Consider the following 130,439-nt stretch of genomic DNA (forward strand, 5'->3'; position numbering starts at 1 on the left):
GTCCGGAAGCTAATGTATTTTAATTGCAATACTTCTCAAAGAGATCATAGACAGGTTGGCAGACTTCAGTAAAACCATAAAAAAAAAAACCCAAAAAAACCACAATGCTCAGCATGAATTCCGAAATACAATACAAGATCAGGTGATGGATGGTACCGTTACGTCATGGAAGCGACCTTCGTTCAAAAGGATCTGGATCTAATGTTGCAATCGCAAAAAGCTGGTACACCGAGACGGGCCGCGTTATGAAACGTGTTTTCACTGTTCATTTTTAAGCTCTAATTACAACTACGACTGCTAGACAAGACTCAGAAAAACACAGTGTTCTCATCATGCCCTCGTGCTTCATCTGCTCACAGCTCTGTGTGTGTATAAGTGTGTGCGCGTGCGCGCGCGCTCGCACGCACGTGTGCAGTCATGTGCATGTGGTGTCTGATGATTGCATCTGTTTTATAAAAAGCACGCATACATTTTCATGCAGACCCACTTCTTGATTTGTGCTCCTCTTTGGGGGGAATGCTACGATGTGCATAGATGCATTCATACATGTAACTCTGTCTCTGTGTGCGTGCGCGTGTGCGTGTGTGTGTGTGCATGGAAAATAAGACTCTAGATGCGTAGACCGTCTCAACAGATGGCCTTTTCAACACACTCGCCTCTCGGCTAGGGCTCTTGCCAGCACGAAAACACACACACACACACACACACACACACACACACACGCGCGCGCGCACGCACGCACAGAAATATGATCACAGCCCTCATGCATGCACACTCTTGCCAAACCAGTTGCATAATGTATCACTTTTGAGACGGCACACACTCACGGAGGATGGAAATGTGACTGTTGGAAGGAACATTCAGTTATCTATGATCCACTGTTGTGATATTGGGTCCGTGTTTAGCAATCTGCGGGAACCTTTGTTTGAAGGTGCACCACGCTCCCGTCTCGGGCGACCATCGCCGTCAGCGGACACGTTTTGTCCGTCCCCACGGAACCGACCAGGCCTCGCGTTCTGCCGCGAGCCCCTGAAACAGTGGTGTCGAGCTCTTGGAGAGACAAAATGAAAGGTATAATTCTACTCTTTAACAGAAGCCACTAGCACAAAAAAAAAAAAGAGAAGGCGATCTCGTACGGGAAGCCATGACGGATCACGGGCTCGACTGCTTATAGTAATCAGAAGTGGCAGGTGACACCATTTATGGCCGTCTGCAACGTCTCCTGGGAGTTATAAGGAAACAAGGACTGCAGTGCAGGGAAAATGGGCTTTCCAAGTTTCAGAGGAAAAACATCTTGGGAGTGCTCTTTTAATGAAATTATGACATTCTGTAGTTTTTCAGGGCTGACCTCAATTTTCTCTTTTGTACAGAGCAACCACGCCTTTCTCCTGGATTTCTTTCCAAACGAGCCTTTTTGTTTTGGAAACAAACGCACGCACAGCTGAAATGTATTCTGAAGTCGGTACGTTCGGCACACTTGTAATTCCTCTCGCGTCTTTGTATTTATCGACCGAGAACAGTTCCTGTCTCGTCGGCCTGCGTCGCTGCGTGTGCTGAAACGAGCCCGTGCAGGTACACGGTAACGTGTACAGTATGTCACAGACGGATGAACCCCGGGTTTTGCTGTGAACACGCGCCGTGTGCGTCGCCGCTCGCTGCCAGTGTTAAGAACACTTCCGGCGGCACCACCCTAACCAGCACTGGCAGTGATTATTGGCCCTTGATTACAGTGGTGCGAGAGCATGAAGCCATGTGCTCACTGTGATTTTCCTTCTCATTAATCTTGTGTCTCTCTCTCTCTCTCTCCTCACCCCCCTCCTCCCCCTGCATCAGGAAGCCTCGTCCCGTCTCCCAGCTCGTCTCTCAGCAGCAGGTAACGCAGCAGTTCGTGTTGCCCTCCCAGCCCAAAAAGGAAAAGAAGGAGCGAGTAGAGAGGGAGAAGAGCGACAAAGAGCCGACACTCAAGAAGAACAGTCACAAGAAGATGAGGTAAACAAGCCGACAGCAGGTTGAGCGATCAACGGGGATCAGATATTACCGGGGAAGCGTGCAACAACAGGAGATGGTGTTTCTGTTGCCACCTGCAGTCAGGTTGGCATATTTCATTAAAGTGCCTCAAGCGAGGAGACGAGGAAACACCAGAGATGAATTTCAAAGTCAACGAGACAAGTCTGAAGTTTTGAGTGATATCGTAATGAAAAGATGCTTCTCAATTTAGGCAGATCAAATCTGAGATAGTCTTTTGCATTTGTTTGACGCAGCTACGGCTCTGAATAGGACTAAATGCCGCGTCTTATTTCCCTTCCTTTTCCACCCGTTCACCAGGCCGAGGTTAAAAAACATCGACCGGAGCAGCGCCCAGCACCTGGAGGTGACAGTCGGGGACCTGACGGTCATCATAACGGACTTTAAGGAGAAGGCCAAGCCCTCGTCCACCTCGGCCACGTCCTCCAGCTCCGCGTCGTCGGCCGACCACCACAGCCAGAACGGCTCCAGCTCAGAAAACACAGAGAAGGGCCTTTCGCGTTCCTCCTCGCCCCGAGGAGAGGGGAGCTCCGTCAACGGAGAGTCCCACTGAGTCGGCACCTCGAGACCTGAACCCCCTCCTCCCGGGCCTCCACCCACATCTCATCTAACAGTCCACAGGTCACTAATGGAGCTTCCTGCCTCCACTTCAGAGCTGCACAATAATGACTAAAACCCTTATTTTTTCTTATTTTCTTTGGGAAGTCTCCGTTTCAATAGGAATCAGAGGGATTCTGCATTTAGAAAGCAATACAAAACAGCTTTTGCTCCCGTCTTGGACGTTTTTAGTGATCTATATTTCCCCTTGGATATTTTATGTGATGCCATGCACTGTCCAAAGCTTGCTGCTAGAATATTTACTCACAGACAGTTTGATTCTGATGAAGAACTTCTTTGGATCCGACGTGAGAAATACGTCTAAATCAAAGTTTTGGACAAACTTTGAACAGAGTGCTGGATCTTCTGGCTTTATGATTTCCTTCAGATGCACCAAGCCTTCATGATTTATGTTGGTTTTTTTTTCCTCTACAATATTTTTCTTCAATGAAATGTGCAGCTCTCCCCTTGCTATCATCATCATCATCATCATCATCAGTGGCCAGCAGAGTGACTTATTCTTCCCCCATGTGGAATTTTCTGCCTCTGTCTGGAATCCTTACCGACCTGCTATAAACGCGAACCATCTGTTTTCTCAGTGTCCGCTCACCGAACCTTCAACCTGACAGTGAACCTTCACTCCTGATCTTGAAACTCTTCAGCTTTTTCCTCCTGGACTGCCTCAGCAGTAGAGTGACTTCTTTTTTTTTTTCTTTTGACACAGCATAGTGACTGTTCTCCTTTTGGCACCATTTGGTGGTTGTTGGTTGTTTTTTTGGTTTTTTTTTTTTTTGCATAATGTTCGGAGCAGGTCGGTCGGTGAAAGTATGATTGTCATGTCCGTATAAAGACACCTGGCAGGGAAGCACAGGATGATTTTAAAAGGAGAACGCTGGTGTCATTGTGCTGTTCAGTTTGTGCCACAGTCAGCTAAGTTGCTGATACGGTCAGTTGTTTTTCTCTCTCGGCTGTCATTCCTTTTGTGCAGCGACTCCCACAAACTTGTTATAAGGGATTTTTAACATTATTTACTGTATTGTGAAAAACTGTCTGTCGAGACTTATCACTTCTTCGGCTCGCGTAGCTTTTGGTTTTGGTTTTGCGACCCCGTCTCACACAGACCTTACCAAGTCCAAATAGCAGAAGGCTGAAGTGCAAATCAGGAGGTAAATAATGAATGAAAATTGTGCTGATGTTGCCCAGTAGGCCAGGAAAACCAATCTAAGGGCAAGCTTATGTTTTATAAATTGCTAACATATTGGCCAGTAGGGCTAAAAATCAATGGTGTCTCAGCACTGTGTTTCAGTGAGTTGATATCTTCATGAATAATCCAAGATTTGATACATTACAGTCAGTGAGAATCTGACTTAATGATATAGACAGACTCAGTTCTCAATCCAGTGACATCCTTCATGATCACGTTACTCCATTGGTGGTGTGGCTCACATGGTTCCATCTATATGTATAGACGGTAAGAATTCTTTTAAAAGCTTGCAGCCTTACAAATGCACATCTTTAATGTTTTGCTTTTATTTTCTTGAACAAGAGCTAATTTCCTGCAAGGATCATCACAGTGAATTTTGTTTCAGAGAAAAGATACATTTGCACAATGAGTGAGGAATTTTCAGCTAAATGTAAATGGCGGTAGAGGGGACTGTATCTGTAAAATGACACCTTTTGTTTTCCTTTTTAATCCTTCTGTGCTGCACAAACAGGGCTGCACCTGTTTGATGTCCCAGTGGCGAACCACAGGGTGCCGATACTGCTCTGCACCCACTCTGTGGATTCAGCATGGTGCTTGTACAACAAGGGGAAGAAGAAAAAAAAAAAAGAAAAAAAAAAGAGTGGACATGCACTTTTTACGAGCTGTACAGGTGATGGACTTCAGAAACTGACGTAGCAAAAAAAGGCAGCGCTTTAGAGTATTCTAAACTCCCAGCAGAACAACTATACAGTAGATCAATCTAACTACACAATAACTTATAAAAACCTGTAGAAGAGTTACACAGATTAAATAGATATTTCTAAAATATTGTACTACAATGTTTTGATGTGGCTGTATTATCCATCATACCAGTGTTATTGTCGAGATTTTTACTTAACATTTTAGCACACATCCTGAGAATTGTCATGGCATGATGATATTACAGTCTTGGTATATTGTGGGACAGGCTGCGTGTCTTAGTTTGTTAGTATTCTTTAACGTGTCTCTTAGGTTCACTACTCTAGCTGGGACTAGGTGTGCGAACTGGAGAAGAACGGCTCAGATAAACATTCGTGGCAAAGACGGAAAGACACTTAAAATGTGGTAGTGTCACTTATTGATATAGTTTTTTTTGTTTTTTTTTGCTTTGCCATGCTCATTCGTTTTACAATGTGTGAACTTGTTTATTTACATGTCTGAATAAGAAAATTACAAAATTCAAACAAAAAAAAAAAAGTCATTTTCTTATGCACAGGATTTTACTTTGTCATTCACTTTCTTCTAATCTTACTTAACAGACATAAGCATTAACAACAAATATAGTTTGTAAGTAAGTGAAAGTCTGGATTTGGTCCCTCCGACTGATTTTATTTTATCATTTGAATATACTTATACTGACGCATTGAGTGTAGGCAGCATGTTACTGTTGGAGGTGGAGCCACTTTAAATACACTTAACGAGCATGGTTGGTTGTTCCCAACCTAGGGGTCAGGCCCCTCCAGAGGGTCTCCAGAGGGTCACCAGATGATCGTGAGATTGATCACTGTGAGAGGAAAGAAGAAAAAAAAAAAGTTCTAATACACAAATCTGTTCTGTGTTTAGATTTTTTTTCTCCCTACATTTATAGTTTTGTGAGATAATTGATCCTTTGAACATGTATTAAAATTAAACCATTTGAGAAGTTTAGAGGCACAAATCACTGTTTGTTGGAGCTGTTAACAACTCGTAGATATCTTAAATGTGACCCCAACTACACAATGCTGTTCGTAAGATGTCAGAAGACAAAAAAAAAAAGGTTTAGAAACCACCGGTTAAATCTTTTATATGTTGTATTTTAAAAGCTGAGTATACTATCCGTTGAGTCCAATCGTCATGTAACTCCTCAAAGGAGCAGAAAGTACAATATTCGCCTCGTATACAGTAGTGGCAAATGAAAACACGTGTTCACTTCACTTCATGATGTAATTATACAGGCTCACAGTAGTTACCAGTATCAACTACTGACCGTCAGTTATACCCACTAATTAATTTACCTTTATGCAAGTCAACAACACTACTTTCCCACACTTAATGACACACAATTCAGGTCTGTTTGTCAAACGCAACCTCCTCAATAAAGACGACGAGTAGTCATTTAAAGCCACACTGAATGGGTCTTTTCAGAGGTGAAAACCATTGAAAGGTTGCTGCAGACAGAGCCTGAGGGGGAGGTGGTGGAGGTGGTGGGGGAGGGAGGGAGGGTGGACGGGACGGAGGAATCAACTTTGCTTTTCGCTCCCACCCTTCCCCCATTAAGGGTCTCGACCTCCTGCTTCTGTTGCACGAACTGCATCAGGTTGAAGGAAAAGAAGAAAGCTGAGATCCGGATGTGTTTAGCCGCCACCTTCAAAATAAAAGCGCGAAGACGAGTGGGAAAAAAAAAAGAGTAAATAGATGCAAAACTACTTTCGCTTAGAGTTGGGTAAGCATGGATCAAAACACGAACCGTAATCAGGAAATTTGTCTGCTGCAGTCAAGAAGTTTAAACATACAACTTGATAATGTAGTTGCGAGTGAATTTTTTTCCCCCAATTATTAGGGCCAGATAACCTGGAAAACCAACATGTACATATTCTTTGAGAGGGTTTGTTTTGATTTATCCCTAGTTGAGCTATTTCAATCATAACACATAGTTTCTTTCTTAGTCCTTAACAAGATTGGTGTAACAGAAATTATCTTAGCCATTATTTGCACTGTCCCTCTTTTGCTCATGAAAATTGTGACAATTAACCACTGTAAGCTTTTGCTGGCTATAAATGAAAACCTGGTCAAATTATTAAGCACATAACAATTTTTTTTTTTTTAAAAACAGCAGAGGAGCAGTCATACACTGTTGAGTAATCACGTCTTGTTAATAGTTCATATAATCTAGAATTGTGACATTATATTTAGATTTTTATAAACGCTATAGGATGCTGGAAACCAAAGAAATAAACAACAAGGCAAATAAACCTTCCGTTGTATTTTCCAAACATCGAAAACTAAACAAACGTGTAAAAAAATTGCAGGTCGTTAACACGACCGCGATTGCCAACACCTGGCTTTTTTTTATTTTTTTATTTTGTAAGGTCTGACCGGAAGTGGGGCTGCCGTGTCGACAAAGCGTCTCAGTTATCGCTGAACGCTAAGCTGCTGTGTCATGAACCGCAGCTCGGGAGTTGCGTTTTCAAAACTCCAGAAATGCGGCGTTACGTACGCGCACTGATGCTGTGCACGGTGTTTACCGTGTTTTCGGGCTTGTACGTTTCCACTAAGCTGTTTTACTCGGACGTGTCGGTCGGAGGGAACGGACCGAGGAGGGTTCTCATCCCACCGAGAGGCCCCGGAGCCGGGCGAGGGGCCGCGGACGAAACCGGGTCCCAAAAACCACGCTGGTACAATAGGTAGGACACCGACTGAATTTCTTTCACGGGCTAAAAAAAAAAAAAAAAAAAAAAACTCCAACTATGAAACCCGTGTGTACATGCATGTAGAAGTGCACATGTAAACAATAATGGGTATATACACTGCTAATGTATAGGAATGTGACGCTGACCGCAGGTAAATTATGCTCCATACAGACTCAATGGTTGTTTTTTTTTTTCCAGTACAATAGACACGAGATCTTCACAGGTGTGTAGCATCACTTGCATTATTGACCACACTAGATGCAGTGATTCTCCACAGCCCCCCAACTACACCTCCATCTCGACCAGATTTTACACGACAAATCTGGCAGTATGAAGACGTTTAATTTCCATTTAAATACAGTCGTGTTGTGCGATTGGAGTTGCGGGGTCCACGTGTTTTCACACCTGGCTTCACACGTCTTATGTTCAGGGACGGTCGGTGGCTACTAAAGGTTCAAAAGGAAAGGACAGCAGCTGTCTCCTCTGCGATCCTTTACAGATGTTATTTGTTTGATTTTTTTTTTTTTAAATCACGAAAAAAGGTCAGAAAAAAACAACAACGAAGAGGCAAGAGTCAAACAGCATGGACAGTGTTTGAATGTCAGAATCTAGGATTTATTAGTTACTCTTCTTTTTTTTTTGGAGGGGGGGGGGGGGGGCCCTTGAGGTTGGGAGGCGGTGCTTGGGACCAACCAAACCAGGAGGTTGCCTGTTTGAGTCCCCTAAAGGACACGTGGTCGGAGGGAGTGAATGGACAGTGCCACGACTTAAGTGCCCTCAGTGCAAGGACCCCCAAATGCTCCTCCAGCGCTGCAGCTGCACTTCCTGTATGCCCCCTTTGTGTAGGTGTATAACTGTACAACAGGGTGACAGCGCCGCTAATGTTAAAACATCCTCTGGCGATTTAAAACGGATGCCTGTAAGTAATTTAAAAATGTAAAAACTAGAAGAAAAAAAAAACGAGTGTAATTTCTTCACAGACGGGAAGTAAAGAGGTTTTGAAAGTCACACTGCTATCCAGCAAGAACGAACACCTAATTAAGGCCTCAGTCAAAGCACGTAGGGACCTCCCAGCCGGTACATTTTGGTATCACACTTTGGAAGTCTCAGCACTCTGGAAACTTCTATTTCTTAAAATGTCTTCACGCACTCCCGAGGGCAAAGAAAGTGTGACTCGCAAAGCTGTGCTCCCTCAACAGAACTTCTGTCTTAACTCTCAGCGCTCTCTCTCTCTCAGGTACATCATGCGGCAGCAGGGTCAGACGGAGGCCGCTGGCGTCAGCGCTCAGAGCGGACCCGAACCGCACATGCACCTCGCCGTGGTGGCCTGCGGGGAGAGGCTGGAGGAGACTCTCACCATGATCAAGTCTGCGGTGTTGTTCAGCGTCAAGCGCCTCTGCCTGCACATCTTTGCAGAAGACCACCTCCACGTCAGCTTCACGGAGGCTGTGAGTTGGAAGCCTTTACGGCTTTTAAAATTGAACCGTTTCAAAAATGTTTGACACGGTGGCGGAAGCCCGTGTGTGCACGCTGTCCTCATTCCACACGGTGTGCAGTGTTTTACTTTCCCCCGCCCCCAGCAGACCGATGTATTCTCATTTGTGTTCCAGTTGGAGTCGTGGCCTGGTTTTATTCGCTCCAGCTTCGGCTACACAGTCTACTCCATCAGCTTCCCCAGCGAGAATGCAGACGAGTGGAAGAAACTCTTCAAACCCTGCGCTTCTCAGAGGCTCTTCTTACCTGTGAGTTTCTCATCAAGCAAAAAAAAAAAAAAATACATACGATGACCAAAGTGGAAATACGCATCAACTATTTATCTGGTGTCGTTCCGACGTTCTGATTTACTTCACGGTTGTTTTTGATTTGAAATGAGGACCGATGTAGAAGAATTCCTGGGTACCCTGAACGGCCCATTATAACAATGGTTCATTCCTCCTGAAAAGTGACATTAAAAGCAGTATTCTCTTTTATACCTGCATAGCTGTATGGTCTGATGTCATAGATTAAAGCAAAGTAAAAAAAAAAAAGATAAATTATGTTAAGATTTTTTTTTTTTTTTGCTACCGCCAGAAAAAATAAGAAATTGTAGGTTGTAGTTATTTCACACACGTCTCCATGCTTGTAATCAGTCACTCAGCCTATTTAAAATGGAGAAAAGTGGTCACTCTGCTTTGTTTTCTCCGGTCCGTGTTCAGTGTGGTGGACATAGTAATACCAATCAGAGAGTTGTTTGGGGAGATCAGGAAAAAAAAAGGGGGGGCCACGGGCCTTTTAAAAGTAAAGGCCATAGGACCATCTCCAAGCAGCTTCATGTTCCTGTGACTACAGTAGCAAATCAAATATCAGTATCAACAAGTTTCAGGTCCATGGTACTGTAGCCAACCTCCCTGGACACATCAACATGAGGAGAATAGATGAATGTCAAATCCAAGAACCCAGAGAAAGTTCGAAATAGATCCAAGCTGAACTCCAGGGTCAAGTTACATCGGTGTCTGATCGCACTGTCGTCGTCGCTTTTTGGGCGACAGCGAACTCCACTGGGAAACACTTACTGCTGAAAAACAAGACTTGGTAAAATACATATTGACAAACCATAATGCTTTGGGGAGAATGTCTTGTGCACAAATGAGACAAAACTAGAGGTTTTATTTTTTTTTTTGCAAGTCACATCAGCTCTGTGTTCGCAGATGAAAATATGAAGCGTTCCGAGAAAAGAACGACGTACCCGCTGTGAAACGTGGAGAGGACTCGGTTGTGTTTCAGGTTGCTGCGTCTGGCAGAGGGAGCTTTGTCTTTCTGCGGGGCTCAATGAAATCTTTAGACTGTCGAGGCGTTCTGGAGCAAAATATGCTGGCCAGTGTCAGAAAGCGGCACCTCGGTTTGCTGGTCATGAATCCTCCCAACGGGGAAATGATCCAAAACACACAGCTGTGGCTGTTTGCTCAGGAGACGTGAGCCAGAATACCTGCTGACAGGTGCAGAAACCTCAGAGAGCTGCAGGAGTCTTTTGTTTGCTGCGATCGCCTCTAAAAAGTAGACAACAAAACTTTGGGATGCGAGTCCGCTCATTTTTTTTTTGTCTGTGCATCATTATTTTGTTTTATTGAAACTTTTCTGCTGAATTAAAAGTTCAAAAGCAAAGTCAGATTTGAATAAATATGCAAGAAACAATAATGGAGGCCAATTCAGTTTTTAATTTTCAAGTTATTTGAGGAAATTGTGGGTTTTCTTTCTCTGTTGTTCTCTCCTCATACGACTACAGGACCTTTTTGCAGTATGCCAAATTCAAAAACACCAGAGGGCATCAGTTGTGACATCTGTCTTTGTCTGTCTTTTGCAGCTTATTTTAAAGGACGTTGACTCGATCGTGTACGTGGACTCGGACATCCTCTTCCTGCAGCCCGTAGACCGTCTGTGGGGGTTCTTGTCCCAGTTTAACTCTTCGCAGCTGGCTGCGATGGCCCCAGAGCACGAGGAGCCCCGCATTGCCTGGTACAACCGCTTCGCCCGTCACCCCTTCTACGGCAGGACGGGCATCAACTCGGGGGTCATGCTCATGAACATGACAAGAATGAGGAGCACGTTCTTTAAGGTAAGGCCGAATGTTGGGAGCGCAGATTTCAAGGGATGTCCCGTTTCCTGTCTTCGTGTACTACCTTCGCTGGCCACAAGATGTCCTCCTCCTGCTGTAGATCACGTGGACTAAGGTCTGTGAAAGGAATCCGTTTGGTCCTTTTTCCACTGTGAAGCTTGCGACACCTAAAACACGGCGACATGTGCACTCTAAAGAACATCTTTGTGGCATGTATGCCCGTCTGTGTTGACAGAATGACATGACATCAGTGGGGCTGCGTTGGGAGGAGCTGCTGATGCCTCTGCTCCAGAAATACAAACTGAATATAACCTGGGGAGACCAGGACCTTCTCAATATCATTTTCCACTACAACCCAGGTAGGACTACACACACACACACACACACACACACACACACACAACTGATGCACATATAGCTTGTATATGTCTATCAGGTTGACAGTCATACATTAAACAGGGGGGGAAAAAAAATTTATGTTTTTGTCGTCCCACAAACTAAAAATAGGTGGACCCTATAGCAGTTTTTCCAACAGGCATGGTTTTCAATGTATAATACTTATTCATAAATATGGCTGTTGTCACATGTATATACAAACCTACTTCTGAAATATACAAGATCATGATTTTTACTTATATTTGGCCTCGGGAACATCCCTCTTTAATGTCCAGTAACCGTCTGCACACCCAGAAGGGCTCTACTTTATTGAAACCACTCCTTCACGTCCATCTGAGGAGACCGGTACAGAAATTCCAAACATATTTGCATTCAGCATGCAAAAACACACGAGATGTTTGTCAGCACGGGATAAATTCTTTGTTTACTGGCGTCGTGCTCGTCGGAGAAAAGCATCGCATGTCTGCAAAAGTGTGCAGGACAGTCTGAATTGCAGCTTTGCTTTGTTGACTGAAGTGTTTGTGTGTTTCCCTTCCCAGAGTCCTTGCTGGAGTTTCCATGCCACTGGAACTATCGCCCAGATCATTGCATCTATGGCAGTAACTGTGGCTCAGCCGAGGAGGACGGCGTCTACATATTGCACGGAAACAGAGGGGTTTACCACGACTCGAAACAACCTGCTTTCAGGGCTGTTTACGAGGCCATAAAAAAGGTCGGTGTGTGTGAACGATGCTCGGTTATTTAGGATTTGTGAATTCTTATGGTCACCGTGCGGTTTATGTGTCTTGAGCTGGTTAGACCCGAAACATTAGCAGCACAGAAAGGAAAGGGAAGAAAGAAGCATTAAAGTCCAGCAGCTCAAGCATCAACTGTCAAGTTTAATCTTATTGGATAATATCCAGTGTTTCCCTCAGTGCATACTAACTACTGCACTTGAGTTATTCACTTTTTGATGGTTCATTTTTAGTCAACTCCTACTTGTGCTAAAAGCTTTTGAGGTCCTTGCATCTCAGGGTGAATTAGTGACCTTTTTTTTTTTTTTTTTTATATCATTATTGGAAGACAAAATGTAGATTTTATTCATTATATAAAGACATGTGCAGTGTTTCTTTAGTGAAACAAATCTTTATTGAAAATTTTAAGAGAAAACAAGTCATATTTTAGTTCCTGTCCGTCTAAATTTAAGGGTTCAAAAGATTCTTTGCTATACCAAAACAGATCAATTATACAGGCAGATATTGATGGCGGAAGAGCAAAGGCACCTCAGTATTTCAGCCCATCATGAGTTGCAGTTGCAGCTTTCTCTTTTTGGACTGGGAACTCTTGCTGTCATGTTACAATCGCAGGTTCCATGGCATTGCAATTTCTATTTTCACCAGTGAGTGAACAGGAGCAGCCGGCCCCGTGTTTAAAAGTCTCTTGGGTACATGAGAGTTTCAAAAAGGGCTCGTCAGCCTTTTCAAAGGGCTGTTGGTGTAATTTAGTGCAACATGTAATGGAAAGTCCTTTTATGACCCCTGTGACACACCTGCTCTCCTCCGCTGCCCTGTTTCTTTACCACCGAGATGAGATTTTGGATTGGTGCTGACCCTAAAGACCCAAAGGGGCTGGTGACTTCAGATTGTCTGCATTAAAAAAAAAAAAACACAAACCTCCATCATTGGCAAAAGGTGGGAGTGAAAGCTAATTTCCCCCATGAGGACGTTTATGGGTGGCGTACCGGCGGTGTAATGATATTGACGACACGAGTGGCATTTACTTAATGAAGCCATCAACGCTGGGAGTCTCATTGCTTTCCCATTGGACATAGATCAGGATAATGGCTTATCTATAACTTATCCATGGCCTGCAGTTAAGACTGACTTCATAGGACGGGATCAATGACAGCAGTAGATACTCATGTACTTGTTCTGTTTGCGAGCAGAAACACCCACATGCGGTGGGTCCATAGCACATTTTTTCCACCCCAATGGCGATAGTTATAGATTTGTGGTTTGCCAGGAGGATGCAGGAGTATTGATTCATCTTTGGTGTGTTTAATATCTCTGGACAGACTTATTTCATCAGTTTCATCTGCAGTCCCACTCCAGGCTATTCAGTACTGTTATAGAGTGAACTATTCACAGGACAGTAATGCGCTGCCATCTTAATCAGAGTAAAGGTTCAGCAAACTGTCCCAGGAAAGAAACACTGACTCACAAGACTGAAGAAAAGCATAACCGTGTTTTGCACTCTTTTAAGAAAACTTGGAAAGAGTTAGTTTGAAAAACTGGACCGAGCAACAGCAAACTTAGAACTATCCAAGTGTTTGTTGACCAAACTTATTGATGGCGAAAATATCATTCATGTTGGGCTGAAACAAATTTTTATTTACATCTTTTTTTTTTTTTTTTTTTTTAACCAGGATCATTATTCTGCGGTTGATATTCCTAATAAACTGAAAACAATGTATGTAAATCGGTGTCCACGTCTCGACACCCTCACACAAAGACATGGGAATACACGGGTGTTCCTCCTCCCCGTCTGTGTCTCCAACAGACCACGGCGGTCTGTCCATCATAAAACATCTCCTCCCTTCCTGCAGCTGCAAAAAAAAAAGCCGAGCCTAGGAAGCAGCAGCAGTTAAAATTTTACAACCGGCGGTACGTCTGGAGTTGGAGTCTGCGCACCAGCAGTGCTCCATCAGCTGCACAAAATCAATACACAAACTGTAAATGCAACTTTATGAGCGGCGGGTGTGTATAAGTATGTGCTCATAAAAACGCCATTCTCTTTGTGACCCAATATCAGGGACCCGACTGCAAGCAAATGAGCCGGCATAAAAAAATGGTAATTCCCCTTTGATTTCCTCGGAGCATTGTAAAGGCCCCTTCATTATTGGGAAGACATGAAATTCCTGCTGCAATCCCTGGTTATCGCTGGACGGTAAGCCTATAGAATAAAACTGACTCCCAACAACGTGGAGCGCTTTATGTTTTGCCCGGCTGACTGATACGATTTGGAGTCCCGCATGACTTCAGCGTGCCTCACGGATTTAGTTTCTAATTTATCCGGGGAAAGATATCTTCCGAATCCAAACGCCGCCCGAAGCACCACTTTGCTCTTTTACTGAGGGAGCCTGATCAATTCCACTGGAACAGTAGGGCGTTGAGAGAGCTGTCCTCGGGGGGGAGTTCAGACTACAGTTTGGGATTCCAGCTGCTCATTTTAAGTTTCTGAGCCCACTCTTCCACCTTTCGGGCTACCAGCACCCTTATTTTTTTTTAGCTTTTTGAAGAAAGCAGAAGAGTGCAAATCATGATAATGAGTTTACGTTGACATTCAGTTGAATTTCATGTCGCAGCACACGAAAAGTGGCTAGTCTACATTTTCAATGCACATTTGGAAAGATCCTTATAATCACAGAATACTTTGCTTAATACCGAGTGTCTGAAAACGAATGTGTCGAGCTTCAGAAAACAACTCTGCCAATACCCGGGCAAAACTGAAAACGTTTGACTAAATCGAACCTTTTTGTCATTCCAGTACACTTTCGGTACAGACCCAGTGACTTCTCTGTTGGACCCTTTAGAGGACGAACTGCTGAAGACGACACACACTTACTGCGGTAAATCCCACCCACTCTTCACCAAGAGACTGTCACACAGTCTGGAAAACATCAACAGGAAGGCTCGACATGGACGGTGACGAAGACAGAGGCCAGAAGGGGGACCACGCCTCAACTTGAAAGCCAATAAGACAGCTGGGATTGTCTCGGACTGAGACTATTAACTGTTACTTTCTTGTAAATTGCTCTGGATAAGAGTGTGACGTGTATCCCTGAAAACTACCGGAAGTGTAGCATCAGTTGATTTTGTAGCAACGTAGCAGAGACAAAATATATGCTGCAGATTTTTTACCTAATTTTTTTTTCAGGCGTTTTCCTTTTTAACACAGACCGTGACAACATTTTTATATTTTACCGACAACTGGAGAATTTGTTATTCCAACACGCATCGAGTCTCTTCCATGTATCGTTTTCTTCTTTCAGTGCCTTTGGCTATGGACTGAAAGAGTAGCTCTTGACTTTCCATATTGGAGAATTTATTGAACCTTGTTAAACACTCTTATTAAAAGAGATAAAAAAATTTTTTTTTTTTTTTTTTTTTAAAGTATCAGAACTGGGCAAAAGGCTTTCTGCAGAGCCCAGTTTTGAGAGACGTGTGCACTGGACCACTTTTTCAACTTTCAGAAACCACTCGACACCCCTCGTTTAAGAGCAAAAATAAATTAATATTCAGGCTAAGTCATTATGTAAATGAATTCTGGGATTGTTCTTCAGTTGTTATTTCTACAGCAGCAGCGGCTGAGTGTATGAGGACTTATTTTGACTGGGCTGACTGACATACCACATAAGTTAAATGCAGGTGCCACCCTCATTGAGTAAAGGTCAATATTCAAGGTCATTTTTGTAAACTTCCACATGCTGCAATATGTCTTTTTTTCTTTCTTTTTTTTTTTTTTACTATGTACAATGTAGACACAGTTACGCAGGAAATGTACGTTTTTAGCATATGATACTGTATACATGCATGCAGATACACTTCTGTTGAACATGTGAATAAGCTATGAGTTCTCCTGATGCCAAAGTATTTGTTTTGTTTTTGTAATGACGGTTTTTGCACCGCTGAATGTATTTTGTACATTAAGGGCTAGAATCAAAATGTAATAACTGTCAGTGCTCATGTTGCTGCAATGTGAGGATATCCTGTGACATTGCTCTATTTAGTTGTGTTTATGTCCCTGTGCTAAACATTAAATTACTGTTTCTGTTTTTCATTAAAAATCATTTCAGTTTTGTAGAATTTGCGCTGCAGTGTTATTTCTGACCACCAGAGGGTAGCAGTTTTTCATATGTCCACTGTTGCCTGAACAAGAAATGCATCTTTGAGGTCGTTTTTGAAATACATGAGGTAAGAGTGTTTATTTTGAGGGATGGAAAGGGTGTATTTCAGCAATAATTCAAAGTGCTTTACATAACATGAAAGGCATAAAGACAAAATCTGCAAGCATCACATAGCAAATAATTAAAAAGGAAAATAAAAATGAAGTAAAATAGTCAAAGTAAGAAGAAGAGGTGTAAGAAATTAGTAATTTATTGATTTAATAAAAAGGCTCTGGCATACTGAAAGGTCTTCAGGTCTTTGTTTGTTCCTTTAACTTTATAGATGGAAACTGAGCACTGACATGTAATTGTTCAATTTGTCACCAAAAACAATTCATTTAGTTTTATGTTTATTTAAAAAAAATTCTGGCATAGTCAGTGATTTTGTTAAATGCACAAAGTCAAACTTTGTAAGGGATTATAGTCCCCTGGTAATATGGTCAGGTGAATTTGTGTCCCATCTGCATAATTATGGAAACACATTTCCTCATTTTACATGTAGCCCAGGACAATCTAATCTGCCTCAGTTTCATATTTTTTTTAATGCTCGGAATAAATAATGTGTTTGAAGTAAACATGCTCAGTTCATAAAATGTCACGTCATAAAATGTATTTGCGCTTTAATTAGATTGTTCATAGTGTACTTGGTGAGCATGAATGGGTTACAGCTGGAGTGCGTAATTGGTTGCTTTCAGGGCGCGTCACTTTTCCTGTGTTCTGATTGGCTGCGGGGACAGAAGCGGCGAGGGCGCGTGTTTTGGTCGAGCGAGGTAGGGAGCGCATAGCAACTGAAAAACGAGGAGTAAAACATAATAAACGTTTTCGCAAACACATCATTATTATTCTCGGTGTAAATTGAACTTGCAGGTTAATAAACTGTAGACGCTAAAGTGTGTTGAGACTGCAGACTAGTGAACGCCGGGCGTGCGCGTACTGTGAATAGCCATGCGCTTTGAGTGGTAAATATTCCAGACTTGGCCATCACAGTCGACTGCAGGTTACAGGCTAAAGCCTTTAGTCTGACGGACTAAACAAATATGTTTATTTGAATGCAATGTTTCCAACTCTTAAGCTGAATACAGTAAGCATGAGGGATGCCAACGTGTCACAGTAATGTCATATGGAATCTTTATGTTGTAGCTGCATCTGCAAATTTGAGAAAAGCGTCTCTCCTGCAGAGTTGACTTTTGAAAACTAGAGCCAATCGAAATGTGGGACATCGACTCAATATGTGGGACACTGGACAATGGATAAAAAAAAAAAAAAGAAAGAAGCTGTGCACTTAGTGTGGGTCCAGTTAAGGGTAACATAAGGATCCATTTGGTATTGCTGACCGTTATTTTACCACAGCGGACCATTAGAAAAAAAAAAAAAAACTAGGGAGGAAATATTTATCGACTCACATTCTAAACCAAATCAGGGAATTACCTATAGGACAGGGAATAAAAGTGCTACATTCATGATCACGGTTAGTGGCAGAAAGTAAATGTTGAACTGAAGAGGCTCCAGAATGGAGCCTTGGGGAACTCCGCATCTTTTTTGTCCACTCAGATCTTTAATTACCTATAGAGACACAAAGTAGTCCTTTGTCCAGAGTGTTCAGAAACCGACAAACCTGTGTGTCTTTACCCGGTGATTTTTACGAGGTATAGATTCATTTCATTTGATTTTTGTTTTACTGATATCAGGGACTGATTGATAAGCCTCCTCTTTTATGTGAACACGCTCAGAGCCGGAAGCAGAAACCCCGAGTTAACAGAAAAAGCTGATAACCATCGTCGTAGTACCGATTATCTCTTGACTAAAAGTTTCCACTTTGTTGAGCAGCTCAGACAAAGAAAGACTGGGTATGTTGAACTTGCTTCGTAGTACACCCCTCAGGTGTTGTGTAATGTCGTTCAATTTGTTCTGGTTGAAGGCATCACATTGTGTCATGCTACGAGTTGATATTGAGTGGACACAATGGCAACACATATCCTGTACCTAATGTGGAGGCACTGCTTGTCCAATTGTCTTAAAAAGGAAGCTAAATTCATTGCAGGCTGTGGTGGATAGAAGTTCAGAAGCTGCTGACACAGGAGGGTTTGTTCGCCTGTTGGCGGCAGCAGACATGGCCCATGCCTTATTATTGTTTCTAGTTATAATGTCAGAGAAAAAGGCCCACCCTGCCTTTCCTAGCTCCGAAGTATAAATGTGAAGTCTCTCTTTATAGATTTCCTTCATCATAAAAAAAATAATGTATAAAGAGGGAAAGTAATTTGGATTTAAATTGACTTCATACAGCATCATCTCATTTCAAGAAGTGCCCTGTTACAGTAACTTGGATGAGTCCAATACTAACATGTTTCATCGAGCTATTTTTTACCAATATTAGCCCTCTTTGTTCTAAAGATCTAACTTGAAGAAGATTGATGGTATGTTTCTAATGCCTCCTTGGTAAGATCAATGCACTTGCCAATAATCTATGACTCGGCCACCTGAGGTGCTACACTATGCCTGCCTCAGCTCTGAGGCGCTCATAAAGTGTAAGTGATGGACCTATAATGCAACCCTATAGGTGCCTGTCTGTATGGCATTGACTACTGGGAATGAGTTTATGCTTATTGCCATTAGGTAGGGCATACAATTGTCCCATTTATGGCTCCGGAGGTAGTTTGATTCATTGCACCAGAAATATCCTTCATTCATCACTATATAGCCGTATGAGAGCTTATCAATTACCTTTATTGACCCGTGTGCTTAAATGCAACATGCAAGAGGCCACATCCCCAGGGAGAGAGAGACAACGGCTTGAATTGAGCACACCGTTGAACATTTTTATATTGTCCATCTTCCAAGGTTTAATTTTTCCTGAAACTACATGTTTTATATTGCAATAAATAACTCATTTTATTTCTTTTGTGCCATCGAGGCTAGAAGAGAAACTATTTAAAATAAATATGTGACCGCCAGCGCTTAGAGTGGGTCGAGTGGAAGATGAGGGGGGAAATGGGGATATCTCAGAATAATTAAATGTATGTGTGTGTTTTGTGATGGTTAAAAGAGAAACTTCAGGTAAGGTTGGCCATTTTTCACTCTGAAATGTTGAAGAGGAGAGATGAGTGCATAGTGGGAGGACAGAGAAAAGGCTCATGGAGTGTGTTGGTGAAAGAAAAGAACAAGGCTGTCACAGCTAATGTAGCAATTAGGGCACTTTGCTGCTTTAGAGCTCGGTCTTTTGGAGGCTTCTTCCCTAAAAACAGTGCTGAACCTCTAAATGGTATCATCAATAGAAAACCAAAATAGAGACATTGAAACAGAAACAAACATATGCCAAGTCTGTGCACCATTTGATGGAAACACTGAATTAACGGCGTGCTCATTATTAACTGTGTCCATTGATCATAAACCACCACTAATATAAAGTACAAATCTCATCCATGTCACAAAACACCCACTGAGCTACGGGGAATATGGAGGAGCTGCTTTTCTCCATCTCTTAATGATAAACGGACGGATGTTAGGTCAACTGAGAGCACAGCAACCTAAAGAGTGAGATAAGGCAGCACGGCTTACTATCAGTTTAATATGACCAGTAGTCAAGAGACAAATTTTGCTGCCAGTTTATCAATACAATGTTGGTGAGGGGTCACGAGATGAGGTTCAGACCAAACGAGAAGCAAATTTGACAAAAGCAACGTTTGTGACATTAGTTAAATATATGACGTGACTTCAGATGACCTCTTCCTTCGACCCAGGTGGTCACGGTGCCTTGTGCATATCGCTCTGATGCCAATGGCTTTTTTACAGGACGTCAGTAGTCGATGGCCGGATGTGCCTGCTCATACGGGACCACCGATTTTGGAGGAGGCTACAATGAGTGAGTAGGTAGAGGGGCAGGTATCCATTCAAGGGCATATGACTACAGTGTGACTGAAGAAACAAGGATCAGGTTATATCACGGACTCTGAGACTAATTGTCCAACCACCTTGGAGCAACACTATCATCACTGGGCGTCACATTTTTGTGCATCTGACCAATTGCAACCGCCCTGAGATTTGTTACGGTAGATATCGCTCCCTTTTAGCTGCTAAATTCTCCGTTGTTTACCAGCTATTCTCTGACCATCTCTATTGCCGGATGGGTAGTGTTTATCAGTGCTTTTCCAAAAAGAACACCTACTGTATCTAGGAACAACATCGATAAGTGATGTGACAATGAAGCTGCTGCCATGAAACCCAAAACAATGATTTGAAAGACACTGCATAGGGCACACTGCATATTCCTCTGGGACTTCACACCATCATCATTTCACATAAAAATTTTTTTTTTTTTTAAACTGTAAGAGCTGCAAGTTTTCATACTGTTTATTAAAGCCCAGATGTGGCCTGTTTTTAATGGCTTATTATTAGTCTATAAAATATTGATAAATAATTCATTAAAGCTTATTATTTTTGCCGTTTGGAAATATACCCTATTAGAAAATGGTAACTGTTTCAACTATTCATGGGCTGCGTGACCTTTGTCTGTGCTTTTTAATTCTTTGAAGAGCCCCTTATTCATGTGACTTTCCATGAAGACAAACGGAAACCGAATCTGTCTAATTTTGACAGCTGAGGAGACATGCGGGATGTGGATGCATCACGCACACATTTGCTCTGATACCATGATGCACAACTTCTGCTCTGTGTGTTTGAGGATGTACGTCATGGCGTACACCGAGCTTGCTCAGCAGGGGGTCTTTTACATGTTGTAATAGAGTCTACATATCACTGCTGCGGGAGATGAGAGAGACGCTGAATTTGCTTCAGTGATTCACTCAGTACGTCATGCGAAGACGGAGAGAGTGACGGGTAGCTCGGCAGATTGGGTTATTTACTTCACAGCTTATTTACAGCGCTTGTTTGTCCGTCTCGACGCCGCAAATGCCACGAAGCCAAGCCAAATGATGCCCGTCCAGCTCTGAGAATTCCTGTGGGAGCCAGCTCTTAGGATTCTCCCAGGATTGTTCTAGCCGCTTTGTGCTCATAGTTCTTCCTTTTTCTCATCATTCTTTATTTCTTTTTCATCCTTCATTTTCCATCTTTGTTGAGCCTTTCTTGTTGCACGCCTATATTTTTTTTCTACAAGAATCCACCTCAGTGTGTGGCCCGGTTTCTCATGCCTGAATTATTTTTTTTCCTGCAGCCTTCAGGAGGGCACAAAAAAAAATATGTCCAAATACTTCTGTGAAGACCAAAATACCCGATGTGCTCATCAAACATTTCCTGTCCAGGAAATGGCAACAGGATTTTTTTCAAAGATTGTGCTGCAAAAGTGCTCACCTCTAAACATTTCAAGAACAACAGTGTGAGTCTACTTAAAAAAAAACAGCGGCCTTGGGGATACGAGCGCCTTCAATGGCACTGTAGAATGGCAGCTACAGCAAGGCAAACATATCCAAGGACAATGACAAGACATTATTGTCTTTTCAAGTGTGTGACATTGTCAAGATGCTGCCTGCAACAAAATTCAAGGTTCAATTGAGTTCTGAAGTCTTTTGAGGAGCTGGATTTGTAAAGTGTAAAAGTGTGATTCTCCACAGAGTAAAAAAAAATTACAAAAAAATGCTTATTTGCCTTCTTCCAGCTTGCTAACTAGTGTTTTTAACCTTCTCTGTACGCTCAGATGAATATATATATTAATTAGAAAGCAAATTAGAGGTGCTGTAAGCCGTTTTCTTTTTTGAAAAACTAAGCCAAGCTATCCGTTTCTTTAGAGCTGAAAAGATCAATACCACTTTGATATCAGATTTATAAATACAAGACAACAGCCCGGAGACAGCATACAGAATGAACACATTTACGAGATATATTGGCTTGATTAGTGAGCTTTCGGTTAGGAACATTTTATTGCCTTTGGACGGAGCTAGTTTAGCTATTATAACGTCCCCCTCCTGCCAGCAAGGATGTATCAAGAGAGCTGGAAACTGAACTGCCACTCAGCCTGGCTGCCAGTTTGCCCTAGTGCCCACTCACGGTATTGCAACAACAACAAAATCTTCTGCGGCCTAAATTTCATTTTCCCCCGTAGACCACCAGTATGAAATAGACAACGTAAAACTGTTAACTCTCAAACTGTGAACAATGTCAGGTTTTAAGTCAGTCTATTTTCCTATTTGTGAAAACGTCATTGCCATATCATGTAATGAGTCTGTGGGCTGAGCAGGAACCCAAGGATGTGGACATTGTGCGTGTGCAGTGGACTGGACAATACGTAAGCAAACCTGGACAACTTTTTTTTTTGCTCATGGTGAGCTCCGCGTGAGCAATTTTCATTCAAGTGGGCGCCATTGAGGGAGATGTCAGGATTTAGGGGGATTTATGCCAAATATGGAATATAATAAGGAATATAATTGTGTATAATCACCTGAAACTAAGAATCATTTTGTTTGTATCAACCTCAGACCGATGCCCTTCATATCGACAAAGAGAGCGTGTCCTCTGTTTCCACAGTAGCCCAGAAACAAATCAGTAGCTCTAGAGAGTGGCTACCGTAGATTCTCTTATATTTTTGGAAAGGAACATTCATTTGGTTAAATCTACAACATCACCATGAAATCTCCCCTAAATCCTACACATTGACATCAATGACAGTTTTTATGCTACTCGTTCCAGCAGCATACTTACCGTACATCTACCTCTTAGCAGGAAGCCCTGATGTGACATGTCATAACAAGCTGCCGCAGACAAAACACCGCGAGACGTTTATTGCTCATAAAAAAAAAAAAAAATATTCCTGGTGCATTTTCTGCAGAGAACGGAAGCACCAGGGCGGACATTTATGTGCACGTCGCACAATACGCATCCACATACAACACGCATACGCGCGCATCACACGCGGACCCCATCTGTTTTCCCCTGTGTATATATCCCGTATAAAACTTAAAGCCTAGGCGGAGTGGGTGCTGAGATAGAGAGGCTGACATCAGAAATGAGAGTGACCCTGCTGCTTTTATATCTCAACATACCCTGACCCTCCTCCTCTTCTCCCTGCTGCATCCTCATCGAACAACAATAGATTTCCAATTACCGCTCCCTCCCTCCCTCCCTCCATCCCTCAATCACAGCTCGACAATATTTACCCTCAGAGGGCTGGGATTCTGAAAGCACCTCATCCTCGCGCCTGTGGTCGTGCGAATATTTTGTTCATACGTGTAAAAAAAAAAAAAAAAAATACAGTTTTACGGGAGCATATGCGCACGTGTAGTCATACGTACAAGCATGTGTGTGGCGTGACGCTTTATTGTACTCCGAAAGCTCATCGCTCATCTTTTCCTTTCTTCTCTTTTTGCCCAACTCTCCACACGCTCCCTCTCTGTCTCTCACACACTCACACACACTCTCTCTCTCTCTTCCCCCTGTGAGCTTTTCAATTAGGTAATTACAGTGGCAGTGAATAGAGCCTGCCTGGACACTGGCGCTCCATTGTACAAGCACCTGTCCCTCCATAGACAGCAATTACCTGCCAGGCTGGAGGGAAGTTGCAGGCTATTGTCTGTGTGTGTGTGTGTGTGTGTGTGTGTGTGTGTGTGTGTGTGTGTGTGTGTGTGTTTGTGAGTGTGTGACTGTCTCTGCTCAGTGTGTATTTACTGTATTTGTATCCACGCAGGTGTATTGGTGTGCAGACAAGCGTTATGACACTAAAGAGTCTGTTGTGTGTTCGTCAAAGACGCGGCACTTAATCATATTCAGTGCCAAAGGACGTTTTTTTGGTGTCCTTATTATTCGAGTTCATGTTTACAAACAAAATACCGGCCTATTTCTAATTAAGAATGGGATATATTTAATGCCAGTGAGACGGTGGGGGTGTGTGAGCGGCGTGCGGTGAGAGCTTGAGCGGCGAGACTTAGCCTGCGGGGAGTAGCGGCTCAGATACGGCTGCCGCCTACGAGCAGCACGTTCCCCACATTGTTAAACACTTTGTTAACATTTTAAGCCCTACCGTGGAGCGAGCCAAAGTGGGTTTTCTTTCACCAGTGTGAGCACAGAGTGAGTGGAGAGTTGCGAAGATAAAATGTTGAGTTTTTACAGAATCCTTTGAGCTGGACACAGAAATAGCTGCTACCTAAATTTGCATATATATAAGTGGCCAACAAGATTGTGCTCAGTAAAAAATGTCATGCACCAAGTTTGTGTAACCTTATTCCCAAAGAAAGACACGATTAATGGTGTTTGTGTTAATGAAGGCAAATAATTTGTATACCAAAGAAGAACAGACTATCAAAATACCAAGTAATGTCCAGTCCAAATATCAGTTTGCATTGTAAATGTATTACGAGCGCGTACATGTCACTGTAGTCATGTGTGTTGCCTGTAGGTTTGTACACACTTTGTGAAAAAGTGTCAACATCAAGCCAGCCAGTTTAATATTCCTAAATATCTATTCACTGTTTTCTCCAAAACTGCTGGTTCTTTCTTGTTTTGTTTTTTTGTCAGACCGCTATTTGCTGTCATTCTCTGCTGGCTTCAAACCATTTCCTTTTTCTTTGCAATGGAAAATTGCAAAAAGATCAGAATACTTATTCTTATGTAAAAATTTTTGATTGAACCTGCATTAATTGATCAAGGATTTAGACATAAAGGATCAGCATTCATTTGAAGTGGTGTTTGTGTCTGTGTCCAACTGGTGATTGTGGCTTTAATACTTACTCTTCCTTTCGCGCTGTTTTGGTCTCAACCAGCTCCTTTTTGCACAGTTCCTGCCTACACCCGGGTATTTTGCTGCTCTAGTGCTTCACTATGGTCAATGACTGCTTTCTAACTTTATCTGTGCCAGTTTAGGTGATGAGCAGGTCGTGTCTATTGGGGGTTTTAGAGAGAAAGAATGAACTAAAACAGTGCGCTCAAGACTCTAAACAGCATGGTGTCAGTTCCATAACTATTCTCCACTACTGGCAAACCTTTACATTACAAATACTCATTTATTTGTGTACCTATATCAAAATGCTGCTTTAACTCCTCCTTGTATTTTTGTTTAATGGTTCAGTACCAATTATCAGATCACATTGAGATCTAGCACAGATGTATGGCTGACATTTTGTAACAACGATGGCACACTAGATGCTATTTGTCATATGAAACCGTGCTGTATTCCTTTGCATTAATATCAAGAGGTGAGAGCTTGTGAGGTATGATCTTACCGTTTTCATTTTGGTGATGTCAGTGCACAAAGTGTCAAATTTGACAGTGTATGGACGTCTTTTTCAAACACACTTTTTAGTTTGCACTGTTGTGAACAAACAAAAAAATTGAAGATTTTATTCGTATTAACTTATGAAAAGTGGTAAAAATACAACAGAAGATTAGTGGATAAACTACTGTTAAACATAGCATCAAGTGCAAGCATTGGCACAACCAATACTCTATGCATTACATATTTTGACAACCTACAAATAACCGTGTTTTACAGGGTGCAGTAGTTACAGTCACTTGTACGGCAGAATCTAGTGAATAATTGTTTGTGTTTACACATCACATAAAACAAATATGTCTTTCCAACTTAAATATTGTAGTAAATTGCACCCCCCAACAACTTGTTGTTTACTCAGGCAGCAGATGTGTATTTGTTCAAATTACACCCCAGTGAATCTCTTGCCGGTGTCTCGTTCTGGCAGCTCCCTGGTGTGTTAATTTACACCTGGGTCCATTTTATAGTGAGCACCTATTGATCTGCCAGGACACACAAGTAAGAGTCTAAAGCCCCGGTAAGACAAAGCCAAAATGTCTGCAACAAATTGATGGATCAATCACACGTGTGTGTGTGTGTGTGTGTGTGTGTGTGTGTGTGTGCATGCAGAGTTTCGCACACATATAATTCTCAAACCTCTCAAGGTGGCAAAACACACAAGAAACACCCTATCCCCTCTGTTCCCATGACAATAAGGATCTATTCCATTAATTAAAGCCCTTTTACATCACATTTAAATGCAGTATAGTGATGTGACTTACTAAGTCTAAATGCTCCAGTGTCTCTCAGTCTATTTGCAGCTGTGTTATTTCCCCAGGTAAAAGCAGTGACGCATGAAGATGATTTGCTGTCAAATGCGTTCTATCACCGACTGCTTTGTGGTTCCTAAATGATGTCAATGGGTAAAATGCATAACGACTAATGGTTAGGCTTCTTGGCAGGGCTCCAAGTCAAATCAAATACATTCAGAGTTTATCAGCGATGTTTATCAAGCTTAGTGCTCCTGATGTTCCGGGTGGAGGATGCGAGACGGGATATGAGGCTGATGGTTGTGATCAATCACTGATAGCATCACATGAGACTAACAAGGCCTCCTAATGAGCGAACACTGAGAAAGGATATAATTAGAGAAAGTCATAATTATCTACCTCAAAGATGGATTCATACTGTGAGGACGGGGGGGGGGGGGAGACGGAGAACTGGAATAAAAAGGTCAATACCAAATCACTACGAGTCTCCTCAACTCAACTACTACTACACTGCCATGAGATAGAACTTTGAGCCCGATGCTTGATGTACATTTAAATACAGTTTAATTATACTATATCCATATCAAAATAAAAGCAGTAGGCTTGAAAACCTGTCAGACTTTAATGTGTGTATGCTAAATGAGAACGTAAAATGCAACTCCCTCTCGAGTCCCTTAAGTCCCCCAATTCCTAGAAACAACACTAAGAACAAGTCATCAGTATCCTCTAAAGCTCTTATAAAACTCAATAAAATAACTCAAACTGACAGTCGACAACTATCGTGGCACTCCGAGGCTGTACTTCGCATACCGAGTTTGCATTCAGCTCAAAGCACCGCTGTGCCGAACACAGAACTCGTTCAATCTGAGGTGCACCGTTTTCATACTTTATTAGGTTTGAACATCATGTTTCCTCGACATTGTGTGAAACGATGCGCAACAGGCTTTGAGGAACGTTTTTTCCTCGTTTGGTGGGTGCATCAGTGTTACCCACTCAGCAGCGAGGTGTATATAAACCCCGGCGTATCAAAGCGCTTGCGTAACACAACAGGGTGTTCAACGCACAAGCGCTTTCTTTGAATACATGTTTTTTTTCTTATCGGGGGTGATTATGCCCATGGTCAACGATGACAATGCCAACAGATTGTAATTATTCAATTCAACTTTATTTATATAGCGCCAAATCACAACATAAGTTATTTCATGGCACTTAACACATTAAAGTCCTGACAGCAAGACTTTACAATATTATACAGAGAAACCCAACAATTCCCACATAAGCTGGGAGGGGAAAAAAAACCCTCCTCTTTAAAGGGAGAAAAACCTCCAACAGAGGGAAGGAAAAACTCCGACAGAACCAGGCTCAGGGGTGGGCGGCCATCTGCCTCGACCGGTTGGGGTGAGAGGAGAGCAGAGAGAGAAAAGGACAGCATAGAGATGGAAGAGAAGAACTGTTGGTGGAGACGACAAGCGCAGGGCAGAGACATGCAGCTCCATGACGGGACATCTGGAAAATAAATTATGTTACACACTATACCTGCTAATGTTGAACATATTCACCATCTTAGTGTAGGTCGTTAGGAGCATGCTGAAACACAGAGTACAGGTCAGGTATGGGAATGTCTTACCGGTATTTACTCATAGTTCCGAGTAATTAGAACAAGTGTAGAATACATTTTAATTTGAGCAAATTTGGATGTACAACACATAGTAGGTAACGTTTTTCACATGGAGACAATAAGAAAATGATTCCCTCACTGCAATCTGTCCTTCAACTTTTGAGATTGTCCCTTAAATTTACAACAATAAAAAAAAAAAACTGTACTGTACTCTAAAATTGTGTTCAAAAGATAAAAGAAAATCACTCCAAAAGTGAATTTTTGCTAGTATTTTATGGACAGACAGATACTGTATGATTTGAAAAGCTTGATCTGCACAATGAATCGTTTACAGTGTTTGTTAATAAGAAATACCAGTTATTATAAATGAGTCAACAAATATGTACTTTTGAATCTGTCCCCACCGGGACTTTATGACTTTTCCAAGCCATGAACAAGCAGCAGTGAGGCGGACAGAACCAGCCTGTGGATCATCCTGCTGAGGCGAACATATTAAGGGCATTTCGTCAGCTCAGACAGGCCTCACTTTGATCTGGGAATACGCAGAGTCCTCAGCGCTGACAGCTTATGTAAGCGGCAGAACCCGGCCTGTCGCTCAGATCACTGCCACTCTGGGGAGAGGAAAGGCTCGAGAGCACAGACACGGAGACCCACGGGGGGAAAGACAGGGGTAACAAAGCAAAAATAAAAAGACACTGACACATGTGAGGTTGGAGAAAGGAACATCTCAATTCAAGAGGAATGGTGGAGAGGTCTCTGGTGTCTCAAACATAACACAGCATTACAGTCAAGGTCAGACACACCGTGAAGACTTCTAAATCTTTATGTGCTGCTGCCCTAATGGTGAAACTGAAATGAAATTGACGCCCTCAATGCTCTATCTGTCCGAGGGAATGACTACTTTCTAAGTACTCATTCATTAAGAGGTTAATGACTCAAAATGTGAAATTAATTTAACATCCAATGGAACACTCGCAGCAAGTGTGTGCTACAGGAATGGACTGAGCTCAGCTGTCCGCCTAATGTTCTCTAGGATGAATGGACCGCTCCCTTCTTCACTGAACTCCATTTCTCCACACCGATCCCAGATATGGGCTGTTGCTTTTTCCACAGTCAGATTCAATTTATGGTTTAATTAACATTTTTGTGCCAAAAAGACACCCTCCTGTCTTCAATAGCACAGCTGGCCTGAGATGTATTTATCGATATGGTGAATTGAAAACGAAAAAGGGGAGATTTTGTCTTAGAGATTATTATATTAAATGATGAGCCACATATGAACTCATACCCAGCAGCTGGTGGAAGACTTACTTACTGTCACTGTAGTGTTAACTACAAAAAAAGAAAACTCCATTCCTTTGTTCACTGGGGAGCTATAAAAACAAATGGCAACTAAAATGATCCATGTGTGAACTATGAGGACAATTTCTAATCATAATTTACCTCGAGCTCATCACAGTAAAGTTGTGTTTGCAAAATGGTTAATTCCGTTTTGATTCAGTGCCATCGTAAAAAGACACACTCTGCGGAAGTGAGTGCTATTTCAGTTGTCAGTCGGGTATATTGTCCAGTAGTGATTAAAGCTTTAAATTTGGATCATTGGTGATTCACGCTCCCAATATAGTGATTAAGCTGTCACTGCAGGGCAAGGTCATTCCTGGGAGTGGATACAGGCTGCTTTTCATTTGTTGACCTGTTTTCATTTTATAATTGTTACACTGGCAAGTGAAAGAAAGAAACTTAAGCTGATTTATTTGTTGATGCACAAAATATGTTGGGCATCTCTCTGGTTTTAAGTCTACGTTATGTGAGGAGTCCAAATGTACTGGACCTTTTTGTCCTCATGCGTTCACCTGTACGTTCCAAAGGAGAGGAACAACAATGAATGTAATAACTACAATTACCGCCTCACAGTTGTAAGCCTCCGCCACCAGTTCAGTCATGGTTGACATGCATGTCTGTCCTGACTCGTAGTGTAAACTTTGTGATCAATCAGAATCAGTGTTATTGGGCAAATTTCTTCAAAGTTGTAGCCATGACAGTTTACAATTTTTTTTAAAATATTAATGTTGCTACAAAGAACCTGGATACAGAAGATCTGCACAATCACCACAGCTTTCAGATGGACGTGTACCCAGTTCACCAATTCAGTATCCCAACAAAAGTGAAATATGGTCAGATTCTCTGGTCAGAAGCTTCTGTTCCTAGTTTATGAAATTGCATTCACAAGAATGGGATAGATGTGAGGTCACAGTGACCTTTGACCAGCAAAATATTTTCAGTTCACCCTCGGGTCCAAGTAAACATTTGTACCAAATTTGTAGAAAGTCCCTCAAGATAGATTGTCTCCTCCTTCAAAGATGAATCTTTACCACATTTTATAGTATAACAAAGATAACTATTTTATTTGAGCTCTAAGGGTCATGATTGACCTTGAAGCCCAAAATAATGTCATGAAGGTCCATTTAGTAGCTGCCCTGGAGCGGTCAGTACCATCCTGAACTTCATCAGCAAATGGAGTTTGCCCAGTTGTCATGGTATCCACAGAAGTTCACATTTCTATTTTTTCACTGCACTTTAAAAAGACATCACTCTTAAGACCAAAGTACATTTCTGATTGTTGTACATGTAGGTTACTTGTAAAGCAATTGGTCCAGTCTGTGCTTTTGAAAGCGTTTTTTCCAAATATAAAACTCATAGCACTGCTCAATACAGGACTTTCCTATCCATGCGTCCCTTCCATTATATAACCAAATACCGTCTGTACAAATGTTCGCAAGGAACTGGTGGGGGTATACAGTGAATTAGGATTGATTGAGAAGTCATTACAGAAGACATACAGTGATGTTGGTTTTCACAAATGGATAGATTTCTAATTTTTCCATTTCCTGAAGTGTTTATTCTCTGTTCACAGCTGTGGATGTTGCATTCCACTCTGCATTTCCTGACAGTAGTCAAACAACAAATTCTACATTTTAGCAATTTACTTGCTCGAAACACTGTGCAGCAACTGACACTCGGGTTTCAAGCTTATTGAAGACAAAGAACAGATATATATTGTTTAGATTTACAGCTGTGCAGAATAATAATTACATCTTCTAATTGTGCCAAGTATGAGCCCTCAAGGGAGCAACACTGCTCCAAAACAAAGAAAGATTAATAATGAAATGATGAGACATGGACTATCAGAGGATGATGCTCTGGGAGGGGAAGCTACGATTTAAAGATCTGGACAAGCTAAGACTTAATCACTTTATCTGATTGGTATTTGAAGCCGTGAATCTCAATTAGCAAAGCATTAAGATCTTTTTGGCAGTTATGCGGAGACCATTTCCATGATTGGACACTGCCTGCTTGTCAGCCAGAATTAATATGCTGCATGGATGGTAATATTGTGAAAACAGTGAGAGAAAACACGAGCATCTGATGAGCCATCAGATGTTAAATTAGGATGTAAAATGTCTTTTGAGTGTAGTATTTTACATGGCATTTCAGTTTATTTGAGCAGAGTGTAAGTTATCCCTCATGCAAAAATCAGATGATCTGGCTGTGGACTTTAATGCAATTTAACCGTTGAAAAGAAGTGTTTTTTTGGTGTTGGATGCTGCTGTTCAGGCTGCTTTTTGTCTTATAATTAATGATTTGCTATCTTTGCTGCTTTGTCTGTATCCCTTTGTCTCTCCTTGCTTGCCACTGTGTACCGTATCCTCTCGTCTTTGTCCGCTTTAATTACGGCTGAATGGGAGACAACGGGCCTTTTAATTGATAGGCCTTTCACTCAGCGACCAGGTTCTCTATCACTCCTTGCCACAGGTTCTCAAAATGGCTGCCTTTGTACCTGCCTCCGCTATACCTCAATTATTAACAAACCAAACAGTCGTCCTGGTTACCTGCAGATAAGCAGCACAGCTATTTCAGTTAGTTTGTTATCTCATCAGTCGGAAATTAAAACGAAAGATACCGGGAAATCACATAATTAGGCACTTTGATGTATTGTCCCTTTGTAAGTATACAATCAGCAAAAAGATTAGCTTGCTTACTGAAATGCCGAAATCCAGGATTAATATTATACTTTTGATTTTTTTTTTCAAATTTTTTTTTTTTTTTGTAATCTTGTTTGAATAATTCACATCCTGACCTTCCCATTTTTTTCTCCTTCCTCAGTGCACAAGGATCCTGGCGCCCTTTCCGCGGTGCCTCTTTAGCATCACCTGGGGTAACTGTGAAGGAACGCTAATCTGTGATTCGGTTTGATAATATGGGTTTAAAATATTCACACTTCTCTCCCTCCTCAGCATTGATTTTAGCGTCCTACAGTAAGCTGCGTGCTGCCTCTTTGTGGCAGCATGTGTCTGATATTGGCAGAGGCTCTCCGGGAGGTGCATATGTATTGTGTGTGTGTGTGTGTGTGTGTGTGTGTGTGTGTGTGTGTGTGTGGATGACATGAGGGAATCACTCAGACGAGTATCCTACTTGACAGTTGCTTGCTGCCATCCGATGCCTCTCACCTGAGGCACAGGCACTGACATCCTTCAAAACCATCTGCCTGTCTTTCACTACTAATTGATTTGTCCTTGGATGGAAGTGTCTACGAATGCTTTGGGGAGAATATGTATTTTGACAGATGATCGGCACGCGACTTTGTACCATACACAAAAAAGGACGGGGGCCTCGATGAGAAGACGCTTCCAGCGCCTTGAGGTGAATTAGTCGCCTTTGTGATGCGTTGAGTTGTTTAAACAAAGCGGCGGGGAGCTTAATGGCGACGTGTCTCGGCAATTTTACACCAACAATCTGGTTTGTTTTTCTTCGGTACATTCAAATCTCTCTCTCTCTCTCTCTCTCTGCAGTACTTCTCGCTTGCTCTCTGATTACTCCTTAACTAAGCCGGCACTTCTCACAGTCTGTAGGGATTCATGCTAAAAATGCAAGAAAAAAACGACCACAGGAGGAAGCGGCCTCCCTGACTTTAGCACAGCTTTGGAAACGGTTACCTTCATCAGTATTTAAATGCCTTGAAGCACTGAAATCAATGCATTGTGTTTTCTGACACAATAACATTACGTTTTTTTTTTTCCCCCAGCAAGACCATAAAGGTAATAATGAATGCAGGAAGTGGGGAATTATTTAAAACGAAATGGCTGCAAGCCAAACACTGTAGCCTTTAGTTTGAGTCCACAAGGGCTGCTTTTTTTCCTGCATACTAACCTTATTACCCCTCCCCCCAAGGAGCGCCTCAGCAGACCTCAACAAGCCAAAAAAATGTCTGAAAGAAATATAGGTTACCACCGACATGATGTGCACTTAACAAGAAACTTCTTACTATAAAGTGAAGTCAGATGCTGCAGAAGGAGTCAACTGTGATTTTACTACATCCTCCCGAAAGGGATTTCAGAGGAAACACAAATAATTATTCAGTTATCCATCTTGTCACAGGCTGACTTTTATTGGGAGTAAATCATAACATATGATCCATCATTGTCAAAACACATCCAAAATACTGAGGGAATTAAATATTTATTTGTTGGATTTATGATGCTGCAGCCCAGTATTATAATGAGCATCAAGTCGAGGGGATTTGGGGTTATAATAACGAAACATTAACTTCTAATATCAGATGTGTCGTGATATGTAACCCACAAAAAGCAGCTTCTGCCCTCCTAATTAACATGTAGCTTCCAGTATGTGGGACTTGCTCTGTTCTCCCTTTCCCTCTTTTCACAATGTGGGAGTGAGTGCAGACTCAGGCTACCAGTAGCAGTAATTGGTCTGGCTCTGTGGATCTATTCCCTGGTGTTTGTATTGAACAAGGAGAGCAGCTAATGTATTGGTGTAGGAAGAGGTTAAATGCCTACACCGGCATTAAAATGTAATTAAGCTTTTCTCATATTATGCAGAAAAGCATTTTAAAATTACATTGCTTTAATATTCCGCATACAACTCTTCCTATAAATAATAATAATGCAGCAGTAATAGACATAAAAATCGTTATGATATACAACACCAAATGTCCCTAGTTGCCAGTGTGTTGTAGAATTTTAAAGAGAAAAGTCAATGCACAACAACCTCCCTTACTGGAGCCAAAGTCTACACACAAATGCAACAAAAGTGTCCCTTGGCTATTCGAAGGCAAGTCACAGCGATGTGAAAACGCAGGTTTAATTATTTGATTGTACCTGAGATCGCCTCCCTGCTAACCTAATAATAGCATGGATGTCTGTTGTGGGAGTGCGTTGGTTCCGGGGAGGCCGTAGGCTACAGAGGAGAGACGATTAACTATTTGCATTTAGATTGTGTGTTGACACGCAATATAGAAATGTGGCCCTGTGACGCAGACGTACAGAGTCAGACACGGTGGGCCACAGAGATAGAAGCCGTCTATGGGGACCTTAGTGTGTTCATGTGTGTGTATGCACACGTGGGTGTTTGTATATGTTGAGATGGTCTTGTGTTAATAGCCACGTCTCATGGCTTTCCTGAGGTCTTTACCCCTCTCAGCAATGAGGGATTGGAGGATTCATAGTATTCATTCAACTGGAGCTTATTGCTTATTAGCAGGCCTCAACACCCGGAGGAGATCATGGAGGTAAATATAAGGGAGATTTAAGGAGGTTCCATCGAGTGAACGGGTGGATTACATGATTATGAGGAGCCCTGCGGGGGTAGCGGTGGTGTTAGCAGAGGCAACAAGCTGGGGAAAGGAAGAACATAGAAATAAGGGAAAGTAAGCAGACGAGGAGAGAGATTAAGTTACCTTTGATGTGTTATGGAAAAACAACTTTTCTGTGGGTAAGTACAGTAACTAAGTAATAAATCCAATTTATTGGCTAAGAGTTTCCTATGCATCCAGGAGATATGGGGCAGCACTAGTATTCACTTGATGTTGTGTTTCTTCTACCTTTCATTGTATCTTTAGCGACTAAATGATCCATTGAGTACACTATAAAGGTGCTAACTTTGTCTGCTGTTTGGTATTGAACAGGTTGCTTAAGTTATCAGAGGTCTTTACCTGAAACCAGCAGCTTGCTGTGACTTGAAACACGGTGGATGAGTGGAAAGTTGCTGACAGTAAAACCAAAACAATGAGCTGAAAGACGCCAAAGTGCTCCGTAGAAGTGGCCGGAACCGCAGACATAGAACATAAATCTCTGTATGTTTCTGATTATGAACAACCCCTTTCACATAGTCATCGGACCCATTGTTTATATCAAAAAGGAATTAGTGCAGCTTTAGAATTTCAAAATGTACTCTTCACCCATATTATATCAGTCAGCGTTTAAATTTCCATTCAATCTTGCACAGCTACTTTCTGATTGAGCTTTTACCTACTGATCTCACCACAGCTCTGTGTGCTTGGAGTTTTCCAATGGATTACCCTTCAGGTGAATTCATGACCTTTTGCTGGAATTGATCATTAAAATGAACATTGTCTCAAACTCTTTGCTAGTTATTTCAACTTAATTACTCACCCTAATCTGGTTGACGCTATGGTATCTGACTGTGTCCCCATTTTACAGCCATAAGTCAAGTATTATCCTAATGACTTTGTAATAATCTATAAACCAATTGTCAATATCTAGGTTATTGCGAATGTACTTAATATCATACATTTTGGTAGACATTTCTCTGTTAAAGGGCAGCATACAGCTGCTTCTGGAGTTTTAGGACGCTTATGAACAATACTAGTGGGATGTTTCAGTTAACTCAAAGCATTACCGTATGGAAGTTTTTATTGAACTTAAATGGTTGTAACCCACAGAAGACAATCCTCAAATGTGTACCATGATCAATGAAGATTTCACTGTTCACAAGCATGCATGTGGCTCATTGTTTATTGATAAATACATTTATAAATGCAAATTTGCTACCAAGCGTTAACCCCTGCGATGTCACCGGTTGGTTTGTGAACTGCCGTTTTGAAGCTCCCCGTCTGGCATTTCGGCCGTCGCCATCTTGGCTTTTTTGGAGCCAAAAGTGACCATATTTGGACGAGCTGGAGAGGAGCGAGGGGTGGGTCTGACTATGAGTCCAAGGACACTATGCCCTGCCCACCTATACTGGAAACCTGACTGCCTTCCAAGCATGTCAATCAAACTTGGCACGTCTGCAAACACTCCTCTCTTTGAGGCCTAATATCTTATAAATTATGGAATTATATTCAGAAGGACCACCAGAGCACTGATCATAAGAATGAATCTAGCTAATGACACCATCATGACTTCTCGAGGCACTTAAAGATCCAGAGATGATGTCCATTTTTATATAAAGCCCATTGTCACACCCACAAACATTTCTGTGGAGACCATACTCAGCCTCGCTTTGACAAAGGGCAGTTACTTGCGATACTATTAGTCCCTGTGATCATGACAGGCCCTGCTCCAGCAATAACTGAAATGTGCTGATGCAGTCAAGTGGTGATGACGTACGTGACAAATCTTTCCATAATAGTGACTAAATCGACCAGTGCGTGAAGCAAATGTACATTTGTTAAGTCAGTGGGAGAGAGCAACGCAACATTAGGAATGTGCCCAGTTTGTTCGTATCGACTGGTTGTTCAGTTGATATTTATGGAGCTCTGCTGCGAGAAATAGTTAATTAGCATGATCGATCCCAAAGCATACACTTCTCTGTCATGCTGTCAAATGAGCTGTTTTGGTTTGAAGCTGTTTTTATTGATATTCCTCAATGTTTTGTGTGCTTTCTTTTTTTTTTTTTTTCCCCTCGCTCAGATGAATCTTCTATTGATTTTAATCTTTCAAAAACTGACTTTCTTTGTTGCCAAAGTCAGATGGTGTTGTTTATCTGATGTAAAGTTAGATCCTGTTTTTCAACCATCACCTAGTTTACGACTAAATACATTTAGAAGATAGAGACAAGAACCAGAAACATAAACCAAGCTTGTCAACATGTAACATCTTATTTAGGGCATCTGGTGCGTAACCTCTAAGTTATTCATGTAGGTTTCAGATTGCCTGAGGGCAGTTTGTCAGAGGAGAGGTGTAAAAAAATATACCGGAAATCTCGGATAAATGACTGACTGAATGGAAAGAAACCATCAAAGCCACAAGGGAATTTTTGTATTCATTAAACTACAAGGAACTTTGCACTATTGGGAGCGTGTATTCTCACATTCAGTTTGAGTGAAACTGTGAAGCTCCTGGTTGGAATGAGATTTGGTGGACATTAATGATTAGCTTCCTTTTCATCTGGCACCATGATTTGGTTCAGATTCAGCGGTTAACGACGACATACCTGCACAACATCAGCCTCAACTGTACTTTGCGTTTAGTAGCAAATAGTAGCATGCCAATATGCTAGACTACGATTGGTCAATGTGATCAACTGAACATCAGCATGTTTTGTTCGCGTCGCTGACGTTGGCGTATTTAGCTCAAAGCGCCGCTGCGCCTGAGGGCCGAGTTGGACCGGAAAAGAAGCGTTTTGAACACTGTGTAGTCTGAAGTGGGAAAAAAAAGCCAGCTGTCACGGGAAACAGTTGTGTCAAGAATGGAAAATGAGAGCTTAAGGGAGAAGTTGAAGCCCTGGCTCCTTTCTCACTTTCTTTTGAGCAGTTCCGGTCACGACGTGAAAGCGGGTGTGAATGTTGGATCATTGCTTCCGGAAAGTTAGAGAAATGATCGGACACGGACCTCTCTAATCTTACATCAGATCAAAGTGTAGAGGGGAGCGTGCTCCCAAAGCGGTCCAACCATCCGCGAAGCAGTTCAGACGAAGCGTACTGGCTCATTAACTGTCACAGAGCAGTTTGCATGGCGGTAGACTCTTTAGTTCCCGTTCTTTTTCAGTTTTATATTATGTTTCCTGTTTTGATGGTGAAAGCTGTTTTGAGACATTTTTTCCTTCATCGTTCACATAATCTGTACGGGCTGCAAGGTTTCAATGCAATTTGTGTATTCATTGATATCCAGCGCTAAATTTGAAGATCATGACTGTGACGACAGGATATATCTTTTTTTTTTTTTTTTTTTTTTCCTCAAAAGCTTTCGCAAGCAAAGTTCTATACACTTGGCACAAACGTTCACTTGGATTCTGGGATGAACTGATACTATTTTGGTGGTCAAAGGTCACTGTGACTATACATCCTTCCCTTTCTCGTGAACGCAATATTTTATAGGAACACCTCGAGAGAATTTAGCTAAATTTGGCAAAAAATATTTACAGGAAACACATTTGTGGGCATACAAACTCCATAAGTCATACGCTAATTCTGACAAAATTTCACACAAATGTCTAATAGGAAAAAAAAAATGCTAAAGTGATGACACGTTATATCCAAAAGGTCAACTTTACTCGAACATCAAAATGTTCTGCCATTATTTAATACAGAAGGGAAGATTAATTCACGTTTGTTCGGATACTGAATTGGTGAAACGAATCTCGGCTGTCCACCTTAAAACTCTTGTGATTTTTTTTTTTGTAGAGATCTTCTGTGCTGTCGGGTTAAAGATGTGCGTGAATAATCCATGTTATAGAATTTGTAGCTTCTTTACAGCAACATCTGTATGTGAAGCATCGTCTAATGTCAATCAGCTTTATTGGCCAAGCATGCAGACACAGAAATATTCCTTAATAAACCTCACCTCGTAAATTATATGAGTCTGGTTAGGTATAGAAGTGAACTGCAACTTGACTATTTAGGGGAGGCATTCAACCGCAAGGGATCTTAGTTCCTCATCTAATTTTGTCCTTTTGTCAGAAATTTTTCATTTTTGTTTTGCAGACACTAAACAGCTCGTATTGCTTTTCTGCTAATTCACTATGCTTAATGCTGCATTATACCAGTCAAGTAGCTTTTCACTAAATTCCTCTCATCCTTGCATGCTCGACCTTCTGGCCCCCCGAGTGACTTAACTACAACATCACAGTGCAGCATCTCAAACCCAGATCAATTGCGCTGAGTGGGACTTGTCTCTTTTCCTGTGTTTATTTTTCACAGCTTCACAGGGATTGCGAGCACCATCTGTGCACCGTTGCCACAGAAGAGAAAAGAAAACACATTCCCTTTAACATAATCTCATGGAGGCACTTGTTCTTCCGGAAATCCTCTTGCCACTGAAATCAATTTGCTTTCATCAGGCCTAATGACACTTAGTTAGGGGCCCCATTTCCAAGTAGGCCATTCAGGGAGCTATTTGTGGAGGTTGAAGTAATTTGGTAAAAACATCTCAGTATCCAGTGTTCCATATGGTCAATAGGATCAAAAGAAGTGCACCCTCCAGTTGAGTCTCCTTTGAAAATGTGAAAATTATAGACCTTTTACTTAAAGTGGAGACGAACCACTGAATCACTAAAGTTTGTTTCACTTTTACTTTAGGTGCTGCAAACCAACCTGATGTTCACCTAGATTTGATAGAAAAACAGATAGTATTTCACTTTTTCATCATTAGTGCACAGCCATCTTAAAACAAGCTAAGTGATGACATCCTTGGAATGGTTAGTCTCTGGCGGCTGCCGGCAGTCCACAACCATGATATTGTTGAGTCTGAGGTCTGCATGTACAATTGACCCCAAATAGGAAAGGGCTGTGGCAGACTGGGGCTGATGTACAATTGGTTGTCTTTAGAAGACCATGGTTATTTCTGTCAACCATGTTGCTATGAAGGCTTTGATCCAGTAGATCAAAATTAAGCCAGGTCTGCTCTTGGTCAAAGAAAAAGCAATTCCCAACATGATGTTGTTCTTCTGCACTTCAGGATAGCGATTTCTTCTCTTATCTGGCAAACGACTGCATATTGGGATGGTTTTTGTTATCAATGTCTTCTCCCACTCAGACAAAAGCCTCCACAAAAGAAGGACAACATACTACTTACTTTAAACTTTTATATATTCTTTTAATATTTGAGAAAACTAGTTTTAGAACAAGCTGTGTATTCACATCCTCTGCTCTACTCAGAGGAGCTTTGACCTCCTCCCCCCCCCAAGCAGAGAAGAGCTGGTATTCCCTGCACAACACTCTAAACCACTAAGCCCATCATGACGCCTGCAGTAAACCAGTAATAACTGAGCAAGATAAGGAGCAGTCAGCCAGATCAATAGTTGAGCACATCACTGTCTAATCAAAGCCTTCACCCAAGAGGAGAGACTGAAACAGAATACGTTTGTCTCTCAGGATAGACCAGGTTTTAGATCGGCTGGGTTATGAAACCAGCTGCAACCAGCTGCTGTTGTCACTGCTGAGACAGAAACAATCCTTGAAAAGGACTGTTTCAAAGCATTATGCTAATATTACAGATCTATCCAAGTCATTATAACGTCGTTCCAAAAAAATCTGAAGCACCACCTACAAAAATCAAACATTTTGTTGGAAATGTATTTATTTTTCTCCTGGCTGAGGACTAAATCTCTTATAATGTAAATTTGTTGATCACTATGTCAGATTTTCAGGATTTGAGAAACGGCAGGTTGTTGTAAGCATACAACCGGTTTTTTTTTGCATTTACTCCAGTTGGTTTTTAAAGTGTTCCAACAAGCTCTTCAGAGGAGGAACATGCAGTCCTTCAGGTAAAATGACAATAACCAAAAGGGAATCATGCAATATTCTCTAATACACACACACACACACACACACACACACTAAGTGGGCCACATTTAGCAAATCTTTGAAAGCCATGAAAAGCTCATTTATATAACATCTTCCTCATCTCCATCAGCCCACAGAAGGACAGTTACAGCCTCTTTGTTTTCCCCCTCTTCGCCTTTTCTACACACTTGTCCCAATTATCTCAAGTGCTAAACCTGCACAGAGGCTGGGCCTCTGAATATTTTATACCACCTATTAAGCACAAGTTGAGCCATCTTTACTGTGAGTGCTACAGCTCTGCATGAGTTTTCATTTGAAAATAATAGCTCTAAGCACTACAAGATCTGTGAATGTAGAGGTTTTTAAAAGACGGCGGTGGCAAAAAGAAAGCAACAGCAGACTGCTGAAACTGCACAATGACTTCTATTGTAATATTGTTGTAGTATGGATCCTCATATAAAAACACTTGAAGAAATTCTGCTTACGTGAGCAAACAACACTGTCTGATCTGGATCTTTTTTATTTACCGGTACTATATAGAGCACTATCTTTGCAGCAGCAAAGGTATAAAACAAAATAATTGTGACATTTTTGTGTTTGGAACTGAAGTTCCACTGGTGTACGGTTAGTTGTCCTTCATGGTGAAAACACAGCGAAACACATCCATTTTGTTAATTAGAAGTCTGAATGCGCCATTAGCGCATAATTGGAGCCACGAATAGAGGTTTAATGAATGGAAAATGATCAGTCATTACCCCACCCCAATCAGGGGTTTATTCCATGATAAGACACAACTCTTGATTGTGCTGCATATCATAATGTACGATGGACTTGGCTTGTTGTTGGCATGACAAACAACATTGATTGTTCAAATCTATGCCAGAGCAGAGCATGGAGTTCACATCTCCAATTGTTTTTTTCCCCTCATTTTGCTGTGCACAGCATTTTTAAAGTGCGAGATCATTGGTGTCATGTTGCCGGAGCGCACCGAAACAACGCTCCGCACCTTTTTCTCCAAACACCGCGTTCACGGTTCTCTTGATCTCGTTGAAAATCTTGTTGTAATTCATCTACATTTTTTAATTGCTTGAAAATACAATCATCTCCAAAGCGAATGTCATGTAAAACAGCCAATAAAAACAAATGCAATGGTCAAAGATGTCATTTTGAAATTTAAGGTGTATTGATTGATTCCCGACATCAACTCGAAGCCTTGTTTTAATCCGCTACCGTAAAATGACTACTTTACGCCTTAATGCAAACTCAACACTTCATGTATCTTTTTCAAATTATAAGCTTTCTTAAAATGTCAATAGACAGAAACCCTTCATTTTTAACAAAGCTTTTATTGTCAAACATTTGCAAGTACATGCGAGTGAATTCGGACAGTCACACTTCAGATGAGTATTCCAGAATAAACATAAATAAAAGTATGATTCTCTTGTTGAATTGAAATGCTTAAAATATCAAGACCACTTGATTGACTATTGTATGTAAACTTTTTACCATAGTGTCGACACAACCTTAGACTTAACAGTACGCATGATTGTGTGTGCAATCACACAGGTGAAAGTGATGGAGTCATGGCAAGCTAGCCAACAAGGTTAAGTGCTGATTCTATATTGGCTGTAGCATTTGGGTGTTTCACTGTCATTTTTCCTGTGTTGGCCCTCTTTCCAAGTTAGAATTGGCAGTTGCAAAGTTGTTGTAGCATTGGAATTTTTTGCTTCTTTCTCTCGCCTATATTTTCCCATAGCTCGCCGCCTCCTTTTCTGTATCTGCTCTCAGCCTTACTTATTTTCAGTATGATGTGGAAGATGGTGTGGAAGACACATAAATAGAACACCAAGTTAACACGCAAAACATTTGACTCTTGTGACTGTCCTGTCGGCGTTGTTGTTGTTTTTGTGTGTATTCCTGTTAAGGTTTTGTCTGTTGTCTTGCAATGACACATTAAATATATTAACCCACAGATATGCTACTTTTCCACAGAAATGGGTTTTTTTTTTTTCCTTTCTTAAAATGGAGCATCAACTGGGGATCTCCTGTTTTTTTTTTAAATGGCACAATCTATAATCATATTCAAGGACACACCCACAGTCAACACATTCACAATGTGTCACCCATTTCCCGTCACAGTGTCTAAACCCGCATCTCGGCAAAGAACACCTGACTTTGTTCTAGTTTCACTGCTGCTTCAAAGGCATCGTTAGATTAAAGAGAGCCCAGGATGCTGCGCTTTTTCATCTGCACTACCTTGCAGCACTACGCCCACTCTGCTCACTTCAGCTGTTGGAATTTGAATGAGACAGATCGAGATGAGAAGAATGGCTGAAGAGGAATCAGGAAGTGCTAAATTCACGTGCGGTAGTGTTTAGGGCACATCTTACTACTCTGTGTCCAACAACATCAACCAAACTTTTCCAAAACTAACAAAGAATTGAAAGAAAAAAAAAATGCCAGCACCTTTGCACTGTGTATTTAAGAAAACAATGGAAACAACATCTTATTAAACCACCTTTTTTGTAGATGACGGTTTGTACTTTAATTTTGTTCCATTGCAAAGTTTTCTCTTAAAAACTATCAAAAGCACATTTATTAAAGGAACAGTTTGACACTAAAATAACCTCGTTTGTCGACCGCTTGCATGGTTTACGGTTTGCTCCTCGTCTCCTCCTGTCCGCATTCAAAGTATCCTTGGGCTACAAGACGCTGAACCCCGGGCTGCTCCTCATGGCCAAGCCAACACTTTGCACGGCAGCTCTACCGCCATTGCCATGTGACTGTGAATGGATAAGCAAGAGGTGAAATTGTAAAGTCCATTAAGGTAGAAAAGTGCCATATAAATGCAGTCCATTTCCTTAGAAGGCACCCATATTTATTAAGACTTAATTTTCAGTATATTTCACAGCTGAAATGCTCTGCTTAATGTAACCTGCTGGTTTCCTTTAATTCCTGCTGGTTTATATAGTGTCCTATAATATTTTCCATAATGTCCTTAAAAGGGAAGATGCTAGTTTGAGTGGCGGAGGGCTGTCTGGATGTGATTTATACCGGCATTTTCAAGCAAACGCACCACTTTGGACAAGTGTTTACCTGCAAATTATCAGTCACAAAACTACAGTTTTTCCTCACATCGTACACTGCTATTAGCTGTCATGTATATAACTATTGACTGCTATTTTCATGTAAGTTTATAAATTAAAATAAAATGATATGATCATGAAACATTGTGAGAAAAATCTGAAAATGGGCAGTATGCTTTTGAAAAAGCAGTGAAACTTTTGCTCAGGTGGGGGCCATCACAGTGGGCAGCAACCAGGCTTTATTTGTCCGGCGCCAGCTCCTTCCTTGCCAATTTTTGGATTTGCCGGGAATAAGGCTGAGTCAGGCACTGCCAGGATGGCGACGGCCAGAGAACCCAGAACCGATCTTCAAAACTGCTCTTTAGGAAGCCTGTGCGTGATGTCATGGAGGTTGCGTCCTCGTTTTATCTAAAGGCTATGCTTCTGGCTCCTAAACCCAAAGATGGTACAGGCAAAATGCCAGACTCTGACCTTTTCTTATTGCTATTCCAGCAGTGGAGATTGTATATTTCTCAGCTGAGACACATCATTAAGGAGGAAGACTGCAGAGTCAAATACATCTCAGGGACGAGCATAAAAGATTATGGCGCGGTGTTGACGCCACAGTTCGTGCACGCACGTGTCAAACATAACATTAGCTTCATGCAGTTATGTAGTTACCAGACCAATAGGGCTTTGGTGCAAACATTCTCACTGAACTTTGTCAAAAAAGTAAATATCCAATCGTGTCAAACTATGCCTTTAACTCTTATGTACTGTGTGGGGTTTGAACTCACAATTTCAATCTGCTTATGATGTGTCGTTGTTCAGACCGTTTATCTCAGTTAATCAGATATTCAACAGTAGTGACTATATCCACCCAGCATGGTATTTACAACACCCATGCCTCGCTATCTAAACTAACGTCTTAAAACTTTAAATATGTTTTCCTTTTTTTTTTGTTGTTGTGAGGAGTGGATTTCCTGTTAACTACATGAAACACTGACAAAAAGGCATTTCGCCTTGGTGAAAGCTTATCCCATAGAGTGATGGTGGTATTCTTTTATCTTGAAAGACGAAAGCTTGTGTGCAACCTAAGCCTCAAAGCGTTAGCATTAAGCTATGTATTTTGGTCATGCTATTGTGGTTTATACATGTATGGAAATCCAAGGCTCTTCATGTCTGGGCGACCGCAATACTGATGGTTTGTAACAGATCAACATTCAAATTCAATTATCTTTGCCGTGCACATTGGGATTAATCATTCATAATACATGGTTGATTACAGCAAATTATTCCTCAGTTCATGTGCCACTTCTGTCACACAGATATAACCGGGTAGATGGGAAGCTGTGAGAAAAGTGGGTGCAGTGCTTACCTGATTTAATGTTATGCACAAAGGCGCTGGTGAGGGGAATGCCAGTCTGATGTCTCTCATTAATTCCTCAGTTCAGTGGGCTGTGGACAGACACAGCAGACTGACAGGGGATGAAGAGACTTCACTGGTGTCTCCTTAATGCTTTGAAATGGGAGTATAGTTTAGCTTTCATGCTCCCTATTGCTAAATGGACACACACACACACACACACTCCCTGCACCCATATCCCACCCCCAACACTGTCAATCAGTCATCCCAGTATGAATACATGAATACCGTAAACTGTAGCGACAAGTTAAATTACTACGTGTGCTATCGAGCCACAAAACGCTTTATGATTTTCTTGTGAGGGTGAATATGGAGATCTGGCGTGGTACAGGTTGGAGGCAGGTGTGGTGAGTCTTCCAGGTGCAGCAGTCATTCCTAGTCAATTCCATTTTGCCTTCAATCAGTAGTCTTTCACAAAGAGACTTCACGTTTTTATAGTGTAGCTGATTGCACAGTGTTGATCGGTTGCAGCACTTACCACAAGGTAGTTCCTTCATTATGTAGCCGAGATAAACAGCACGACTGCCTTTTCTCTGGCAAGTCCCTGCCTGGTGGACATGCAAGTGTGCAGGAATCAAATGGGTTATTTCTCTGCAGGAGACATTTTCTCCAGAGTATACTTTTATAAGCGAGTCTCTCAAATGCAAACATGCAAACGGCTGGTCCCGGCATGCATAATGCACGCTGGGATTGATGGAGACATTCAAACTGAATCACTAAGAACTTTTGGGCTTTTTGTGTTTGACACCAAGTAGGGGGAAGGATAACAGAAACCCTACTGTGACTGATGTGGATTTTGACAGATATTCTGATGTTTAGCAGCTAATATTTACCATGTTTCAGATGCAAATAACCACAAGGTCACCAGCCACAAAAGAGGAGTCCACTCCTTGAGCTAGACACTCAGTTTAAGGATGATTCATTTTAAATGCAAAAGTGCTAATTGGCTAACAGCTCCGTGAGGCTCAGAGGTGCTTTGAGCTGAATCTTTAGCCGGTATGTTTCCCTACTTAATTTACAACAACTGACATTGCCATCCCCAGAGCCACGCTGCTAGAATGGCTAAAAACATTAAGAGTAAATTAATATAGTAAACATAAATACCCTTCAAAAGTAAATGTTCAGGAGGTCATTTGCTGACTAGAGTACAAATATTTCTGACTCACTTTTTAAAATTATTATTCTTTTATTAGAAACATCACCAAGAACAAATACCGAACCCAAGGCCTCTTCAATTAACTGTACAGTAAAAAGCAGCAGTTTTGAGTTGAAAAGCTGCGAATATGATCCATTTTCTTGACAGCGACTTGAAAAGCCTGGCTTTTTTCAAGGACAGTCAGTTAGTGTGAAACATTTATAGAAGAAGGACCATCAAAATTAATTTACAATAAATACAAATAACCGTAAACAATATAAATATGAATCTGCTTCACATTTTTAACATAATTCACACTTTTAGCTTTAAATTAAGGGTCAAAGGTTAAGTCAGTGATTTCACTTAAATACACAATAGGTCAGAGTTTTGATTAAGTTGAGGTAAAACTGTTTCAAACAGCCCTCCCAGCCCATGAATAATATGAGCCTTTGAGATGGCATATTGATATTTTCAGTGCTTTAAAGTGAGTGCTATACATTGTTCAGAGATCTCAGACAATAAAAGGAGTGTTCTGAGAGAGCTATTGTGATTTTTTTTTTTTTTTTTAAGGTTTCTCATGTCTCGCTGTGCTGGTCTGGCATACAGTGTGGGCTACAGTACAATCAATAGTGTCCCCCTCTGACAATGACGGTTTGGTGATACAAACATAAATAAGAAATTACATTAAGATGTTTACAGTACATTGACACGACGTGTAAAAATGTCCTTACAAAAAGAGTTACCGAGTTCTACAAAGTGTGAAAAATATTGTATTTCCGCCCATTATAAAAAAACGCCACTTTGAACGAGGCAAGTGAAGTCGCTTCATATGCAATGAAACATAAGAATGGAGAGACTGGAAACACAGTGCTGAGGTACACACGAAGTTCATGTGTCGGTTCATCAGTATTTTACGTGAATCCGTTTGAACCAACATGCTACGCAAAGCCAGTGCATTACCAAAACGCCAGTCTTAAAACAGGAAAAAGGTCATGTTTTGAATGGCTGAGGTCTGGTAATGATGAGAGGAACTATTCAAACATTCTTAGAGTGATAGTTACAAACTTGCTTCAGAATGCTACAGCATTGACATTTGAATTCATGTAAAAAAAAAAAAACGGACACTTTTTTAAAACCAAGCAGATGTTGCTTAAATGCAGGCTACCTGATATACAAGTGTTCAGTTCTTAAGAAGCAGTCTAAAACATGTCTGCTAAACAGTTGTGACAGACAGGAAGGCGTTATGGACTTTGGAGCCCTCTGGGACTCTAGCCCCGTGGCTCATCAGCTCCTGGATTGTCATCCAGTTGTCCAGGATCTTTTTGTTTCGTTTCTTCATCATCTTTTTGTGACTGAGCTCTAAGATATTAATCTCCCTCCTGCCCTCAGCTCCGCTCGCTGGTCCCTCCTTTAGACACTCGAGGCGGCTCTTCTGCATGAACTCCCTCCTCTTTCTTTGCTCCCTGGCCCGCGCCAAGTGCTGTTTCCTCTCCTCTTTGCTCCAGTAGCGGCCCATCTTCATCTCGCTCATGGCATCGTCATCTGTGGTCATGCCGCCGCTCCTCTCCTCTCTGATCCTGAGTGCCCGCTCCCTCAGTATGCGGTCTCGAGCAGGCCTCCGGGCAACATAGCGTGTACCGTCGGCGCGAACTTTGACCTTCCACTCCAGACGGGGTTCCCCGGGGCGTCCGTTACGGTGCACGGGATCTCGGCAGATGCTGAGGAGACTGAGCTGGCTTTGAGAGTACTCCAGGGAGGAGTGCTGCTGTAGCAGCTGCATGTAGCTCTGTAATACAGAGAACATTGTTAGAACAGTCCCGGTTTTTATTACGTAAAGACGTTTTCAGCGTGTCTTCTTCATGATACGTACCTGGAGCTGCCTTGATCCTCCCTGGCCATGGCAGGGGGTTGTCTGATACGGAGAACCGTAAGGAAGCCCTCTCTTTGAGTCTCTGGTCCTGCCTTTCTTCTCACACCTCTCATCGTCCGCAGGCAGGGCAGGGTCCGACTCAGAGCGGGAAGGGTTGCTCTGGTCCGGGCTGCTCGAGATAACGGGTCCTGGATCTGCTGGTCTGCTTCGACTGACTGTGCCCTGGGGCTTGGGGATTGGGACGGGACTGGAGGGTGTGGAAGAGGCCAGTCTGAGGTTTTTCTGGTTGGTGATGCTGATGTGTCTCTGCAGAGAGTGGTCAGGAGATCTCTCCATTCCCAGTGGAGTTGACCGCGCGCTCTCCGCTGTGTTGTAGGCACTGGAGCTGTCCTTCTCGCGGACCTTGTCGCTGTCAGACCTCTCTGGGTGTTCGTGGATGTCAGCCAACCAGCCGTGCCGCTTGCGTCCATCTTTGGGGCTCCTTCCTGGTGAGCAGGGCGCCGGCTGCGAGTGCTCCAGCTGGTGGGACTGGCGGAGCTGGTGGGCCTGCATGATGCTCTGGCACTCGAGCTCAATGCTGCGCAGTTCCTCATTTAGCATCCTCAACTCCTGCTCCACCCCTCCCCCTCCTCCCACATCATCTTCAACATCTCCGTCCCCTCCTCCTTGCTCAGTGAGGCTACACTCTATACTGTGTCGAATGGAGTACACCCCACACTCGCCCCCGTTCCGGATTTGACACTTGAGCTCCAGCAGTTGCTGGAAGCGATTCTCTAAACCTAAGATCCCTCCTCCGCTATTGCGAATACTCACTACCCCTTCATGTCCTTGGCCTGTGGACAGTGTTCTTGCACCCTGGTTTTCCTGTGGCACAACCCCTCGCCTAGTGTGTGGATGCTCTGCCCGCCAGCGATCCCTCAGGCAATGGGCCGGGCTCCTCCTGTGGAGTCTGGCAAGCAAAGGCTGGTGCTCCGGACTGTCCGAACTACGTCCAAACCCGCTGTCTTGATTGTTGGAGGAACAGGTAGCCGTGTCTGTTGTCATGTCTTCTTCAGGTTGATGCTGGTGTATCAAGAGAATATTATTGTTATGGAAATTGCATTCAGTTGCAAGAGCTTATACTTGTTGATGTTTAGGATTTGGTTACACAGTGCAGCGTGAAGGAGAGCGAAGTATTCCCAGGAATTACGTCCATTTTGGACAATTGTGCACCTCAATGATCGGTGCCAATGCAGGACTGAATTTACAAGCTCTTGCGTGTACGGTAACCACACTCTTTCCAGCTGCTCTGGTTACTTAAGCTCAACCATAGTTAATTTGTCCTACCCATGTTTTTTTTCCCTAATCTGAACCATACAGAAATTGCCATGTGCAGATGTTGTAGAAAGCAAGAATTTTCAAGTTCTTGCAGAATGATCCAATATCAACTTTCTAGGCTTGTTTTATTTAATCTTTTCTTCCTTCCCTTCCACCTTTTCTCCCCAACACCTTCTGCCTCCTGAATGGACATGTTTTGTCTCTTGTTTTGATTCGTTTCTCTCACCTCATCTCCCCTGTCAAATCTGTGTTGTTTCTGTTTCCGCCTCTCCTCCAGGATCTCCATCTTGAGCTCCTCAACGAGCTCCTGTTGCTCATCATCCAGCCATGCAGCCTCCTCCTCCAGCTGAAATCACAACATCTTGTCAGATACCCATCTCTCGCTTTCTGGTTCTTAATGTGTGTGTGTGTGTGTGTGTAGGATCTCCAAACAATCCCACTGACAGGAAAGGAAAGGGAAAGGCACTTAGCAGGCAGCTGTTTTTATTTGACATGACATAGGTTGTCAAGATAGGACAGGAGGGCTGCACATGTGTGTGCAGGTGTTTACCTGGATTTCTGGCCTCGTCACCAGTAGTGTGATGCTCCTTGCTTCTTCACTTGACAACAAGGCAACGGCTTTCTCTCTGTCATGCACTTCACAGCCATTTATCTGTACATCAAAGAGCAGTAAAGAGGGTCATGTTAATGAGAAAGACCTGGTATCAAGTCCCAGTAAAAGAATATGGAATTTTATCATTGATTTTGACTAACATGACGGAAAAGAGGAGTGTAATACAACTAATTATTGTTCCTATTTTGCACCCCAAGTCCTATCCTGATTTTCTCTTTCACTCTTGATCACTTGTGTGTAGAGATAGAGATATATGGAGATATATAGAGATATATATAGAGATATATGGAAATAGATGGCGATAGAGATATATAAAGATAGAGATATATGGAGCTACATAGAGATATATGGAGCTATATAGAGATATATAAAGATAGAGATATATGGAGCTATATAGAGATATATGGAGCTATATAGAGATATATGGAGATATATAGAGGTAGAGATAAAGATATATATTTCTTAGTTCTCTCTCCTTCCTGCCATCACTTGCGCCAACTCCGCAGATCTGTCGGAAAATGCATTGGCAGGCTCCGCGCTCGGTAAAGACAGTCAATTGCAAGCGCGCAGTCGGACCTCACGAGAGTCAGCTCTCCCCACACCATCCACACATACAATTAACTGTTCCTTGACAGGTGGCGTTCATCTTTTCCTCACTAGAGTAATGAGGCTGTCAGAAGAAGATAATAGGGCCAGGAGTACACCCGGCTTTCTTCCCCACAATCATTCATAGAACTGAAACATTGAGAGAATGGAGGCGTTCAGAGGGCTATATACAATAAATATGGAGGAGATATAATGTTGGTACACTGTTCAGACTGGAAGCTCGTTGAGATATTGTGTACTGAGGACATCAATAATAATATCACAGAGAATCTGATTTGTATAAACAAGCTTGAATGTCATACACATTCATTGTTTCATTGTTTATTTTGGGCAGTAAGGGTCAGGCACTTATCTTTTTAGGGACTAAACATATTTTGTGTGCATTGATGTTAAATGTAAAGACAGACGTGACATTTTTTTTTAATCTGATTTAGCGTCAAAACTTAACTGTCAGTTCTTATACGTGATAAACATTAATATACTTCTAACCAGGTCAAAGTGTGTCAGAGACATACATGGGCAATTGCCCAAGAGGTTTTATTTTATTGTCTGAATCAAGGTGATATATTCCAGCACAATTTTATATTAAAGCCAAACAAAAGTGTATGCTTCAAAGCAAACCATAGGCTCCCTTTTAAATACTCTTGGTGCTGCACGAACAAGACCACACAACTGTGAATTAGAATATTCCCCAATATGCAGAAAAAAATAAATAAAAGGCAATTACGCGAACGAAGACGTGCACAACTCTTCAGATCTGCCCTCAAACAGGTCTGAAAGCCACCTTACAAGCTGTGTGGCTCCAGAGGTTTAAATAGGCTTTCAAGAGAGCAGCAACAGCCAATCAGGAGGATAGCGTTAAGACGCACAAGGTGTTTTCAATCAGCCCGTTAACTAGTTTCCAGAGTAATCTGAACAATTTGTAGATTAAATATATGTATATTCTGATATTCTCCCACATAATTAACTGCATATTTGAAAGTTCATGTATGTTTATGCACAATGTTAGGAGAAAAAAAAACATTTAGGCGAGCTGTTTTACAAAAAAAAAAAAATCATGTTCCAAAAAAAAAACAGGTGGCAACACCTTGTTAAGATTTAAGGAGGGACTGTCCACCTGGTGCTGCTTATTAGTCAGCCTGAGGTCAGGAGTACAAACCTCACTTTGTTTATCCTGTGTTCCAGCGACGAAACAATTTGATACAATACAATGTACAGAAAGAAGCTGCACATGTCTTTAAAACATTATATAAAATTGCGTCATTTCGTAGCATGTGTTTATGGTTAATAATTTTTGCGCTCAGCAAACAACGTACTGACATCTCGCTTCTGCCATAACCCTCTTTATTATTTGTATACTGCAATTAACATTTAAAGCTCTAGTTAGACATTTAAAACCCTGATGACTCATTTTATTTTCAAAACTTTGGGATTGCTTTTTTTTTTCTTAACAGGTGGAAATGGATATTTTTTTAAAACGATGCCACAGGCATGTGCATTCACTGCCTGATTGTGTCCTTCCCTGATTCATTACACCCCTATCACTCGTCCCTTTTCCAGAAAAAAAAACAAAAAACTACGTCAGCCATGACTACCAGTGTTCAATTCAACATAGCTTACTTTGTAGTCTATTCCAGCAGCTGTTGTGCAGTTCAATTTTATAATGCTACAATTACCTGCATGAACAAGAAGCAAGCTTTTATTTGAGCAATTAATGACAATTCTTGTGTCCCGCCTTATCAGCCCTCCATGAAGCATAATTTGTGGGTGCCAATCCCAGTCTACGTGAATGATTGTGATGAATGTGAATATGAATATGTGAATATATGAATACGAATGTGACATGCGGTTTTTTTTTAGGCGCGTTAGTATCGATTTATAAGGAGTATTATTTTGAAAACGGTGCCGAAACGCTGATGTAGTGATTGTTTTCATTTTAAAAGGGTGTTTTAAATCATATTAGTGTGGACATAGTCTTACAAACAATTATGTTTAAAGAGAGCTATTCACATGCGCTGCTGCCCCCCCCCCCCCCAAGTGACCATAGGTGTTTCTGCATAATGAGAGACAGAGAACGACTGTGAAAGGGAGTGTTCCTATAGATGATGCAGTGCCCGGTGTAAGGACTTTAATTTCCCTGGTAAAATGAGGTGATTAAATATACATGTGCTTGTCTTGACTGGAGATAGCAGCTCTCATGGTTCGGTCTGATTTTCTTTTGTTTTTGCTCCTTGTGTCACTCTCCCTACCCAGCAGAGGTTCCCTGAGTGTCTCTCTCTGTCTCTTTCTTTCTCTTGTCCCTGTCTCTCTTTTTATTCACCTATGGTCCCTTGTGTCTCTCGTCATGTCATTCCCTGTTTCCGCCCACCAAAGTTCCCTAGTCCGTAACTGCGTTCAAATTAGGTCACATTCACCGTGTACACGTGAAGAGTCCACATTAACGGCCTCTTCATGGTATTCACAAAGTCGGAACGAGACATTTTCTACAAGATTTGAGTCCTCGCGTTGTGACGTGTTTGCTGACGTTTACGGAAATAGCAGAGGCCATGGAAGTTCATTTTTCTTTGGATGTCAAGCTAATATATTGTAATTTTAGTCATGTACGGTTTGTCTTCATAACTTTGATAACCGCCTACGTCTGAAGAAAATGTTGATCTTCCCAACGGCATCATCTTTTCCCATGTTTCTCCCCATGCTCAGTCTCCTGCCTACCACGCCCATCTCACCTGTTCCCTGTTTCCTAATCTGCCCCACCTGGCCTCACTCAGTCATCAGCAACTCGGTATATATTCTCCCAGGGTCATAGCTTGGTTTGGCAACTAAATCCTTGGGTTTTCAGGCTCTCTAGTTTCTTGTGAGAATTTTTAAGTGCTTTGACTTTTTTTATTTGCTGCTCCAGTTAGTGCAAGTAAAGTTCCTTTGTTTTCCTAAATCCTTGTGTTTTTGGTGTTGTGCATTTTGATCCCTGCTCCTGTGAATTGTGACAACCAGCAGCTTAGATATTGTCTAAAAAGATTGCTTTACAAGCTGCTTGGAGAAAAAAAAAAAAAAAAAAAGGAATTTTTCCACATAAAAAATTAAACAGAAAATGGGGTATTTTTTGGGGGGAAATACAAGGCTGATATCGGAGATAATATCCTTCCAGTGATTTTTAAAGAACACCAAGGGTTAAAACTAGAAGAGAAGGAAGATGAGATGCTAGTGGAGTTATGAATTCATACTATAGCCTGGTGTTGATGTACTTTGGTCACAGAGACACACCTGGAGAATGCGATCTCCTTCTTTGATGCGTCCATCTCTTGCTGCTATGCTGTTTGGCTCCACCTGCACAAAAGAACATGGAAATCAATGTTGACAGCCCATCATTGTGCATCTCAGTATTCTCCAAAAATGCACCAGTGATGTACCACTCTCTCACCACTGCTCTTTCATCTCCGCTGTTAGAGGCAAAACGTTGTTTTTACGAAGAAAAGGACCTTATTTTCTTCCTGACAACCTTGTGTTTTTCACATGATACAGGTTAGTATTTTAGATTCATCCAGATTTCAGTTGCTAAAGACTGACACTAACTGATGTATCATGTAAGTCTTTACACAAATAAAGCGAGTCATGCAGGGAGCGTGAGTAACAGACAATGAGAGACAGAAAGGGGAAGAAAAAAAACTAAAAACATGAAAGGTCTCAAGTGTTTATGGCACAGACATGATTCTATTTCAGCTGAATGAATCACCATCTCCGTGTTTTTCCAAAATGTATCCCGATGGATATGAATACAAGCTGCAAGAACACACCAAGCCCTCTGCAGTCATTTCATAAACTTTGTTCTTGCATTGAAGATCAAGAGAGATGGCGACATGTGGGAAAAAAACAAAACTTTGTAGGAATGAAGTAAAAAAAAAACAAGTTCTGTATTTCCAGAAGTCGCACTGATACTATCCATACATACATTTTAATGAGGGGAAATTAGCATTTTTATTCCTTTTTTATCAGAAGTACCAAAATAGAAGTGTTCAGTTCGTGGGAGACATTTCACAATCTGTTGTTCAGCAGGTGCTGGTGGTTTTTTTTTGTTTTGCTTTTTGTTTTTCTTCTGCCTTTCCTCTGGTTTCAAGAAGAACAGGTGAAAAAACAGGAATAGTTGGCAGTTCACAGGAGTGCACAGATTTATGTACAAGTAATTCTATAAAGACTTAAAGGAGCTAAATATACTGCCTTATGGTGGTGAGCCAATTCTCCATAGCAGCTCTTACTTTTCACAGCCCTGCCTTTGTGCTCCTAATGGGATTGAAAGTGCACTTGCCGTCAGACTGAACATTTTTTTTCTAATTTATTTTGTAGTGCTTAAAGCCCTCATAATTCCATCATTCATTACGGTTTGTTTCAGAAGGTGCAATAATTTTTTTTTTCATTCTGTCTTATCGACAAATTTGCAAGAGGAAGTATTATTTGTTTGAGCTGCAAACTATTTGAATTTCAAAAACAATCTGTAATGTCTTCCCTCTTTGCTTTGTGTTTTTGGTAGATGGGTTTCATTAAATGCTAGAATGTGCCATTTAACTTATTATGTCGGGAAAGAGAAGGTTGTCGCTCAGAGTTAATTAAAACGTGTTAAAGGAGGAGGAATAGGAATCACATTTCAAACCTGACTTCCTCTTTGGCCATGCTTGGCTCATTCGGAGTTGATATTTGACTGGCAATTTTTTTTTTTTACTTTCCTTCCTCCCTAATTCCATTCGACTTGCTTGAATGTGTAAAGATAGGAATTCATGCCATCTTTTAATGACTTCCTACTCTAAAGAGAATTGATCGTGTGGCCTTGAGTTTGCTTTTACCAAAAGGCTGCTTTATCTCTCGATCTTTATATTTGAGTTTTTTTGTCTACTCAAGTGCTTCACGAAGGCATTTTAAGAAGCAGTTTCCATCAAATCTCCAAATACAATAATTAAATGTAATAACTCTTGGTTTCTGTCCCCACCTGGCTGACGTAGATGCCAGTATCCTCCTCCTCATCAGTTCTGTAGCACAGCGTCAGGCCAAGCTTTTCCTGGCTGTTTGGCCTGCACAGCTCCACTTCCTGTTACACACAAACACACCAAAACATTTTTATTTTGCATCCCGATAGAGTGGAAGGATTCTAAAACCATACCATTTAAAGTATAGGATAGGCATCCTATGTTGCAGCTTAAATTATACCAAGCATTGGAAATATGGACCAACTTGATTTGTATGTTCTATACACCCAGGACTCCTCAAACGCCAACCTTTTCAATGTTTCTGTCTCCTGCGTTTTGGTGTCCTTGTTCATCTATATGAAGTGCTGCTGCAACAAGACTAAGCTCTGAAGTTATGGTGGTCACCACACTAAGCGAGAAGATACACTAAAGGGGACCAGTACGGCACAATGATGTAGGGACAGAACTCTTCACCAGCTAATCACATCAAATATAAATAGAAACACACCAACACAGGTCCGTTGTGTATTGTGTACATCAATTAAATGAAATGTCAGTATATCAAACTCAAGCCAGTATTTCAGTCACTGGTTCCCTCCCACAGGAATAGTCTCTATATTTAGGCCGATCCACTGCTGGTTCCGTTTGATCTTTGCTGTGTATAAAGGTAACCACATAAAGATAACTCTGGGGGCAATCTTTATTAACCCCACGCTGCCAAATTCATTTCAACACTCTGATGTTGTGAAATGGTGGGGGGGAGAGGGGGGTAGCAAGAATTAAATCCCAGCCCCCCCCACCCCCTCCCCCTTTTTGTTTTAGTCATGAGGAAACCAGGATAGCAAAGATTGACAGGGGAAGAAATTAATTTCTGTGGCATTTAACCCCCTGTGCAAACAGCCCTGACCTTCAAAGGTTGGGGTGTGTAAGGAGTTTATAATATTGCAACACCGTGTGCTGGTTGTGGCTTCCCCTCACCGGTTTGGTAGACGGGCGGTTCTATAGAAACCCGGACAGATGCACGCAGTGAGATCAGGGAGCACTAATGTCAGGTGAGGTGCTTCGCTGGGCTTCAGCGGATTACTAGATGCTGTGAGTCCTCAAGCTATGGAGAGGCTTGATTAGTGATGATTGGATCATAATCTGCTGGATTTAAAGTATGGCACAGCAATGATTTAAAAACCCCATTTCATCCGGCTCACATTGCATGCGACAATGGATGAATTTATCTTTGCTGTATGTGGTTTCCCAGTTTTAATAGGAAAGATCGCATTTACCACATGTTACGAACATATAGAGAAATAAAAACGTATTGACAGTAGGTGGCATTCTGTCTTCTAGGGCCACATAAAACATCTGGTAGCAGCATTTAACATTTAACATTTAATATGCTCTTCATGTTTCATTCAGAAGAAATTACTGTCGGGTCTAATGTTAACTGGCTCATTGTTTCCTCATTGTAGATGATGACATCCTTTCAGCTGTTACTATTTCATAGCAACAACCTTCAAAGCATAGTGATGATAATTCCGTCAGTCAGGAAAAGCTGATTTTGAATGAGCAGCTTCCCATTGATATCATGTTTCAGGATCTTTTTTTTTCGCTTTTTACTTTTTGTATCTGCTTTAATGCTTCCAAGTCCATACCTGCCAGTTTTTGTTGTATATTTCGGGTGCATGGCTGCCAACAACACGAAGCCTTTTCTTTTGGCAGGAGGGTGTGACACGGTAAACCTGATGATGTCATCACGGTTAACTTGGACTGAGACTGCAGATTGTGTGGATTTTTAACGTTGGTTTTTGAAAGATCTGGCACAACAGGTTTAACTGTAGTTGGAAATTTGGGAAGCCAGCATTATGCTTTGCTCGTCAGAAAGTACAATCCTGGATATCGTGGGCTTTCTTAAGTTCCCGTGGAAGCAAAGTAGAAGTTTGTAGCACAACTTCACCTACTGACAAGGTGCACGGAGAAGGAAAAGAGTCTTCGGGTGGTCAAAACTCCCGCAACACTTTAACTTTAATATTAGACCAATGCGTTTCAACTTGTGGCCTTAATCAGGGTCAACCCACAAGCCTAATATTAAAGTTGTTCCACATACTGCATGTCTTTCTCAAATTCCCCAAAGTTATGGAGGAGCAATATTAATTGCAGCATTACCCTTTTAATGGTAGCAGCGCCTACTTTTTAGTTTATCGCTTCTTGTACTATTTAAAAGTGGTGCCACATCTCCCTGCTTTGTTCTCGCAAAGCTCAGTAAGACTCTTGTGCAGCTGTTTACAAACCAATATTTGTTTCATTTGTGTTTTTTAGGAGATTAAAAACATTCCCGCATTTGAAGTTTGGCACCTGCTGACGATCCATAATTAAGACATTAAAGCAAGACTAATTTGGCAAACAAACAGTCTGGCCGACTGCTGCCACTTCATTAACTGCACTGTAATCAAACGGAGCATTCATTAAAATTACTCAACATTAGTTTGCCTGGGAGGAAGATGCAAATATCCAAAATATTTTCTCTGATTAAAATATTCACACCTGCATTTTTAGTAACTTTGGGAATTGTAATTGGAATGACTTGTTCCACAGTGAACTTCATTTTTTTCTTTTCTTTTTTTTCTTTTCGCAATCAAAGCATACAGATTTAAAACTAGTAGCTGGAACTCTGCTGCTACCTGGCAATAATATGTTAGATCTGACAGGATAGCGAGTATTATGACAGCAGGAGTACCCATGTGGACAATCAGTTTGAAGTGGAGCTGAGTCTGTCAGTCAGAAGTAATGTTCCTGCGAATAGCAACCCTACTCTGTTTCATCCGAGAGGAAAGCCATTCATGTTTCAGTTAGATACACATGGATGGACAGAGAAAAGTGTGGACAGCTGATTTGGTGTGTGTGTGTGTGTGTGTGTGTACATCTGCAAGGTGTCTGTGTGTGCGTGCGCGTGATTGTTGTAAAGCTGACCTTGCTCTGATACCACTGCTATGACTGCACACAACCCCTCCGCCCGCACCCCCGCCCCCCGACCCACAGAGGAGACCCTTTCATCCAGACGACGCTGTAAGGTATGGCCACAGCTGGCAGCGGAGGAATCCTAATGACCCACAATGCAGTTCACTGAACCAGGAAGTGCCTATTAAACCGGGGAAGATCACCGACGGCAGCAAATGTCAGCCGTCACTGTCGCCTGACATGACCTCGAGGTTCACCGGCTGACTGGTATGATGCATCTGTTACAATGGAGACACTTGTGAGTGCAGGCGGTGAATGTTAGATGTAAAGCCGTAGAAACGGTCACGGAGGAACCGACCGGGCGCTGCCGGAAAAATAATCCCAATGTGTAAAGTAGTGGGCAGATTTAAATAAATACCATCAGTTTTTGATCAAGTTTTATCTAAACTTTGCTGCAGAAACATTTTCACCAAACTTCACGCAAACAAATAAACTACTTTCACAAAGATCAATAAAGCTTGTAAACAGACCCACTTTAAATGCATTGCATTTGAAAGAATGTCTGTTTATTAATATAGATTTTTTTTTTTTTATTGATTATGTCTTTAGTTATGCAGCTCTTAAGGACAGAGCTGCTGGTGAGTTGGTCCACCACTTTGATCTCGACTGAAACATCTCAAAAGAACTGGATGCATTATTATGTGGAATTTAGTCAGACGTGGAGATTGATGGTGTCCAGTGAATAATACTTAATGACTTTGGTGATCCCCTGAAATATTCTAGCACTGCCGCACACTTACCAATTATATGATCAATTGCAATAGAATTCATTAGAAATAGGCTGTCTTCAATCGTGTACTTCCATACTTACACTGGCCTCTTTTGGTGCATCAGTACGTTGATACTGTCAAGTGTCGAAACTTGCAATGCACCGAGAACCCCGATGGTGCAATCATACCGGTCCACTAATTGAGTATAAAACGATGGACACTTTTAACCCTCGACACTCATCATCATGGCTACGTAGCGAAGAGGAAGGGACCAACAAATCTATTTTCAAACGGCTGTTGAGGAACGCCACACTATACAAATACAAGTTGTACACGACCACACAAGATTGCCTATTTTTCACTAGGGATGGGACACCATATTCGAATAGTCGTCATTATATAAATAAAAAAAATCATAGTAAATGTGACTATTGTTCTTCCTTATTTACCCTGTTTTTACCAATTAATAATCAAATAGTTCCGAGCAAATTTCGAAGAGTATTTCTGCTTGAAATGCCATCCCCCACTGTGTACCACTATACTGCTGTTGGATAGAAGCCATCAGAAGGCAAAAATAAACAAACAAAGCCAGCCGAGATGTTGAATGTATGTATGTGGACATTTCTGGAAATTGCAGAATGTCAGTGTGAGATTTCAGACAAATCTAACAATTCCCGTACTACACGAGTAAGTGTACTAATAAAAGTATTCAAACTGGGACGGCGCAAAAGACTGGCTGCAGACTCGGTCTTGTTATAGGATAAATTCTGTAGTGAGTCATCAGCTGTTTTTTATTACAATCTCAGCTACACGTTTTTTTTTTGTTTTTTTTTCACTGAAACATTGAGTGATTGCTTTTTTTTACCACAGAGCATATTCATAATTTCTGTTCAGCTTGAAGTGGCTGTCTAAGAAAGCACAAAGATTTCTGACAGACGGTTCATGATGAAAAGGGAAACTAACCACTTGTGAATGAAACACTGGTAATTCAATGGGGAGGCCTTTCAGAGAGAGATTTTCTTCAGGTACGATTATATAAAGATTGGCCTTCTGTCTCCAGCTCAGGGACTTTGCTACGCTACGCAGAACAACCCGAGGAGTAGAAGCTGCTTTGAGAGGGGGCAGCCAATTCTCTTGTATTATTGTGCTAGGCAATTTTTCTTGTATTGTTGTGAGATTTGTGAGCGTCATACATCCCAGCTAGCCTTGGATTATCTCCTGGGATTGTGAATAACTGACACAATGGTGGCCTCATATCCCGCTGCATTAACGAGGGGGAAAATAAGCCTATTTCCTTCAGTTACAATAGCTTGTAAATATCTTTCTCACGCTCCAAAATGAGTTTGATACAGCATTATGACCATTTAATGCTTAATTGGAATACTGAATACGTGCGTTACATTAAAAACTACCTGTCTGCTGAAGACATCCTTTATTGGCTGGTAACATAAATGCACCAGAAGCAAATGAAAGATTTGTAAATTAGAAGAATAAATGTGATTAGTGAATTCCAGGGCAATTTGCCTATTAGACTTTGGTCCTTTTTTTTCTTTTCTTTTTTTGAGGGAATTTTGTGCCTTTTACAGGACTGTTAACAGGCCCGATGGAGAGAAATAATAAACTACTTGTGACTTTAGTGATATAGGTAGTAATATTGAGTCAGTCGACCCTTGTTGTGTTATTCTGCGTTAAAATGGCACTTTGTGTGTACTCTCCAACAAAGGATGTAAACCAAGAGGGCCACAGATTAGCAGCGTCCAAACCTCTACACCACCATAGCGCTGCAGACTTTGATTTTCCTATTGTAAAAATCTGAAACTGGGAACGTCATTGGATGACCAAATACATTAAAATCAATCCTCTGCGGACCCCAAAGATTTACACACAAAATTCATACCAGCCTTGAGGTCGGGATAGCTCTTGTTCTGGATACAGTACATTTATGATGCACAACCGTACCTCATACTCATACTCCTCAGTCCTCTCCACCTCTGCTGGGGTATTAGACAGGTACTCTGGGCATTCATAAAACTCATGTTCCATAGTGTGGATGGAATGACAGCTGGAGAGAAAAGAAGAAGAAGCAGTTGTGTTAAAAAGCATTAGTGTGTATCTCCATGTGTCTTTTATGTTGGTCACCTACTGTGTTGACTGGCTTCTTTTTCACACTCATCATGGAACATAACAAACCTTGTTTCATTTTGTAAACCAAATCGGTGGGTTACCAACTTTGTTTTTGGTCAAATTTTTCAATAATGTGGGTTTCATTTTGCAACAAAACACCAAACAAGCAATGTAGATATCGACCACCCCCCTCAAAATCCATGACCTCTGTAAATAGTCTGCCTCCCCATAATCACTGACCAGGAGGAGCACATTTATAGTTTTGTAGGACAAATTGATTTCATTTTGCGGCCCAGCAAAGCCCTATAAATAGCCACAGAATGGATGTAGCATCAGAATGCCTGCTCCACCAGCCCATTGGCTTTTAATCGCCCAGCAAAAGCTCCCATTAAAGAAAATGGATGTAGCACACCGAAGCAATTATTGCACGCAGCTTTGGTTCCGCATAATGATATCACAGTGCTTAGATTCGCTGGGGGTTTCCATACTGTTGTACGGCTGCTTAATTGCGACTATGATATGATAGAGAACAGTTCTGCAACCTCGTAGAAGCTTCAGATCCATTTGGTGCGGGGGGAAAAAAAAACCAACCTCCTGGCTTAACAACATTTAGATGAAGGATGTCCAACCTGTTTGTGCCTTTATCACCTTCACTTGCCTTTAAGTAGATGGTGGAAGGTAAAACTGCCATACAATCATACAGTATGTGCTTCCCCTCACCTGTCGGAGAGCAGGAAGGGACAGATGTCCGGGACGGGAGGGGTGGCCGGCCGGAGCTTGGCCAGTGCCATGATGTGTTCAAAGGTGATGTCTGTTTGCGTGCACACGTCGACCACGCACACGTCCTGTGGTGAGCCACTGTGGTTGTGCACAACAGCAGCCGTGGCTCTGGCGGGGGTTCGCCGGAGAACCTGGACGACGATGGGGTCTCGCCGAATGGCCTCCACCACTGCGTCGTCATGCTGAACCTTGGAGAAGTCGCGCCCATTCACCTGGGGAAAGAAAACGGTCTCATCAGGAGTCTTGCATTGTGTCATATTTGGCAGTTAAAGTAGGAACAAAAGACACTCGCGAGTGGAAAAAGAAAGGAGAACTTGCGCACTCATTAAACACCCCATTGCCTTTATTTTTTTAAAACCCTCGTATATCTGTCAGGACAATATGTCAGTCATGCATGCTCTTTTCAGCAGCAACTTTATTTCACATTCACACCTGGAAATCTCACACCTCTAAAGGTCTCCGCTGTGAGGCACTGAATAGCTTCCAATATAGTAACTACGAGTTAAGTGCTTTCACAAAGGGCACTTTGGCAGTAATTCTTTATGGAGAGAGCGCATTACATATACTTCGATTTTTACTTACACTTTCACAGCAGCTTCAAACATTTTAACTGCTGACTGGTTATTTAAAAATGTGCTACCTTTAGGCTACAGGCAAATTTACACAGACTGTATAATGTTCTAGTCTGCAGCATTTGTTAAAGGAGGGGAAACTAAAAGCACACTTTAATGGTCTCTTTATATCTCATTCTGTTTCGCCCCCATATTCTTTTTCGGATGTAACTCGGATGCATTATTTACACTGAAGTCCTAACATTGAGCCCATTAGATGTAGGATACAAAAACTGATAAGCAACGGGGGGGGGAGCAGCAGTGGGCAGACCTCGCTCCATTGGAAACACCAGTTTTAGCGAGCAGCACGTACTTAATTTATTAGTATCAGAAAAGGTTGTGGCATGAGAGAACAGGTTTGTCTGTGTAAGACATCATACTGACAGCTGTCGATGTGAAGACACACAGATCTATACATTTACACCCTGACACTTTGTTTCACCCAATTACCAGCCCTACTTGTAGGACATTTTCTGTCCGTCATATCCTCAAACTGACTGTTTCCATTGATTTCGGAAGTCTGAAACTGAGTGTGTTCGTTAAATGTGGAGGCACATGCTGAATGTCATCATCATTTTTGCTTAAACAACTTAGAAACACAGATAGATGCTTTCTGTCATGTTTTTATTTACACTTTTGGGAAGTGCTCAGCAGCAGCTCGGTTCATTATGTCTATATGTGAGACCAGTATGGGCCTACTGGTAGTTATCATCATGTTGGACTCGTACATGGAAAATTTGTTGAAATTTTTAGGACTGACACAAGTTGAGAAAACTTTTTGATCACCCATCTGGGGAACACACTATACTGGCATCCGCAGCTATGATGGCAATTAACAGATAGCTGTGTTAAACCTTTGACCTTCCTTGTTATAACATGTTTCCAGCAAATAGCAGTTGTCCTCTGCTCGTATTAACTCCATTTAACTATCCTATCTCCAAAAAAAAGCCAAGAGAGAGCTCCGTAAAATGTTTAGGTCGTAATGAAGTCCAGATGGACACATTAATCTCCAATCAGTGGGAATGGTCTGGAAGGCAGGAAGTGATTTTGCATGTACACCTGCCAGCGTGTTTACCTGCTGTTGTCTCTCTATTCAATCTGCCTGTTGATGAGCTAACTGGAAGCTGATTAATAGCCAACAGATGTGACAAAGAGCAAAGATAATGGCACAGAACATCTCGTTTTTATGTGTGTGTGTGTGTGTGTGTGTGTGCATCACACATTTTGTACATTATATACACTGAATTTAAAGCGTTAGGGATAATTAAACCACAAATGAGGGGGTAGACAAGTTAGGGGATTTTAAAGCCTTGAGACAATTGAGATGTGAAAAGGTTCTTAATCAAGAAATTTATTCATGTATTTCTTTTCCATATGTTTACTTTAATATAAATAGAACTGTACATTTCTTAATCTTTCTATTTTTTATCAAACTCGGTCTGCATTAAACCTTCAGTCATCCATAAACAAACATTTCCCATGCATATCAAATAAACATCTTTATTTTCTGTTCTGTATATAATTCAATTTTCTTCAGTTTCTAATATTGATGTTATTGTTTACTCTTGCAAATACTGTTTCCCCAAAGGAATTGCACATTAATTTGATCACAGCATCTCCCTCTCTATCTGTAAGTGTGTGTGTGGCTTGGATAAACATGCATGGGAGCTATACATGCAAGTGCCATAGATGTACCGAGAATTGTATGTGTGCAGATTCCATCAATATCAAAGAGTAATTCCATTTTGATTACAAGATCCCTTTCTCATCACTCAACTGCGCTCCTGTGGCCGAGATGACAGGGACAATATCACCTCATTACATCATCCGCTACACCCTTTTGAAAGCTCCATGAGAACACAAAAAAAATAGTCGGAGTTCATGGCGGTCTGTAGGGACAGTTGTAATGAACCAACAATCTAGCGCAGCTTTCATATAGCTCTCAAGTTAAAGGTTATCATTGCCAATAAAAATGGCTCCCAGTAGCCCTAAACCAGAGCTTCTTGTCTGTCCACACCCTTGTTCCTAAAGGTCAAGGTTCAAAGTGAATATACTGTAACTTCTGTGTGTGTGTGTGTGTTCAGTGAGTGTAGCGTGAGCACATCATCGATCTACGGCCTTCAGTGAAAATGTCACATACTTTTTGTTGCACCACTTTGAACGTTCATTATTTCTACCGGAGATATTGGATGTGTTTTTGCCCTAATTTTAAGAGTGTAAAAGATAAATCTTGAAACCAAATAAAGACAGTGACAGTGAAGGAAAAATACAGATTCTTGTTGTCTACAACTTAATATATCTAAATATGCGATTCAACGGTAGCTTAATAACATTAATTATTCTTTACTGCAGGTGCTGTTGACATTGGGGCCTGAAATGACTCCCTGGCAAATACAGACACGGACAGCTGTGGGTTTGACATATGTGTAATAGTTCTTTTCCACTACTTTCTTGAGTCCGCTTTGAGGACACCTTACGCAATACGTCAGTGTCCACAGGAAGACGTGTTCCCCCACTCGGGCCTTTTCCCCCCTCACAAACTGTTGCATGTTTGATTGTCTTATTATTTTACAGAAGAATTCTTTTAACAGCCTCTCTTCAAATTCGGCATCCATTTTGGTTTTCCAGCAAATACGCAGTCGGTGCCCTTTGAACGTAGTGGCTGCTCGGGAAAGTAAATTGAAAGTACATGCATGTCTGCACAGAACCTACGCGTACACCCTCTGTTAATAAAAAATTCCTAAAGCGCGCCATAGAAATACCTTTTCAGCAAGACTGGTTAAGCATGTATTATTTTTTAATTTAGCCTAATTTGTGTTATAACAAATTGACATAAGTACAGATTACAGCATCCAAATTGAATTTTGATTTATTGAAAAAAAGGAAAATGTAGGTAAATTTGTCTGTATAAACCTCACTATATAGTTTGCACCAGCACAGATTCCGTCTTTAGTGTGTTGGTGTTTGGAGCCGTTTGGCTTGGTTTTAGAAAATACACATTTGTTAAGCATATTTTTTAGACGGTAAAACAAACGGAGCTCAGCATAAGTTTACACAGGAAGACTATTCTTACATCATTCCTAATTCTCTCACTTTCGCTCTGCCGGCTTTTCTATCAGTTGACTGTCTATGTGTCCAAAATCAGATTTCGCCTCTCAATCCACCAATCATGCCGTACCTGTCAAACTTTAAATCTGTTCTCCTCTCTAAAAGTCATCTCCGTGCGTGTTACTGCTACCCTCCTCCACCTCTTCACCTCCCGTCTTCAAATTCGGTGACTAAACCAGAGTCCACATCTTCTTCCCATCACACCCACCACCAGTGTCCAGACCCTGGAGGTTTACTATTTAACGCACAGCCTCACTCACAGCCTCTTTAAATAAGATAACGACATCATGATGGGATCTCATCTCTTCTGTCGTGCACATGGCAATAAAATGTCCTTATTTGTTCATTCACATCAAGTCTCTCCTGACTGAAATAGTCTTCGCTCAGTTTTACGTACTCACTGTCGTTTTGCTTTCCATTGTCTCTCTTTTCTTGTACCAGTGGAGTGGATCTGTTTAAATACACTTTTATATCATATTTCCTGTTACGACAAAGACCCTTAGGAATGGGGAGTCTCGGCTACAAGCTCTATGCAATATTTTGCTGCCTGTGATGCAGCCATTACACACATCATTGACTATGAGGGGTTGCTCGTCGACCGTGATGGAAATGGCTGTTGAGACGGGGTTGAAAGTGGCACGGTGAAAGTCAATCAGTGCTTGGCCTTAAGCTTTCTCGATGCTCAATAGAAGGCTTGTGTCAACCTTTAAATGTGTCAGGGTTTTATCAGTCAGCCACGAAGATGGCTAAATGTTGTTTCCACCTTTTGGGTACAAACGGGAGTGATAAGAAAAGCCCAGAGATAAGAGTAAGTGTTTGCTTGCATGTGTATTTGGATGTATGTTTGCATGTGTGCGTGTGTGTGTGTGTGTCTGTCTATGTGTGGAGAATGGGTGTGTTTGTTGCACAGAGATAACAGCGTGATGGAAACCACTCACCCTCGCAGCTAAATCAGACAGATATGGTGTCATTGTGAGCAAATGGAAGCACACACACACACAGTGCATTACATCAGCTCCAGACAGACTTAAAAGAACACAGCAATGTGGTTGTTTGCATTCACTATGTTTGACCGGATAACGCCAGAGTCTGACACTGAAAAGGCTTACAATGGACCACGAAACAATAAGCTGCCGAGGACAGACCTCCTATCTATTCAAAAGCGACCTCATCTGCCCCGGAGGAGACGCAGCGCTCAACACCACCTGCTTTTTTTTTTTCTTTCTCTACCTCAATTCCCCCCAGATCATCATTTTAGTGAACTTCTGCTCAATACAAGTCAGACTGCTTTTACATTCATAGAAAACTGGTACATTGTGATGCGAGAGGACACCAGATGCCTGCCCCAGTAATCTGCCAAATCTCATTTCTCTTCCTCCTTTGGCTGTATTGAGATGATTCAGGAGGGCTCACTGTCATAAATGTCTCATTTCAATAATAAAAGTCTTTGACATGCAATATCACCTAGTTCAGCAGGGGCAAAGATGATCATGGTTTCATCCATTTGAGTGGCAGGCGGTGCAACTGGTGGGCTACGTGCTCGGTCAACTGAATCACATGAAAATATCATGACGCTGTTGATGCATGTGACAAACAACCAGGGGAAACTAGCAAAACAAACAAAACATTTTTTTTTATAGTCTTTGTTTAAAACTCGTTCCAAAGCATTCTGCTTTAATATGAGCAAAGATTAAGTCAAGGATCTGAAGGAAAATTAAATTTAAGACATTACGTGCCACCAACACCACATAATACAATGTTAAGACGTGGTCCCTGAAGGAGTTTTTGGGAAATCAGGTTTGTCAGGTTAGCGAGTTGCCCAATGATTAGGTTCCTATTCAGTTATAAGCTGCAGGAGTTAATAAAGTGAATAAAATAATAAAATAAAAAAAGGAGTTACTCTGGAGGCTAGCTGTGTGTTTACTTTGGATTGGCTCAGAGACGCATGTTTTGAAATTATAGATTAATGCTAAAAAGAAGTGTATTCAGTTTTAGGGAGCTTGTGCTGCTTTCAGATATTTTGTTTTGCCTGAGATTATGTTTTCCTACTCCTCAACTAAAATAGCGAGCGCAACTTTAGCATGGCCCGTTGTTAGCTTCTACACTTGACTGTAAGATGTGCCAACTTCACAACAATTGAAATTTTCTGAATTAAAGAGAAATTGTTTTCCGTTAAGGTTTTGTGAACAAGTCGATCTAGACATTTTCAAACCGCAGCTGTCTTTTTGTGGGGGAAAAAAACAAAACCCATTTAGTTTAACTAAAACTTTTAAAGTGCTTTGAAGTCAGAAAGTGCTAAAGAATAACCACAACTTCCACATTGCCTCTCACCAACTGCACAATTACAACACCTGCAATTTCAAAGGAGATTGAGAACCTCAGCTTTATGCGAGATGTGGTTGAAGAGTGTAATTCACTCCAATTATAGCTTATTTCAAGTTGAGTGTGATGACTCTCTAGAGTAGATGACTGTTGTTATGCTGTGATATTATTCATTTAAGTTCTATTTCGGCAGAGAAGATTGGCTGAGCATGCGTGCCCTGTATTCCCACTGCTTCAGGCTTATTGTGTTGGCCGGAGATCAACTTTCTTGGAGCAGCCGGGGCTCAAGGGCACCTTTGCATGCTTCTAGACACCTTAGCTGTTCATGGAGGCACGGATGTGCATTGTTTCACTCGTCCATGATTCAAACCAGAAATGATTCATAACATCTAGGCCACTGCCGCAGCTCAACTAAGGAAACTTGAGACAAAGGTCTGTGGTTAAAATGGCATGATATCAATTTGAAGCTGTCTGCCTTGACTGTAGTTCTTAACCTTCGGATATCAATTTCTGTTTTGGTGAGAAATGAATTCAAGAAGGTGTGAATAGTGGGATTTTTATGAAACCTTGACCTCAGGTGACTCCAAATTATCCTTCCACCTGGTCATGTTCTTCAAATTTTAAAAGATCCACTTGAGGATCACACAAAAAAAAAAAACCCTGACTAAACGTTATTTACTTTGTTTATCTTTAAGTGCGCGGACAACACTTCACCTCCGTTTTGCATTTTTAGCCTCGGTTGTTCGTCTTTTCCAATCAGCAACTGTTCACCATGCATTGTAATGCTCTGCTGTTTTACATTTCTGTATCACACCAATTAATCAAAGTGACAAGGTATTTAATGAGAGGCAATTAGAGTGTTAACCAAAATGCAAATCAGATGGAGAGAGTGTGGAAGGGGGTATGTGTGTATGCGGGTTCAAGGAGATTTCACTCAGTGCTCTTATTAAGACCCTTACTCGTCGAATTGAGTTCAGCTTTTCCCGCCTGTGCTCATCTGATTGCATCTATGTCTGTGCCTGCGAGCGTACGTACAAGTTGTTATGAGTGTCCTTCAGGTTTTTTTTTTTTGTTTTTTTTACAGGCATTGGCTTCTGCACAACAGGCGAAAACAGCCAATTAGTTCTGCATGAAGAAGACGGCATGACGACATGAAACGTGGATTAAATAGCTGCTGTCGGGACGGATGTTAAGTAGCCCGCTCAGGTCAGTCCTCCCTACATCACACAGTATCTGTGTGCAGAAGATTAGAATGCGTTTCCTCTTGGAATCGCTCTTCACAGTGCCGGACTGTTTCAGCTGTTAGATTTTACTTTCAGAGGGAGCGTAAAGGATAAAACTATGTGAACTTTTAATAAAAGAGTTGAATGCTTTTTAATGGCCTCACAGAACCAACAGAGGCCAGTGCTTCCCACACGCCCCTGCTCAATGATACTCGCTAAAAAGTAACAGGCTGGTGTGCTGTCCTTCAACTGGTTATCCTGCATGGAGTGTCCTTCAACCAGATTGACTTTGCTGTTCTGCAGCTGATCAGACGCCGTCACCTCCCTGTAGAGCGTGAAAACATTCCCCGAGTCCTTTCAGAACATCTTCACAAAAGTGTTGAAACACTGAGGCGTTGTTCAGATTGCAGGCAAATCGGATTTCTTCCCCAAATCAGATCTTTAGGACAGACTGTCCATACTGTTATTTGCAAGTGAGTGGATCTAATTGGGTTTCTGTGGTAACCGTAGCTACAGCCGGCTTTCCAACGTGGAAGCAAAGTGCCGGCAGGCAGTTTATTCTCGTTGTTGTTCTTGTTGTTCTCAATAGCACTAAAATCTCCAATGTGATAGCACTCTGCTCGTGGTGGCATCGACTCTGTTCACTCTGTCACTGTGAAAATGATGTCATCATTGTGTGTTGCGTTGTGAGTGATGCAAGAAATTCCAATCTGAGCCAGCAGAGCGTCCCGACTGAGACGCATATGTAGAAATCCGATTGGAATATTTCAAACCACTTCCAGATGTGTGACACCTCCCCGTGTCCAACTGTCCCCCATTCAATGAAGGGTAGAATCAGTGCTGCTGGCAGGCTTCTCATTTTTACAAATTTTATAAGCTGTGTTTATTTTTATTTCTTTTGTGAAGTAGCCAAACCACCAAATGAGCTCTTTGGTGTTATCTGGTAAATATGCATCACACGCCAGGGACAATACAGTCTGCCAAATGTGCTTTTAAGGGAATTAAATACCTTTTGGATTTATTGATTGATGTTGTCACGCAGATTGCTTGTGTTTGCCGTTGACAAAGACCACTTGAGCGTTACCTGCCTGAGCATTTTTGGTCGGCATCGTTTTCCAGCACTGTACGCTGTAGCTAAAAAGGGAATATTTGTAGTCTCTTAAATTAAACTTGAAATACACAGACTGGATTTTTTTTTTATTCAGTTGAGGATGCGTAAACAGCTCAGGAAATATATTTCCACAATGACAGCCTATATATTAACATTCTTTCAAAATAAAAGCAATTTGCTACAAGCCAGTAAAATGACTGTTTCTTGTCATTTTGCATCATTTTCTAGCGTGTTGACAGTGCATGTGCCAGAAAAGTAAACAGGACTCTTGTTTCATGCACTGCATTCATCTCATGATGTATGTACTCTATTCCATAGACTGTATTGCGGTCTATCTTTTATAGCAGCATGTGCATGTCTCAATTTTCTTTACAATGACACGAGGGCATTTGATCTGAACTTTTATAAGTACTTACTTTTATATCTCACATTGTCCTCTGTGGGCTGTTTTTCTTTGTCTTGTCTGTGTGTTGTTCCCTCTTTTTGTCTGCCTCTGCCTCTGTCACTGTAAAGTCAGTCTATTTCATTTGATTTATTTGGTAAAAAATATTCTATTTTGCCAGAGCCCTCTCTAAACAGACATTGCATATCTCTTATATATATATATTTTTTTTGGTGTGTCTCAAGGGTTTTCTCCCCTTTCGCTCTCACATGTCTATCTTTTTCCTTCCCCGGCGTAACAACACCAGCACACACACAGACATCAGAGACTTGTGACTGTCATTCCAAGCAGCCATTTCTGATGTAAGTGGGGGGAAATCAAAGGTTATCATCTGTCAGTGAATGCATTAAGAACCATCTCATTTCCTGCTCTTTGTACCACTTCTATATGCAAGGCGGGCTTCCTTTCAATTAAGCTTCATGAATACAGATCCTTCCCACTGCTACAGCCTTGGAATGAAACATGATTTGTCTTGTATTTGGCTTTTTGGAATTACAGTAAGAGTATTTTATTCATAAGACAACTGCAGCAGTGTATATGTGATGGATACTTTCAAGGGAGAAACATCCTCCGACTGTATCATCACTGATAATCCAAATAAAACATTCTTGCCTCCAATTTGTAGCTCAAGGCTAAAAACCTGATAGCAAAAGTCGAGAGGTTTGCTTCAGACTACCGACTTAAATCCAACATCCACTGCAGCCTGGCAGTTTTCTTCATTTTCTCTCCTAAAATGACTAATGCCTTCTGCGTGGTGGGCTCATACATCATGGCGGGGCCAATGTGTCTGTGTTTAACTAATAGGCCGAGTGTCCTCAAGCAGCCACGGATGGCATGGGTTATGACAAACTGCATCAACAAGACATTCATTACCCTCAACATCCTAGCAACCAAATCACAATTACTGCGATCCAAGAGTGAGCACCAAGCCCCGTTGCCACGCACACCACGTCGCCAATGCATAAATTAGCCTCCTTTTGTCACATTGGGGGGTTGGCAGGTTGAGAATTAGCTCAGTTTGTTTTGCCCGTGATGAGACACGACACGCTGATGCTGGATGGCTACAAAACTTCTTTCCTAACGAATCAATAGATGCCACTTTCATTCCCACTCGTGCATCTGTGCACACAAATGTTTGTGTGTGTCTGGAGATCAACCAAATGCTTTTTTTTGTGTGTACATTTTACGCATGTACACTTGTGTGTTCGCGTGTGCATTCGTGCACACAGTTGTCCTGGCTGACGAATGTACTTGGCCTGTGCTGAAGCAGTACTCTATTGTTGCGCCGTGTCCTCCCCACAGTCATTAGATCGCCATTAATCTCTCATCTGCCATTAAAACAACAGCCAGTGAGCCAGACTTAACAATAAAGGGGCCCTTCCTCCAACCCCTCGACACATACTAGCAATGAGTTTGAATTAGGCTCTCGGGGGTCACCGATTAGACCCACATAATTCATCCAGACGGCTGAGTTCACAAAAAGGTTATGCGTTACCCCACTAGAACAGAAAGCTGAACAACATATATTCTACATTTAAATGTGTTAGTTATTCTTGTATTTTACGCATGTATACTTGTGTGTTTGCGTGTGCATTCGTGCACACAGTTGTCCTGGTTGTCCTGGCTGACGAATGTACTCGGCCTGTGCTGAAGCAGTACTCTATTGTTGCACCGTGTCCTCCCCACAGTCATTAGATCGCCATTAGTGCCATTAGTCTCTCATCTGCCACTTTGCCACTGATTGGTGAAGTTATGTATTTTGCTTATCAGCCATGAATCCAATAAAATCTTGATTAGTTGGTCCGAAAAAACTAAAGAAAAACTGTAAAACTCCACAAACTACATTGCAAAGGCACTGCGAAAGCAAAATGTTTTAATGACAATAATCACAACATAACGCAGCAAAATCCCAGAGGGACTGGTTAATATTCACTAGAGCACTAAAAATGCATTAATTTGCAGCTGTTATGGCAATATGTATTCAGCTTTTTATATTAATGGGATTAATCAGAAACCCAGTCAAATGACTTCTCAATTGATCTCAGTCTTTCTCTTGTAACAATGTTACAAATGTGTTCAAATGTTTGTTCCTTCTTTTTCTGTCATAAATGTTTTGGAAATTGCCATTTTAAATCCAAATTGTACCCCAAAAGAGGTTTTTAAGAGAAGAATTAAAAAAAAAAATCTTGCTCATTTTTGCTGGATCTATCAAAGCATTGAAAACTGAGTTTTAAATGTGGCAATGTCACTTTCAAGATCCCATTCACTTACTGCTGCCCTTGCTTTCATTGTTCTGTGTCTAAGCAACCACAGTGCTACGTGTTAACTGTACAGACACACTAGCAGGGGTTTAACAGTGCCATGAAAGTGACACTAATTTACATACAAACCCCAATGAAAGAACACCAATGAAGACGTAGAAATCAGAGGTTGATTGAGACTGAATAAATGCTGACTGAATACAACAGTAGGATACTAACTACTAACAGTAGTTTAGATAGATATAAAATAATAATATAATATTTTATAAATATAAATAATATATTTATATATTTTTATATTTATTTATATATTTTTATATTTATTTATATATAAATATACATTTTATAATATAAATAATACTGTTAGATACTAACAGTAGTTAGCAGAACCTATTTTTTGCTTGAAGCGCTGATGCAAAAACAAGGTTAAAATACAAGTTTGAGTTTTCTTTTTCAATCTTTAATCTGTAATGTTGAACTCTACAGAGGGAAACTACATGATGCTGGATCAGAAAATGTAGCAATGGGACAGCTAATGGTAGTTTTACCATTAATGTTTTTAATAATGTTCATCTTTAGATTAAAAATGTGAAAGAAGGTCTCCTTATTGAATGCAGTCTCCCTATGAATCTTAGTTATTCACATGGGATTTGGTTGAAGGCAACAGAGCCACCTCTAGATACAGGGGCATAATTAGCAAAATAATTTAAACTTGGAAAGTGAAAACATTTTACTGGGGAGCCGGAAAATACAAGATTTATGTGCTGCTTTTTGCATAAAATTAAATATTTAATTTTTTTATTTTTCTAAGAAGCCTGGAGTGTGAACTTAACATTTCCCCTCCTCCCACCAAACTTTTGCCTTTTTCATTTTAAGGTGATGCATGTTTATGCTCACTGGAAGAACCTAAAACATTAGCATTATTCATAATACGAAGCCTCCTCAGTCCGCTCTTTGGTGGGGAAGAAAAATGACTTCACACTCGACTAGCTGTGAGCAGGCGAGAAGAGCTCTCCCTGCAATGAAAAATACCTTCCACCGAAAGCATGGCCGGTTAGTTAAGAGAGTGTCGCACTGTGGGTGCAATTTAGCCCTCATTCGACCCGACTCAATCAAGACCTCAACTGTATTCACCGTGTCAGGTAGCTGAGTGAAAGTTTCCAATATGAGTGACTGAATGGCTAATCACGTCTGCCACCAACGGATCATGAGCCGGGTGATGATTAGTGGCGGAGCTACACTAATTTTCAGACTATCATGGATTTATTCGTTAAATCAAAATAGGTCACACGTCTAATTTGTCTGAGTTTCATTGTAACAAGGCGGTGTTGTAATGATGATGAATGTATGCAGTCAAAATGATAAGACAAGACTGATTTTGTGGGACTACTCTTCTTTTTATAGGGGAGAAACCTGGTTCCTGCCTATATTGACCTGTGATTTGGACCTGACAAGGAACTTTAGTGGCCTTTTAACATATTGCTTTTGGGCATCAGATACAGCAGCAGTATGACATTGTTTAAGCACCGCAATACCTCTTGGGATGTTGAACTTATTTTATCTTCTTTCCTACTGAAGGACAACATTGTTGTTGTTGTTTTTTTTTCAATTATAACTAGCATCATTCCTGAATCTGGCTGTATGAAGTTCAAAACACGCTGTTACTGCATGATGCTACTAGGCGCATGTCAAAATAGCCCTCCTATTAGTTTCAAGGTAAATCCCCACACTGGCAGCAGCGCAACACGTAGTGCCGCGCGAGGACACGCTTCACGCCACTGTCCTATTTCTAGCGCCACCGTGCCTGGGGGAAAAAAAATATATTTTCACCCCCAGAGAAAAGGCTTTTTTTGTACTTCGTGGCTCCCATTGCAGTTCATCTTCTACTCTGCTCGTGTTGCAGCTCGACTTCCTCACCTCTCTCTGTTGAGTAGAGACTAGTTATCGAGGTCGAGAAATATTTAGAGCTGTACAACCCACGATGACGTTGTTACCAGGACAACTGACAGGACAGGACAACTTTCACTATCATATAGTTTGTTCCATGCTGCGTGTGGTCTTCATACATTGCTGCGCTGCAGCATCTGTGTATTTGGCTTGACTGTTTATTCTGTCTGTGGAAGCAGACCAAACAGCCTCTAATCAAGGTGTGCTTCCTTTTTTGTTCTGGAACAAGATCAAGAAATAACTGTGTTGCTCAACTTTCAAGCCAACTAGTGGTTTATATTGGATAGTTTGAACATCTGCAATTCCCTCTGGAGATAACAAGTAATTGCGCCTTAACTCCATTTAAAAAAAAAAAAAAAACATCAAACCACAATCTCTCCCAAAACTTGAAACAAATAATTTTGTATCTCAGTTTTACCAAACTTTAACCACAGCGTTGGCGGATATTTAAACATTCACGAGTCCCTTTTATTATGGGTATTTGTTACATTTTTGGAAAGCAATTACAAGCAATCTTCCCGCACACAGGGGCGTCAACTCGTAAAACGCTCAAATGGCTTTTTTGTTGTTGCAACGACAACAGATGTATTTTTTGTCTGTGTTAAGTTTGGAAGCCTTAATTGCACAGAGAGGTGGTCTAAATTCTGGCACAAATGCTGCATTCATTTCATATTTCAACGAGTTGGGCACAAAAATTAAACGGTGTTGGATTGTCCCTTTTGGGTTTCCTAATACCTGAATATTTTTGGACGATTTCTGCTGGAACATTTCTCAACATGAACTTGATATTTTTTTTCTTCTGTATTTTATATAGAAAATAGCCACCTTAAGACTGGCGGTCATATATGTTCCCTAGTAAGACTTACTTACTGTAAGTTATACAGTAACTGCACTAGACTATACATTTCTACAAACAAACAACAAAAACAACGGGACCTCAGTCGCTCTCCATCCTGAGGGCATTTCCCATGTCAGTATGAGGCTTATGGTTACACCCCGCTCTAAATGTAATCACCCCCCCCCTGCTATGCAGATGGTTTAGTGTTATTCTATCTGTAACTGGACTCGATGCCAGGCCCTGAGTGGGTCTAATGACTCCTAAGCCCAAGTTAGTTAAGTAGGAATTCAACACCAGCCCCCTGCTGTAACCTAATATCCCTTTAGACCACCTGGACCCAGGATACACCCCGTGGGTTCAAAACACACTTGACAGTGGCACAACAACAGTCCATTTGCATTTTTAAGCAAGTAAGGTACCAGCGGTATGAAGACATGCAGAATTATTTTGCTTTGACAACATGCAGTAGAGCAGATGTCACGGAGGCTTTGAAAGAAAAACATTAGAGCTGATATTGTAAGCAACCAGCTGTATAAATGTTCACGACTCGGAGCCGCTGTGCCTGACGGTCTTCCCAAATGATTATGCATGATGGAGAAACTCCTGGCAAACAGAATAAAGAGAAGGGGCGGGAACAAAAGTGGAGGTTTTCCCTTTTTATAGCATCACTGACATTTGGTCTCAGATGAGAATTGCACTTTTGCTGCCAAAGAACTCGTCTAAAGATCTGACTGGGGAAAATATTATGCAAATGTGAAGGGTGTTGGAGGTTTTTTTTATGTCTCAGAAGTTGCGTTTTTAGCATTTCCCCCCCTGCAATGTCTAAACACCTGGGGAAATGCTTGGTGCATATTTCATGTGTATGTGTGCATTTTTGTAGTGGCGTGTAGCAGCAAATGCCTGCAACATATCCATAATAGCTCCAGATGGTTCGTCCTAACATCTGTCTAACCTGACAAAGCATAGCCTGCAGCGTGTGGCCATAAGGTGTTTTATTGGGTTATTCTGGCACAAGGTTGACTTCAGACTGTATAGCAGTCACTGGCTGACAGCACACATACTGAGACTAGACAAAATTACTGGCTCTCACTGCCACACATGAATGACAGGCTCTGTCTGTGCCCGCCATCGCTATCTTGTTCTTTCCAGGGTCTTTTCCAACACGCAGAGAAAATCCGTGGCACCTCCGAAGGTGGGGTGATGCCAAAGTGTATTAATGAGTCAGATAGACAGTGACAACGAGGCAGAAAGACGGACAGGGGCAGTGAAGCGGAACAGACTTGAAACGGTGTCTGACGACTGATAAGTGAAGGGAGGAGGAGGAGGGTGAGACTTTCTGTTTTGGGGAGGGTGAGGTAAAGAAGGAGAATGAGGAGAATTTAAAAGTCTCATTGATTGCACACGACTCGTCTTTCCTCGCTCTCATTTGCTTTGCTACTGGTCTATCACCTCATTCTTTCTCTCACCTTCTTCTCCCCTCCTTACACCTCATCCGCCCCAGCCTTCTCCTTTCCTTTTCTCTCTCTCCCGCCTCCTATCATCTCGTCCAGGCCACTTGGCTGATCGGTGGGTATGGTAATCAGGGAGAGGCTGATAACAACTGATAAGTCAGGTGCTAAGGGCTTAAATTACATTTTTACACAGTAGTAAAAAGAGGAAAAAAAAGAAAAACGCTGTGAAGCTGATGAATGGATGAAGCCTGTTTGACTCTCCTTCTGTGTGGTTACGTAAACATACACAGTGTGTGCAAATAGGCATATCTACCTCTTAACATTGCCGTGTAGTTGTGTGTGTGCATGCGTGCATGCGTCATGTGTGCATCCTTTGCCTCGTCTGGAGGGGCGACAGGAGATGGGGGCGAGGAGTGTCAATCTGCCCACAGAAAGGGCTTTCATCCTGGGCTTATCAGAGCCAACGCAGGGGGAGATTGTTGGCCGGTGGAGCGAGACGGCGACCGGTCTTCCTCTGACTTTGTGACCCACCCCACCCCCAACCAAACCCCCCACACACACAGATGGACAAAGATGTATGTTTGCTAACAGCGAGGCAGACAGATACACAAAGAAATTCAGGACAACACATGAACATTACATGTACAGAAGCTTTCAGTCTTCATGTAACCTCCTAAATACACAGCGACACGGTATACACATTCACTGACTACCACCGATTTCTGTTGTGTCTCACACAACATAAAGATGCCATTGCCCTGCATTAAGCTGGCACTGAAACGCCACCCATTTCCTGTTTCCATTTTTGGCCAGGAACCAGAAGACTTGCTACCCGCCGCGCCGGTGAGGAGGCCATATGCACCTCTAAATCATGTGGCATTATCACCATGCTGTGCTCCACTGAGCAACTATAACCATGATGGAAGACACCAGATGATCTGTGTTTAGCAGCACAGTTAATTTCCATAACGCTGGACTAACATTTTTAGCAGAAAAAAATAATTACTAGTTCACCTCAGTCCTGTAGCTTTCATATTTTGGAATAAAAACATGTAAATTATGCTAAGGTAATACATCTGAGAGATCAGATAACTCCCAATATTACAATGCAGCAACAGTAGTTTGATGTAATTCAGTTTCATGACATCCAATAAAAAACTGTCATTCAAAATCACACACAGTGAGTGTGTGTGCTTGTGTGTATGAGAGAGAGAGACTTGTCAAGTGGAATTACACTCACAGGTGTAAAGGTCAAACTCACTGACCCACACAGACAGCCAGAAAACTCGTTGGGCCCAAAAAATGCAAGAAAAAAGATGGAAAGGTCAGTTCATTCGATACTTTCTGCGAGGCTCAAAATCCCATCAGAGACGGAGACAGAAACAAAGGAAGCGAGTGCACGTGTTGTTGTTCTTCTCTGATAAGTGGACAGTTTTGTTCTTCTGTTGCACATTTTATGGGTTAAACACGTCATTCAGAGGTGAGAACTGGGAGCAGAAGATTACACTCTTCTCCATCATGCACGCTCAATCTAGTATCACAGAGGCACTTTGCTGTAGTTGCATGATAAGTTATCATTTTCTGCTTTACACATCTCTCCATTGGTGGAGAAAAAAGGCCGGGCCTCTCGGGCCGATGTGAGCAATAGCACCGGTGTATTTCACATCGTTATCTGGATGAAGTCATGGTCGGGGCCTGATATGGCCATATGGAGGTGACGGCTGTGTGGGTCTGACCGCAGCCTCCCCTGCTCTGTGTGGCGCTCACTGGACACCATCGGTGGTGGCGGGATGAAGGGGTGTCTGTCTAGCCTCTTCCATGCTGTCTAACAGGCTGGACATGAGGCACAGCATCTGTCTTGAGAGAGAGGACATGCCCACACCAAAGATCGACACACCCACTCAGAGGGAAAAAGGTACAAATCGAACAAGGTAGTAATTGGCATGGAAGTATCATATACTATGTATACATTTACTTCCAACCCTTGTTAAACGGTTCCTGTATATGTATATTTGCTGTTAATTTATATAATCCCTCAGTAGTTAATCCTTTTTAGTTAATGGAAATAACAACACTTACTTATGGTGAGTGGTGACTGCCTTTAAAAAAAATACAATTCCCATAGTTTCATTCAAGATGACCAGCGCAGTATCCAAAATTCCAGTTCGGTACTCTGTGTCAGCCATTAGTAGGATTTGGTATAATGAAAATCTGAACAGTACAAGAGAGATTATGTCTGTCGTAAATTTGTATGTAGAAAATGGGGACCAATGTCCAATACCTGGATTTATTAGCAAGCCAAACAATCAAATGAGCCAGACCTGACTAAATTCCACTGCGGAATATATATATGCATTGTGTCGCTGTTGTATATATATACTACATTGTACAGTATGGTCTGATTCATTGGTGCTGACTTCAGTAAAAGCACAAAACATATGGGTCCTATGAGACTGTAAAGGCCAGAGGCTGTGGGGCAATTTAACACAGCCACAAGCAAAATACATGGAATGGCATTTGCTTCAGCCTGGATGGCGTGTGAGTGTGTAGACACACACACACACACACACACACACACACACAAAATCACAAATGAAACTTAGAATGTAAATGGTCTGACGAGAGTCGTAAATCTCTCGGTGGCCGCCGGGCAGCCGGGGTCGGGCAGGCAGCAGTCCTGTCAGAGTAGCGCAGCTGTGTGAACAGAGATAGCCAGTGGTGTCGGAGACAGCGGGGCAAGCCTGCAGGCTGAAAGCTGGAATTGGCCCTGAAATGCGCTGTTGCTTTTTCAAAAATGAAACGTGCTGAACTAGTCTGTTCCAAACACGATGTCCATTTTAGAGACGGCAACCATTACCGCAGCTCCAAAATAGCTGCAATCAATTTTGTCATTGTTTCATCCGCAAAAGAAATTGAATGTCCTTGGGGGGAAAAAAAGAAGAAAAAACGAAATGCCTGGTCACACCAGAAAGTGGAGCAGTGAAGTTCCTCTTCATTGTTACGGAGTTGGTTGGAGAAACAAGCTTAGTTCTCAGTTAGCAAGCAAATTGTTTGTCGCTAACAATTGGACAATTTAAGTTAACATAGTTTCTTCAGAAGGCATATTTTGAGGCAACCATTGGTTCGTAACTGTATATAAGCTATTATTCTTTATTTCGAATAGTTAGACTCTTTAAATTGAATGAAACGAGCCTCTGTGGCTTCTAAATGCCGCCCACGTTTCCGTTGCTTCTCAGCGGTGTTTGCACGACTTCACCCCTTGAACACTTCGCATACCGCGCACACAACTTCCCATGTCATTGTGAGTTAATACAATATTTTCTTCAGCCATTGGAATGAATTGAATGATTTCACTTCCAAATTTTGCCATTTTGAACGAACGTGCGACCCAGACTCACGACAGCCAGAGCATGCCTTTTAATTGATGATCACACCAAGACTACCAGACTAGTTCTGCCTCTCTGCTGCTCAGAATACAGAGAAACCTAATCAATACATTTAAAATGCAATTCCCTCACACTCTTCTTTTGAAAAGAAGGCCAACGACATCACACTGTCAAACGCCTCGTTTCAACTAGAAATCCCATTATTGGGTCAGTGACCATGACCAAAGGAACACATACCACCAGAGCATCTACACAAATGTTCATGTAAAGCATCAATCCAGTAACATTGTGTTGCTGTTCCAGCCCTTTAGGTATGTTATCATCATCCTTTGTATTTGTACCGGTATAATGAGCAGGTGGTGTCCTATTGTGTAGCACTGCTGGAAGTACAACAGAACAAAAACACATTTAAAATATGTGATGTGTGTGTGTGTGTGTGTGTGTGTGTGTGTTTGTGCCAAAGTAAAATGAGAAAGGGGAGAAACAGACTGCTGATAGGGAGACAAACAGAGGGAGAGCGGGACTAATGAAGGTTATGGAGAAGGAGAAAGTATGAAAAAGAAAGGAGCAGAAATGAGTCTGGCATGATAAAAGGAGAAAAAAGAGACAGAGGGATTGTGGAGGAGTCTCTCTGGATTTGCAGAATCCCCTCAGCCTCCAGTTTCGGGACAAAGTCACACTGACACACTTATTGCCTGGTGAGCCCTCTTTCTCTTTCTCTTTCTCTCTCTCCTTCTCTTTCTCCACTTTCTTTCACACTGGTAATGAGAACTGTAGGTGTCCGCCGACTGTCATATACACACACAGAGCGTTTAACGGTAAGAGAGTGTATTCGCTCACACACACACACACACATGCACACACACAATATTCTTGGACATCTGCCATGGTGCTAGGACGCCTACGGTGTCAGGCGGAAATGGGAGGAAACCATGAAAGTGATTTTTGTGTTCGTTTCAGCCAATCTCCATGCAAACGGCGTGCTTTATGGTACATCTGCTGTTGTCTGTTCTATAGGCTCAGCTCTTTTTTTTTTTTTTTTTTTTGCCGTCATCTTAAATCTAGTTTGCTGTAACCAACCAATTAACAATCGCACAATACACGTTAACCCATGGACATGAATTTCGGATACCAAACTAAAAGAAAAAGTTGGACATGGCCAAAGATTCCCAACAAGACGATTTAAATCTCGTAACTATTCACAAATCGCTAGTTTGTATTTGCTGAAAACTGCCAGTTCACACCGAAGCAACCAGACGAGACGATGTAACTGCTGTAGCTGCTGCCTGTACTTCCATTTTTCATGTCTTTTTTACAAAGCTGGATTTAATTTGTATCTTCTAAAAACATGAATGAGGATAGTGATCGTGAGTTACTTGCAACAGTTGCATTTTTTTTAGCAGTGATGAAATGAGTAAAACATGAGTGTTGAGGGGGCTTTTGCAAATTGATGCCCTGAACTTGAGACATTAGTAGATCTCCCCTCTTTTATCAATTTCTCCAGTGTTTTTTTCAACTCAACCCTGGAGCAGTTCCTGCATTCAGATGAGTTGGTGTCTCGGCTAATCATCAGAAAGAATACTAACTATCGTCCCCTATATTCTAAAACTGCTCATTTGCTATTTAACAAGCTGAGGCGCAGGGAACACCATCATTCAGCCTGAGTCGAGCTGCAAATTCCCACTGCTGCAACTTTTCCTTTTAATGTTCTAAAATCTTTGGTCTGAACTGGGCTTAAGGTAGCTAAGCTTTCGACAGCACCATGTCGGCCGTTTCCACCACTTTCCAGTCTCGACGCAAAGCTTATCAGCTCATGTAGACTCTGTGTAATTCTGACCAAATACAAGTAGTCTGTGTTTGCATCGAAAATTGGGAACATGGGGAAGAAAAAAAAACAGCTAAACGGTGAATTTCCCTGATTACACTTAGTCTTTGTATAAATTAACCAAAGATAATGAGCTTAAAATGTGCTGGTTGCCAAATTGTGTTATGTTGGGACAAAGTCAGGCTCGGTGTTTCCCTGTTTACAGTCTTTCTGCTCAGTGCAGTTACTGTGGTTAGAGCTGCTTAGCTAAGTAATAGGAAAACCAGTCTCACTCTTGGCAACTGAGGAAGTACCTGTATTTCCCAAAATGTAAAACTATTTCTGTAAACACTGTTCACTATCATCGAAATTTGTTAATAAGTGGTAAAGTGCAGAATAGGTTAACATACAATACTTATGGGTTTTTTTGGCTCCCATAATCCTTACACCTCAAAGACACAAAAGGAACCATGACCTCCCACAGTTTTCTTTAATTGACATGGCAAATGTTCTTGCCCTCCACTTAGGCAGACAACACAGACATCCATCATCTCATTAAAAAAATGGGGGCATTTAGCCTGAGAGCGTAATGAGCTTTAGATTGCAGCACTTTGAACAAGGTTCATAAAAGCAGCATGGGTAATATATTTGCAACATTTTAGAAAGCTCATAACAGAAGAAGTAGATGTCTTGTCACCATTAAACATCATTAACATCAACATTAACTAGGTGACAAAAGCCTTATTACTGAACACAGTTTCCCACCAGTGTAAAAAATATGTACTTATAATTGGATACTGGATGATAGTATATGATTTCAGTATATTTTACATTGCAAAAACTCACCAACAGTATTGGTTGGCATCATTACGCTGTCTCCAGTTTCCCTGCTGTCTGTAACAGTGTAAGATTCTAAATGATGAATGAATCCTGGCCTGACATTTGCCTGCACTGTAGTCAACAACAGAGAAAACCCAGAGCACGTGTTTCCCCACAATCAGCTGCACACGCACATATATATACATATATATATATATATACTATAATGGTGCTGTGAGACCATGTGACTGCACATGGCATGTTTATCTAAGACCTTACTTGTATGTAAAGCTGACACCTGAAACCTGTTAAAACAGCAGTCAGTTTCCAGAAAGCAGTCCAAGAGAAGAAACATGTTATTTTTGGACAATGTGTTGGGTTTTTTTTTTTTTTCCCCAGTAAATTCACACTTGCTAACACTTCCTATCTAATCAACACATTCCAGCCAAGCCCAGTACAACATGACAAGTTATTCATTCATCACATTTGTACTGCTCATAATAACAACATGATTGTTTGAGGTTGTTGCATCCAAAACTAGACAAGTAATTATTATTCTTAACGGCACAATTAATTTCTTTTGCCTTTTAAATTTTGGGAATGTCAACAAAGGTCAACAAACTCATTCATCACGTCAATGAAAACATGAGCTTTTGAATTGCAATTGCTAAAGAATTTTTCCGTGAAAGCAGTAATATAAAAAAAAAAAAAAATATGTTGGGTCAGAGTAGTCCACTTCTGACAAACAACACAAAGGAAAACAGCAGAACACATTTGCTGGCTGTCCTTTGAACTATATTGCTTCCAGACAGTCGCAGGCAGAGAAGATGTGATGAATTCCCCTGGAGCCAGCAGGGGAAGAAGAGCTCAACTTGTTCTCACATCTCCTGTGACTGAGGAGAAATAACTAGCTGCACTCACTTTGATAGAAAGACGAATACACACACACACACACACACACACTGGATCTCTGCCTGGCTGCTTGGAAGTAACTCATTTGTTGTACATTTCTCCCATGTCCTTCCTATTTCCCTCAGCCTTTCTGCTTTCTTACTCCTCTTCCTTTTGCATTTACTTTGCTCAGTTCTTTCTCTGTTATTCTGTCTCACTTTTACCTTCCCTCCTCACTGGAGGAAAAAAAAAAAAAAATACAACCAAAACAATTCTTGCAATAATTACCACCAACACCTTCTGCTGTCATTTTAAGTTTCTGAAGACTCTCACATACCTGTGCAATCTCATAGAGCAGTTTGTAGTGTTCCTCCCGTTTCTGCAAGGTGCACAAATTGCAGCCCATTCTAGTTGTCAGGGAAACGGTGCCGAGTGCCCGCCGGAGTGTGTGTGTGTGTGTGTGTGTGTGTGTGTGTGAGCTCCCCCTGGGGCGGTACACACTCGGGCTCTCCTCTTCTTTTGGCTCCCCCACACCTCTTTCTCTCATCCGTGTATCCTCAGAGATCCCCCCCCTCTCTGTCGCTCTGACACGTGTGTTTCAGTTCACTGTGTGAGCTGAGGTTGTGGATGTGGTACCTTCAGTGGGTGTGGGCGTGTGTGTGTGTGTGTGTGTGTGTCAGTTATTAAATGAGTTTAAAAAAAAAATATAAAAAAAAAAAAAAAAAAAGCACCCGGTTTCTCTTTCCCTTGTGCCTGTCACTCCTTCCCCTGACTCTCACTTTGCATGCCGACATACACTTCTCTTTACTCCACCACCTCCTCTCTCAGTGTGAGCACACCGTCGACCGTACACACACTTTTCCCTCGTAGAGACACACCTCCTCCCGTGGCAGGCTGCCCACACATGCCTGCTCCCACTCCGGGCTCATGAATAGGCAGCGTCCTCATTGGCTGGTTAAGGGACTGGGCTGGGAGAAGAGGGAGGGGACTGGGTTTTTTTTGTTTTTTTTATCTTGGGAAGATTCAGTATCTGAACATCAGTGTTGTCATGTGCAAGTGGAGTGAAGGATGTACTGCGCGTGTGCGTGTGTGTGTGTGTGTGTGGACTGCACTATAGTGGTTAGATCTGTATTTGTACGCTCAGGAGTTCATCTATTTGGTGTCAGTGTGCATATGTTCTACCAAAAAAAAAAAAAAAAAAAATCCCAAATCCCTACATATAGAAAATACAAAGCAACTTAAACGCAAGTTAAAAATGCCATCTCTGCAGTACATCAAGTAACTGAGAGGGCTATTTGTCAGTGCACACATTTAACAACTGGATTTGGCATTAAAATCAATCTCATTTGGATTCAATCAGATAGCCTTTTGCACTTAGCACAATGGTTGGAGAAGCGGTGTTTAGTGGCCGCCATAGATTTACAGTCAGAGGGCGTTAGTCACCAAACAGATGCTGCCTCTCTCTGTCGGCAGTTAGACAAGGGCACCGGACTGGGCTGACATACAGGAAGAAACACAGACTCTTATTGATTGGCTTCAAATTAGCTTCCAGCCCAACTGGTCCATCTCTATGGGGGTAAGGGGACCGAGGGGTAGTGGAGGGAAGAGAGGTTGATGGAAAGTGGAGGAGAAAAGAGGATGGAAGATTCAGAGATGCTGCTGAGATAAATTAAAAAAGAGCAGTGATGGTATTACACATGGTATGTCACCTAAAAATTGTGTTTCTAAACTACTGATTTACAACGGCAAATATTCTCTAACAGATGCTTTTATCAATGCAAAGATAAAATGTTGTTACGGAACTTATCTGGCAAGTTGCAGGACGCTGATATGTCTGCTAATTGTTTGCCAACATATTTAATTTGTTTTTCTACTATATACCCTCTTGCAATACGATATATACTTGTAGCAAAGAAAAATCAAGGCAGTCTACGGGTTTGAAAAGTGAAGACAATGCCTTAAAGTGCGATGCCACTGACCACCACCTGGGGCTGGCTCCAGAATTTAGTACATTTAGTTTTTGTACATTTAAAAGAAAAAAGATGTAACGTGTATGTGTTTAATGTTTAATGTGCTAGAAGAACAGCATTAACGTGATATTGAAAGTGAATATGGCTTTTTTTTTTTTTTAAAGTCCGAATTTTCCTTTGAAGTTGGGGGAAGATGGTCTCGATTAAATATTGAAAATGTTTCCTTTTAAACATTTCCCCACAACCACAATCTTTTCAGAATTTTAACCAAAGTTCTTTTGTTTCCAAAGCACACATAGGACTCAGTGCATTGTATGCCCAACACCCACTGTGACTTCCTCCATATGACAAACGTGGTATAAAAATGTAACGCTTCCTTTCGTGAAAAATGCTTTGCCTGGTAAACATAATTGGCTAAAAATTATAACAAGACTAAAACACAGCCTTCATTGTCTCAGTGAGAAGTAAGGAACTCAAGTACATTTTTCGGTCATTCTTTATTTTACAATTAAATACATACTGGCCAATAGTATAAAATGTTTGTTGCCAAAACAAGAACTTCCAGTCAGGAGGCCGATACACCGAGTCTGTGTGATGAACAGCCGTCACTGCCAAGACTATGAGCCGACAGCACAGATGTGTCATCTTCCTTATCACTAGTCATGCAGGTACAGGGACCATCAAGGTTCAGTCAAGGGCGTCAGAGCAGATCCAGATACAGCCCCCCAGATAACACTTAACCCTTTCTCTTTGAACACTCTTGTCCCTTTCTGATGAGGTCACCGCCTTTTCCTACTAACCTCTGAAGGTGACTTCTTAGGGTGATATCACTAACTAATGAACTTTTAATATTCAAAACGGCAAGAGAGTAATCTTATTTTTCCTTCTCTTCTTTCAGTCTTCGGTCTTCTGTCGCCCACTCTCTCATAGTGCTGATGTTTGCAGTCTGAGCATGGGATTACCAATATTACCCAACTGCGCTTCTACTGCCACTATGATCACCCATAAGCTGACATCTGCTGACAAACTCGACTGCAGAGAGCTAAACGTGTGTCCAGAAAGTCCAATAACGCACATAGAAAAACAAAGTCACACACATATACAGCGGTGTCCAAAAGTCTGAGAGATCATGGAACATCTGTTATATTCTTAGGTAAACCCTGAAATAATCAGAAAGTTTGAGGATTTTTTTTTTGAAAACATAAAAACTTCTGAAATGTAAAATGAAGAAAAAATATTTAAATCATTAAGTCGCTAAGGGGATAGTACATGGCAATGCTTTGTGGAAAATCAATACATGAAGTATTGTTTCCTGAGAGAAAAGCAACTTCACAGAATTTGCCAAATAAAGAATGCAAGACTCCAGTCCGGGTCCAGGCTGGTTGTCTCGTAATGGTCTCAGAAGACGAGTAATGGTCTCTCAACCACATCTCAGGAGGAGAAACACAAGGCCCAACATTTGGTGTGGGCTGAGACATACCAGCATTTTGGCAGAAAAAAAGGGTGAACGCGAGGAGACGAACAGGAGGGAGGATAATGTCACAGTGTATCAAACCCACCGTGAAACATGGTGCTGGGAATATTCAAGTCGGGGGGTGTTTTGCCTGCTGTGGATTTGGACGCCTACACCGAACGGACTCCACCCTAACCAAGGAGAAGTACCACTCCATTCTTTAAAGACATGCTCCATCCTCTGGTTTGTTTTGTGAAGAAGGGTTGGGATTGAAGAAGTGCTACGACCCCAAAAACATGTCAAAGCTTTGCAAGAACTTGAAGACCAAAAGGAGGTGACCACTTCCAGCCACATCAAGCAAAGCTTTTTGGAAAATTGCCAGATTAGGCTGGTATGATTTATCTTGTCAGGTTTTGCACAAATTGCGGGAGTCCATGCCAAGTCAAGTGCATGCTGTAAAAGGTGGGAAGATATTCTGAAATTCAAGTTTCTTTTTGTTAAATTTGTTAAACCGAAATCCATTAGCAATTCAAAATTCAAATAATTGCAAAATAGAAGTCTCACTGGTTTATTGGTGGTCTTTAACTTTTGGACCCCACTGCACAAACATTCCTTAAAAGCCTAAAAATGTAATCTTCTTTCCACTGAAATGAAAGTAATTCTGAGACACACTGCATTTCTGCAGATGGTGACATCACCATTGTGGTCATTTACAGCCTATCATTTTTATTGTTCATATCACCCACTTTCCATCATCTCCACATTTTATCTCCCCCCTCCATTTCATTATCTTATATTATAGCTCTCGTGCAAATGAAATGCCGGACAGACGTCTGACTTACATTTCCATATAAAACTGAAAAGACTTGTATAACTTGAAGAGACTTGGAATTTCAAACCCAGGGATGAGAAATTATATAGGGAATATTGCAGGTTTTAACAAATATCTCTGATGTCCGAGAACCAGACTGGCAATACAGCAGCAAAGTGGTGTCATACTTGCAAGGTTGCATGCTCAATAAATCCTTGGACAGGTAGTTAACTTCAGGGTGAGGAGGGTGGAGGTGGCTTCAAATAGCTGCACTGGTCATTTTATATTCTATGGTAAAGCCCGTCAGTGTGATCTGAGTCAACCAAAGGTTAACCAAAAATAGCTTGCTGCAGATGGAAAGTGTTGCACTTCAAAGGAAGCCTGTAACAGCACATTAGCATAATGTTCTATATGGATGTGATTGAAAGAAAATGGGCCCTTTCGCACATACTTCTCTGAAAATAGAAACTTCTTCGGTGAGCTCTGAACCGCTTCAGTATTTAATCTCCAGTAAATCTGACCGTAAAGTTCTACAAAGAAACTTCTGAGTTCTAAGATATAGCAGGTAATGGCCGCTGAGTTGTTCAAAGGCTACCGGTATCCTTGACAACAGACAGTGGTCAGTCATGAGTACCGATCTAATCAGCAACGGTGATCACACATTCAGTCTGTCGTTAAATAAGTTGCCAGTGCAAACTTTTCTCTCTTTCTCCCGCAAAGTTGCCTTGAAGCACATCAGTGTAGACATGACACGGAGTCCACGAAGGAGCACATCTTTATGTGAGAAAACTAATACATCTTGGTTTTGTGATGATCCGAGAGTGTCCTTCGTAGTGTCATTTAGAAATTGACACCTGTGTTGTTCAAAACAGCTGCGGATTTTGTTTTAGAGTTGAAAACAGCTGTAAAGTTTGCAGCACATTTGTTGTGCTCAAAGTAAGACACATGCCAGGAGATTGTAATGTCAGTTTTTAACCAGAAAATACTAACAGATGACCGTCAGTTTTGTTTTTTTGAAGAATGTAGTCAATCCTCAATATGATAAAGATAATAATAATAATAATAATGATAAAGTTTGCTTTTAATCTGACTTTTAGATGGCAAGGCATGTCTAAAAAGATCAATGGAAAACAGTAGCATTTCTGCCAGTGGAGACAGCCGGCCGTCTCAAAGCCAATGGCGTGAGAAGACCCTGAGGGTAACCCACACAGGCTCTCAATAGCCATAACCCATACATTATTTAACACCCTGAACCATTCATCGAGGTAAAAACTCGATTAGAGTGCTTTTTACAGCATGGAGCTAAAGGCCGAGGGGAAATAATGGTACAAGATGGTAATTGAAAAGTGACGTCCTTGTCTGTTTTTTTTTTGTTTTTTTTTGTTCAAGTAATTGCATTGTAACTATTCATTATTGTGTAATTACTTTGCAGGAGGCCAACGTTCAGATACAATCCTCATAATGACTGTCTCTCTTCCACTCATTGTCTCCTGATCCTGATTGTTGAAACAAAATGACTGACTGCAACAAAAAAAAAAAAAAAAGAGAGCCAGTGATTCGAGCCATTTAATTATCAAATTATGAGCATAGTTAAAAGAAACAAAAGGCAGCCAATCCACCAAAGTAGGGAAAAGACAAAACCGCTAATCTAGGATCCATTCAACAAAACGCAGAGGGACCTTTTGTTTATAATTTGCCAGTTGGACAAAAATCATTCATTAGTTAGTTGTAGTAGAAACAGTGTGTTTCAAAGTCCAAATTTGAGTTATGTACCCTTTGAGCAGCCAAGCAAAGCGAGGCTGATGCATACACACAAATTCACACGTATAGACAAAGTATGTGAGAATGAAGCCATTTGGAGTTTACAAAGAATTGTTCAAATACTCACTAAAAACTTATTTTTCATTGCTCCATTGACCAAAGCTATTCAGAAACGGTAGTATTTCAAGATGCCTCTTGAACCACTGTGATCAGGCACCCAGACGCTGTGTTAAACTCTCATTTGGTTAACTTCACGCTTGAATATATACAACAACTTACAAGCACAAAAGTAGCATGACTGGGTGGAATATGAAACCGTGACAGCTTCTTTACTCCATTAGCCAGCAGTCAAACTGGCGTCTGAACAGCTGACCTCACACCATGTTAGCCATGCAGCGTCAAGTAGCCCACAAGGGTGGAGCTGTCCTTAGGCACAGGACCACAGGTTCAAATTTCTTTCAGCAGCTTCGCGCTGACTATTGAGCTGCATGAACACACAGCAATGACTGTTAATCAACCTACGAAGCATTGAAGCTTTATTTCACTTGAAGAAATGAAAGGAAATTTACCTCGGGAGTTATTCTGACAAAATTATAGTTTAAAAACAATACAGATTTTTTTTTTTAAATTGAACTGGTGAAGGCTGGTTTGTACTTTCAATTGGTTTTTGGTGTGGCTCTAGGAAAGGCGATGGCGGTATGTCAACTTTGCTCCAAACTGAAATATCTGAGCTATTACACAAATTGCAAGATTTGGTCAGATGTGGCGACCAGAGGATGCCATTTTGAAGTGCCATTTTGAAGCCTGAAGTTTGGCATTTTGGTCGTTACCGTCTTGTTTTTTTTCTAACCAGAAGAAATCACATTTGGATGAACAGCGCGTGGTCGATCTGACTCAATCTGACTGGGAACTCAGGAACACTACACCTGGCCACTTACAGCAGAAGCCTGACAGGCCCCCAAGCATGTCAATCAAACTAGACACGCCGCCGAATATTCCGCTGCGGCCTGATATCTAATTAATCACGGGAATGTATTCAGATGGACCTCCAGAAAACGAATAAGAAAGAGCAAATTTAGTTAATGACATCATAATGAATTTTTTTTTATTGACTTTGTATTTCATGAGAGAAGTTGAATGGGATCCTATGGAGCTCGACGCTTTTTAGAGTCAACATCTAGCGGCCCTTTCTGGTATTGCATACAGCCTCACAGAGCTGCTAGCATGTCTGCAGCCTCTTGGTCTTATTGCCTTTTGCTCATTCATACTATGATTACCATAATTTCCCAACAAAAACACAAGTATTTATGTATTTGTAACAACACATCGTGATCTCATGCAGTTATTTGATCACAGCACCTAAACTGGCTGGAGCTCATCTGCCACACAGCTGAGTCTCAGGTCTTACCATGACTAACGTGTGTGTGTGTGTGTGTGTGGAAAAAAGACAACTATCTGTGCTCTAGCCTAAGGGTATAAACATACACAGATACCCCCTGTGTGCTCACACACACATTTGCTCTGGAGTGCCGCTGGGCTATGGGCCTGACCCTGTTGTGTTAACCCAATAGCATAGCTCCAATAAAACTGATTAGAGAAGTCTTCCCCTGCTGCTCCGAAGGCTTGCTGCTGGACTAATGGCACAAGCGGGCCCCTTAAACTTTCCACAACATCTGTGCCAATATTGAGCCATGAGGATGGATGAAGCACCGGGGCCGAGACAGTGCCACCGGCGACCTGAGGGAGGGAGGGAGGGAGAGGGGAGGACACATCAATAGAGAGATCTATATGGCAGGCTTATAGACACAGTAGACAGGTACAAAATGAATCAATAGTTACCTGGATTCATCCATTCAACTGACATCCTACTTTTTCTGTTTTTGTTTGTCCATCCGAACGCTGCGCACATCATCATCCTCTCCTCCACTCCATGCTGCAGAGTGCAGGAAGGCCAAGCCAGCTGTTCCTCTATTGTCCAGGTTCTTAGCCGGATTACAGAAGGGCACAAGGCCAACTATCTTCCACACACACATTCACATGCAGCCACTTCCATACTCAGACTTGACCTAAAACTTCAAAGGCAGACCGAGAAGCACAAGGACACCTCATCCCTCGGCTTTGCGGATAAGGACTGGAGCCATGCTTGGCCAAGCATGCAGATGCTGTGTTACTCAGTGTTACACAAACTGAAGAAATACATCACTGCAAAATATGTACACTGAACTTAATCCTGCATATAAGTGAAATATTGTAGCTGTTTCATATTTAGTGAAAAACCATGTGAATCTAATGAAAACATCATTCATTTTTACTGTCCTTTCTTTAGTTTTGACATGTCCTCCCAAAAAAGATACCATAAAATAATAGCAGACCACCTTTCAAACTTAGCTACTTGAAAGAAACAGCATCATAACAATAACAGATCCTTTTTTTCTTCTTCTAATTTTACCAGAAAAATAATGTCACTAATTGAGCCTATACTTAACTTTCATTCAACCTATATTTAAGATCCTCAGAAAGCCATTTACCATGATGCCGAGATTACTACTGCTAGTTATAATAATAATAACTAATAAAATCAGTTAAGACTGTTACAGACAGGCAGTAGGAGGGTAAAACATTGTATTTACATTACTGAAGATCGCAAGATGTATGAGAGTTTTACGTTTTAGATTCCATGAGTTTGCTAAATTGTGTAATTTGGTACCGAATAGATCTGAACTCACATTGCTCAAAATCGGCAATCAGATCAGTTCCTCTGACAAGAATGCAAGAAAACCTTTTCTTATCATTTCTTTTTGTCGGCCTGTGAATTTTGTCTGTTTGGAGCCCTTTTGATGCTTGAAAAGATTAACTTTATGTTGAACACATTCAGGCAGATATAATAAATACACAACCTATGTTTTCACTGAGATTTACAACGAGTAATTTAAGTTGGAGAAATGAGGTGTTGATTTCCTGAAACCTGTCAATTCTGACCGAAACTCAAGCATTTCTTCTTGTTAATTGTGTAATAAACATATGGAATGAAATTGGTGAAAGTGCTGACATTTTGCTGACCAAGACCATTAGTAACTTGTTATGCAAAAATAACTAAGTAGCTTACCATAATTATGGTAATGTTATTAATCATTTTCCATGACTGGGAGGCACTAGATTTCTCTTTTGAAAAATTTGCTTCAAGATCTTACCGTCTTCCTCCCTCCCCCCGCACCCCCTCCGCTTTTACGTCTTTCCTCCCTCGGTGGAGCACGGCCCTTTTCGATTTTTATCATCGCACCGGTTGAGTTTAAAAGGGCTTCCCAATGTGAATTAATGTGGCCTTAATCTGGCTCCCCACACGCGGTGATAAAGCGGTGTAAGAGACAGAGCATGTTCGGTCAGAGGACACAAGATTAGTCATACGCCGGTGAACTCGAAGTGGGGTCCGCGATGTCGCGTGCAGTCTCACTTCCCGATTCCAGCTGCTGGTTCCCCCCCTTCCTGTCTAATCCTGACTGCAGGACAAGCTCCTGCCTGTCAGGAAGATAAGAAAGTGGCCTTTGTCTCCCTGATCCGCCTTATGTCTGTTTATTAAGGTGCTGCTCATGTCAATGTGCCAACCTGAGGTGTGGGAAGAAGAGAAAGGCACTGGAGACAATGCCTCCATCTGGAAAGAAAAAGCACAAAAATGACACATGTTGAGACGTCCTTCACAGGGCTGCAGCCCGATTTATTTTTTTAGTCTTTTAATCAGATCTTTCTTGGTTGCTGGAGACATTCTGGTTAGAAGGAGAGCAAAATCTCTCCATCCTCTTTTCACTCACAGATGCGCAGATGCTTTGTTGACATTAATTCCTTTACAAGGCAGGAGAAGGATGCATTGGGTTTCCGTCTGAATGCGTTGTATGCTCTACATTGGCATCCATGACAACAGGGGCCTGAGCCCATATAGTGAATAAGCACACTGTATTGATTTGGGGCAACGGGTGTGGTGGGCTACCTGGCAGCGGTTGGCCTCACAGTCAATATGTTTAATAAGGTGCAGATTGTAGAACATACAGTAATTTGGCAAATCCCAAGGAACGCAGATCTATAGTGGGAAAATCTTTACAGCTGGCCGGTGGGAATTTCTGTTACACAGACATAATTGTCTGTCTTTTAATCATTTGTTGACTTCTTTAATCACAGCGTGACTTGCAACCAATGGTGTGCATAGTTTTGTGACACTAGCAGTACAAAGTAGATTGTATATTGCACAGGATATTGCACATTAGTGATCTGGATTTTGCTGTGTGAGTACATATGACTAATAAAGAAAAATTATATATAAGTATATCCATATATAGATAGATAGATAGATAGATAGATAGATAGATAGATAGATAGATAGATAGATAGATAGATAGATAGATAGATAGATAGATAGATTTTTTTTTTCTTCCCCATGTCAATTTATCATGGACAGATGGCTACTTTAATAGATATTTTGTTTGTATTGCAAAATGAATTAAAAAAAAATTAAGATTGGCATTATTAAAAACAGCATCATCTATTCCTTTTTTTTTTTTTTAAAGCACAAAAACATTAACACATCTAATAAATGGTGAATCTGATGCAGTTACTCCTCAAGGCAAAACTGAATGTACATTCTGGATATGTTACTGTTGACTGGAGCCTTTTAGATGAAATGAAGGCTGGTGTTGCTACATTATGACTAATAAAACCAACAGTTAACAAATATAAGCAGCCCTGCGTCGCACTGAACTGTTACCCAATCTGTCCCTTCATTGCGTTCTATTTAATTTGGTTGCTTCAGTTGGAGAGCCAAAGGGATGCTGGGTCCACAAATGTTCCCAGTTGCTGTGTTTGCGTTTTAATGCTCACAATATTGCTAGATTTTTATTTTTTTTATTTTCAGTCTTCAAAATGATCTACAAACGAATAAATGTGATTTATAGCTTGATTGAATGGGCGTGCCTTTAGCGTCATGCTGGTCTCAGTCTCTGTCCAAAGTGACCAATAAACAATTTACTATGCCCTTGATGGCCATACAATGGGAAAAATGGCTTTACGAGAAGAAGATGACCCATCACAGTCCAATTTCATTTCATTTCATTCTGCAATATACAGACTTTATTGGGAACAAAAAACAAAACACCCTAAAAGCCCAAAATCACTAACATTGAGTGGCAACATGAAGAGGTTTATACTGATAGTGTTTCATTTTAAGGATAAATGTCCCAGATTTTTTTTTTTTTTTTAATGTACCAAGAAATTGATTAGAATTCGAGCTAAAACACAGAAAACGTAACTTTGAAAATTAGTTTTTGTTAAAAATACAATTGTGAACCATCTGGTTAGCATCGACACATGGGTCATTTCATAGATTACACACTGATACTTCATGGTTCAAAGAAGCCTGAACACAGATGGTTTGACACATACACAAAGCTCTGACACCAGCTCTGTTATGACCCCAGAGGTCAAAGGGATGGAAGATCAGATGGCCTCAGTCTTTACAATGCTAATAAAGATTGGAGAAGACCCCCTTTTTTTTTTTTACAAGTACCAGCCAAAACACACACATACACACGTTGTTTTAGTACTGGTTGTATGAGGGTCTGATATTGACAACATCCACTTGCATTTTTTTTTTAATTTTGAGCTTCACAATCCCGCCGCGAAATGACTTATGTCAATGTCAGAATTTGATCTGTTCAGTCTGATAACATTTGTTAAACACAAAGTTAACACGTAAGTGTCTGTTGCGCATGCTCCGCTTATTGAGCATGCCCAGTATGCATTCATCCAGCTAGTTTGGGAGTGTCACACCAGACACCAAATTAGAAAACTCTGTATAATGGGAAATATGGAAAAGATTTATCTGGCTGTAACAAGCTCTTAAATGTCGGAAAATGCTCTTTTATGGGAAGTTACATTACTATAGCTTTTTGTATTGTGGATCCTCCAGGGTATTCACAGTGCCACGATGGCTTACTACTTGGTCAGTGATGCAAATCTGCAGGTCAAAGTTAATTGACGTTTTACTCGACATGAAAAATTTGCACTGCCCTTACTTTGCACCAAAAAGCTAATCCAGCAATTATGTTGGAATGAATTGAATAGCAGTGAAATATGTTCAATAGGTTTCATGCTAGCATGACCTGGTCTTAACACAAGACTGGAATAATGAGAACAACCACCCATTGTATCTTCACAACTCTTTTTTACCTTATTTTTTTTCGAATCCAGCCGCAACCTTGTCAGTTGTTTATGATCCAATATGAAGCCTTTTTTTTTTTTTTTTACAACCACGCTAGACAGGGAAAAAAAAGCACAGAAGGTCAGAGTTTGGTTTTTTATTGGTACATACCAATAGTGAAAGTCATAACGCTGTCAGAAGCATTTTACAGCCATTTAACTGCTTGTTAAAGACAAATCAGCATGTCACGTATGATTGGACTTGTAATATATTCATGAATTAATGCAGCTCACCTGCAAGTGCAATATGTGCCATATGTTTATCGTTTAAAACTAGTAGTGATAGGGACCTCTTTTTTTTTTTATTACCTCCCTTTCCTGACATCATGCCGTGGTTGTCATAGCGCCCATGCAATATGACAGAGCTGATGACAGAAGAGCGCTAAGCGGAGATCTGTCACTGAAATAGCCTCATACGGCGGAGCCATGCTGTAATGATGTTTATACCTGTTAGTGTGTGTATGTGTGTGCTTGGATGAACCAACTCACTGGATATGTCATTTCTTTTTCTTCTTTCACTGTGCCCACAGAAAAGCCAGAACATCTTGATTTGATTGATTTGAGGAGTTCCCCTCTCACCACAAAAATGACAAAGGAGTGATGTCAAGTGTGTTTGGCCGGTGTGTCACATATTGAAGGCACACGACAGCAAATAAGGGTTTTCTGTTTGACTGAACTTGATTGAAAGTCAAGGTTGATGAGGTAAAAGTAAAAGTGCAGAAAGACTTCTCGAAACAATAAAACACTTCTGCCAAACAGTCTTTAAAAAACTGTTTGTTCTCGGCTTGAGCAGGAGGTTGCGTTTGGTAGTAGAAGGTGACGCATTTCGTTTGAAAGTAAGTTAAATACATTATGTACGTTTTCTTATGGACGCTGATAAATCAATGTTGACTTTTCCTTTTGTCTGGACACAAACATTGGTTTCATGGGTGAAAGTCCTGAGTTCTAACCATCCAACCGCACACGACTTTTTTCACTCTTTATAGCTGATGTCTTTCTTTGAAATAGGCGGTCACGGCACCAACGTCAAAGGCCACCTTGTGTGTGTCTTTGAGATGCTAGCAAGCTTTGGAAATGGTCAATATTTGGTGCACTGAGAACAAGAATGGACAGGTTCTGTTCTGTCAGGCAACTGAAGAGTTAATCGTGACAAAACCCTCTGAGAAATAAGGTGAGGAAACATTTTGGAGTCGACACAGACATGTCAAATTTGCAGATTAAGGTTATGTTCTTTGTTAATTCAGAATTGCATTACAGCAACATTAGCTCAAGAGTGTAGAACTGGGCTTCACGGGTTTCATTCAAACATATTTCATGTCAATGTTTTACTTTTAAACTTGATTTATCTAAATAAATTGTACTCTAATTGAAATTTGTGTCTTACAATCAAGTCAGACTTCATAAATGATAACAAAAGGTCCAAATCTGCAAACTTGTGCTGCATCAGATCCTGTGTCAGTTAAATCTGCACCTCTCCTGCCATGAAAAAGCACTTTCTTTGTTGACCTTTAGTGGTCAATTCATCAGAACAGAGCAGAAGGGCGTGTTAGGGTAAACCTGTGTCCCAGTGGGGGGGTCTCCGCTTCGGTCAAACAGATCAAAATGGTGAAAAGACCGAATCTCTTGAGAGTGAAGCTGTTCCAGAGCATCCGCGGAGCCACAAGGTCATTGAAGTGTCAAGAGTTCAGAAGGCACCACTCAATCTCTGTTGTGTTTTCTTCTTCTGATAAGTTCTGTGAAAACATCTCATCTTGTAAAATCCTTCAGTCCTTTGTTATTTCAAAAAGAGACAATAAAGTTTGAGGTTGTCCACACACACAGGATGAGGGTTAAAATATCAATGGAGTGAATAGCTGCTGGTCTTATTCCTCTCCTCAGACTCTAAACCCTCATCAGCCATCACTCTTGGATTTAATACTGCGTTATTTTATTTCATACAACTTGACTGTGTTGGAGCAACACTCGTGCAATGCAGTCATTTTTTTAATATTATGTTTTCTAGGCAGTTCGGTCGAGTACAGGAATTCTGCAAGTGTGCTGCTAACACATGCAGACATAATTGACGTTGTATAACATTTTTGCAGTGCAGCTGTGCACAGCATGTGTGTGAGTGCACAAATAAATATTTGAACTAGCTTTGACTCATCTCACCCTATTCACTCAAGAAATTACCATATAGTATTGCAAGGAGAAATTGCTGTGATTGACTATGATTATTTTCCATTTTACATGAGAAAATATATTTGTGTGAGCAATATGATTCTATATTATATGTAACTGTGTTATTTGTGTGGTTACTTGACCTACGAGGTCACGCTTTTGTTTTATGATAATTTTCGGGGCTCGCAGCATCCATGAGTGTCTTTAAGTGCTGCAGTGGCAAGCAAGACCACTCAAAGCTTTTAGAGCAAGAGGGATAAAAATAGGAAGGGCCCCATTAAAGGTCACAGTTTCTTATCATGCCAAACATAGTCACAGCTTGATGGAACAGGTCTTAACAGCAGAGTGTTACATGCATTTATTTGCCCATTTGGATGGTGACATTCAGGTTTCCAAAAAGTTGGGACGCGTTTTAAATGTAAATAAATGACAGAATGCGATGATTTGCAAATCATGTAAACCCATATTTAATTGAAAATAGACCAAAGGCAATATATCCAAATGTTGAAACAGAAATTTACGGTTTTATGAAAAATATATGCTCATTTTGAATTTGATGCCAGCGACACGTCTTAAAAAAGTTCGGACGGGCAACAAAAGACTGAAAACGCTGTGCAAAGCTAAATAAAACCTCGCCTCTCTGTGAAGGACTGTGTGGGCAAATAGTGCAGCAACTTAAGAATGTTCCTCAAGGTGAAATTACAAAGGATTTGAAGATTCTTTCAGCTACGGTGCATAATATAATTAAAAGTGTCAGAGATTCTGGAGAAATCTTGTTATACAAGTAACAAGGCCGTAACTCAATATTGGATGGCTGTGCTCTTCGAGCCCTCAGACAGCACTGCATTAAAAAAAGACACAATTCTGTTGTGGAAATCACTGCATGGGCTCAGGAACACGTCCAAAAACCATTGTCTGTGAACATAGTTTGTCGTTATAAGTCGCAATAAGTATCTATTTTATAATATATAATTTCTCAGTTTCAACATTGTGTTGTCTTTGTTCCATTTCAAATAAATATGGGTTTACATGATCTCCAAATCATCACCGTCTTTGTTTGCCATCCATCCACTCACCCTCCCTCTCACCTTTGTAGGAAACAGTTTTTAACACGCTGAGGCAGGGAAAGAAAAGTCACTGTGAAACTGATCGATAACCAGTTAATCAAAAGTGTATGTCATGCACCATGAGGTGTCCCATTAACATCTCATATGATATGATGACAGCAAAAATAAGAAAATGCCTGCTGTGTCATGGCACTTGATTAAATATTAACTAATACCCATTGTGACCTGAACACGGCAGCTGTAACCAGATCACAATGATTTGTATAGGCAGTAATTTAATCCTGCCAGTGTGGCTATATATATATAACACATTCACACGGAGGCAGATGCATCATAAATCCTCCAGCAGCCATAGCTTAGTAGATAACAGAGCAAAGAAGAAGAGGACCACTTTCGAGACACCTAACAGTTGTGGGTGTATCATTGGTAGAAGTTATAGGCTTATAAAACAGACTAAGTGAACTTAAAGCTGCTACAATTGATATTTTGATGTGAACAATGGATCACATTACATGTCATTTGTAGTGAGGAAACGACAAGAGAATTTACACTTTACACGTTTCAGCATCTTTTAGCTGTTTTTATTTTAATTTTACAGCAACTTTGGTACTTATTTTATAACTCGTCACCCCTGTGTTGTTTTTGTGTGTGTGTTTTTTTTTTAGCAGTACCAAGCAACTATTTTCAGTGAAAATCTCTTAAAATCCACTGAAAAGTAATCAAAATGATCTTAAGAGCTAGGCTCACTCACATTTGCTGATCAGGAGCAACTTGCTGCACCTGTGATGTTCTCCCTCACTTGGTGGCAATCAGCCTGATTGGGAGGTTATATTATGAGGTTGGTTTGATGTGTGTCTCAGGGGGTCAACACCTTCAGTTGGCTCTCTGGTTTGCTGTGTGGTTTTTTTTTGGGGGGGGGGGGGGACTGTGTGTTTGAAGTGTGAAAGTTTCATTTTTTTTTCTTTATTGAAACCAATGTTGAAGGTTGTTCCCTCCAGCCAGCCTCAAATTAGAATTTCTATTCCACTTTCCCAGTGACTCCCAACTTTGTTTTTGGTTGTTACAGGTCACATTCTATGGTTTTCCATCATTCTATGGTTTTCCATCATTCTGTGGTTTTCCATCATTTCGACAGACATAAACTATGGGATTACAACTACTTTCCAGTACGCAAAAGAGCCCTACTTCATTCTTTTTCTTTTTCTTTTTTTTTTGTGTTCCTTCCCTTCTCTTCCGTGAGCAGTGCTTCTTGTCAGTTTCCCAACTAGTGAACCCTGTTTACCAGGTTTTGTTTTTTGGAAACAAATGAGAAAAACTTACAAGTGAAATGTCATTTTACAAAAAAAAAAAAAAAAAAAATTCTGTTAATACCTGAATAGTATGCAGATCATGAGGTATTTTGTAAAACAGAGGTGATTAGCTGACAAGATAATCTTATCTAAACTCATAAGAATCAAGCTGAATCCAACAGATGGCAACATGAGGCGCTCAAATACGCACATGTCGACTGTTCAAAAACAGCTTTGCCCAAGACCTGAGGACCTCCTCTTGTGTCTGTTTATTAAAAGCCATATGTTGTGCTAAACGGTAACAAACACATCAGACTGCTATGCCTGTGCATATATTGCATATCTTGGCACACGTAGAATTATCAGCACTAATCCACAAGAAAATGAATCGTGTCACTTTTATTTTTTTCTATAACATATCACTCTGGTATCTGACTCTAATAGCAAAGCACTTTAAAAGTCCCACTTCAGGAGATTTTATGATGTATGCCGAAAGCATGCTGACCCCTATTGTTCATATAATAGCCAGCATAAATGCTACCTGGTCCTTAAGTGGTATGTATGCAGGCTATAAAAAGAAGTGTGTACGAGTATGAATGTCGGAGAAAGAGAGGAGAGCTATAGGGCATTAAAGAAGGAATGATGAACAGTGAGGGGTAAAGGGTAAGAGAAACGGAGTGATGAGGAAAAAAACACATTGATCAAAGGACAGGGTTGTGCTTGCCCTGCTCTGTGCAAGACAAATGGCTGTATAGTGTCTGTGTCTAGTTCAGTGTGTGTGTATATATGATGTGTCTCCCCGTCTATCTGTGCCTGTCATGCTTCCCTGCTTCCAATGCATGACAATTATCCAGCTCCAGACTGTGTGAACAATACAAAACAAGGCTCCATGAAATGACACCTTGCCAGCGTTTTAGCACAAAAACTCCAGCTGTCAACAAGTACTTTGTGCTTCAAAAACTTCTTGTCATTTCTAAGGTTTTTTGACAATTTAATGTTGGTGACTGTAATGAATGGGGACCGTACATTATCCTTGCTTCTCCGAGATCAATCAAAACTGGAAGAGCTTTGGGGAAAGGTGTTGGAGATTTCTTTGCAAAAATAGTGAGCCAGGTTTATTCAAGCCGCTGAAAAATTGTTTTTTACGATTTTCGTTTTTGAGTAAAGCAAAGGGGGAAAAAAAGCTGTTTAACACACAGGAACAAAAAAAAATACTCTATTTCATGAGCACTGCGAGAGAGCGCTCATATTTGACTGACGGTGCTAACACCAGCTAACAACCAGGGAAATGTCAACTTTTTTTTATTTCAAATGTTACTGAGATCAGCTCTGTTTTAAACAGAGATCCTGCAGCACTGTTGTGAAGTAGATCCCTCTTTACTCCTGCTTTATTTGTTTTACACTAAACCAAATAAAGCTGGCATAGTGCTTGTGTATTTTTGTGGGTTTTTTTGTTGTTAAAATACATTTTATATAGATTGGTGGAGTGAAATAACGGTGCAACATTCTGGCCTTCAACAGGCAGTGTAAAAGGAGCTATCCTCTTTTCACAACCCTGCCCACTTAAAACCTGTAAATTTAAGCAAAAATAAGATATCTTTCCACCGGAGGAACCTAAATTGTCCCAGCTTTAGCATACATTTTTGCCATCATGTGATATCTGATACGTCATAATAAGTATATCCGAGTAGAAAATAGTGCGTTTAATTCAGGCACTAGTTTACGCATTATTGTTTTTGCAATAGATTTCTGTACTGATTCTTTGCACTGACTTTATGTACTAAGCCAATGATCTGTGTCTATGTACTGGGTTGATGCATGAGCTTGTTTTTACAAATTTACATGGGTTTAGGCACTTAGTTAACCTGGGATTATAACCTTTGTTAAAAACCTAATACCATTCGAATACTCCAAATCAATGTATCTCTTATCCTGAGAACAGTCGATTTAAATAAAGAGTCCTGAATGTAGTTTGTGTGCAGAGTCATTTAAATTGTACCATGATACTTTTTGAGAATACTGGTTTAAAGATTTTCAATTCCCACCTTCTACTGTCTCCATGTAAAAGCAATTGGGCCTATCCATGTAGCAACCGTCGAATGTAATATGTGGCAACTAAAACACCTTGTCCAATTATCCCTTACACAGAGCCCAATATGGATTCATATCTCTGTGCAGAAGCCTTTGTCTTTTCAGCGACATCACAGGTCATAAACTTGAAGTCAGATGAGCACTGAGGTCACCTGGAAACTCATCCCATCCACCCTTTTTTATTTGTCATCTTTATGCATCTAGTTTACAAAATGTGACTGCAAATACTTGGGAATGTTTTTTATATATATATGTGTATATATAAGATGCTTACAGCAATTATTATCAACATGTAAAAAGCTGAATGTTTTTTTTTGTTGTTGTTTTTTTTTTTAAACTTAAGAGAACCTCTGAGACAACCTGTTCGGTTGAAAACTCTTCATACCGGAAAGATTTCGGCTGTCTCGCAATTACAAAAACATATGTAAGCTTCAAAGGCTGCGTAGCAGGGAATGAGATATTGAATTTGCCCCAAATATAAAACAGAAGAGCGTAATGAATGTATTATTTAACATGTTTTTCAGCTTCACTTTATAGGATTTAATGTTTTTCACTTTCGAACTTAGAGCACCCATTTATTCCTTTTAATTGGGCAAATAAAAGGCGTAGAAGGACATTTAAGTGGCAACATAAATTTCAATTACTGATTCCAATTATCTGAAATTGGATTCCCCTCCATGTCACAAACAATTACAAATTAAACCAACCTCCATTAATTAAACAGACATATACACATGCACAGTGTATGCACACACGCATGTAGAGAAACATCATGGGGACTAGATAACCTTACAATTGAAAATAATACAAATCAATGCAATCTTGAGATGCTTGCATCAATTAAAAAACACTGTTGGATTCTGAGGGTCCAGAGTAATTGTCAATGTCTGTGGAGAATATTATACAAATTCCATTGAAGGAGCTGTAAGTGACAGTATAGTAGAGGGCTTGATGTCTAAATGTATTACAGAAATAGTTTGACATTTCAAGAAATGCACTTATTTGCATTCTTGTTCGAGAGTTAGATGAGATATCCTCTCATTTCTGTATGGTGAAAGCTGCCTGCAGCTGATTAGCTTAGCGCAAAGACAGCTTAGCTTTTGCTCATTTTTTTTTTTTATTTTTTTTTTCATTATCTTTTTCGGGTGTTAAAAGAAATTGCATGACATTTCTCTTTCTTGCCAAATGTTGGATGGGAAGCTGGTTCAGAAACAGAGAAAAAAAGTCAGTCTTTGTGCCAAGCTAACCAGCTGCTGGTGATAGCTTCTTATTTATTTTACAAATACAAGTGGTATTGATCTTTCCATCCATCCATCATCTTCCGCCTGTTGTGCAGCCGCACCGATCCGTCTGTCAATCTCCCGCTCCATCCTCCCCTCACTCGTGAACAAGACCCCGAGATACTTAAACTCCTTCGCTTGAGTCAGGCACTCCGTCCCCACCTGGAGGGAGCAATCCACCGGTTTCTGGCAGAGAACCATGGCCTCAGATTTGGAGGTGCTAACCCTCATCCCCGCCGCTTCACACTCGGCTGCAAACTGCCCCCGTGAGTGCTAGAGCTCGTGGTCCGAGGAGGCCAACAGGACCACATCATCTGCAAACAGCAGAAATGCGATCCGGAGACCCCCGAACTCAACATTCTCCTCCCCCCGGCTGCGCCTAGATATCCTGTTCATGAAGGTCACAAACGGGATCGGTGACAAAGGACAGCCCTGGCGGAGGCCAACACCCACTGGAAACGAGTCTGACATATTGCCGAGAATACGAACACAGCTCCTACTGCGGTTGTACAGAGACCGGATGGCCCGTTGCAACGGGTCCAGCACCCGTACTCCCGCAGCACCCCTCACAAAACCCCCCCGGGGGATCCGGTCGAAAGCTTTCTCCAAGTCCACAAAACACATGTAGAATGGATGGGCAAACTCCCAGGACCCCTCTTGCAAGGGTAAAGAGCTGGTCAACTGTTCCACGACCGGGACGGAATCTGCACTGCTCCTCTTGAATCAGAGGCTCGACAAACGGTCAGAGCCTCCTTTCCAGCACTCTGGCATAAGCTTTGCCTGGAAGGCTGAGTAGTGTGATACCCCGATAGTTGGAGCACACTCTCCAGTCCCCTTTTTTGAAAAAGGGAACCACCACCCCGGTCTGCCAGTCACTGATCCCGACCCCCCCATGTGACATTGAAGAGGCATGTCAGCCAAGACAGCCCAGCAATGTCCAGCGCATTCAGCATCTTAGGGCGGATCTCATCCACTCCCGGTGCCTTGCCACTGAGGAGCTTTTTGACTCAGGCAGATATGGGTGCGACCCTAGAGTTAGTCTATGCCGGCGATCGGCTCGCCCGTGACCCCGGCCCACCGCCCGGTCTGCATTGCACCCCACCCCGATGCTTGTCCACAGGGTGGTGGGTCCACAGGGTGGCTGCCCCATTTTGTTTCTTCAAGCTGAGCCTGACCGGGCCCCATAAGCGAAGGCCCGGCCACCAGATGCTCGCCGGCGAGCTCCCCTCTTGGGTCTGGCTCTGGGAGGGTTCCCCAGTTTCCCTGACCCAGGCGAGGTGACCTCAGAACGTGGGCTGCTATTCATCGGGGGGTCTTTTTGAACCGCTCTTGGTGTGGGCTTTCACCTGAGACCAGTTTGCCTTGGGAGACCCTACCAAGGGCTGATGCCCCAGACAACATAGCTCCCAGGATCACTGAGCCACTCAAACCCTTCCACCACGTTAAGGTGGCGATTTGCGGAGGAGTCTTTTCATCCAACTTTATGCAAAAAAAAGAAAAAAAGGTGAATAAACTTACTGTTCCTTTTAAGAGCCGTATCTCTGAGCTTACTATTGTTTTTAAAATTACAATAGACAGCCTATTTTAAGGGGTAATAGGACCTATTGAGAGATATAAATTAATTGTATTGGCTGTACCTTCCCTCTGTATAATGACCCAAAGCATTACATTATGTAGCCATGTACAGTGCACACACATACTTCAAAGAGCACTGAAATGAATAATGAGTGAATTTAAACACTGATATTCAACAACATGCGGCTCTAATATATTCTAGAGTAATGTTTTTCCTCGGGTTAATTTTAAAAAGCTTTTTGCACCAAAATGTGGAAATTTGGCTGAAAGTTTGGTGCATTTATTACTCTTGTAATTCATTATATGAAAATGAATTTTGACAGCACTTAGAAATGTTCTTTCTTATCCCAGATGCATAGATGTTGTTTCTCTTGTACTGAAAGGTATTAAGAATGAACAATTGTTTTACACTCTTCCTGTAAATCATGTATTTAAATCAGTGCATGCTTTTCAAAGGGTACATTCGGAAAACCGCTGGTACGATAACTCTGTGCTCGCACACTAACTGATCAATATCACAGCCAGTATGTGTTCAGGGTTTGCAGGTCTGAAGGTAACCTTGTTGGATGATTCCACAATGAAGCTGAGCTGCAGAGGCTGATGGAGATGTGTGTTATTTGTTTCGCTACATCCTTGTAGAGAGGACCTGTTGACCCATTCAGCTGCTGATTATCTTTTCACTGGCAGAGAAAAATATGTTTCTCATTACAAGCACTGGAGATTGATTGCGATCTTCTTGCTTCAGCGCAGTGTGTCTGATTGGCACGTGGTGGAGATAATTGCAAGTCTTGTTGACTGAAGAACTAGTTCTTATATGCAGCTTTTTTCGTCTGGCTGCCCACACCAAAGTCCATTGCTTTCATCATCCTCAGGGTCTTTAGGTCACAGTTTTATTCTTCACTACACATCCAAATATGCTCCTCAGAACTATGCTTTCTATCTTAAGTTGAGGAAAAGGTTTCGGATATCACTCATTAGAAAATAAAAGGCTGGACTTTTCTCCTCGCGCACAGTTTTTGTTCAACATCAGAGCACTTTTCTTCAACCAAAACTTCAATATATCGAAATTCTGTCTTGTATGTGAAGCTGTTCAAAAGATGTCAAAGCCTCCTGATGTTTTATTTTTTTTTTCTCCATGTTGGTTAGTCCAGATGCTACTTCTAATTAATATCGGTTTCAAAAAGCTCCAGACACACCACAAAAGCTTTGTATCTGGGCAGCCAAATGCGATCCATCAACTGTGTGTCGTGTTTGATTTTCAGTGACAAGCTCTGCACGCAGAATTTGGCAGATTGCTCCATTATCTGAGAATATCTCTAAAATATGTGTGACAGTGTTGGGCCAGAGCAGCGAGATTATGCAGTCTGGTGTGTTAGTGTCAGATTGTGTTTGCTAAACTAAGATTTGGGGATAAATAACGACTCTGTGTTTATCATTGAAGAATGGAAGAACCGCAACACATCCCTCTCGCCTTTTTCTCCCTAACAACTGCTAATAACCATAATTACTCATCATTGTTATTGCATCTCAGACTATGCTGTGATTGGGGTCATTCCAAAAGGTTATAGGTCACAAAATAATATTCATGCTCCACTGGTAATTCAGATTTAGTTTTAGTTTTTGCAAGGGTATCTTTTAAGTCGAGGAGAAAACGTGACTGAAAGATGTGATACGTATTGAATTTGGTAGAGATAAGAAGTGATTAAAAACATAAGATTGCATGACACAAATAAAACTTTTGCCCTAAGCTTCTTTTCCCATGTAAGTACGCAAATAGGGGTGTCACCATATAGCCCACTGTGTATAAAAGTGGACGTAGCTTCTGGGTTTCAAAAATTAGGCCAGTGTGGAATGGCGTTCCATCTGGAAAAATTATCCCATCATTAATTGGATATTGTGCCCAAAAAGCAGTATTTTTGGGGATGTGATTGTTTTTTTTGACGGGTGCAGTCAGGTTTCCACGATGGGCGGGGCATAGTGTCCTCGGGTTCCCAATCAGATCACAAACCAATGGGTGACGTCACCGTTTGTTTCTGCTTGGGTGTAACTGATTGCAATTGCTCACCCATCCTAGATTCTGTTCAGATGTTTGGTAAATTTATGTAGGGAACAGCTATTTCAGAAAGGGTGATGTGATGCTAATGGGGATCCAAATGAAGAATGAAGATGATGGAAAGAAAAAACAAAAAACACCACAGTGGTCCTGTTGTGCCATTTGAAAACATACAATCATTCAATAAATTTCAATAACCTCTATACTGCAAAACTAATGCTGAAGAAAATGGATGGAAATCAATGTACAGAATATATAATGTATTGAGTAAATGATAAACATGTTGTTTTTTTGTTTTCATCAATTTTTGAAGCGTTGTCTGCATTAGGAGTACAGTAATGTATCACCGCCTGACCTTTATTACCCGAAAGCCTCTGCCCTCTGACCTTTAACCTCATCCTGACGTTCCCGCACACACTGGGGTCGTGCCCCTCGTTCACAATTGTCACTACTTTAACCTTTGCACAAAATTAAAGCCTTGTGCTGCTCATAGGGGGTTGACAAGCCCCACTTGTTAACCTATGACCAGCTGGCAGTTATTTGACTTACCGAGAAGTGTACAATTTAAATTTATAGATTTACCGACTAATAAACTTAGAGATGACGTTGGACTCAAACTGCCACCTTGGTGACTGAAACATCTCGACAACTATTGGGTGGATTGGCAAGATTTTTTTTTTTTTTTGCTGAGTCATGGTCCCCAGAGAATATAGACTTTGATCATCTTGTGAGTGTATAGCGTGACTCAAAACATGTAGCATTATGCTGACTGTATTGACAGTTGAATGAATGAAAAATGCCAGACACACTGTAACATGCTCCGCTAAGATGATAAATGTGGCGGACCTATCCACTATCAACATGTGAGCATTGTCATTGCTGACATCTGACCCTACCACCCTTCTACATGACTGTAGAGGGTACGCTTAATTAATAAATACATAGCAAACTTTGGAAAGCCTTGCCTCTCCGACAGAAACGGGAAACTTTTGTCAGCGTGGTGTCTAATCAGCATCTGTGGTGATTTAATCAGCAATCTATCATTTGCTGGAAGATGTCAGGACGAGCAGCAGATATCAGATAGTCTATTCCTTTGTAGTTACATGCAGACTATAAAACATTTTACAAAATGCTCTCACTATTCTCCTTTTTTCCCCCCAATCATATTTCCTGTTATCCTTTACAATTGTAAAAATAATAATAATAAACAGTGACAAAGTGCTTTATATAGGACAAAAGAAAAAAAAAAATCAGGTCAATAAAAAGCTCACATTTCGAAGTGTGAAGGATTTGCTCCATTTTGGACACAAAACAGGCACTGCACTTTCTCAGTGTGTGAGTGCAGTCAGTAAGGCTGCACTGAAGTAGACTCGGTGGCGGAGGGTTTAAGGACCCAATCGACTTAACTCTTGTGGGTTTGGAATGGCACCTAATGCGGCGGACCCTCCACATGAATGCACATACTGAGTCTGTGTGGGAGATTGAATTGAGCCTATCAATTAGCTTAGTCTCACAGAGCTGCTTTAATGACTGTAGGCTTTTCATCTGTTTCCAGGGCACATGTGGAAATATTGCAAAATAACAACATACCCTTGTGAAGTGTCCTTGAGTAAGTCATTAAATCCCTTCTTGCTCACACATTTCTCATGTCTGGATGAGGATGACGGCTAAATTCTCTCAATCTAAAAAGGAACGAACCCCCACTGTTGGACAACTTTGAGCTTCATAAAATCTTTTATCTAAACAGAACCATCCAAAAGTAGAACTCTGTATCAGTGCTCAAAGAAAAGGCTTATAAGGCCTTATTTCTTCAAACGGATGATATTAACCACCAATTTATACTCACAGAGGAAATGTGGTGACATCAGCAGGGAGAGAGCTTGCAGACTGAGGTAATTTGTGTAATGTTCAGGAACAATGGATCGGGGCTTCACTGTCACCCATCAGTGACTAATGCAGGGCTGTGGAATCACTTCTACTGGGAACTGACAGGACGTGGTACCTATTGTTCTTGATAATATGGTGGTGATGTCATACTGGGTGCACAAATGTCAAACCAATCAAACCTTTTCCTTCCTGCATCATTCTTCACCAATGTCCCCGATGGAGAACAAAGAAATTACAGTTTTTAAGCAAAATTTTAGCTGTGCACCAGCAGGGAAAATCCTAACATCACAGTAGAGACAATGACAGTCCTTTTCAATTGTTAGTAATTTCATCCACTGTTGATGTAAAAATATGAGCAGCTTTACAGATTTTTACAAATTTTTAACGAAATACAGTCAGTGATGATAAACCCACAGAATTATCATCCTGCTTTGCAGATTCTTTCAGCTCTATGGAACATTTTAGTGTTTTTTTACCTCCATTGTTTTGGTTTCCTATCCCTTGGTTTGTGCTGAAAATGTTATTAATTTTAGTTTTCTGTTTTTTTTGTCCGAAAATTTTATCTATTTTAGTTTTAGTGTCTTTCAGGCTGTTGTTTTGGTTTTGTGTCCTCAAGTTTGGGGAAGTGTTACCTGTTTATTGAGACATTGTTCAAAGATAATAAATGACCGCAACATGAACAGATATTGTGTTTAAGAGCAATGGTTTGGTGGCTAAGAATGTTTTGTGTTTATCTAATATCTCGTTAAAAAAAAAAAAAAAAGGGGGTTACAAATGTTTCATATAAGAATGAACCACTGAAATGTGGTCCAGTTCCAGACGTGTACTTGATGACACAAAGTTGCATTTGTGTAGACATACCATTTTGCCATTGTACACACCCGTGCTGGGTTCTCTTCTGTAGGTCTTGACATGACTATCTTCAGCTTGCACAGCCTGTCCTTCACAAAGACAGTCAACAACAGAAGGCAGATGTTCCTCCCAGCCATTTTGCGGGGGTGTCATTAAATGAGTGACATTGTTACATGACAAGAGCACGCCGAGCGTTCTCATGTGGCGTGGAACTGGCAGTCTTCTTGTGGAGGTCGGTGTAGGAACTTACTATAAAGCAACCCAAACATCTGCTAAGCTGTTCATTTTAGCACCCAACTGTGTTACATGCTGCAGCCTACCGTACGTCCCTTGAGGTTTCAATAACTGACAGATGGCAGCAAAGGAAATCATTCAACGTGTGTGTATGCATGTTTCCATCTCTGTCTCCATGTGCACATTTCTCTGTATCGCAAACGCATTTGTATACCTGTCAAATACACACAATAACAATTGTACAACATGGATGTGCACACAAGTGGTCAGATGCACTCACTGAAATATATCCTATTTGGTATCAGCCTGACTCTCTCCAGGTGTCACAGCAGAGTTAAAATGCCACCTCAGGAGTGCAGTCGGAGCTGAAGCTTGGAGATAAACACTGCTGAAATGGCGAGGAAAACGGATGTGTTCTTTTGATAACAAATGTTATCATGGATAATAAAGCTGTGAGCTGTTTGGCCAGTAGGATTGTACTAAAGGTTTGTCCTTTAGTACAAGGAGATGAATGGGAAAAATGATGTCTCTGGTGTACTCCTAAACTATGGCAGCACCCTCTAAATTCATCAGACCTTTTAAGCTTTTCAAGAATGAAACAAATGCAGGTTGTAAGATTTCACCAGAGGGAGAGGGCATTAAAAAAAAAAAAATGCAAAGTTTCGTCTTTCAGCTGCAACCCAGAGCCATAGCCGGGTCCATTAGCATTTTTTCCTTACTTAGCATAATTTGATGCCTCTCTAGCTCTGAGCTAGGACCGGTCATTAAAAATGCATCTGCCTCAATTAAGGCAGTAACACATGAACTCATTCCAACACAAAGCACTTTCACCTTTGGTGTTTTCTTGTGTTTGTGAGCATAAGTACTGCAAAATGGCTGTTTATTGGGCACATGGAGGATGTTCAGCATGTAGCCTCATTGAGGTTGTGTTTATTATGTGTGATCATGTCGGAGTGTGAACTAGGGTAACTTGAAGAGCCGCTTTGCTGATTGTACACGTCAAAATCAATTTACTTATCACAGGAGATACTGCACAGCCTGTGAAGACAGTTGTATAACATCTACTGTTGCTCAGATGGTGCTTTGTCAAGTGTTAAAAAAAACAACTCCAATGGTATGTCAGCATCAGCTATGAGACTATATATTGGGAAGTTTTGGAAGCTTGACTCGTACTCCGTCTTAAAGGTCACAATATCTTCGCCTCAATTTTGGTCTATTTTAAATGGTGTGAGTGTCTCTTGGTTGCTTTGTCCTTGCCAGAGCCTTTTTGGAGCCAACCCCTAGTTGCCCTTGATTGAATTTTCAGTTTGAGGTACTTGAGCATTGACCTAATTTTCAGGTCCAGAAGCTACGCCAACTTTTATATACAATCTTATGGTTCAGTGTTTTGACCAAGTACACTTCAGTGTGAGGACAGGAGGAACCAGGAATTGGACTGCAAAAGTTGCAATTAGTGGGCAACCCACTCTACCATCTGAGCCACAGTGGCCCATGATTAAATTAATTGGTATAAAATTTGGTACAGACGGTTGTGTTTGTCCAGTGGTTTGGTTTATGACCAAATACCTGCAAAACAAATGGTATTCACAGCTTCAGCTATTCTGCTTGGCTTGTCCAGATGCTTCCTCTAATTAACAACTGTCAAAAATCTCCACACGCACTGCAGCAGCTTTGTACCAATCACCAGCCAAATCAATTAATCAGCTTTCCTCCTTGTCATGACAGGCCTGCTTTCTACAAATCACCTGCCTTCCATGTACAAATAAATTGTTTTACCAGGTGCAACATAATTGCTGACAGGATTATGTTCGGATGCAGCATTTTTTTGTTCTAATGAATGAAGCTTCATATTTATGAACTGTGTTGGAGTTGGCAGAAGGGGGACGATGACTCTCTCAACACAGACTGAGGTTCAAATCCTGAAGCACTTTAAGGATGTTGTGTTTCAAGTCAATGGGGACTTGACTAAAGAGGCCTGCTGACGGCTCTTGTGAAGCTGTACTAAGGCAGAGCAGTGCTTCGAAATGTGTCTTTATTATTAGATTTTTGGGGAATTTAGTTTTTGAGGCAATATAGGAAGTGGATTTCAACTGAATTCTATAATGAAGCTCGTGCATAAATTCAATAAGTACCATCTTTATTGTTATTTGTAAAGATGTACTAATCCTGCTGATCTATGTTCTTGATCTTTTCCACTGTCGGAATCACTCGTACATATCCTTGCCATCACTACACTTGCACAATGATGTTCTGCTCGGGGTTTTTCAGGAAATCCGTTTCTTGTCCCTGTTCTTTAAAGATCACTGTAATTCTCTCATTGTGCCTTTAAGACCTCCTCCTCCTCCTCCCCATCCTCATCCGCCCAGCTTTCCTGGGAGCCTCAGCTGAAGGTTTCATCAGTCATCCACCTACTCTACCACCTCCAGTTTCCACGCTCGGGGGGGATCCTGTCCCATCTCTTACCTTCATTTGGGACAGCGCTTCATAAAGTGGCTTCTCATCTCAAACTGTTTTACTCAAACTGTCATTACCTTAATAAATATTGTTCTTCACTTAATGATCCCACCTAATTGAAATCTCATTTGGAAGTAGATGATGGCTCTATTTGTGTTTCCGTCACAGACATCTCTGGTCCGTGTGCCTGGATTTTTATTTAAATCAACGAAAAGGCGCACTTTTCCACTTTTTTTTTTCTAAAAGTATGCTGTGTTTGGCTTTATGGCAATATGTGTTGTCAAATTGGCTGGATTTTGTAGAAACGTAAAACCATGCTCTTCACAATGGCCTTATCTGCCTGAGCAGGACATTACAACTATTTGCTATTGGTGTCACCTTCTCCAATAAAGAAAGGGGAACCATCGTTAAAGCTCACAATGTGGTACGTTTGTTACCGTTTGGCCCAGACAGAGAAGTCATCATTTATAGGGAATGACATATTTACTGTCGTGTTGTTTTTTTCTGTGGAGATAAACATTTTACGGCTGGCGGAGGATAATATTTCTTGCCAAGATGGACAATCTGTATTACAATCTGTGCAGTGCACAGGTGCATGTAATGCAAGAAGACACGGGACAGACTGAATCTCACTTACTTAAAAATTCAGTACCACTAATGACTCTTTATGTAACAACCATGCAGACAATGGAGTCTCTGAGACTAAACCTGAGCTGAGTTAGAGCCCGTGAAGCCTGATGCAATCTGCAAGCCCTGCTGTGACGAGTCAGAGATGATGTGAGGGTGAAAGGGTTTTCATCTGGCTTGATGTCGGGGAGAAAAAGGCCAAAATCCCCAAAAGAGCTGCCTTTTAAAACGGAAGCAAAGGACATACAGAGGCATAAACAAAATATGCAGACATAATAAGACACCTCAGAGGCCCCATATTGCTGTGCATCTGTTCCCACTTCAGATTTAGATGAAGACAATGTTTGTAGATGTTTGAAGTTGACATTTTCATCATGGCTCCCAGACAGACATCTTTCAGCAGTGCAAGGAGAGGTTGAACAGGATATTTTTGGAGGGTATACCGACTCAGAACTGCCTCTAAACTTAAACCTCAGTTCCACTTTCATGTCGTCTTCTCCCTTTTGGAGAAATCTACCCTGTGTGAATAGAGAGTGTGTAATAAATCCTGTCGTTATTTTGAGGGTGTGAGGAGGGATGGAGGTGATCGTTGTGCCTCTCGGGGACGGACTGATGCCGCATTATTTTGTGGAGTCTTTCAAAGTCTATCTTATTTTATTTTTTTCTTCTGCCCTCTATTTCTCCCTTTCTGTCTACTTTTTTTTTCTTTCCTTCCCCTGGCAGCTTGTTTCCTGACACACTCTGCTCCCATCCCTCCAGCTTTTCCTTCCTGGCAGCACAGGCATCCCATTCCTCTTTTATCAACCTGACATCCATCCCTCACTACATGGCCTCCTGTGACAGCTGAGAGTGCTTCTCTCCTGGTTACAGCGGAAATCAGGGCTGATATGCACGAGTCTTTGCAAAAAATACATTAATTTTAGTAATTTAATATTCGTTCAAACTCATATTGAATTCAATCTTCAAATGTAAGTATTATTGAGTTTCGAGAACAAGGTATCTGATCAAGCTAATCATTCAATTTAGTTTTTTTATGGTAATCCTCTGGCAGGTTATTCTCATCTCACTCTTTTATCAGATGTTTTGCACTTTTGTTGTATATGCACTATCCATATTACTTGATGTCAAGCTAATTTGCATACTTGTTGCATGCATAATTTGCACTGAAAGTGTTAACAACATTATGGGTAAATAAGGCAACAATTCTAATGAATGCACGGCATAGCAGTGGATTCACTTTAAATAAAATATCACACTGAGAGGGAATATAAGAAGGGTGATGAATCATTTGAACCCAGAGCTCTTCCAGACTGTCTACCTTGATTGACTCGGTAATTTTAGATACTGGAAACTGATGGTCATTCTCCTCAGTAATTAGAAACATAGACAACCTTGTACTAATTTATCTGCTTCAATCATTTAAGGATGGATAACATCAGAGCAGAAATAGCAGACTGTTCAAATGCCATATAAACTCTGCAGGTTTGCACTAAATAATACATAAACAAGACCTAATTGTGTGCGAGCAGCTCTGCGAGGCTGTATTGAGGCACAGCGTTGCTTTGAGCTAAATACTAGCGTGGTAATATTCTCACTGTATGACGATGCTGACATGCTGATGTTTAGCAGGTAAATTGTTTAGTGACCATTTTAGTTGAGTGTTAGCTAACTGACATTTTTTTATTTACAATAACAGGAAGAAAAAAAACATAAATTTCACATTTGCAAAAACTCGTTACCACGTACACATGCGATTGTGCACATGTGAAACGTGTATCTTGCCCATGGGAAACAAGTGGTTTTGGAACATTTTCATTTTGTAATGTGTGAAGCCCATGTAGATGTCCATGTGAAAACTTTTCCACATATTTTCCCCATGTTATCATATTGCAACATGTGATCACATGTGTCCCATGTAGGAAAACATGGGAAACGTGGTTGTTTTTTTTTTCTCTAAGGGAGTATTCAGTCATACACCAAAATGATGGACAATAGATACAAAAAGTGAGAGGATTACTAAATGATTTGATCCATCCTTAGGGGGCCATTATCGTGTGAATAAAATTTCATTGCAGTCTGCTCAACATTTGTCGAGACATTTTACAGCAAAACCAAAATGTCAGTTTCTTGGTGGCACAGTAACTTAATAGATCAGGAAAGTCATCATGCTGTGGGTACTAAATTCTATAATGTTATAATCGTAATTCCTATTTAACAGACTGACCAACATCGTTATGTGCTGCCACTAAAAAGTGAGGAAATGTCATCACTTTTACACAGAAGACAGTTTTTAGTTTTATTCCATTGCCCTTGTTTATCTTGTATTTCACTGGATCTAGATCTTGGACTAAATTCAACCCAGCAGCTAAACACGTCCCTGTTTAAAAGTGCTGCTACAGATGTCAAACAATGACACTCTTAATGATGTGTTTTGTGAGGACATTTCCCAATTTTAGCAATGGTGCTGAATGGATGTTTCCCAAACAAAAGCTGGAAAGGTATTTACAACAAGAAAGATTCCTGGCTCTGCAAATGCACTGCTGTTAATCTTTAATTGGACTCAAAGAGGATTGAAAACTATTTTTCTGGCATCAGCATCAGCAAGCATCCAGTCTGCCAGCACAAGACGGAGACTAAGAGAGAGAGAGGGGATTTGGCGTCTCTGCCAAAGCAGACTAGGAGGTCCTAGTGCAGAGTGAGCACAAATCTGGCAGGGGAGTGATGAGCTACACAAAACCAAGTCACACAATAGTGCAACCTGTGTGTTGTTATTTCAGAATTTAGACGGTACTGTTGGGTATTAGGTATCTAGGGAATATTTCCACAATGAAGTTTCTCAATTTAGCCAATGGACAGGAAAAGTGTTTTCTCTGAGAGCATACGAACAGTAGGCAATCAATTCCTACTCGATGCCACACAATACAACTAAAATGGTTCCTTTCAGCCTCAAGGTGCACATTCTTTTTGTTCACTAATAGTGTGAGAGAACTGACATCAGCCATCAGCCTGACATTGTACCTCCACCAGAAAGAGAGATATGCGAAGGAACTATTCTTCACACGGTAAACAGGGTCATAAACTGTCCATAGAAGAGGCAATTATTTCCTGACTTGACACCGCAACCCATTTCACCCAATCAAACAGCAGGAGGAGCCGGCAACCGTGGTTTTACCGGCTGCTAACCAGGTTAGCTGTGCTGCTAATGCAGGCCAACTCTGCCACGCCAAATTGGTCCAGGAGTGTGAGTGTGGCTCTTTCCAAACCCCGAGAGCCATCTGATGTTGCTCGGTGGGACCGGCAGGAGTGGCTTCTCTGGTCTGGGTTAACTAGCAAGCCAGCCAGGGGCCCCTGCCAAGTGTACGTGATGTACTGGCCAGTGAGAAAGCTGATGCAGGCTGCTTTGCATATGTTTGGCCCTTTTGTTGGCAATACAGACTTAATATTGAGCTTTCCCTTACCTTTTATGCCGAGTGTTCATATCATTACCCTGTGTGCTGCAGAACTGCCGCGAAATAATGGAAAACTGGTTCACTATTTACATTTGGAGTTTGCTGTTGTGTAAAAATGCAACCCCAGGTATATGCATGAGAAGGGGAATAATGCAAACAAGGGAAATGGAGCTATAAAGATGGAGAGGATTTGATGAAAATGTGATGAGCATGTGTGAAAGGCAAGAAATAAACACAGGCCGAACCAGCTTTAAGCGCTAAGGGCTCCAGCTCTATTACTAAATCAATGTATCTACTTCCACCATCACAGGTTCAACTTGACAGCAAGAGAGCTTCTTCTGATCAAACGGAAAGCAGCAAAGGGAATATCTAATACGCAAATAATCAGCTGCTATCCAATGCATCATGGGAGTTTGTTTCTGACAGACACCAGGTATGCTAATCGCGGATGTCAGAAACCATGAATGGAGGTAATTTATTAGGCAAGAACAAAAACAAAAAATATGAAAGTTTGTTTGCAGGGACATTTTGACTTTTGAGGTCATTGACCATGAACCATTCCAGCAAAATTAGCTGATAAATATTGAATTATGTTGCCACATTTTTTTTTTTGTCATTTCATCTTTCTTGTAGTATTTGAAAGGACATTCCCCACAGCTGAAGATAAATTAACAAAAAATATGTAAAAGACAAAGAAGTGGTGGAAGTAGACAGGATAGAACAGAGTGACAAAAGTAATTTAAGGGAGGTGGCAACATGCATGTTAGAATAAAATAAAAATAGATGCATTCACGGTTATGACCAGTGAATAGTTATGTTTTATATAATATATTTAATTAGTTTATTATTATTGTTGATGCAATAGGCAGAATTTTAACATTGTGGCTCATTGAAGTGAATCATATTTTGAATCTAGAATGCATCACGTGTATTCAGTGTCAACAGTTCTGATTTTTACAATCTGTAATGAACATAAAAAGGACAATATTTCCCTCTGAAAGTGGAATGAATGGAAAAACTGGTGTAATACTGTACATAAAAAGTATATACAAGTACAGTACTTGGTATTTTATATCACTGACTATAACTGAATAATTTATTAATTTACAGACTTGAGTTGCTGAGTTACAGTATATTGTAAGTTTAATAAGATATCATATGCTGCTCCATTCATGGAATACTTAGCTCAGATGAAATCCCTGAAAGCACAGTGTCACAACTAATCACAGTGCCAGTGTATTTTGTTCAGACAGCTCAGGCAGTGGTGGAGTTCAGTTGGCATTCAATTCCTTCATCAGATGAGTTGACCAGAATCACCTTTCATATTTACCGTAATGGTCCAAGGGACGGTAGTTCGTCCTGCACATATCTTGGCACAATATTCAGATTCACAACAACAACATTCACGGGGATAAAGGTGCATTAGCTGTATTCATTCTTTGACATGCATTCTGCATCTTTTGAAATTAAATTAGAACGTGTTTATTTCATGACAATAGCCCAGGACTCGGAAGAGCTACTGCTGTCATAGCCACGAGCAATATGTTTTTGTTCATTTTCCAGAGGAGAGCCATGCCGAGCATGCTAATAAAAGCGGAAGGAACCATGTATCACAACAACAGGCCTTTCAATATCCTTCTCTGGAGGAAGACTCCCTCCTCTGTGCATCTGCTCTGATTGTTTGTAAATGATGGCAGCATTGATTTCAGCCTCACATGGGATTTTCAGTGTCCATGTAATTTGTTTGAAGGGAAGGAGGTAAAATGGGAGAAAAAACTGGTAATGGAGGTGGAAACGGAGAGATAAAAGGCAACCCACGCAGAGACTACTATACTGTATACCAGCAAGCCTACTTTGAAGCACATTTAGTGGCACACAGGCATAAAACAAAACGGCTATGACAGCATTGCAAGATATTATGGACATCCTCTGGACTTGGAATGAGCAAAACAATATGGTACACATGAATAAAATGAATCTGAACAAATGCAGATATAGAATTGTAGAATGTAATTCTTTTTCTTTTTAAATATGTAGCTTTTTTTTATTTTGTTTTTTTTATTAATAAAATGGGTATGCCACATTTGGGTTAAAAACACTGTTGTAATTATGAGATTGGAACTGAAGCTTGTGTTCATGGCATGTGGATGTACTGCCATCTGTTGACTGAAATCACCATTCACACTTTAGTTTGCAGGCCCTGGGAGAGCTCACACTGGAAATGAGTTTTAGTCTTCTGATGTTTTTTTTTACAATGACGAAAAAAGAGAATATTACCTTAATCGCTTGATTACCAAATTTATGATTAAAAAAAAGTAGAATTCAAGAGCAAGACAGCCAAAAGTTGTCTGCAATGATGTAGCCTATTGAAAATGGAAAAAAAATAGTCAAAGTTAATAGCCTTTGACATAAAGGTAGATCATTTATTTAATGCCTTGGAAAAGAAGTTGCACATTCTGTATATATATACACAACATAATGTTATTGTTATTTAATTTTTATTTAAATTTTTGTTTTTATTTGAATTTGCAGGTTATGTACTTAAAATTACTTGACTACTTTCTGTTGTATTTGAGTATTTTTTGGGGGAAACCGGAGCACCTGGAGTAAATACAAACACTGATTTGATTAACATACAAACATGCAGGTGGCTATATCTGAGATGTTAGAGCGGGTTATCCATTATGTGCAAATGGATGGCGGGGGGGGTTCCTGTCAACATGTGTCTGCTGGTGGAAATAGGTGTATGGGAGTCTTGTCTGTTAGCAGAAACAGGTGTATTGTGGGATTTTGTCAGCTGCTGTTTTTTTTTTTTTTTATTGGCAATGGGTGGAAGGAGCATTATTGCCATACTCCGGAGTTTGTTGTAGTTTATATAGTTTTTGATGTAATGAGTTTTGTCAGTACTAAATCTGGGCAGTGGTTCACATGTCTGCGCGGTGCTGCACCAGCGCTTCTCCTCGTCTAAATGAAATTACGGAATTTGTTTCGGGGCCCTTGCAGTTTTTGAAAAGTTCTGACTCCACATACTGCTGTACACGTCTATCCTCTTCAGCAAATCGTTCTGCAGAGTTCACTGCTCTCTCATGTTCTTCCCTTTTCAGCTGCTCAGCACAGGAACGTTTTTCTGCTGCGAGAGCAAAATTGGCGTTGCAAATTTTGATCTTTTCTTCTCTCTCCCTGCAAGCCTTTTCCTTCTTTACAGAGAGATACAATTATCAGCCTTAAATTGGACCCGTTTCCAGTCCCGGCTGTTCTTTTGCTCTGCCTTCTTCTCTTCCTTTTGCCTTATCTTGGCCTCTCTATTCTCTGATACTAACTTGAGCGCTGTGGCTCTTTTCTCTTCCACGTTCTTCCTCAACTGCTTTTTGTCTTTGGCTCTTTGCTCAGGCATCTCTTCAGGTAGTTTATCTTCCTTGAAAGCCATCATGGCAGCCTGCTCTTTCTTTGTGACTTCTAATTTCCTTGAGACTATTTCTATTGGAATCAGGTGCTGTCTCAACTTTTCAACTTGGATCATTTTCCTTTGCTGAAACCTTCTTTCTAAGTCTGTCTGAACATGTTTTGTGTGATCATCTTGCTCACTGTTTTTGTGCCTCCTTTTCTCTTTTAATAATGGAAAAAAAAAATTTGTGATGAAGCCATTTTGAAGAAAATTAGGTCTAAGATGTATATGCAGTTAATGTTGTAAGAAGTTTTCCATAAATTGTACGCAGAATTCTTTTATGTAAATCTCTCTAAATGTATTTAGTATTTTCTACTATAGCTGCAAGTGTCTATAAATATACTTGGAACCAGGCTGACAATATTCAGATGTTAGTGACATCACTGCTTTAATCTACATAAAACTGTAATCTTAAAAGTAACTAGTAGCTAAAGTTGTCTGGCAAATGTAGTAGAACAAAAAGTAGACGATTTTCCTCTGAGATCCAGTAGAGTAGAAGTATAAAGTTACATAAAATGGAAATACTCAATTGAAGTACAAATACCTCAAATTTGTAATTAAGGACCGTACAACAGCAAACATACTGCACCAATGGTATTTACAAAAGGATTAATATAAAATCTGAGACGTAGAATTTCATAAGAACTGGCCTGTTTTTGTTGTACTCTGTTTAATGGTTCTGCAGCCTGATATCCAGGAAATCAGTATACAGATACAGTACACGTGATATACTTCTGTCCAACCCCTCATTGTTCATTCAAACATAACCTTTTGACTGTCAAAAATCATCCTTAGTCTTAGAGAAATATGTCAGAGATGATGCTTTCATTGTTTAACATATTAAGTATGATTTTGGATTATGATACAAGTGTATATTATTATACAAAACACAGTGCCCATTCTTTTCTTCTTTTTTTTTTAAAGACGTAAAATATCTTTTCACAATCACTGTGCTCCAATAATTGAAAAAAATGATGTCTTGTAAGTGATCTGAGGAGAAAACTTGTGGCATTATATCGTCATAAAACCTATACATAACTAATTTCTGACAAACATTTTGCTCATTCTGAACCTAACACATTGCTTACAGTGTTCTACATATGATTCATTGTTTTGAAGATCTGAGAGATTGTAATACATAACACTTTTGTTCATTTCAACACTGAACACAAAATTATTAGGAAATAAAGTTAACGGATGGATGAAAAATAGGACATTTTCGTAAAAAAAAAAAAAAAATCAACTCAAAAATGTGTAGATGCACTTTTTCCTCGCCATCCAACAATCCTCATCCGTCATCATTCATATTGAATATGAGTTTGACTTGAGTTGAATGAAACATCTGGATTGTACGGAAACATTTTGAGTCTTCTTTTTCAGAGATATACAAATTTGACTGCACGTATTCTGTTGTTCTTCTAACGCAGCAAAAAGTTTCATTTTTCAGAAACGACAACTTCCAGTGTTGTGTTACATCAGCAAAAATGCAGGAAAGATGCACGATGTGGGATCTTAACCAGTGGCTATCAGAGTGAAGACTGTTTGGTGATGAGGACTGTCTCTTCTATTAGGTCCATGTATTTGCTTCCCAGGGTCTATTATACATGTCACTTGTGGCACGCTTAAATTTCCAATCCCACAATGCACAACGCGAGCAGCATTAACGACACAAGGCTTAGAGTGGGCGTGATTGTAGATGCTTTACCTGAAGAAGAAGAAATGGTGTGAAACAAGTGGATAAAGAGGACAAAAAGTATAAATCAATCATTTATTTGCTTTAGTCTCACCCTTAATCCTGATCTTCCTGACCGGGCCGTCTCCTCCTTCATAACGGCCGCGCACCATTAGTTCATAGTCGCCAACCTGAGGCATGGGGAAGTCCATGAAGTGCCACCCAGTGATGTAGACCTTCCCGTAGATGTAGCCTGTCTTTCTGAACATGACCTGTGGAGTGAGAAACGTGGAAGATTTTCAACATTTGTCTGAGCTTTGTTTTATCATTAGGCTAAATATAACACGGCAGAGCTTGTACCCACCTTGTAGTACAGGGGGAAGGAAATATCGCCAAACCAGTCGTACTGGATATGATCCCACCACACATACAACCACTGTCCTGTCCAGCTGACATAGCGCCACATCCTGGGAGGCTCTGGTGGCGCTGTGAACAAATGATTTATTTAGCGCCACATGTATATTTGCATATTATCATACACATTATTGTAGGTGTTTTTATTGTCCATTTGACGGGGAGTTATAGGTCTTACGTGGCCTCTTTGTGAACATCTCGCAGTGTTCACCAGGGGGTCCCATGCCTGCTCCATTGAAGGCCCGAACCTCGATGAGGTAGTGTGAGTCTGGCAGCATGTTCTCCAGCCTGGTCTGATTGACAGCGGCAGGAACAAATATACGATGGGCTCCCGGCTCTGGATCATCATACTTTCTCCAGTATTTCACCTGGTTAGCAGGAAATGTGGTTTTTGAATCTGCTTGTTAATCGGAATCGCTTGAATAAATTGAATAAACGTTCAAAGCAATGGTGTTTTCAGTGCACTGAAAGCTAATCAACACTGACATCAAGGCCGAAATACTGTATAGTGGCAATGTAATATTTCTTTCAGTGCCAAGTTGAGTCACTGGCTCACGACTCATCTCTATTCTATTCTGCCGTCATCCTGTTGCCGTAGCGACCACTACTGCAGTCACAGTTTAGTTACCTGATAATTTTTTTATTTAAAAGTAACAATACATTTACTGTAATGTAAACTACTCATTATATTTTAACTCGTGTGGGCTCTGAATAAGTTTACCAGATTTATTACCGTGTTTTATCCATTACAAGCTATCAAAGGCCAGCTGCTGTCCTTAACCTGTATTTGAGATGTAATTAGTTGTTGGGATTACATACATAGTAAAGGCAAAAGAGTGCAGTTCATCTTTACCATTAAGTAACTATGACAGCTTTTCAGTCCACACTCAGCTTATTCATTTTTCACTTTTTGGTAGCTTGGCATTGTCACCAAAAAGTGGACAAATATCTAGCAAAATTTTGCAAAACCATGATCGACATAGTATGTTAATGATTAAAGCTATATATATATATGTGTGTTTGTGTAGAGGTGTGCTAGAAATCGTCAGTCATTGTGTTAGTGGTTCTGTACCTGGTACCCTTCAATGTACTGCTGTAGGCCTGTTCCAGTGTCGACCACCGGCAACCACCACACAAGAGCTTCAGTGGAGGACACCGGCCTCGCATAGACGTCTGTCGGGGATTCAATAGGTACTGGGGAGGACAGAGAAGAAAGAAAAGCGTGGCCAATAAAATTGTAACTAAATCAAAATATTTGAACAAACCGTTTACCATTAACGTCATTTAAAAGTGAAGCCATGCACATAACATCCTCACCGTCTCTTGGGTAGTAGATGACTTTGGTGATACTGTAGGGCCCGTCTCCTTTCACATTAAAAGACTTGATCTTCACTTGAAACTCTCGCACCTGGAAGTCTTCTTCGGTCGGAATGAAGCTGGAGTCTCTGTGAACATATCGTCTCGTCTCGGGGTCCGAGATGGTTTCGTACCACCAGTCGTAGCCATCGTGAGCCTTGAACGCCACAATGTAGCCAAACTTCTTGCCGTAGAAATACCATGGCTGCACAGGCTGAGGGTCGCAATTGGAAATAGTTTGTAGTAAACCAAACGATGAAAGTGTTAAACTTGTGACTGCGAGGCTCAAATGGAGACACCCACCTGCCATGTGATGACAATCTCACCTTCTCTACCTCCATATCCTGCCACATCAGTGGGAGAAATCACTGGAGCTGAGTAGAAAAGGATAGGCATCATTCGTTGTTGTATTTTTATGACATCTCCCGTAGGACAGAGTCACAAATAATCTGGGAGTCCTTACGAGCATCCCAGGTCTTGATCTTGAGGGAGGGAATACTGGCCTCTCCAGGGCCATACTCGTTGGTAGCAATGATCCTAAACTGATACTCCATCCAGGGGTACAAGTCTGTCACCTCTGCCTTCTCCACAGTGCCGTCAAGAAAGGTTGGAGCTGAAGGACACAAAGAGATCACGGAACATATTCATTTGTTTCGGGGCCTGTACAAAGACAAGGATGCTCTAGTTTACCTCATCTGTGGAGGGAGTTAGCCCCCCCCCCCCGCTCGCTGCAGTACTCACAGGTGCTGGCGTCACTCCAGTCGTCTTCATTAAGAGCCCAGTAGTGCCTGGTCTGAATGGTGTAGTGGAGAATGGGGCTGTTGTGCTCTGATCCTTTAGTCCACAGCAGCTTCACCCATGTGTCCCCGATCTCGTCAATCCGGATCACACCAGGAGGCCCGGGAACACCTGCAGTTTGGTGACCGGAGAAAAATGAAGATACATGGACAAATGTGTGAAGAGGTGTATAAAAAGTACCAACAGCAACAGCTTTTAACAAAACAAAGACTAATCACACTTATTCTTTGGTTTCACTGATTATTTTTGGGATATCAATGTCAACCAAATTGCAATACAAATGTAAACAGATTGTTGGGGATTCGACCCCTGAAAACCTGGTGTGAGGTGAAATTGACCACTACAGGGTTCCGGTCAGAGAAAACACAGACATCTGTTTGAGTCACGCTTTACTGACTGAAGTCTGGCAGTACAGTATATTGGTGCAGTATTGTAACATAGTGACGGTGACGGTGAGTTTCTGAAATAAACAAAGAAAACGAATGACAGAACCGAGTTATCGGAAATAGTAGACCTTAACTAAAGTACTAATGAACATAAATACACAGTAATACAGGCTCGTTAGCCAGGTTAGCCACTTAGCTAAACGTCGGGCTATTATTTGATCACCTAATTCCTTAACAAACACTTCCTGACAATCCATGCACTTAACTGCATGATTGCGCAGCAGAAGCGTACGGTAAAACCGGAAGCGGAAACGGGCCGCGACGTCAAAATAAAAGCGTTTTTAACATTAACGTCCCGGTTTGTGAAGAATTCGCAACACAGAGGCCAAGATTATTATGTTACCGACCGACAACTTTGAGGTCAGCATAAGCGGCGTCCTTGTCCACCACGGTCTGAGCTGTGCAGGTGTAGCGACCTTCGTGCCAAATCTGAGCGTTCTTTATTCTCAGGTCTCCAGTGCCGTCCTCACTCTGACCAACAGAAAGCAAAAGGAAATAAAAGTGGACGTTATTCTTCATTAGGTCACACATTTTGAAACGGAAGTCTTTGCTGAGGCCCGAAAATGCAGTATGCAGAATTTCAAACCTATAAACTGTGCTGCAGTAAACCATCTCCCTACCATAACGCGTTCGTAGTGCTGCCACTCGGCGTCGAAGTCGATGACTCTGAAGTCTATAGCCCAGATGAACGTGATGTCCAGCATGGGGTCATATGAAGCAGTGCAACTCAGAATCACCTCGTCACCAACCGTAACCTCCGTGTCCTCAGGTGCTACTGTGAGGCTGGTGGCCTCTAGGTAAAAAAAAAACAACCACAAAAAAACATCACAAATTAAAATCATCACACAAGTGCAAGATTTAGATATATGAACGAACACACTGACCCGTGATGGTGAGATAACCAGAGCTGTTGGCCTTTCCTCTGTCGTTCTCAGCAAAGCAGTTGTAAAGGCCCTCGTCATTTTTGGTGGCGTTAAGGATCTGCAGACTCCCATCAAACATGATGGCAATGCTAAAAGTGAATGTAATTAGTTAAGGTAAGCTGAACTAACATGGAGAAGCACTTAAAAAAAAAAAAAAAATCCCATAGAACACAATAATAAAGTGATCAGAGGAAAAACAGGGGTAAAGAGGTTTCTTATCGCAGTCTCATTTGCTGACCGTGAATTGTTGAAGAGGAGCTCTTTGCCCTTTGTCCAGGTGAACCGAGGTCTTGGAGCCGCTCTTGGTTTACACTCGATCACCACACGTCCATCTTTAGCTCCAAGAAGCTGATTTTTAATTGGGTTGAATTCAAATGTTGGAGCACAGGCTGGAGGGAGGTTGGAAGTATAATTTTGTGTTTAGGAACCGTTTCATGTTAGATCACCGCTGCAATCCAGTCCTTCAACTCTTTTAAAGCATGTTTGAATATTTCCAAATATACAATAAATCAGTGGGAGTGCAGTTCTTTTGAGAGAGCTCACCGATGACTCGCAGCTCAGCGTTGGCGTACTTGTTGCCCCAGTAGTTCTCGGCGATACACTGATACATCCCTGAGTCATCAAAAGTGAGACTGGAAAACTTCAGCTCACCTTTCCCATACTAAAAAAAAACAAAACAAAAACACACAAACACAACCCAAATGTGTGCTTCAGTAATAATTTCATACCCGATATCCCCCAAATCCCTTAACTGTAAGTAACAAAAAGAAGAGCCGTTACCATATATCCATCTTTGTACCAGCGGATGAAAGGGAAGGGTTTCCCCGATGCCACACAGCGCATGGTGTGTTCTGAGCCAATGTCGATCTGAGTGTTGTTAATTGTCTCCGCCCACTCCGGAGCAGCTGGAAATATAAAGAGGGCCCTTTTGAATGTTTCTATATGACAGACGTACAAGTCTGAGTTTTTGCAGGACATAACCTCCAATGTAATTTAAATCAATTGCACGCCACACACTTTACTTACACTCCACATAGAGCCAGGCCTTGTGCCAGTCCTTTCCTTTAGTGTTGATGGCTTCACACTCGTATCCTCCCACATCTTCATACTGTACATTGTACAGATGAAGCACGGCTCCCGACTCGCTGATTTCATGATTTGCTGGGAGGTCTGTGTGCTCCACCTTCCTCCAGACAATCGAAGGGATGGGACTGAACAGGCACAAAGATATTGTGTTGTTATGATAAATGTACAAATGCACATACCAGCAACACATCCATTCACGTGAAAAATAAGTACATCCAATTGAGATTGTTGGCTTTTTTTTTTTTTTTTTTACACGGACAAGCAACCATCTGATTCTTGTTGAGACCGTGCCTCCAGATAAAGGTTATGTACTTGAAACACCGTTTTAGTCATGAACTCAACAAAAATATCAGAAGTCATATTCTTCTGTGGAAAAATGAACTACACCCTTAGAAGCTAGCATTGCCACCTTTAGCAAAAAAAACCTTTACATAACTGTCTATTAGTTTCTGGCATCGACTCGTCCATGCAAAACTCCTGGAGTTGAGGTGAGATTTTCATGCATGTACTGCCCCTTTTAAATTTCAACATTTTAATGGAATTCAAATCTCAGTTTTGAAAAGGCCATTTCATAACCCTCCATTTCTTCCTTTTGAGACAGTCTTTGGTGGATTATCCTGTTAAATAGGTCCACTTTCGGTTCACCTTGAACAGATGATGGACAGATGATGTCCTATTATCATCAAACATTCTTTGATATTATGCAGAATTTAGATTAATGACTGCAAGCTGCCCAGTCCAGACAGTGAAGCAACCCAAAACCATAAGACTTCCACAACCGTGCTCGGTCTAGGCCAAACATGTTGTTACAGAGGCCAGATGGCTCTCTTGGATTCGTCTGTCTAGAGCACATTATTCCAAAAGGCCTGGTCCTGACCTCCTGTTTTCGAAGTTATTTTTGCACAGCAATGGCGGACGTAGTTTTTCCACGTGACTGATCTGTTTTCAATTAATTGAAATCATGAAAATGACAACAAAATGTCAATCTTGTGTGTCATTTCTTTGAGTTTATCAAACTTGTCCATTGTCAAAAAAAGGCAACAATTTCCCATTACTTTTTAACATGTCTATATTAACATGAATCCATACCTACGGTATGGAAAAGCGTACATGTCATATAATCCTTAAATCCACACATTTTAACAAACATTGGCTCAACTAATAAAAACGTACTTTCCAAGAGCAAAGCACTCCAAGGTAATATTAGAGGCCAGCAGGGCAGTAGTGTCTGGGAACTTCACTCTGATGTCTGCAGGGTACTTTCTCTCCTCGCCTGAGACAAAAAAAAAAAAGATCATTTATTATACGGAAAATATAATGAATAATTTATTGTTCAGCTGCAGCACAGTGACTTACCATCTTCGGGGGGTAAAGGGATGAGTGGTATGAACTTGGAGAAGACACTCTTCCCGATGATGGGACTGGAAACGAAGCAGGAGTAGTTTCCTGCGTCCTGAGCTTCCACCTTTGAGATGTACAGGTTGCCCGTCTTCTGGGAGACAAATCGACGTCGGTCTGTGTACAGGAAAATCGGGAACTCGTTGTAGATCCAGCGGTAGGTCACCTCCTCTGAAAAGAAAAAGACAGCGGGACATGGACGAGTTGCTTCTGTTTGCAGCACTAAAATGTACTTTGAACACTGAATCCAGACTCGAATGAAAACGTGGTGCGACAGTGAACTCGCAGTTGATCATTTATTCACATTCATCATTCATTCATAATCATTTGCTCATCTATTCATTTATCTTCCAATAGCTTGATGCTTATGCGTCTACGTTTAAAGCTACAGCAATTTGCTCTGTCGTGTGAGCGTGCTGAAAAATGGAAGCTTTGCGTAGGTCAGCTGTATATGAGGGTATATAAGGGTTCAGATTCTTACATAAAGGACTTGATTCAGGTCAGAAAAGATGTCTGAGTTTTATTTATTTATCTCGTGCTCCGTGTATAATTTATGCTCACGTTCTTGTTCCATGTTTTGAAGAGTTCCCATATATATGATTTCCTACTAAAGGAACGAACATATTTGACATTGGCCAATGAAAATGAGTTTCTTTGTCCTCTATTTTTACTGTATTCTTGCGGGGTTTTTTCTGGACGATTCCTGATTGTCACCATATTGTACAATATTTGTACGTTGTTAATGACCTGCGGGTGTTGTGGGGTTTTTCTTTCTTTTTTTTTTCAAGTTTTTACACGACAATAACACACATTTATTTTAGGCAATAAGACAATCTTGGCCATTAAAAACGTTCACATTTCCTTCTTTCTTTCTTTCTTTCTTTTTTTTCCAGACCATAATTTCTTCCCTTTTGTTATTTGCTTGGTGTAACGGAATACTGCATCGTAGAAAATTCTACTTCGCAACAGTGATGAGAGACATACGTGGCCAAACTTTCGGGGGGGCGCACAGCAGGACGGCTCCCTGTCCTTCTTTGACATACACCGGGTCTCTCTCCTCATCAGGAAACTCGCCCACAGCTACACCGAAGACGACAACGTAACAAAGGGACAAAAAGGAAAGAAAAAAACAAATGACGCGTTAAGGATGGAACAGGAAAACGGAACATGGCAAATTTAAACAAGAATGCAGCTCTGATATTCTTATTAAATAAATAATACATTTTTTTGGTTAAAAGCTGTTCATCGTGCAGCATCACCAGAAACTCAAGTGAATGAACAGGCTTTAGTCCTGAAGGACCTCGGCGTCAACTGAGCGGGTGTTTCTTCTTTCATCCCCCCCAGAATTTTTTTTCTAGAAAATAGCCAATGGAATACATAAACAAATTTAAATCTATATGTATTAGCAGGCCTCCACATCAACAGCCTGATGTAATTATAAAATGCATAAATTGTCCCGATAATTACCGGACCAGGCAAGGAAACATTTAAAATCTTCACACAGGAGGAACAGATTCGAGTCAACTTATTGTCAAGAGTGGA

At 41.1% G+C, this 130,439-nt stretch overlaps 4 protein-coding genes across 4 annotated transcripts in view; 2 read left to right on the forward strand and 2 right to left on the reverse strand.

The window, feature by feature from the left end:
• Window positions 1-5,512, forward strand: part of yaf2 (YY1 associated factor 2) — a 15,830-nt gene extending 10,318 nt beyond the window's left edge. The window contains exons 3-4 of the mRNA XM_069156808.1: window positions 1,834-1,989; window positions 2,326-5,512. Of these exons, the coding sequence (XP_069012909.1) occupies window positions 1,834-1,989; window positions 2,326-2,578 (409 nt within the window). The 3' untranslated portion in view covers window positions 2,579-5,512. The remainder of the gene's footprint in view (window positions 1-1,833; window positions 1,990-2,325) is intronic.
• A 1,467-nt stretch (window positions 5,513-6,979) lies between these two features.
• On the forward strand, window positions 6,980-16,086 carry gxylt1b (glucoside xylosyltransferase 1b). Its single transcript, XM_069156809.1, has 7 exons — window positions 6,980-7,248; window positions 8,492-8,702; window positions 8,865-8,996; window positions 10,595-10,846; window positions 11,082-11,205; window positions 11,782-11,954; window positions 14,768-16,086. The coding sequence occupies exons 1-7, from the start codon at window positions 7,046-7,048 to the stop codon at window positions 14,927-14,929; spliced, it is 1,257 nt and encodes a 418-aa protein (XP_069012910.1). The 5' UTR covers window positions 6,980-7,045; the 3' UTR covers window positions 14,930-16,086.
• Window positions 16,087-45,984: 29,898 nt separating this feature from the next.
• On the reverse strand, window positions 45,985-84,745 carry pdzrn4 (PDZ domain containing ring finger 4). Its single transcript, XM_069156810.1, has 9 exons — window positions 84,441-84,745; window positions 61,830-62,101; window positions 60,945-61,047; window positions 55,290-55,388; window positions 53,576-53,638; window positions 49,646-49,747; window positions 49,322-49,441; window positions 47,779-48,840; window positions 45,985-47,694 (listed from the first exon to the last, which is right to left on the reverse strand). The coding sequence occupies exons 1-9, from the start codon at window positions 84,648-84,650 to the stop codon at window positions 47,122-47,124; spliced, it is 2,604 nt and encodes an 867-aa protein (XP_069012911.1). The 5' UTR covers window positions 84,651-84,745; the 3' UTR covers window positions 45,985-47,121.
• Window positions 84,746-121,457: 36,712 nt separating this feature from the next.
• The window catches only part of cntn1b (contactin 1b), a 13,603-nt gene continuing 4,621 nt past the window's right edge, over window positions 121,458-130,439 (reverse strand). Inside the window, exons 6-24 of the mRNA XM_069156811.1 lie at window positions 129,882-129,977; window positions 128,856-129,068; window positions 128,673-128,772; window positions 127,440-127,624; window positions 127,194-127,318; window positions 126,957-127,074; window positions 126,652-126,802; window positions 126,375-126,502; window positions 126,111-126,283; window positions 125,838-125,961; window positions 124,988-125,155; window positions 124,710-124,859; window positions 124,550-124,620; window positions 124,208-124,460; window positions 123,963-124,084; window positions 123,069-123,258; window positions 122,841-122,962; window positions 122,592-122,748; window positions 121,458-122,509 (exon numbers count right to left, since the gene is read on the reverse strand). Coding sequence (XP_069012912.1) covers window positions 122,427-122,509; window positions 122,592-122,748; window positions 122,841-122,962; window positions 123,069-123,258; window positions 123,963-124,084; window positions 124,208-124,460; window positions 124,550-124,620; window positions 124,710-124,859; window positions 124,988-125,155; window positions 125,838-125,961; window positions 126,111-126,283; window positions 126,375-126,502; window positions 126,652-126,802; window positions 126,957-127,074; window positions 127,194-127,318; window positions 127,440-127,624; window positions 128,673-128,772; window positions 128,856-129,068; window positions 129,882-129,977 — 2,729 coding nt within the window. The 3' untranslated portion in view covers window positions 121,458-122,426. The remainder of the gene's footprint in view (window positions 122,510-122,591; window positions 122,749-122,840; window positions 122,963-123,068; window positions 123,259-123,962; window positions 124,085-124,207; window positions 124,461-124,549; window positions 124,621-124,709; window positions 124,860-124,987; window positions 125,156-125,837; window positions 125,962-126,110; window positions 126,284-126,374; window positions 126,503-126,651; window positions 126,803-126,956; window positions 127,075-127,193; window positions 127,319-127,439; window positions 127,625-128,672; window positions 128,773-128,855; window positions 129,069-129,881; window positions 129,978-130,439) is intronic.

The sequence above is a fragment of the Embiotoca jacksoni genome, unplaced genomic scaffold (genome assembly GCF_022577435.1).
Source record: "Embiotoca jacksoni isolate LCO1_2020_lvr unplaced genomic scaffold, fEmbJac1.0.p SCAF_21, whole genome shotgun sequence".
In the NCBI taxonomy this organism is placed as follows: Eukaryota; Metazoa; Chordata; class Actinopteri; family Embiotocidae; genus Embiotoca; species Embiotoca jacksoni.

Bases quoted from the DNA above. Each gene is read 5' to 3' on its own strand.
- gxylt1b (XM_069156809.1), top strand. From the start codon at position 7,046: ATGCGGCGTTACGTACGCGCACTGATGCTGTGCACGGTGTTTACCGTG. The intron at 7,249-8,491 runs GTAGGACACCGA...TCTCTCTCTCAG, and splicing joins AAACCACGCTGGTACAATAG to GTACATCATGCGGCAGCAGG. The intron at 10,847-11,081 runs GTAAGGCCGAAT...CTGTGTTGACAG, and splicing joins TGAGGAGCACGTTCTTTAAG to AATGACATGACATCAGTGGG.
- pdzrn4 (XM_069156810.1), bottom strand. From the start codon at position 84,650: ATGAGAGAAAGAGGTGTGGGGGAGCCAAAAGAAGAGGAGAGCCCGAGT. The intron at 61,048-61,829 runs GTGAGGGGAAGC...TTTTCTCTCCAG, and splicing joins CCCTTCCTGCTCTCCGACAG to CTGTCATTCCATCCACACTA. The intron at 49,442-49,645 runs GTAAACACCTGC...TTGTGATTTCAG, and splicing joins TGACGAGGCCAGAAATCCAG to CTGGAGGAGGAGGCTGCATG.